Source organism: Numenius arquata, chromosome 2, assembly GCF_964106895.1.
Source record: "Numenius arquata chromosome 2, bNumArq3.hap1.1, whole genome shotgun sequence".
Lineage (NCBI taxonomy): Eukaryota > Metazoa > Chordata > Aves > Charadriiformes > Scolopacidae > Numenius > Numenius arquata.
In genome coordinates, this window is record NC_133577.1 from 3,699,124 (window position 1) to 3,843,302 (window position 144,179).

General features: G+C 40.3%; 1 protein-coding gene across 12 annotated transcripts; it reads left to right on the plus strand.

The window, feature by feature from the left end:
- The first annotated feature begins 38,617 nt into the window (after window positions 1-38,617).
- EYA4 (EYA transcriptional coactivator and phosphatase 4) lies at window positions 38,618-111,710 on the plus strand. 12 transcript variants are annotated; one of them, XM_074144476.1, is made up of 18 exons: window positions 38,618-38,661; window positions 62,980-63,104; window positions 64,712-64,780; window positions 69,426-69,518; window positions 75,372-75,438; window positions 77,357-77,499; window positions 77,675-77,818; window positions 78,795-78,874; window positions 79,232-79,412; window positions 86,720-86,856; window positions 88,278-88,361; window positions 97,053-97,142; window positions 103,065-103,123; window positions 103,235-103,395; window positions 105,722-105,836; window positions 107,430-107,551; window positions 109,850-109,950; window positions 111,630-111,710. In XM_074144476.1, the coding sequence occupies exons 2-18, from the start codon at window positions 62,984-62,986 to the stop codon at window positions 111,708-111,710; spliced, it is 1,848 nt and encodes a 615-aa protein (XP_074000577.1). In that variant the 5' UTR covers window positions 38,618-38,661; window positions 62,980-62,983. The 12 variants fall into 12 exon arrangements, with proteins under 12 accessions (XP_074000577.1, XP_074000578.1, XP_074000576.1 ...); XM_074144477.1 differs by lacking the exon at window positions 38,618-38,661 and adding an exon at window positions 76,328-76,330 and having other exon boundaries at window positions 62,984-63,104; window positions 69,441-69,518; XM_074144475.1 differs by lacking the exons at window positions 38,618-38,661; window positions 109,850-109,950 and adding an exon at window positions 109,710-109,810 and having other exon boundaries at window positions 62,984-63,104.
- Window positions 111,711-144,179: the final 32,469 nt, after the last annotated feature.

Genomic DNA, 144,179 nt, shown 5'->3' on the forward strand with positions numbered 1-144,179 from the left:
GCTCAAATCAATGGGATTAATGCATTTTAAGCATCATTGTGTTTAAACTCCATGATAATGCCTCAAAATGTCTTCTCAGCTTAGTATAATGTGATGGTGTTAAATCACCAGAGAGGAACACTCTGTAATTCTTCAAGAAAATAGGAAGATGTAGCACTGAGCACCCAATTATACATCATATTTTAATTTCTTTTTCCCATTATGTCTGAGGAATGCCAGAGGGTATGTAGTCTGGCAAGTACAAAAGAACTTTGCTAAAGGCTTCTTTAAAAAAGAGAAGAAAGAATAGCATTTAATCTGCTCACTAGTGTATGATGTTAAAGGCAACAGTAAGATGTAGAAAATCACTTATCTATGTGTTCTGTATATATACCTTTATTTATATATATACACCTTTATAGATATACAGATACTTTATTATTATTAATAATAAATTATTAAATTTATTATTATTTATATGTACTTTAATTATTATTTATTATCAACTGCTCTGTAATAGATTATTTTTTTTTTTCTCTCTGGACTTGCTGTCAACTCAGAATGTCAGTTTTGTTTTGCCTTTTTTTTTCCCCCCTTGGAAATACTGTTGAATCATCTCTTAAAGTGTATATATACAGACACTTAGCTAAATTATAACCGTTCTAAATTCATTGCAAAATGCATTTTTTTTTTTGATGATGAGCTATTAAATAAATAATATAAGTCAAACCAACACTTCATGATAATTAAAATGTAGCTCTAGGAAAAGAAGATTGTTACAGTGTGCAGCGGAACCATGGGACTGACGAGAATAAACAGCGACTTTCTGTCTTTCACAGTTCAGGCAGTAGTTTGTTGCTGGAAGCCTAGTGGTATGGTGTTCAAGGACTGATGTATTAATTTTGTAGATGGTAAGAGAGGGTTAGAACAGATTTATAGAACAAAGGTGTTTATTCCTGTAATATTTAAAAATAAATTATGTATGAATGCTTTAAAGATTCCTACAGATATTCTATGAATTTGAACATTATATATATAAAGCACTTTCCTGAATGGCACAGTAATGTAGTAATTTAATTTTATTTTTTTTTTTTTCCAAAAAAGAGAATAAGTTACATATTTTCTAGTTTGTATAAGGAACAAATCAGAATCTGTGTTATTTGCAAGAGTACCAAAGGTGCACCATTCCGTGATGCTCCATGGAGATAAAACAAGAGACAAGAGTTGTCAGTGTTCCAACATAAGACACTTCTGGCTTTATGTAGAAGCAGAGATACAAAGTCAAGAAGAATTACAGGTAATAAGCAGGGGTTTTGAGGAGTGCAATTTTAGATGCTGACATGTACTGCTGCAGTCTCACTCCAGGTACCTGTCCCACTTCTGCATATTGTCCTCAGCAGGAAGTTTCTAACTGTAATGTCTTGTATGACTTTATGGGATGTAGGGAGTTAAGATATTTGGGGGGTATGTCTGTATGTGTCTATCTGTGGGGTTTTTCCATTCCTCTGGGATGTGGGAATTGAGCAGCCTTTATGTTGCTGTGTATCAGACGAGACTGAGAACTTAAATACGTGTATATCTGTTGCGAGCCATCCCTTTACTCTTTTTACTGGAGAAAGAAAGGCAAGTCTTGCCTAGGCACCTAACTGGGCCAGGTGGCTTATAGTTGGGAAGCCAAGCCACAGAGTGGTGGGTCACTGATCTAACTGGTAAATGGCAGGTTATCAATCAAGCCCATTCTGTCTTCTCAGCATTTCCCACTGGGGAGATGATTACAGGACTCTGACTTCTTTAGCGTTGCCTTTCTCCCTCTGTGTGTTGGATGTGGAGGCTAAAAAGTAAATTAGGGCTCAAGGTTCTACTTATTTCTAAATACCTACATCTGTTCTTCTTGATACCCTTGCCACGGGTACCCGGTTAGTTGCGGTTTTGGTAACACTACTAGGTTCAAAAAGATTACCTGGTGATCAAAATGACCACCAGATTTATCCCAGTAGCAACGATCTTCCTTCCATTGAGGGCTTCATTCACAGCAGTCCTGCAGTAGAGTTTGGATGGTCTGAATGGGTCAGGTGCAGCTTCAACATTCAAAGTATCCTGGGTATTTTTGTATTATTTTAATCAAAAGTATCGGGACTAAAGCTTTTCCGTACTGATGGAGAACTCACATCTTTATTTGGAGCAATCTCTGGTGTGAACAGAATAGTGCTTGAAGCGGGGACTCTCGTTCTGCCGCCTTCTCTCTGTCTGATATATTCAAGTATCGTTTGGTGATCATGAGCTGAAGTTTGTGGTGCTTTTTGTACCCTAAAGTGTGTTTGGGGAAAGCAGTAATGTGCAGCAGATCGAGAGCAGGCTGCTGGTCATGCCTTGGGCAAATGTGGCTGCCTAAAAATAGCACCATTAGCCCACAAATGCACATATTGGCATGGTGTATTCCTACCATTCAGCTTCATATTTTGTTCATTTTTCCTTGCACTGAAATCTTTTAAAAAGGTCTGTGAGACTTTGTGGAATGTAACCTATCACTGTAAGATATGGGGCACTGGAGAAATATTAGAGAAAATGCCTTTCCACTGTTTTGAGCCTTTTTGACACAGTATTTTATGTCACTTCTTGGCTTCCTCTCTGCTCTTTGTTTTGTTTGCTCGATGGCTTATGAAACACCCTCATTAGCTCGCTCTTTCTGGCCTGTTCTAATAGTGCTGATTCACTAGCAGTTGATATCCCACTGTGTGGGTTTTTTTTTTTGTTTTTTTTTAGTTAGCAAGAGAAAACTTGCATAGTGTTATGAACAGGGTAGCGGGAAGTACGGTACAGCCAGGTTCATCTGCTGCTGCCAGCCACATTTCTTCTTTTCCTTCATCTGTCTCCTCTGGTTCTCTTAAGGTTTGAGACACTGAATTTGGAAATTCTAACCATTTTTCCATAAACCTATCTGAAATAATTTGTTTTTGCAGCTCTCAGCCACTTTGTACTACGAGAAATAAGTTGCTTAAAATACTGATATGTAGAATCCTCACAAGTATTGATGATGGAATTCTTTTTAACAAATTTGAAGCTGACCTTCTCATCCTTCCTCATCCCATAAACCTCTGTTTATTCTTGGAAGTGCCTGTCTCGCCTTATCTGAATTATATTTCAGGTTATGTGCCTTGCTTGTGAAAAATTGCTATAAATCCATTAAATAATATGGGTTTTCAGGTTAGAAATAAAACTAAATCTGTGTCATCAGCAGCATCTTTTAAAAGATGGCACAAATGGTGACATCTGGGAGCCAATTCATCATTTAATTAAATTATCCTGTAATGAAATCTGCCTTAATGAGATTAATTTTAATTATTAATCAGGAGCTGACATGGGCACAAGGCACCATAAATAATAAATGGAAGCTGTGTCTGCTCTGTTTCTAAGAAAGGACCTACTTTAGAAGAGCAGTGCTTTTCATGAAGCTGTGGTGGGTTTTTTGTGCTATCAAGATCTTTATTTTGTAAAGTTTGGTTTCTGTTTCAAAATTTAAAGCAGAATATTAGTCCTGTTTCTGTTTTAATATTTCATTTGATTCAGTCATATATAACCAGTCACCTTCATTATTCCAGAAAGAAATTCTGGTTTTGTTTACATCTATAGTAGTTAATTATCATAAGTATATTTTAGAGGTAAGTAATGTAGGCATAATTTATTGAGGCTGTGTCCAAAATTTGCAAGACTTTGGGCTACTCCGTGCTTTCACACCTATGTTATATACATACGTGCAGTCACACACGTGCAGCTTCTCCCATGTTCTGCTATAATGTCCATCTTCATGTGGATTTCATTAGTGTTTATATTATGGATGCTGTTTATAAGGACTTTTGTTGCTTGGCCATAACAGAAGTTCATCTGGGAAGCATGGCTGGCACAGGAGAAATGATCCCTATGGATACCAGCCACAAACATTCTGTGAGCCTGCCACATACAGGAGTTCCTGAATGAATGCAATTTTGGTAAAGTACCATTAGCTTGGCCTGATAGCCCAGCCCATGTTTGGGCCTCATTAGATGAGGGAATGAGTAAACACATGAACAGAGCTCTCTAAGTTGAAGGAACTCCTTCTTCTGCAGCCATCATGGGCTGGACTCAAGGTGCTTTTCTTGATACACTTCTTTTCTGTTGTTTTTCAGTAGAATCAGAAAACTGAAATTTGATGTATCATAATCTTACTAATTTCTCAGTATATGTGACTATAATATCTGCTTGGTATACATAATTAAAAATGAACTTTTCATTCAGTAGGGATCTTAGCCACCCCAAATTCCTCTTTTACGCAATGGTAAGCAAGACAGTAAAGGGTTCTCATGCCTCACCGTTGTTTTAGAGTTCTCTTGAGATGGATATCCTGCTGATCAGCTCTTCATACGTTTCCAGAAGGCATAAGGTAGTGTTCTGTGTGGAATGCTTCTGAGGATGTTCAACAGGCTTAGGAGGAGAGAGTAGGTTCTCACACGGATAAAGTTCTGGTTAGAAGACAGGAAACACGGAATGAAACAGTCAAAAGGGCTTAGATGACATCAAGGAAAAAAGTTTGGTTTTTTTTTTTTTTTTTAATAACAGTCAAAAATGTTAACATTTGAAGTTCCCACAATTAGCTAATGAAGCTCACTGATTAGTGTCCCTCAGCTAATGTAGTCCAATTGCTGCAGGGTTGGAGAGTAGTTTGGTCAAGTATCACTGTGTGATTTCCCTGTTCTTACACTTTATCTGAAGGTGGGATATTGGGCTCAATGCATTTTTTTATCTTGAACAGACCTTCTTAGGTTCTTAAGCAAAGACTTGCAAATGGCCAAGTGCCCATTTGCTTGCTGGAGTACGGTCATAAATGGCTGTAATACCAAAACTAAAGATGTTGGTGCTTACCTTTTGTCTTTCACAGAAATGAATGTCCTGATTTCTGCTTCAGCATAGTAACTTCTTGCAGTCTGAGGTTTGGTTAGAAAAATCAAGATGAATTGCTGACTGTAGAAAAGTTTCTGTCGACTTGGATCATGTCTGAGAAGATCTTTGAGCATAGTGTGATGGTGACTGCAGGGAGATCACACATTCCAGGAATGCAGTGTGACCCACTCTGCTAGCACAGGGTGTATTCATTTGGGATCTCCACGTGCCTCCAAACAGAATATCTTCTGCCTTACTAGAGGGGCACATTTCACTTGGGTTTGAGCCACTGAGCTCGGTGTTGTAACCTCTCCAGTGCTGGACCATCAGCCCTTGTGCCACTGTTATGTTAAAATGCAGGACGTTCCACTGTGTGTTAGCAGCAAGGTTGTTTATTCTGTATTTGTTGGGTTCCTCCATACATCTCTGCATTGCAACGAAACTTCAAGTTGGTTTTGTTCTCCAGGAGCTGATCCAAAACACACTGATGCTTAGAGGAGTCTTCCAAGTAACTGCTGTAGGCTTTGGAACAAGTTGAGTATTATAATACAGGCTGGAAACATTCAAAGAAGAGTCACCACTTCACACATGCACACACACTTAGATGTGTTCAAAGGATTTATTATCCAAGGGCTGTGGAGAATATTTTGCTCAACAGCTGCATATAAAAATAATACTATCCAGTCAGAAAAGAGAAAACTCACTTCTGGCGTGGTGGCCTGGCAGATGTTGGGAAGTCTGTTTTTGAGGGTGGGTGTGCACCCACACTGGGGTGTGTACGTGTTTGCAAAGTTGCCTGCTGATCCAATTTGTTTCTAGCTTTCGGGGAGAATTATTGCAAGATTTCAGTGATCTGTGGATTTATTTTAGAGGGTCTAGTTTTCTGTCCAGCTTCTCCCAGATGCATTCAATAGATGACGGATTTGAAGGTAATACTGGCTAGTCTTTATGTATTTAACACTCCATCCCATTCCTTCTTCAGGGACACACTGAGATCTGGACAAATGTTTAATATCACTGTTAAGTTGCAAAATTAAACCTTGGCCAGTTGGACATGATCTACTTGGAAGAGCGCAGCTCTGTAGAACATTCTGGTAGTCTCCTTGGCCAGGACAGGCATAACCGTGCAGTCCCCTAATTGCCTTGGCTCAAAGTCAAAACAACCCCCAGGCCATTAACTTAGCCTTTTCTTTACTGCTAAAAAGTGCCTGCTCCCCACAGTTTGTAGGTGGACATAAGCCCTGTGCATTTGGACCTGTCCCTGTAGGCTTTTTTCCATGTTCCAAAGTCCCGGTCGGCTCCCACTGAGTACAAAATATGCCATTTGAAACCATGTTTTCATTAGGCTTATCGCCCTTGCATACTGATCTGCTTTTGATCTCACTGGGTCTGTGTCTGTTCCATAATTGGTTTGTCCGCATTTCCTAATGTATAAATGGATAAGGAGATTTTAGGTGAGATATCTAACTTGCCAAGAAATTGGAATTTGTAAGTTCAGCCAATCTAGATTTCCACCTGCTTTCTGATGTATACATGGGAATGTAAATTGGTTTCGGTCACTTCAATTTACATACCAAAGAGCCAGAAGAAGGTGTAAGTTACTTATAGGAGCAGATAACTCATTAATGTGTGCTCCTTTTAGTTGCATTACCTGTTTAGCCTCTCTCCTGAATGTTCAGTGGATCAGCAACACTTCTATAAGCTCAAACATATTTAATAATTAGACTTCAGAGATAATACATATAAAGATGTAATCTACAATTTGTGAATGAGTGTGGATATAAATTTGTCTATTTTGTGATTCTAGATTCGCTCATTTCAGTCTTAAGGCCTGTTCTGCCATCCCAAGAGTCCAGAGACTCAAAATCCAAGCTAACAAGGAGGAACGCGCCCCAGACTGTTCAGAGCATTCCGGGTTTGGCCTGGGAGATCTGTGGTAGATCTGCTCTTGTTTTTAGTGGTGACAGATCAGACTTCCAGAATAACAGGCGTCTTGCTCTTGTTTAAGATTTCTTAGGATTCATTCAAGTCATTCTACTTCCCAAGGTTGTCTGGTTTAATTCAAAGTGACTTAAAACACCAATTATAACCATGATTTGAACTACCCATCAGAATTAACGGTCTTTATCTTGCTTTTTATGAGTATTTTGAAATTATTCTTTCTTTGGAAACCTGATCATTGAGAGTATAACCATGAAATGTGGATTTGTCTTGCATGACACCTGAAAAGCAAACATTTAGGGAAACAAGTGATTTTAAAAGTAATTTTATCAGGTTTTTCAAATTCTGAATCTCAGTTTGTATTTTGTTAAAATAAGGGTACAACATTTGTTATTTTGTAGAAATTTAAATTTGAACTCATTGTTTGGATCAACCTGTAGTTTGGATGCAAATCAGAATTCCACCAAAATGCAGAAAGCCAACACTTCCATCTCTTTTATTGAAATAAAATAGCCTTAAATTGGTTGAATAGATAACAAAAATATTTTCATGCCAGTCTAAAGGATTTGTTATACAAGAGGATTATTAATCACAGTTACTATGTGAACAAGTCATCACATTGTGAGAGATTTTCAAAGCTGTCTGGATGCACAAAGGTGTTGAAAGGTATACAGAAGGATTTTTAGATGTTGCAAATGAAATTAATTACTGACCTCTGAAAAAATGAGTTTGAATTCAGAATTAGGTTTCGTCTCACTTCCACAGAACTTCAAAGGTATCTACCAGAAACCTTCAAAAATTAGTTTAACAAGCTAAGCTATTATTGTTTTATTTGTTATACGGATTGGAAAAGAGCAAATTTCCTGCTTTTGCATATCTTAATTGAATTCCTTTACATTAAAGGAAGAAAAAGTTGATTTCCCTTTATAAGAAAACTAAAACTTAGTGTGTAGGAAAACTCATTTCCGTGCAGGTGAAAACAAAATATTTATCTGAAAAAAAAAAGAAATTGCCAACATTTTATCCATTGTATATTATAAAACAATGACCTATTTGGCATATGATGATACTGTAGTTTACTTTCTGATCTTGAATTATACTCATAAGTTTTATTTCCTGTATATGGCTGAGATTAAAATAGAAGTTCTTATGATGCATTTAATGAGTCAATAACACTATTTTAAAAAAAAATAAATTGTTTGCTCAGTAATTCTAGAAAGTTCTAGTTTTAATATAGAATGGTATGATTACAAATACCATTTAAAAATGCTTTAAAAATATGTAAGTTTTAAACACACAACAAATGCTAATTATTTAAATAGCAGAAAATACATATCCTTTAAAATGTAGCTTCCCTAACAGGTGTCCATACGATGGATACAAGTCTTTTGGAATGTTATGGTACCTTTAACTATTTGTGTTAGTCTTTCTAGATACTATAATGGCACTTTAAAGAAACTGGCCGTCTCTGTAGCAAGAGAATCTTGTAGAAATATATTGTGTTCACCACAGCTTTGGATAGTTTGCATGAGTGATATCAGGCTGCCTTTCCTCCTCAGCACAATCTTCAGGCTTTCCCTGGTAGACTTTCAGACCATCTCTTTAGTGTTGGCAGAGGCACTGAATCACGTGAATCAGCTCATTAATCAGCTTTTCATAACTTGGTAACTTTCAAACCTTGTATAACTTAAACATCGAGACAAAATCTGAAAGAGGCTTCTGGGTAACAGGTTGTACGTCGTAATGATTAGCGAATTTTAATTGTATTCTGTCAAAATATTTGATCTTTGTTTTTTTTTTTAATCACATTACCAATTCTTTCACGTGGATAAAATTAATTGTATGTCCTTCTGTTTAACCTAATCAGTGTAGTCAGTGACTACGAAACTTTGAAACTGAACTTCCAAAAACCTGCATGATGTAGTGCCCAAATTCCTGGGAAAATTCTAAGAATCTTTTAATTTCTATTTTCTTCCTTTTTACTAATATCACAACTCCCATTTATATTAATTCTTGCTTTTAGTTCCCTTTGAGTTGAATTATCTATCTGAAACTGCTCTCTAACCTTCAGAAAATGGCTTGTTTAACTTAATTTTGCAGAATAACTCCTCAGCAAATTTTTGGAACCCCAGAAATCTAACAATCTGTGTAGTATTTGTCATAAAAATAGATACATAATGAAAAACTCCATCTGTCTTCAGCTTTAAGGTGTTTTCATCTTAAACTCCATTAGTTTACCAGCACAGATTATGTGATAAAGACACAGGAAAACCAAGACACAAAGTTTGTTTCATGCAGTAGTTCTATGATCTTTTCACACAGTGTCGAATGGAAGACATTAGTTAATGTTTTCCAAATGCTCAAGGTTAATTGTTCATTCACACACGTTCTTTTGAAACAGTCCGTCAGCTCTTTTTTATATTTGATTTCCTACTTTCGTTGAAATAGTAGCTGTTTCAAGCTACTTGTCCGCCTTAGAATTCCGCTTTGAGCTGCTTAGTTTATTCTTAAACTTGGTGTACCTCCAGGTCCTATTTGTGTTCCTTTTCCAATAACCAGCTCCGAGACAACGTGTCCCTCTGAGCTGTAAAACTAACCTAGTAATCTGTGGCCATCCCTCCCTTTTCGTCTATATGGCAAATCTTATTATAGAAACCAGAAGTTTAGATTTTGTTTAACTGAAAACTAAAGGATCAGCCTCAAGGTTCCCAGTGTTGCATTTCTTTTTCACTGAAGCAAAATCTTTGATTACACTACAAAATTCTTTGTTTAAATAGGAAAAGAGGGAGAGTTCGCACCACTGCTTCAGGCGTCTAAATTTACGTAGGTATTTAGTGAACTGAAATTCAGGCTCATCCACCAAATTGCATCTCCCCGTTGAGGAGCCCGGGCTAGAAATCAGCTGAGGAAGAGGAGTGGCCTCTGCAACAGCGAATCAGGTCTTGGTTTGCTGGGTTGCGTGGTGGAAGAGCCTCAGGGCTGAACTGCTCTCTGAAGTGGGCTGTCAGTCCTTATTATTAACTATTCAGAAAGAATGGTGGAGTAGAGTTGTATTGTAGTTCCCTAAAATGTGAGTAGACCCCTCTGCCCTGCCACCCCCCTTCCCTGATACTGCTGAGATAGGTAAGAGCTTTGGTTCTCTACGGGACAGCATAAATGACCTCACGCAGAACCTACATTAAGGTTACCCTGTGGTTAATTATGAGTCTATCCCAATCTTTCTGTCCTGCCACAGGAAAACACAGGAGGAGGGAAATCCACGCTCTTATCTTAAGTTCTGTTTGCTCAACCTGCTGTGGATTTGGAAGAATTAAAGAATTCAGATATGGGAAATGGAAATTAATAAAGACATTAAAAAACCCAACCCTCCTTTATGGACTGTGACATATATAGTTGACAGATGGGTGCAGTAATGCATGTGCAGTAATGACTAGGATAGAGACTGGAAGTCAAGTGCTGCAGTTTAGGGAGTATTAAGAGAAATTGAAATACATTTCAAACTAATAAAAGGAATATTTTTCTACCAACACATAATAAGGATTTGGAATTCATTGCCAATAGAGAACAGGGAGGCTAAAAGCTTAGGTTTTGTATGACTAAGATTATTTCATTAAAAGTAAGACCATTTGCAATTATTAAGTAGTTTTATTTCAGTTAAGTATAAATATGTGTATTTCACGCACGAACAAATCCATAGAGTATAGAGGTGAGATGGAAATCCCTGTCCTGGAAACTTGTTCCATAACTTTATGGGACAGTGGCAGGACTCTTGCATCTACTTTTTAAACCATCAGTAATGTCCACTTTTACAAATATGTCATTGTATCGTGTATAACCGAAAGATCTAATCTGGTAATCTAATTCCCAATTGAGACTGAAGGCAGAGATACCACGGTTAATGTCTTCTGCACTGAGCTCTCAGCCAGTTACTGGGGAAAGAAACCTCAAAAGTCTTCCTTCTTCTAGTGCTAGTTGTCTCTGCCCCCCTCTCAAACAGGCCCTGTTGTCAGGAGGACTTTGCTTGTGACTCTCTCTACCCTGCTCTTCTGCACAGGCACAGCCAGGCATTTATTTAATTTTTTTAGAATGCACTTGGGAGGTTGTTTGAAACTTCCCTTTAATCCTCAGTGCTTTTAATACAGCTCTAGGGCGCTCGCAGCAGGCATAGAAAGCAGAACTGCACTTACATGTAGTAACAGGGTACGAGATGTCCAGATGTGATTGTTTTGAGGTTAAATCCGCAGAAACCTTGAATATACGGCTTTGCCAATCAGTAATGCCATGCACTCTGAATATGTGATACAATTTTCCTTAGAGTGAAATAGTGGTGCTTTATTATAGCTAGATCTTTTAGTTACCAGCTTGCATGTTTCCTCTCTCTGTTGCGCGCCTCAAGGTATTGAAAATATTCTTTACTATTTTCTGTTATTCCCTTGAACTCTTGCTAAAACTGAGGATATTTATAGTGGGTTCAATTTGAATGACTGTAGGTGTGCTTGAATTGTTTAAAATCTCTGCAGCAATATATTTTCACGCACTACATAATTTTTTTAGTAATATCTCAAGGTGTTTGCAGATCTCTAGAAACGTGTGTGAGGAGAAAGTCTCATTTCTAATTGCACACATTACAGCGTGATGTCTTTTTCGTTGAAAACAGTAAGTATTACAACTCTGGAAAAGAGAAAAGACCTGAAATTCCTGGCAGAAACTTTACACGCTGTTTCAATTCAGGTTCCATTTGTATGGTGATTTACACATATACCTAACTGCACCCTGTGAATAATCTTATTAAAGCCAGTGAAACAATTCACATGTGAAGAAATAAGCGCATGCATATTTTAATAGGTTTTGTTGAATACTCTTATTAGCATAGAAATCAATATTTTGAAAGAAATGCCTTGCTTAAACACTTTCTTGTATACTAAAAATTACCAAAATACAGTTGTGTCTCTCTAAGAGAGAAGAAAAAGGTTTATCTGTACATATTTTCTAGGGCCAATGACCAGAAGCACCAGATTACCTTCAAAGCTGAGAAAAAATCACTTTGGCGTACTACAAGGAAATACCATTAATGTTTTTTTGTCTGTATTCCATTAGGGTTTGGTCCTTTGTTCCCAGTTCAGACCAGAAATTTTGTTCACCTGCAAAAGTTACCAGGTTTTCTTCAAATTCTTGAATTTTGTGTGTATTTCAGTTCATTTCTTGCCCCACAGAAAAAAGCATTGAAGCTTCTACATTTCATTTTCAGTCTCAAAAAGGTAGTGTTTGGTTATTGGAAATGATCACATACCAGCTGGAGAAGCAGAATACAAACCTCCCTATTTAGGCCATAATGTAAATTTTTGGAGGTCTGATTTAGGAAAATAAATTTATAGGTATACAAGAAAAAAACCCTCACTGTAGGCTTTTAAAATTACTGCCTTTTTTTTTTATCAATTTTGAATCACAGTATGACTCACGTCTCATGACAGTGACAAATCTAATTTTATTAAAGGTTCTGAATCGTGTTATGAAATGCTATGATTTTTGATACTTTATTCTTCATTTATATATGCAAATCTAAAAAGCATGTAAAAGCAACTTATCTGCGTTTCCGTGCTTGTGTCCAGAAATAGAGATCACGTTGTAAACCAAGTAATTCCTCCAAAAGCTTGTGCTGATGCTGAGAAATCGGTTATGGTGATGGAGGATGTTTGCTCCCCAGCACTACTCGCTTGTAAGATGATCCACCTTTGAAGTTGCAGTAAAACCTCTGAAGCGCTATATTTTTGAGTAGGGTGGTGTTGAAATCTGTATTCTGATCCAAATTTTGCTCTCACAACGGTGCAGCCCCACTGACTGTAGCCGAATTGCAAGTGTGACGAGAAGAAAACTGGAGGCAGTGAATTTAAACTTTCTTTACACATAGAAATACTAGGTAAAAAAATATAACAGGGGCCAAATTTTGCTTCTATGTCATGGATAGTTTTGGATTGACACTGCAGTAGAGTGTTGTCTTACGTGGACATTAATACCATTGTATTTCCAACTGTAAATCTGCGTGTTTGAAAAATACTGAAAGATTCATGCATAGGAAGCAATGTAGAATTTTAAGGTGGTTTACAGATTTTAAAAGCTTGTAGACTTTAGTAGGTGATCAGTTTAATACAATGATATTTTGGCAAAACTACCTGTGGAAGCCAAACCCCACGTTCTGCTCTTGATTATTGTGGTGTATTCCACACACACAAAATTGATGCATGCCTCTAGAGAACAGAATATGCCCTTATGTTTTTCTGTGTTGCAGAGGACCAAAAACTTGACTTTGGCTTCAGGATGCAACAGCTTAAAGTAAAGGGTGGATATAATAAAATTACAGAGAGAGAGGATTGTATTATAGTTAAGGAGTAAGCTGTCACTGGAGGAAAAAAAGGAATAAAAGCCTGCAGTGTAGCACAGGAGAAAAAGGAGCAAGCTGCTGAAAGCTGGATAATTTGGGGATATAGAGATGTCACTTCCTCCCTTTGCCAGGCTGTGAAATTCTTTGTAATTCCCACTGGTAAAGCTGCCAACACCAACAAAGGCAAAAATGGAAACTTCTGTGCAAGGCCTCCTTTGATGAACAGAAGAACATACGCATTCAAAGGAACAAATTTATCAGCCCTGGTAAAGCATGTTTGATGCAAGGTTTTTGTGAACATTATGGAAAATGGACAGAGATCTCACCAAATCAGGAAAGCATATAAGAAAGTTAATAAAAAATTATGTTTCTAAGGAATTATTTCAGTAACAGATGCACAACTAAAAAACGTGGAATGCTAACTTGTCTAACAGTTACAGTGTCATCCATAACTTTGGGGGAAAGCTGGTTAAAATATGCTTATTTCTGTGTGATACTCGAGTGTTTTTTTGTTAACTATCTGTTACTATCCTCAGATGAAAAGATTGGGATGAATAGTTAGTGTGGCTCAGCAGTACTTTCAGAGTATGGGTTCTTTATTGGTGACGTTAAGGATAAATATCATTGTACAGAAAGAGCTATAAAAACTTCATACTGAAAAAAGTAATCTATAAATTTATCTTTTGTCCAAATCTTTAAAGGACATTTATTAAGAGAGTGTCTCATAATTGTCAGAGAATAACTGTTTCCAGAAAAGACCAAGTTAACTGGCCCAGGTAAGCTAGGTATCTCCCTGAAATGTCCATAACTGTAATATCCTATATAACACATATATGCCATTAATTTTTACTTAAGGCTGCCTTCCAAGGTTTTTGTACCATTTCTGTATAAAGTGGCTGGCTTCCCTGAGTTTATGAAAGATAAGCCTCATTCACTTACAACCAGAGCTTTTAATTTAGTTTTGTTGAAAGGAATTACAAGAAATTGTAATTTCCTTTTTTCTTTTGTAATTTCTTATTTGTACCAGTTTATTTTGAATGAATGTATAAAATTTATCATATCGCTTGAAAGTTTGTATTTAAAAAGAAGCACAATGGAATTTTTCTTGCATACTTATCAGTCTTAGTAAGGGAGGTGACCTCAGTTAAACTGCTGATTTTGTTAATCCCTTAAAGTGATAGCCTAAAAGGGATTCTTTGCTGGAAAAGAGGCGGATATGGATGATCTCTTTCAGGGTGAGTCAGCCGTTCCTTAATTCCCATGTCTCCCGAGTCAGAACCTAAACACCATCTTTTCCCTGTTGCAAAAAAGCACTTCCCCTACCACGCCAGGCTTTGCTCCAGGCACAAATAAGCAGTGTGAGTCCCAGCCCTGTGCCCGGAAAGGTCAGGAGCTGTTGCTGCTGCTCCCCTTTTTGCCTGCCCCAGCTACAAGAGCAGTGCCTTGAAGTGGTTTGCATACCACGGCTTAGGAATCCCTGCTTTGCTTTCTCTCGGGCTCGATATTGCTCTGGCTTTCTGCTTGAGGAGGTCTGTCAGCTTTCAAAATAAACAGTAAGTTAAAGCAAGGATAGAGCACTTGTTTTATATGAGAAATAGAGAAATCTTGTCATGCCATTCCTCAAACCATCATTTCTGAGTGTGTACAAGGAAGTTGCCATGTGTGGATGGCGGGAGGGGGAAGAGGGAGGCGAGCTGGTCCTGGCATGGAAGCACAACGAAAGCCAAAACAAGGGCTCAGGACAAGAGTATTGTATCCATCTGAAAAAATTAGAGATAAAAATGGACCGCATTTTGTTTACTCTTACAGGATGTTACTCTGGATGGGAGGCTTGGCTAAGGGCGGTCAGATGCTTAAATGGTCTTACCAATCGTCTTTGAACACATCATGGTTAAAATGATTGAAAATGTGGTCTGCTGATCAGAAGTTCAAATCAAAAACTCCCCAAGAGTTCAACTTCTTATTTCCCTTGCAGTTTTCAAGGTCTGTTTCAAAAATTGAAACTCCTTTCCAGCTTTCACACAACTGTAATTCTCTCCCGTACTAACTTAAATAAACTTTTTATTTGGTCATAAAATAAACCTGGAAGATTATACTAGAGTTGACTCTCTAGAGCCATAAGAAAAACTAGATTTTAAGCTTTCAGTGTTGAGATCATATTTGTGCCCAACACTGACATGTTACTCATCTTGATTGGAGCCCTAGAAAATGTAGTAATAAAAACATATAATAGTTGGTGGAGGCTTGAATTAAAACTTAAAAAAAGTATTTTTACCTTGAATGCCTTTGAAAGATAAAGTGATAAATGACAACTTCCCTTTAGGAGAAATTATCTGAAAATTCTTTTCACAAAGATTGTACCTTGAACTTGACTTGCATTTTAAAAAGTTTAGAATTTTACTTATTTCTTTGTTTTAAATCAGAAGTAATATCAGAGACATTTAAAATACCAGGTAGAATTGAGATGTAAATAAGTACTTTTTGGAGAAAATTTCATTGAAACCAGTGGAAGAAATTGAGATGGAGATGTTGAGGCAGAAAATACTCTGTTGCCAGTTATGACAATTTTATTGTTTTTATGACATAATTGTTTCCAGATAAAGGCTTAATATTTCAACTTAAAGGCATGAAGTTGTGCACTTGGATTTTACAGAGTTGCATGTAAGACTGCAGAAGTAAACTGGAAAATGTGAGTGCTGAGAATCACAGACTCACAGAATGGTTTGAGTTGGAAGGGACCTTAAAGATCATTCAGTTCCAACCCCCCTGCCATGGGCAGGGACACCTCCCACTAGAGCAGGTTGCCCAGAGCCACATCCAGCCTGGCCTTGAACACCTCCAGGGATGGGGCATCAAGAAAACATAAAGCAAATTGAGAAGACCTCAAAACTTCTTTTTTTTTTTTTTTTTAAAAAAAAAAAGGTGATATTTTAAAACTCTTTCAGGAACATGATTTGTAAATATGTACAGTTTGTTGCTGTTCTTAATTTATGTTTACAACATGTAATGCATATTTATGTTTGTAAACTTTTTCAGTTATCACTGTTTGAAATTCTGATATCAGATGTCTGTTTTTTTTTTTTTTCTTTGAACTGGGAATTTGGCTGATTTTTTTTTTTTCTTTCAAGATATAATCAAACAGCTTTTAGGTTTTGGTAGCAGTTTCAATAATGAAAAAAGTGAAATCCATCTTGGCATCCACTGTTGTTGCTCTTGTGCCGCACACTGGTGAGTGCCCAGGCAGAACGTAACACAGCATTAGCGGTGGCCGTAGAGTCTAGTAAATACAGTATTGCCTGTCGATGGGAGTATTATAATAGTAACGATTTAATTTGTCTCACTCCCTTGGTTTTACAGACAAGCCACGGAGCCGGTAGGAGGCACTCATGAAGTGAAATTCGAAGGATGGTTTGTCTTCCCATGAGGTCTATGGGATTGGCACAGACACAGCTCGGGGAAAACAAACAAACAAAGAAAGTAGAAGATAACAAAGCTGTCTTAGAGGGGGTTGTAAATTTAAATTTAATTTCAGTTATTTAAATATTAAATTTAAATTTAATTTTCAGTTTCTTGGAAAAGCAGAACAGTTCTGATCTGGGAATTTATTCTTTCTGTCAGTTTTGTGACTAAAAAAGCAAACTAACAAAAAAAGGTAAAAGCAGTTGAGTGAGTGAGTGAGTTTTTTGACAAAGCTGGGTTGGTTGGAGGCACCATTACACCATTATCCATTATGTGGATGAAGGTTGATGCCTCCAGAGCCAGTCAACCGTCGGGGAAACACCAAGAGGCATCAGGGGCTGTCGTGATCCTCTTGATCAAAGCACCTTCAAACCCTCTTTGAGTGCAAGATCAGGGTCCACTAAAATAATTATTTGGCATTGAATTTGATCTCCAGTTATGAAACCCTTGACCAACCCAAAATCTCACAGATAGCCCTTTAAAAAAAGTGTCTCTACTTCTCACACTTTTTTCTTTTTGTCCATTTTATCACTGGATTGCTTAAAAACCCCTTTTGACTCAAAACGTGGAGTGGTTGGCGTGGCTCTCAGAATGTATTACACAAGGTTGCTCAACGGAAACAAAAGTTGTGTCTACTGTGTGTTCTTCCCTCTAATGTTCCTTGAGAAGTACTTCATGTCATGCGGTGAAATTTGATGGTATAGTAAGAAAATGGGAACGGCAAAAAGGTGTGCAAAGGAAGTACATGTTCCCATTAGTATCTTAAAAAGAGATTACCGCTTATATAAATTGAGCATTTTCCTTCTCTCCAATTTCTTCACCTAGAGGAAAAATTTAAAAAAAAAATCTTTCATACCTCCACTTCTATTTTTCTTAGTCTGCAAAGCTGTGGGTAGGACAGTAACTGTAGTTATGAGGTGCTGCATAGTTTGTTAGTTTGTGGCAATACTGAAAATGGAAAGTCCTGCTGGTAAGCTTTGCTTTTGGGTTTGATGTTCTCTGTATTGCAGGCCAACAGTGAACAACAAGGTATAAAGCAAACCGTAGAACAGGAAAAATAGCATCTGAAGTAATTTTCACTTCTGTGGCCCTAAACCCAACACTTTTGGTTGCAGAGCTAATTGAGAAATTCACAATATTTAACATTTCATGGTTCCATCTTTTCTCAAATGAGTACAATTTTTATTCACTAATGTCTCCTATTTTCCTTTCTGTCAGATTTGTGTCACAGAATGACATGGGGTTGGAAGGGACCTCTGGAGATCATCTAGTCCAACCCCCTGCCAGAGCAGGTCCACCCAGAGCAGGTTGCACAGGAACAGTGGTGTAAATAAAGGGAATGAAGAAACTTCTGATTCTGATTTCTATGAACATAGAAAACATGTCCTCCTTGGTAATCTCGGTCTGCAGACAGAGCGGTTCACCTGTCACAGGGATGCTGGGACAGTGGTTTCCCCTGACAGCCTGAGAAAGGTGCTCATGCTATAATAATTTAATAATGTAATAATTTTCTCTGATCATCTCTGTATGTGCTATGCGATAAACTCCTTTAAAAGTGTATGGGAGTGTACTTCACCTTCAGGTATCTAGGCCTGAGAAATTATAAAACCCTCTTGTTTTACTGGGAAGAGGGAGTAGGCTAATGGTGGTTTCTTTGGTCCTTGCATTCTTGTGTTAATCTGTGGCAGGGGACAGGAGGACAGAGGGGACGTGGTGGCAGGGGGTGGCAAATTGAGTCTGCTTTGGTTTGGAGCTGCTGAGTGAAGATCTCCTGCGTATGGAGGTGTGCAAAGGGGGTGATGGTGGGCTCCTTAACTCCTTGTGGAGTCTGAAACCAGGCTGTTTTTCCTCTGCCTGATGCCTGGTAGAAAGAGAGACAAATTTTGTTCCTCATCTGCTCCTGTGAAGACTCTCTGCAGTTGATTGAGCAGTGTCTAAGGATTTGAGCCTTAGAGCTCACAGTTCATGTATGTCCCGTGACTTTCAGTCTTCCCTTGGCAGCGTTTTCCATGATAGCTTTTTCCTTTGTTTCCGTTTTTTTTTTTGGTGGTGAAAAACCCAATTGCTTGCCAGCAATCTTGCATATTAGCCACCATCCCCATCCGACTTATTGGTTGTTTCAGCGGTTAAGAATGAGGGTTGTGCCCAATGCTAATGTCAAACACGACATCTGAAAGCTGATTATGCTCTCCCCAGCACTTTATATATGCTCCAGTGGGTTTTCATTGTCAAAGAGGTGGGCCTTTATTATGCCACATAATGCAGTAAAATGAGGATTACTTGGATTTCAGTGCATGAGATAATAGCAGCTGACAGGCACCTGGTTAAGGTGGTATATTGTATTCCTAAGCACAAGTATTTTTGTAAAAACCAAGTGAGATTTCATATGAAAAAGCTTTCATACTTAATAAATGGGTTTATTTACAAAAAAAAAAAAAAAGGCATCAGGGAACTTGGATGGATGTATTTATTAGTGGCCCTTAACAGTCCTGACAGTCCATTCTAATAATAAAGTGTGGGACCTGTCAAATGATGGCACAAATAACCTAATCTGAACTGACGTGGCTTTCGAGCCCAGTTCATCAATCATGTTTTATTAGCTTGAACAGAGCCAAGCTGCTATCTGTCATTCTGATGCCGCAGTGGTGACAAAAACTGGTGCCGAAAATGTGCTGCAGGTGTAACTTTCACTCAAAGAGCGTTTCTGAGCAGCGGTCAAGTTTGTGTTTGCGTGGGGAGAGAGTGCCATCTTCAGTCTCACATCTCCACGTGAAGCAAGCCTGAACTTTCCGGTGCTGCCCCATGGCTAAGAAGCGAGGAAAAAAAGTATCAGTAGAAATTTAGAAACAGTTCTCCGTTCTTATTTTTCATGAGACTTTGTGGGCTCGGGAAGAAAAATGCTAACCACCACGTTCTTGTTCCCGTTTTAAGATAGAGTTAATTTAGATAAGTCTGTTGTGATGAGTAATTTCCAGTAAAGAAGAGCAAGGTTGGGCTTTGTCCTTTTTTGGTTTGCAACGCTATATGAAGAAAACAACCGTTGCCAGTTGGATCGCAGACCCTTTGTAACCAGTAGCACGTTGTATGCGTAAAACCTGAGAGCTCGGATTCTGTCCGCTGCTGCGCATTTGCTGTGTTTTGTAAGAACCATCGATTCCACGTATTCTTTCAGCCCAGAACCGACTTGGTGTTTGCCTTGGGGTCCTGGCACTTGACCCTTGTTTTTCTTGGCTCTGTGTCATTTTGCAGCAGAGCTGGAGGAAGCTCCTCATCTCTTGTTTCCAGCATGTTAACATATGCAAGTAAATACTCTCTGGCACACGCACATGCATTATCCTTTGGGGGAGTATTTGTAGAAGTTTTAAAAGTCCAGATCAAACAATGGCATCCATCTTCCTTCCTCCTGAATTTCTTTTATTCGCAAGATGAATGTGGCTGGCAAAATTCTTTCTTTGATCTTTAAAGAAAGACTTTATTTTGTCAATATTCACAGGCGAGGTTCGCGCCTGTAAAAATCCGTATTACTTGCAGAATATATGCCCAGGTAGGTCTTTTCTGTATATTTTAACACTTAATAGGACTTTGCACAATAAGGAGCAGATGTGTCATAGCGACAGCAGGCGAGCAGGGACGGGGGAAGGTGGGTTCATTAAAAGAGCCTTGGGATAAACGCAGCGCATTAGATACCCACTGAAAGACAGGAGCTGTTGATGGGGGTGACCTCTGCATGCAAGTCATCTCACTATAAACAGAAGGGTGTGGAAAGCCATTGGACAGAGCCAAGCTTGTTTACTACCCACAGCTCCCCTTGGTTAACTTAAGTAACCGGGCTGTGCGAGGCTCCGTCTGACAGTCCAAGGAAGAACAAAGTGTCTTCAGTATTTACGAGTTCTAAAAAATCCTACTTGACCGGTGCAAGATTTTTTTTTCATCCTGAAAATCCATCTACGCACCTTATCTGCTGTACAGTGGAAGGTAATTGGTGCTAAACATAAAAAAATACTAGTTTTTTTTTTTACTATTTTTTTTTTTTTCTCCTGGAAACTGAGATTGCACATTTGGGGGATTTATGTCTGTTCTTCAGAGACAACTGAGGTAAGGTTATGATGGATTTTAAGGTTATGATGGATTTTAATTTGCGATACTGATGTAAATGCTGTTTTGTGATAAAATGGGAAATATGGGTGGGTATTAGTTGCACGGTCAGATTCTGTTTTCAAAACAAGATTTTGTTTTCGTTTCTGGAGTAGCAGTTTCAAACTCTGCTTTAGAAAAACGCGTTTGTCCATGGTGGCTCTAGAGTACAGGAGTTCTAGTAGGTCATAGGACTGAATCCATCGTGTTCTTCAGGGAGCAGCTTTTTCTTGAGAGAGGAGGTTACTTGTTAAGTGCTGTAAGAAATAAAATGTGTCGTTCTGTAATATGCTGTGAGTAACATATTCTGTCAAATCTGTGAGCCGTTCGGTGGTGCATTATTCGATGCGTTATTGTTAGAGACACTTAAAGGCCAGTGTGCTGAGACAGGTGTCTAGAGGTAAATTGAGTTCAAATTAATTAGCCCTAAGCTACGAAAAAACTGTGGATACAAATAAAGTGAATTTAGTTTACTAATACTTCATCTGAATCCATTTAGTCCATTTCGAAGTTGATTAGACACCAGTTTGGAACAAAAAATGCTGAAGTGCAGTTAACGCTCAAGCATCAGTCCTTCCCCCTCGAAGTTCGCTTTAACTTCCTCCGTACTGTCAGTTGGCACGAAGAGCTTGTATCTGAGTCTTACTTCATTGTGAAGGCGTTTCAAACTGCATTTTGCAGTTGCACAGACCGTTTTTTGAGAACAGATGCTGATTAAAAACCTTAACTTCCTCGGGGGCGCCGGTGCTGCTGCTGTGCTCGGATGCTTCTCTCTGCCGTGGGGTGTCCGTGGTGGCCGGTGAGTGCCACTTCGTGCCGCCTTCCCAGGGCTGCGACGGGAGCTGGCATCACCGCTTCTCCTTCTTAAATATCCATTTCATTCAGGGGAAGGCGGGAGGGGTTTACTCTGGGAACGCTGCTTTATTATCCCGGTGCAGCGAGCAAAGTGCCAGGGAGGCAGTAGCAGCCCTGGTTCATCCGCGAACAGCCATTTACTGCTGTGGGGACCCGCAGCGTGTAGGGAACCTGTCTGGAAGAAAGGTACGGGAAATTATCACGGCCAAATAAGTTCTTCGATTTTGTGCCTGGGGTCTGGTGAGCAGCGAGCAGCAGGATCCAGTTACATGTTTCTTTTCTTGGACAGTTCACTCTTTTCTGAAATGCTTTTCAGCTAAACAGCTTTTAACCGTCTCGCTACCTCGCCAGCCGTTATAATTTCTTTATCTTCTAAAGTAAATCAAATGTAAATTGGAAAAAGTTTTATCAAGCAAGTAATATTTTAAATTCCTGAATTAAAAATATAGTTCTTGCCAAAGCATTTATCCAAGATAATTTTAGATTTATTAAAGTGTTTAGTACAGCGTGTTAAATGGTACAGCGAATCAGGTAGCCTGGCTCTTGTGTGAATGAGGACAGTATCGGGCAAAAAACCTTGAATTTGGCTTTGGGGAAATACCTGTAGGTTTGTGTGATCGTGCAAGCATGTATACACATGTTAGAGTGTGGATACAGGGAAGATAATTCATCTGTTAGAGAAATTAGAGGTCGAGGTTATTTTCTAAAATTAAACAGATTGTGGTTTGATAAAATATCCAAGTATACTGTAAAATAGAGGAAGCGAGCGAAAAACTACACTGCATACTGTCTGTCTCATTCCCACACTTACCTTTCTCTTTAATCTTTTGTTTTCCGTTGTTTTCTCTGCAAGTAGCTATACTTGAATCTTGTTGAAATTACATTCACTTTGGGAGCATATAGGACATAAGTAGCACTTTATTCAGTTTTAAACTTTGAATTTTAAAATTTATTTGGCAAATGTTATTTACAAGCAATTGAAATTTTAACATAATACGTCATTTGAATACTTTTAAATAGAAGCAGAGCGTGGCAGTATTACATTTATGTATAAAAGGTATGTGAGTAGTTTGTAGAATTTAATGCTCTAGTTAATGTGCTGCTTATTTACTTTTTGTATTTTATGAACTCTATTTTCAATTATACTGCTGGAAAAATAATAAAAATATTTCTGTTATAGTTTAACAGAAAATATAGTATCTTAGTATCATATGTGGTTCATTTCTCTATGCAATATTTAAACATTGCCCTGAATTAATACACAATTAAACAGTTATCAATTGTAAGTAAAGATCTGAAGAAAATGCGATGATTTTTTAAAAAGCTAATTTTAAAATTAATCCCATTTTAGCCCCCAAAAGATGCATCTAAAAATACATATTGAAGAAACTGGATTGATTTAAAAAGCATAATTATTTTATTGTTTGCGTTGGATTGAACACAAAGTGGTAGGCAATATCCCAAAATAGTAGAATTTATGTATTATTTCAGCTAGAGTTAATTGAAGGTTTGCTTCCTAAATACTAAAGCAGATTTCTCTGTGTGTTCTCGTAGTAAATCTCTAACTGGTCTTCAAAATTAATTTCAGGAATATTTAAAGGTCGTTAACGGACCTGTACAGTTATGTAATTGTGGCTGATCATCTGATATAACTGAGAATAAAACCTTCGAAGAGTAAAAGAATCTGAAGTGATTTCGCATACACAGAGATTCTGTATGTATTATAGATACTTACTTGCACCCATGCACTAAACCCTGGGTTTCCCTGCACGTTTGAACAGTTCTTTTTATCAAGGCTTTTCTTCTCGATAAAATGAATTATCTCGTGATTAGATTTTTGCTGACCTTAAAGCATTTGCGCTGCTGTTCCAGGTGAGTTCTGCATTCAATTAGAGTCTCAGCTGAGCACCAAACGTACACGTTGCTCTGAACATTCAAAATCTTAGCTCCGCTGAAGCGCAGTTTAACTTGATTGATACTTGGATTTTAAAGCAAATAAGGACTAATTTTTGCCTGTGGCAAAAAAACATCTTTGAAGTTCCATGCCTGCGCCGAGGCTGGATTAGTGAAGCGGTAGGACTTGGGGCTGGGACTGTGACCCTGTTGTGCTTGGCAGGTTGTGATAAATGGGGGAATCTTTCTTAACCTCCTGGCCAAAACATTCCAGGATCAGGTTGGGGAGACGGGAAAGGAGGGAAGGGGGGGGGTGGGGTGGGTCGAAAGATGCAGGAGCCTTGGCACGTTAATGTCGGAGACAAAGGACACTTGCTCGTTTGTCTGAAACAGGCGAACGCTCAGACTCTGGTGGGAGAAAGGACTGCGGATGCGCCGCAATATACTTTATTGTTATTTCTGACTATTGACCTTGGTAGATGAAATTCATTCTTCACTCTGAAGACGTCTCTTATTTTAACTTTGAACGCTTGCAGAGTCAAAAGAATCCTGGTTGTTACATTTCCCTAAACTGAAGAGGTTTCTTTTATTTAATGCTTGAGATGTGTGTGTAAACCCATCCAAAATATATTGGAAGAACTCCTTATTCCAAGTATTTGCCCTTTGGTTAAGGAAGTTGCTGGAGGACTGCAAATATAAACAAAATGGTATGAATTTGAAAGAAAAAACAAAAACAACCCCAACCAGTTAATTAATTGCTTCTGGAAAGCTAGTTCAACTACTTTGTTTATAGAACATTTTTTGAAGTAAAACATACTCTTAAATATTTAAAAATTATATATTTTAATATAGCAGTATTAAAAAAAAATCTGGAAAATTATTTGGAGATGCTGAAGTAATATGCTGGGATAAACCAGTCGAATTTTCAAACCTGACTTACATACGAGCTGAAATATGATCTCTCAAGTGGTTCTTTCTTGTGGCATTTTAAGAGCTGTACTGCCTCTGATCTTGTCCCCCTTGACTAATAATGAAAAATATATTATTAGATGATGGTTTGAGATTTATTTACATACTTTATACAGTAAATACAGCTATTCTGGCTAGAGTTAAGAAAAATAGCATAAAGCAAATGAAAAAAGAATGGTAAATATTTCTGATGTTCTTTCTAATTGTGGCTATTGTTACCAGTATACAAGCTAGCATATGTTTTATCCCCGTGTGTACATAAAATTAATCATTTATCCTTGTATGATTAATTTCCCTGAATGACATTTTAACACTATGATATTAATAGGATTTTTAATGAATGTTGTGTTGTAAATGTTCCTGGATTTTACCTGTTCATTAATATTTGAATAATTAAATAGGATTTGGCTTCTGTGCTGCTTACCAGCATTTATTAGAAAGTATTTTATCTGTGGTTTGCCTCTGATATATTATTCTTCTTTTTTTCCTACCTTTTTTAAAAAAGAAAAAAAGACTTATTTCTTAGCAGCATTTTCTTCACTTTTATTGAAGTGTTTTAGAGGCACTGAAAACTAAACTTGACCAGAAATGAACTAAATTTGGTTGCATGAGGATACAAACACATATTAGTAATTCTTTAGATTATATCCATTTGTTTGTGAGATTATGATTCAACATTATGTGTCATTTTATCTTTGCTCCAACAAATTATTTTTGCACGAGGTAGACAACACATGGGCCATAAAGAACTGATTATTTTATTTTGACCAGCAAGTAGTTTGAGCTACAAAGAATCTTTTGCATCCTTTACTCTAACAGAAGTAGGTTGCCAAAGTTTTTGGTTATCTGATGTAGTTTATTAATGGTACAGCAGCTGCTAGAAATTATTGTTACAATGCTAAACAAATTAGCTTCAGTAATGAGGAAGACCAGAAAAGTATGGAACTGAAGAAAAAGGACAGCTGTTCACTGTAAATGTACAGGCAATTTACTTGGTAATTTTCAAGGTGGAACGTAATGTGCAATTGCTTATTACCTTCTCCTCCTACTCCCACTTTTTTCACCAGTTTTGAAGACACTTTTGGTTTTAATTTGCAACATAGTCATTTGTATACATTTTAAATAGAGGGTTTTAATTGGAATAGCCCCAATGCATTGCACAAAAAATATTAGTGTTGTGATGACTTCAGATTGGGCTATTTTCATACAGCAAATCATGTGTTCAGATTCATACATATCGTCTGTTGACAAGTCAAATATTTATGGCTGAATAGCTTTGATCTACTACCAGGAGAAAAACTACCATGGAATAGCAGAACAGGGTTTTTTGTTCTTGGTTTTGATGGGGTTTTTTTTTAGTTTTATTTAATTTTTTATTAATTATTTAATTTTAATACTGTTTTTAACATGGTCTCCATCTAATTCCCATCTTCCACAATACCTACAGGACTCTGCCAGCTGGTAATGGGTGGGCAGGTGCTGAGCTAAAATCGTGTTTGTATTACCTGCTCATATTACCTTGTTCATCCTCCCTACAACCTGTCTCCTTGCTCTGTCCACCTGTTGCTTTCTGGCATTAATTGAGCCCCTCCATCCTACGAAAGCATATTCGCATACTTGCCTTCTTTATTCTGAATCGTTTCTTTGAAGATCATGGGCCTAACCACCATGATCCTCTTCGGACTTTAAAGCTTGACAACTCTTAGGGTCAGGGAGCGCGTTTTGTTGAAGGACGGCAGTCTCAGTTAGATGTTGCTGTTACCCTGACTGCTGTTGAAGAGGAGTGAAAGCACCTGTGGAACCCCATGCAAGCCTGGGAAGGACTGGGTCATTTTCTGCAGTTACAGCAGTTGGTTGTCAACAGCCTGTTTGCATTCCCAGCTCTCCATACATGTACTCAACATTGGTTGCCCAGAGAAGCTGTGGCTGCCCCATCCCTGGAGGGGTTCAAGGCCAGGCTGGATGGGGCTTTGAGCAACCTGGTCTGGTGGGAGGTGTCCCTGCCCATGGCAGGGGGGTTGAAACTCAGTGATCTTTAAGGTCCCTTCCAACCTGAACCATTCTATGATTCTGATTATTTTAGTCAGAAAGGGCAAAATTTTCCCAACAACGTTTAGAGCAGGAATTCTCCTTTTTTTTTCTGTCAAACACGCTGGAATTCAACTGGAGCTGAAGAAGCCAACGGTCTGAAGTGACCCTTGCCTGCAGCCTCCCCTTTCCTGAGCCCCATCAAAGCAAAACTACGCAATAGCGAGTTGCAAGATCATTTAATTGATGTTTTAGAGCATGTGCAGTCTGACTTCAGGTCAAGATGTGGAACTGAATTGCTTTACTAAAGAAGTCAGATGATCTTTTTTGATCTGTGAGTAACGGTCAGTTACTTTGGTACTCCATGTCACATAACGACACTGTCCACTGAATACAGTTGTCTGTTGTGAGAGATGAAGGTGGATACAGAAGACACAGAAGTGAGTTGAGTCCTTCTTAATAGATACATGCTAAAAATTGTAATGAACTGCTGCAGTACAGCACTAGTTTTTCTCTTTTTCTGAAGGACATCTACAATAATCAGCATTTCTCATTCTGTATGACATGCATGTGCTGGACTGGTCACGCAGCATGGATTGTGCTGTCAGACGCTGCAGGTAATATGCTGATGTCCTGCCACTACATCTGGCTCAGACAGCTATGGCTTATATATGCCCGGGGTAGGACCAAGAGTGAAGAGAAGCTGGCCAACAGTGTGTCTGCGCAAGGGTAAAATTGGTACTGATGAAGGAATGGCTACACGTAGAAGAGCTTGTGTCTACTATGTTGTCTTAAATAGTACCAAATCTTAACCTAGGAAGGTTAATATTGTTGATAAACCAAGTTGTCATGTAGCTGAATCCATATACAATGCTTTCAGTGCACCCAAAGTATTTCATCCCATTCTATCAGACCATGATATGAGTCAGTGTTCATTGGTTATTAAATGGGACAGATTTCTATGAAGACTTTGGTGCTTGAAAACTATTTACTACAAAGCTCAAATCAAGTCAAGATATTGTGAACACGTTAGAGCTGTCTTTTTTTTCCACTAAAGGACATTCCCTGAACTTTTTGAATATAGTTCAAAACCACAATCGTTGTTTTTAAAGTACCTTTAGCTCTGAGATGAAGAACGCAGCTGATGTGTATGCTCCTCCAAGACAGAGAGGGTGGTGAAGCTGATGGTGTTGTAGACATTTCTTCCTCAGGGCTGACCCAGCACCTGAGAGCGAACTCTCAGTGGAGCTAAGAAACTGGAGAATGTTGACCAACACTAAGGTACATTTTTCAGGGTTGATTTCCTTTAACCTTAGCACATGGCAATACTCAAATGAAAAATACGAAAGACAAACAAAAGATGACAGGGGGAGAAAAAGGACTTCTCTGCTAAAACAGAATATTGTACATATATGTGTTTCATCATCTGTGGTGAGGATGAGTATTTGACAGATGTGTGATGTTGTTTACTGCACTTGGTTATTGATATGCTCCCAGGTCGAAATCAGGATAGTGAAGAGCCAAAAGGAGGAGATGATCAACAAGGCCATTTGTTTAAATTTCATCTAAGTGAGGGATGGAAAAACTGTGACAAGTGTTCTTTGATCTTAAGGGGTAAAGGCAGATTATTTTCTGGTGAGGCAACAGACTTAGGAGAGAAGTTGGCCTTTGTTACTGGGGAGGTCAGGACGTAAGCTCTTGGGTGGGTCCCAATGAGGTACCAGCATCTTCAGAGCAGAGAGGCACCTTGTAGCAGAGATACTTGACTTGTGGTAGAGAAATCAGCATTAGCAGCAGAAAGACACTGTACTGTTGCTCATACAAGATGGTTTCCACATGAAAAGAGAACAGCATGTTTTATTATGCTTTATGGCACAGGACTATATGCCTTTAACAAAATAGCTTGAAGTATTTGCATGATGTATTTGCAACATGGCCAAGTTAACACAGCCATAGGAACATTAACTTTTGAACTTCCTGACTTTCATTGCTTTAAATTTCAGCTTCAAAGTTTACTTTTTTTTTTCTTTGCGTTTGTTGGCCCCGGTTAGTTTTGAAAAGCAGGAGGAAAGAAAAAAAGTTCAGGTTTTCTGAGGGGGCACTGAGTCTTATGCATATAAGGGGAGATGACTTGCTATTCCTTTGAATACTAAATGATAACTCCAAAGCAGTTTCGATACAACTAGTTTGCTTATGATATTGCTGGGGAATCGGGAGATTAAATCTAGAAAGCATTGCACAACATGGCTCTTTTCCTGCGTCTCAGTACGTTCTTCTCCTGAGAAGAGACCAACGGTATCTGGGAATACTGAGATTTAAAAAGCAAACACTTGAAACTAATAAAAAATGGTGTGATAGCCACAAATCTGGGGGGGATCATGGGACCATAACTGGCATAAAAACAGGAAGCATTTTTCCGCGTCTAGATTAAGAGCGGTATCCGCTAGCTGATTTCCAGTTTGGAGATCCCAGGGAGGCACCAAGGGTATACTTGCAGATTGAGCTGCAGTGGCACATACTGCTGATTTGAAAAGGGAAAAAAAAAAGAAAAAAAAAAAAAGCCACAGGTTTGTCTTTAGTGTTTTTTAAATAGAGAGAGAGAAAGAAAGAAAACGACCGTGTCAGAGAGGGGAAAAAGGAGAACAAGGTATTTCCAGTGCTAGTGCCTTAGCATTTCTTCCTGAATCTGACTTGGACAATAAATGAGCTGCTCCCAGCTCCAGACTGGTGGAGCTTCCCGGCCTTTGCAACTGCTGAATGGGGAGCTAGCTCCTTTTCTTTCATTTTTCTTTCTGGGAAGGGAGCCAGCCTGATGGCCCATCCTCCCAGCAGGGCAGGGGAAAGTGTTCTGTGAGCTCTGAGCTATTAGGTAACCCCGGCTGAAACAAAAAGTGCTATTGTGGTGTGGCATTTGCCCTGCCTGCCCCACCAGTTAAGGGAAGGCATATTTCCTTCTTTCATCTAACACAAACAAACAAAACACAAAAAAGAATCCTATTTTTTTTTCCCACAGTGAATGTATAAATGCTTTTCAAAATGTAGAGGATAGTACTTTATAGGTTGCAATCATGTGAATTATGACTTGACCATCACGCCCGCTGATATTTTTTTAAAGTGCACTTGTGCCAAAGGCAATTTGAAATGTGTTTTAGAAATGTTTGCAGGTATAAAAAACTTTAAAGAAGCTTAGAGCTCTGAACTGAGTGAACCCATTAATCAGGTTGCAAAAACAAACACGTAGGAAATCCTTCCACTGGTAAGAAAGTACCAAGGAAGGGAAGTTTTGACCCCAAAGATAGCCTGTGAATGAGAAAATTGAGGAGTTAAGGTTGTCTCAGATTTTATCAATTTGTGCTACAAATACACCTTAATGAGACTTCCTTCTGTAAATCTTTTCAATAGAAACACAGTTTGACGTTGGATAAATCTTTCTGATTTAAGTAGCACAAAGGCTTGTGTGTCAATGCTAACACTGTGCAGTGTTCCTGAAAGAAACAATCATTATGGTCTCCTTCTAAGTATGAAAAAGACATTTACCTGGATTGATTAAATCCCTGTTTACTTTATTTTCTCCGTACTGTGCGCACCAGCAAGGGCTCTAGCGTGTCACTACTCATCATCCCACCCACTGAAATAGAATCTAGGAGAAATGCAGGGCAGCTTTGCAGCGTCTTGGCTTGTCTGTAGGCTCGTTTCTGTCGAAGTTTCATCCACACTGTTCTTTGCAGAGGTTGTGGCAGTGATGGCAGTGCTGTCTCCAGAAGTGGAAGCATTTAGCAAATCAGTGTATGCTTTGTAAGTGATAGCTCCTTTTTAAAATGATTAGAGTCAATGACTGGTTCAAAGAAGCTGAGGCTGTAAAGCATGAAACTTTAGCAGGAGCCATCTCTCCTCGTTGCTGTAGTCAGTCTTCATTGTAGACAAAGAGGATTTTATGGAAGATGTAATGAAACACACAAGCTGTGTGTTCGGATGTCTAAACTGCAGGTATTTGATACTGGGTCCTGGATTCCCTGCATCCCCTCTGGATTTTTTTTCATTGCAAGTTAGATGTACACCACATATTATTGCAGACCAGAATTACTACTGTGTTAGTCTGGGGAGGGGTGGGGGAGACAGGAGGGTATTCATCATGAACATGTCTATATGTCTGTTATGTGGGAGGTGTCCCTGCTGAGGGCAGGGGGTTGGAACCGGATGATCTTTAAGGTCCCTTCCAACCCAAACCATTCTGTGATTCTATGGTCGTAGGAAAGGTTTGCATGGAAAATAGAAAGAAGAGATGGTGGAAACAGCCATGGCTTCCCCTGTTCCTATCCCTTTCTCTCGGCCCTGCGTTGTGCTACATGTTTGAAGCTCCCATGCAGTATCCACACTGTTCTTATTCCTCTCACCTCTTGAAGATGTGGAAACATATCTGATGTCTTTAAACATGAAGTTTCATCTACTGTGCTACATGGAATACAAAGGTCAACTTCAGCAGTCTACTTCCAGACTCAAACCTTCTAAGTGATTTGCACTTTACTTTCATTTTTTTTTTTTTAAAAAAAAAGTTCAGGATATTCAAAACTTGATCTGTTTTTATTAGAGTTGTCATTTCTAGTTGACAGCATAACAATTTCATTACTAAGAAAATGGAAGAGACTGTTGACTAGCTGAACCTAGTTTGAGGTGAGCTGAAAACTTGTTTTCACTGAGGACTAGCTCATATAGCCTCTAATTTAAAGTGAAATATTACTTTAATAATGAATTAAATTCACTCAAGTGAATTTCTCCCCAAAATTAAGTTGATTACTGTAGCATGGTTTTCCTCCTTCTTCCACTGTGATTAGACTACTTTCAGATCTGCTGAGATATGATAAATCTACCTCAGGATGTGGTTCAGTTAAAATACAGCTATGTACAGTGTCTGCACTGTGAAAAATCGGGGGAAAAAATCAATTTTCTGTTGCTTCGAGGTCTTTCACTCAACAGTAGCATCAGTGTTTGAGTTTTTAACTAAGTCAGAAACCTACTTAAAGCTTGATGGTAATTATGTAGTATTACATTTTCAATATACACTTTCTTTTCATTTCATATTAGATTTTCATACAAACTGTTTATACATATTTATATTATGTAAGCTTATTATTATTCACTTCAGTAACAGAAACTCTTACGAGGGTTAGGAAGCATAACAGTGATTTACTGAGAATTTGGGATTATTCAGAATTCTCTTCAGGTCTTTCTCTAGGTATCTTCAGCATTTCTGTTTGGTTTTTGCAGAAGCTTCACTGAGATTTTGTCTTTACAGGATATACATAGCTATAGTATTATTTGAATTCAGCCATCAAAAAACAGTGGCTTCATTCTCAATAATATTTTTATGGGTTTTTTTTAAATAAGTTTGAAAAGACACACATTTTCAGCATGGCTACACTTTGTTATAAATACCAGCCACTGTATCTTTAAGCGAGCCCTTGCCCTGTTTTTGTAGGTCAAGATAATGCCATTATTTGTTTTATGGTAGCAATGAAGGGTGTCATGGTAGCAAAGGAAATCTTTGTTATGCTAAGCATTGGACAGACAGTCTCTGTGCTAAGGATTTTGTTGTCAAGGTGGTTATAAAACTCTATGTGAACACTGTCAAAATCAGCATCTAAAAAATATTTGAAAGAGAAGCTGCTTTTCTTTACTCTCAATTCTCATAGTGGTGTCATAGACATCCTGAGCCGTGTTCTTCTCCTATATTTCCATCAAACTGTTTCCCTGAATGCCCCATCCTCTCCTGGGCTATTCCACAGATGTGGTCTCTTTCTCTGGACAGTGAGTAGAAGCTGGTGGACTTTCACCAGGGTAATTTGCTGTAGGGAAGCATCTGGGCAGTAGATGCTCTCCTTGTGCTCCAGACCAGTCAGAAGTGGCGTTAGCAGAGGCTGAGCAAGCACATCTATGTGCTTTGAGATGTCTCTGGGTCTCCAAAGAGTACTTTTCCCTCTTCATAGATTCATAGATTGGTCCAAGCCGGAAGGGACCTCCAAAGGTCATCTAGTCCGACCTCCCTGCAGTCAGCAGGGACACCCCCAACTAGACCAGGTTGCCCAGGGCCTCGTCGAGCTTCACCTTGAATATCTCAAGGGAAGGGGCCTCAACCACCTCCCTGGGCAACCTGTTCCAGTGTTCCACCACCCTCATGGTAAAGAACTTTTTCCTAATATCCAATCTAAATCTCCCCTTCTCCAACTTAAAACCATTGCCCCTCGTCCTGTCGCTGCAGGCCTTTGTAAACAGACCCTCCCCAGCCTTCCTGTAGGCCCCCCTCAGGTACTGGAAGGCTGCTATGAGGTCTCCCCGGAGCTTCATAGTTGTCTCCTTGATGTTAGAGCTTCTGTAGCTCCACCATCCACCCAAAGCATTGCAGGTGCTACTCGGCCCAAGTGCATACCTACCAACGTGGGAGGGATGCTCAAGGCCATATTTGATGCAGTAGATGAGGGAGCTCAGCAGATTCATTGCCAGAATAATTTACTGCTGATGTTGCAAGATTTTTCAGCTGTGCTTATTGTAAACGTCAGAAGGGATTTCTCACCTGTGTTGCATTATGAGTTTAATACCACGAGCGTGTGTGCGAGAACACCTCATAGAGCAGGACCAGTTCATGGCTTAACATCTAGCGTAATGAGCTCTAATAAAGTCATGTTAAAAGGATGTTAATGTTGCAAAGGAAAACATCAGAAGCAAGGAAATGCCAGAATTAATACGGCCTGTGGAAATCCAGTCTCTCATGCATTATGGTGAAGCTCTTATTACATGACATACTACGCTTTCTAGGGGATGTCTCATTTTTTCAGTCAACGTGCACTTAGGTTTTTCTTTTTATGTTCCTCAGTCTATATTTGTTAAACATGAAGCATCCAAAGTCCATGCTTACTTACTGTAAAATCATTCGCCATGTAAATATTTCTTTTACACATTAAATTAAGAACTGTAGTGTTTAATAAAAGCATCTCTTTTTCACAGTGCCCTCATAGTATCAGACACTTAAAACAGTGTTCATATTTGCAATCTGCTGAACCGGGGCAGAGGTGAAGACAGAAACTGCATAAAGTAGTGACTGGGGTTTTTTTGTTTGTTTTTGTTTTTTGTCCCAGTTTGAGTCAAATTAGATCTTTTTTTTTTCTGGATAAACATAACATTTTGTAATTTCAAAGTCTAGTTTCCCAGCTTGGATCATTAACTGGGTCTGCAGTGCAGCTGGTGTAGCAGAACCAGCCTGTGGCTCTGGGCGGACTGGTTGCTAAAGACTTTACTAGTGAGTTTCACAGGTATTTGATGAATGCTCAGGCTTGTGTTTATGGTGTTAGTCCCAAATCTAATTAGAGGAAAGGAGAGCAAACCGTGCTGTGCTGGCCCGTCCCCAGCCAGCGCCAGTGCTCTTCCACTCTCCCCATCCCACCCCGATGTCAGTGTTTTCACCTGGCTTCTGCCCTCCTCTATTTTTGCCACCTGCAGATCCCATCTTTTTGTCCCCCGGTTTCCATTTCATAGAATCATAGAATCATAGAATGGCTAGAGTTGGAAAGGACCTTAAAGATCATCTAGTTCCAACCCCCCTGCCATGGGCAGGGACACCTCTCACTAGAGCAGGTTGCTTAAAGCCCCATCCAGCCTGGCCTTGAACACTTCCAGGGATGGGGCATCCACAACTTCCCTGGGCAACCTGTTCCAGTGCCTCACCACCCTCACTGTAAAGAATTTCTTCCTTATATCTAATCTAAATCTCTTCTCTTCCAATTTAAAACCATTGCCCCTTGTCCTGTCACCACTCTTCCTGACAAAGAGTCCCTCTTCAGCTCTTCTGTAGGCTCCCTTCAGGTATTGATAGGCTGTTATAAGGTCTCCCCGGAGCCTTCTCTTCTCCAGGCTCAACAACCCCAGCTCTCTCAGTCTGTCTTCATAGGAGAGGTGCTCCATCCCTCTGATCATCCTCGTGGCCCTCCGCTGGACCCGTTCCAACAGGTCCATGTCCTTTCTGTGTTGAGGACTCCAAAGCTGGACACAGTACTCCAGGAGGGGTCTCACGAGCGCTCTGTTCCTCCCTGTATTTGAGTCTACAGGGTTTTTCTGGGTCAGAATACTGCCTGGGTACCTGCACAGTGGGAGGTGGGACTGACAGAGCCAAGAGGGACGGTTTTGCTGGTGTTGGTCCCTTTCCTGATGCCAGGCACTCGGGAGAAGTAATCCCAAGTCTTGCTCAGCACCAGCATCTTTCAGATGGAGAGTATTCCATGCAAATAGGGTCTTCAGAGACCCAACAGCCAGACTACAACGGGAGTCCACCAACAGTGTGAAAACAGGGCTTTTAGGTGCTTATAAATTGAAACAACTTTGGGCACCCTTTCATATAGATGGTGATTCCTGGCTACCAGTACGCCTTGGACTTCCCAAACTTCTGGTTTTGGGATTCTGCCTCCAACCCTGCAGGCACTGAAGCTGCTCGGCAGGATAGAGGTGTGACTTTTACAATATGAACCCAACAGCATGTTTTCTCAAAAATTTCAATTTAAGGGTTTTTAGCTGAAACATTTCAAACATTTTGCAGTAGGCAGACAGGGTAGGAGATTTCGGCACAGCTTGGCAAAAATCAAAAATAGTTGAAACTGGTATCTTAGGACTCTTGTGAATGATTCTCAACATGCTTATAACTGAAATGGTGAGAAAACCTGTGTAAACAGAGAGGAGGAAAAAGGAAAACAGAGAAGGAGTAAAGAAAAAGGTTCTTTTTATAGCATTTAGCACATGAGAATGTAAATAAATGTGGTGTTAGTGAAAGTTAATTATTTTGAAAACAGTCAGCAAGGCAGATTAAGAGGAAAAACAGTGCAGCTGAAGACAAAGGAAATGATATTTAGTCTTTGATCAAAAGTTTTCACAGTGATTTTCTGTTCACCTTCAAGGGTGGCATAATTTTATGAATAACAAAATGTGTTTTGCTACTTGAGTAGCCCTAAAGAGAAATGGTGTTCATTCCATATGGCCACTTGAAAGAAAATCACATGCCTGTTCCTCCTTTAAGAAATAACATTTTTATTTTTTAAATCTTTTCTCTCAAAGAGGGACCCTCAAGATACACAGTGAAGTTTACATTTAGTCTCAGAGGAAAGGGCACGTCTATACTGTGTGCTTACTCTGCACATTTCCTCAGAGAGTGATCATAGACTAACTGTATCATCTAAATACCAAGCTGAAAACCTGAAATATTCTTATTTTTAAAAATAATCTTGTTTTCATTGCAATATTCTTGAACATAAAATACTCACTTCTTTTTTTTTTTTCCCCCAAGTTTGTTCCATCTCACAGGAGGTGGGTCTTTTTGATACAACTGGCTTGTAGTTTTTCTGCTACTCCCTTTTAAGATATACCAAAATTCCAAAATTTGTCCTTTTTTTTTTTTTTTAAATTTAATTTAATTTTATTTATATTCACTACACAGAGCATAATCTTTCAGTCATTTCAATTCCTTGGTAATGTTGGTCAATGCAAGATGCAGAAGTAGTGTGAGCAGGGGTAGGACAACTCATCTGTGAGTACCCAGCTATTGCTTCACTGAGAGAAGCAGCACTTCTCATCCCTGCCTGGGAAAACCAGGGCTCTTAGTATATTGTGTATCTTAAAAGTGCTCAGACATTGTTAGTGTATGTTTGAATTATCTTTGGGCTTCTGTGGTCCTTGCCCACCACAGGACCTGCCATCACTTTGCAAATTCAGGGTGTTGGGACGTGCTGGGTGACTGTCAGACTTCCAGCAACTGGTTAAAGTCACTGGTTGAACTTTCCTGACCTGGGGATTGCGATCTGAGCCCCAGAGCAAAATGTGACACAGTGCTACCGGTGGCAACCACATGAACGGCAAAGGAATTGGAAAGGAATGTATAAATGCCTGTAAATTTAACAGCAAGGAGATAACAAAAATAGCCTGCAAGGGAGTCTATGCTAAAGGGACAAAGAAAAAGGAGCTTTATTAGGATTTAAATAAAATAGTTGCATTTATATTTGTAATTATTTCTAATTACATTGTTATAGTTTATATTTTATATTTTATAATTATATTTTATATTTCTAAATACATTATATTTTTAATTATTTTTAATCATATTTTGTATGTATAATGAGAAGATTCTTTTTCTGGCCAAGTCCCTCTGTAACTTGGTTGAGACAATCTGCTTCTGAAGGTACACGCTTCCTCTCAACGAAGGGCTGTTTCAATTTCATGAATTATTCTGAATTTATTTTTTGAACAGCTGCCTGTGCTGTTGACACTCAGTACGCTAATTTGAATGAATATTTCTCTTGTTTGCATATTAACACACACTGCAGGCATTTTTCTAGGGACTTGATCGTGTGCTTATATCTCAAGTGTTTTACTTTAGATCTAACGTTACTTTAATAACAACATAGTGAACATAAAACTATAGCAATGACGTTTGCATTGGATTGTTTATGAGATAGTGCCTGGGAGTTTGGGGTTTACGGGAGCCTTCACTGTCCCTCACGCTGAGCTGTTGCCCCATCGCGTGTCTCCGTGACACACCGTGACTCCCAGGCCCATGGGGTATCACGGGAGGAACAGTGAAGAAACAATCCAAGAGGAGGAAAATTAGTGGTGCTGAAACAGAGTAAACGGATAGGTTGAAAAATGTTTTGCAATAAAAATCAAGCAAAACATAATATTTAGAAGATTCTTTGTGTTTGCTACTTTTTTTAGTGCTTCAGATAACACCTATTGCAATAGTAAAGACAGCGTTAAGTTATTGTCATGGGGAAATTTTCATTGTTGCTACTGAAAACTGATGTCAATGAACAACCGTGTATGCAACCATATTGTTTTTTCATATCTAGAACACAAATGAAGAATAAAACCCACCATCTGTAGAACCATGCTTGTACTCCAGTATCTATGAGTGATGTTGCATGGCATTCAGTTGAGGTATTTAGGGAAAATTCTTAGCATTAGCCTAATCCTTTTTCTGCTGGAGTCAGTGGGTATTTTGCCAATGGCTTCAATAGAAGTCACATTCACATTATTTTTTTTTCTCTGAAATGCTTTTAAAGTAGCATAAAAGTACAGAAGAATCTCTTGACGCAAGGTATTCTGGAAAACTGTCATTGAATACTTGCCGGCTGTAACGGGAATGTTCTTTGGATTGTGTCAGACACATCAAGTAGGTCTGAGTGACTGTGATGTTTCTAGGTGGCTTTAAAAATGGAGTTTTGAAACCTCCCACACAGCCCTGGATTCTGCATTAGCACACAAATGAGCAAAATCGTTTTTTCTCTGGTGAAAGTACAAAAAATTTAGATTACCAGAAGGTGCAATTAAATTCTTGCAGGAAATCCTGAAGATCCCAAGGAGATACCTACACTGCAAGAGAAGAGTTTTCGATTTTTATTTGAAAGTGGTGAATTTTTTTCACCTTTAATTAGCTAACAGCAATGTATTCCAGAGATTAATACGGAAGTTGAAATACCTTCTGTGTAGTTACGTACTGCCAATAAGCGTGGAAATGGTGTATGTGTTCTTTGATGCATTAGGAAAACACAGTTAACATACAGTTAGCAGATTTGCAAAATGAAAATTAATGTATGAATTATTTAGCTAACGCTGCGCCTTGCCCCAGAATCTGGTGTTTATTATTGTGAGCTTTAGCAGGAAACAGAAGCAGTATCAACTGGGAGAACATTTCTTTACCGAGCTGAGAAACAGCGTGGCTTTCTCGTTGCAAAGTGGGGGAACCTGGCTCTTTGCTTTCTTTGTTCCTGGTTAGACTGCTCCCAAGCTATTTTAGCTGAACATTTTACGTACTAATGGAGCCTGGGGAAGTGCAGTTGGCAGCTGTTCATGGGATAATAATGAAACACACTGTTTAGTACTCCATACTGCCGCTGTAAAATGTGGGAAGTATTTTATGGCGATCATGGTGAGCGGAGCTGGATCCCCTTTAAGGGCTGGAAGCGCGGGACGGGCGAGCGAGGAAGTTGCGTTTCGCGTGAGAGTAACTGGTGCTCGTTTGCTTTTTTGCAGGTAAAGAAACCGTGTACGGAGTCAGATGGTTCAGAGCCGCAGAATCCCAGGTACGGTAGCGGGGGGCAAACGCCGGCTGTCCCTAGGGTGGTGACGGGGCAGGAGGCAGAGCTGTGATGGGAAAATGTAGCATCAGAGCACGAGAGACCCGTTTTGCAAGTGGTTGAATCATTTTTAATGGTTTTCACTCTTGAAGACTTTTATTCCCTTTTCCCAATGAAAGATGCGAGCTACTATCTAGGTTGTCAAGTTTATGTGATTCCATAACGTCATAACTGCCATTATTGTCATCCTCAATTACCATAATTTTCATCCTCAATTAAAAATAAAATAATCCTATTAAATACTGTAGGGAAATCTGTGTAAACAAATGTCACTTTCTTTCTTTATCCTTTTTCTGCATACCTGCGTCTTGAAGTTTACTGATAATATAACTTAATTGGGAAAATTCACCTTTATCAAAACTTCTTTGTTTTCAGTTATACAAAACATGCTACAGTGTTCCTAATTTGGGAAGGGGCCACACATTTCTTTATAAAGAAACTCTTCTAATTAGGCTTTGCTAATCTCATGTACATGGAAAAAATGGATTTAATTGCCATGTTTTGCACTTATATGGATGTGTATGTATAGTTTTGAGCAGGTGAAGTAGTAATTGTGCCATCAAGTGTGCATCTTCTTGATTAATAAGCTGTTGAGCAGCAGTGGATGATTTTCTTCAAGTTTTGTGGCTTGAAATGCTTTTGTATTTGTCTTGCTTCTGTTTGGAAGACCTATTTCAGTTTCACAAAAACTCAGGACCTTTACTTGGGAGGGGAGAGCCACAAAACAAATCTGATGTCACGCTAATGTTGTGATTAAAACTCAGAAAAGTTAAGTAATTCAAGGTTTACGTCCAAATCCCAACCTTAACTATGTCTTTGTGCCACTGTTGCAGCAGGATCCTTTGGCATATTCAAGGCCAGTTTAATACCTGTGGCTTGAGCTGTTCTGTGCACCATCTGAACTTCTTTGATAAGCTTTTCATGTCAGTTATTTATACATCCTTTCATTTAGTTTGGTAAGATCTGAATGTACGTAAGGGAATACAAAATTCAATGTCCGGGTCTTCAGTGGAGGTGTGTTTTGCCTTTCAGTCCTTGTTTAGTGGTTTCTAAATGAAAAATGTGTCTGCTGTGCTGCTGCTTTGGATTAAAATTTATTACAAATGTCGAGCTCTTTACAAGTTCTTTGACAGCATGGAGACCCCCAGCTTAGCAAAACGCTTGTGTATGTGTATAGTTTCAAGTGTCTGCCTTGTCCAAATGAGACTGCTATATCTCAAGTCTTTAAAAACTGTGAAGAAGTCCATAGTCTGATGTATTTTCATCAGACTATGATATTGCAACCAACCTGAGGACCCAGAATACAATGCACCGTCATTACCTCTACACATCAGGAAATTTCTTATGAGCTGTAGTTAAATCACAGAATCACAGAATGATATGGAGTTGGAAGGGACCTCTGGAGACCACCTAGTCCAAGCCCATGCCAGAGCAGGGTCACTCAGAGCAGGTCCCACAGGAACGTGTCCAGGTGGGTTTGGAATGTCTCCAGAGACGGAGACTCCACCACCTTTCTGGGCAGCCTGTTCCAGGGCTCTGCCACCCTCAAAGGAAAGAAGTTCCTCCTCATGTTTAGATGGAACTTCCTATGCTCAAGTTTGTGCCCGTTCCCTCTTGTCCTGTCCCTGGGCACCACTGAAAAAAAACTGGCCCCATCCTCCTGACACCCACCCTTTTCTCCCAAGTGAAGAAGGGTTACATATAGTCATCCTGGAGGCTAAATCTGATAGTTTCATTTTTTTAAGGTGCATTTTCAAACAAAAAATGCTTTTCATTTTGAGCTCTGTGGCCTCAGTTGGAGGACATATCAGATAGAGTTGGGATGAGTGCTCCTGGCCTGAGCGTGTGCGATGCTGTGAATACAGCCCGGAGCAGGATTTTTTGATCAGATCTCGATTCGCGATGCGACTTTGGTCTTGCCGGGGAAGCTCTGACAGCCCTTTGGCTGGAGCAGCGCTAGAGGGCACCGCGCGGCACGTAAAACTTCAGAGCCTGGAGCAAGGTAATTCTTCTCTAAACAAGGCCTAAGTGAAAACATTGCACATAAAATGAAACATCAGCATAAAAATGAATGCTGGAGACACACAGCCTTATAGAATAGCTCCTGGCTTGGGACCTGAGGCCAATATCATTCATTTATTTAGCTAGCTTTATAGTCTGTTGGTTTTGGATTTGAAACTATTACAATAAATGCAGATGGAAAGTGTTTTTACAGTAGGGAAGTAATTAAATTGGGTGTGGGAACTTTGTCAGGAGAATTCTTGGAGTGACATGTGTGTATCAGCAGATTCTTTGTCTTGCTTGGCCTTGGTTTGTCTTTTAGGAAGAAACATTCAAACTGCAGATGTGACTAGTAAATTTTTTTAAGGGAATTTACTAACCTATGCAGCATATAAAAAAAAATGCTTTCCAGAAGTGTCCAGCTATACATACAGTAAAAATCAGCCACTGCCAGCATTTACTTATAGAAAATGGTTGTTATCTCGACAGACGGGTAAACTGCAGAGATGGAGAGGGAACTGTAGTTAAGAGCTGAAGTCGTGGTGGACAGGTGAGTTGTAAACACAAAGGGAGACATGCAGAACTTTAGTATCTCTGTCACAAATTCTGATTCACAGACGACCTTGTCTCACAAATTCTGTCAAAGATTCTTGGCAGTTATTTTGGAAAAATCCCTATGAACTGGTTGCGAATACTTCCTTTTATTACCAAATGTTTAGGTATTATATCTAAATGGTGGTATTGTACCTAATCGTGGTGGTATTGTGACTATTTTTACATAGATAATCAAATAAGTCATTTTAATTCTAATAAGGGAGCATTTTGTTGCCTTAAAACTTAAAACTTTTAAGGGACACTTATAGCCTCATACCCTAAGACTTTGCTGTGGAAATGAGTTAAACACTAGAATATGTCTGATTCTGAAGTCTGGTAAAATGATAAATACCAAGTCCCAGACTCCTGCTCACACTCAGTTACAGCGTGTTGGGTTTGGCCACACATCCCAGGGCAGCATCTTTCTTTGAGACAACAGACTGCTTGATAAACACATCTCTGCTACCCCCAAATCTCCCCTTCCCCTTCCCCTTCCCCTTCCCCTTCCCCTTCCCCTTCCCCTTCCCCTTCCCCTTCCCCTTCCCCTTCCCCTTCCCCTTCCCCTTCCCCTTCCCCTTCCCCTTCCCCTTCCCCTTCCCCTTCCCCTTCCCCTTCCCCTTCCCCTTCCCCTTCCCCTTCCCCTTCCCCTCCCACCAGAGATTCCACTGTAAGACCAAAGTCGCATCAAGACTCAAGATCTGACAACAGTTATTGGGTTTGATGGGTTATAAAATGAAATAGGAAAGAGAGAAATGAAGGGAGGGAAAGGAAGTCCCTGCAAATGGAAATTTAGCAGGGTCTGCTGCTGCTTCCTTAAAGTATCTCATTATAGGAAAAAAATCATGCTTTTTCACTCTTTGGAGAGGATAGAAGAGTCTGCAGAAAAATGAGATTTTTCTGGTAGCTGAGACACAATTTCTTTCTTTACTGGAAGGGTAAAGGAAAATAGCCACATATTTCATATACTTTCCCTCTTTAAAGCATGATCTTTATATTGTGAAGATGATATCTATGGGGAAAAAAGGGAAAACTCAAAGGTTTTGACAAGTAGTTTTGTAAGCTTAGGGTGAAAGCTGACAAATTAACTTGCGAAAATACGTAGTGGTCTGAAAAAAACCTTGCTTGTGTATTCACAGAAGGGCAATGGATCTTTGTATTGGGAAGTTAAAACTAATCCCTGTGGAGTAAGAAGTCCTCCGTTCTTGTTGCATAATTGTTACTACAAACCCGTGGATCCAGTATCATAGACTCATAGAATGGTTAGAGTTGGAAGGGACCTTAAAGATCATCCAGTTCCAACCCCCTGCCCTGGGCAGGGACACCTCCCACCAGACCAGGTTGCTCAAAGCCCCATCCAGCCTGGCCTTGAACCCCTCCAGGGATGGGGCATCCACAGCTTCTCTGGGCAACCTGTTCCAGTGTCTCACCACCCTCACAGGAAGAATTTCTTTCTAGTATCTAATCTAAATCTCCCCTCTTTCAATTTAAAACCATTATCCCTCGTCCTTTCGTTACACTGCCTGACAGAGTCCCTTTTCCTTTATATAATTTTTTCTTTAAATTTATAAAAGAAAAAAAAAAAAAGGAAAACAAGCCACTCTTAAGCAAATTCTCCCTTTTAAAACTTCATCAGATGCTGTGAGAAGTGTTATCCAAGGCATCATAGCTATTGCGTTAGTACCAGCTAGACAAAGTTTTTTCTTATGGATTACTGAACTGAATTTACCGATGGTGATGACTGGTAAATACTGAATCATACGCACAGACACAGTTGCCAGATAAACAGGCTGTCCAAAAAAGCACAGAGGGATTTTTTTTCTTTGTGTTTAAAAAAGGCCTCCAATATTTCAATTTAATATGGGTTTCAGTGAGACTCTTAGCACAGATTGCAGCTGTTCATCAGATGATTGCTGTTCTGTTCTCCCACACGCACCCTGCTTAAAAGTGCACCACATAGTAAGATTTAGAAGATAGGAATTCCCGGTTCTGTTTCTTCATCTTAAAAGTCTCTCTTAAAACTTCTGAAGGAGAGATGGACTTTCACGTTTTCTCACTGGTCTCCTTTTGATACCTATTCATGGTTTTTTCAGTGGTCAGGATGTAGAACCCACGCCCATGTCCAGAGAAATTACTGTCATTAAGGCATTTGCAAGTTAATAGATGGTCTTGAATACCAGTGAGAGCTACCTCCATTTTGAACCAAGGTTTGTTTCCTCTGCAATTTTGGGGTCAGAGTTGTGACTACAGTGTTCACTGTACTTACTGTACCTGAGCTACACTAATACTGCGGGAGTGTTTCCATGGGCATCCATGTATTTAACAAAAATGAAAAGGAAAATAACATGCATCTTCTGCATCTTATCCTGGACAACCAGATCATCCAAAGTGTTTAATTCTCAGCAGTTTGGGCTGTGTAAAATACACCTGAGATTTCTCTTTCAGTGACTAATTCTCTCAACAAGACCTTCTCAGTCTCAGGATGATGGTGATGGTTGATTCTTTCAGTCAGATATTGGCTTTATTTTAATACCATGTAATTGTCTGTTTTTACCTTATCTAGCGTTATAACTCCTCAACCCAAATCCAAGCTTTTTGGGTCATCTGACAGATTCTGTGATGAAGCTGTCGTGCCTTTCCCATGACTGTTTGAACACAGTTGACCCTCTGCATCCCCATTCCCAGGAGAATGAGACCAACAGCACCTTCTCTTTCAGTTGCAGTTCAAGAGATGAACAACAAATGTTTATCGTTACATGGGGAAGGGTAGCTTTACTGTTGAGCTGCCAAGCAAGAAAAGCCAGCAATAGCTATGGAAATTGTCATTAAAGTTTCAGCGATTGCAATAGAAAAAAATAAATATTGGTTGTGCAGTAAAAAGGGGCGAGCTCAGACTGCCAGGCTTTCTTATGTGTGTTCAGCCACATTACACTCACTCATTTTCTCATCCATGTCTTAAAAAGTTTTCTTAGAAGGAAAGAGTTTGTTGTCTGTGAACCATATGTAGCTTATCTTGGTTAAGAGGTATTAAATGCTCTTCTGAGACAGGAGTAGTGTAGCTCGACTGTATCTCACACTGAATAACCTGCAGATCATAATGGCGTGATAAGTGGGCTTCATTGTAGGAAATGAGATATTGAGAGGACGGTGATTCAGCCTCTGAAGGTGAGATTCATCTCACCCTGAAGCAGGTGTGTAAGGTAGGCACTTCAGAGATGCCGTTTATCTGATCTGCTTTCTATTGACTGTGAAGACAACTTAACTCTATCCCTCTTCTCCTGAGCAACCACGCAGGCTCCACCAGCAATCACCTGTTGCACTGCTGACTTACTACAAGAAGACCAACTAATATGAACAAAGGCAATCCAAGCATTTATTTTTCTTTTACAGATTCTGCTTTTACTGCAAAACTCTTCAGTTCCAGAAGGGAATACATGAATGAAATTATTCTTTAGCCAGGAAAAACCACTTTGTGACTAGCTGCTAGTGTTTCTTGTGTCTGGGGCAAACTGTAAAAAGGAACAGATACAGCAACACAAATTTGCTGTGAAAAGACAGAATAAATAAAGTAAAATTGCAAGATTGCCACAAGTAATTTTGGGAACTGGAAGAAGAAAATCCAGTCAACAGCAGGGACAGTGTATGTCTGTCAGGATAGAGTGTTCATGTCAGTGAGGCCACTATAGTTATAAACACTTCACCTGGGAGGAATGTTTGGCAGGATCAAGCCCAGACTTCTCGGTCAAGACAGTGGCTGGCAAAGAAAGGTATCACAATCTTCCAATTTTAAAATAACTACATTGTGGAATAAGGTTTCTTATAAAGGCTACATTCTGGGACATGTGGGTTTAGCTTGCAGTCGAGAGAATATTTTATACAAATCTGTTACTTGTTAAAGGTTTGGTGCACATATTTAGTCTGTGTGCCACTTTGGCGGCTTGAGTCAATCAAATTAATATAGTTAGTGAGATGACTCTGCAGATACACCTAGCAATGACATAGAATCATAGAATTGTCTAGGTTGGACGGGACCTTTAAGATCATCTAGTCCAACCATCAACAGAACTCTGATAAAAAACCATCACTAAACCATGTCTCTAAGCACTATGTCAACCCGTCTTTTAAATACCTCCAGGGATGGTGCCTCAACCACTTCCCTGGACAGCCCATTCCAATGCTTAATAACCCTTTCAGTGTAAACTTTTTCCTAATATCCAATCTGAACCTCCCCTGGCGCAACTTGAGGCCATTTTCTCTTATCCCATCGCCTGTTCTTTGGGAGAAGAGACCGACCCCGACCTCTACACACCCTCCTTTCAGGGAGTTGTAGAGAGCGAGAAGGTCTCCCCTCAGCCTCCTTTTCTCCAGGCTGAACACCTCCAGCTCCCTCAGCCGCTCCTCACAAGACTTGTGCTCCAGACCCCTCACCAGCTCCGTTGCCCTTCTCTGGACCCACTCCAGCCCCTCAATGTCTTTTTTTTGTGATAAGGGGCCCAAAACTGGACAGAGCCCTCGAGGTGGGGCCTCACCAATGCCCAGTACAGGGAGGTGAACATCTCTTGAGTCCTACTCACCACGCTATTCCTGATGCAGGCCAGGATGGTGTTGGCCTTCTTGGCCACCTGGGCACACCGCTGGCTCATGTTCAGCCGACAGTCGACCAACACCCCCAGGTCCTTTTCTGCCAGGCAGCTCCAGCCACTCTGCCCCGAGCCTGTAGCGCTGCATGGGGCTGGTGTGACCCAAGGGCAGGACCCGGCACTTGGCCTTGTTGAACATTCAGCATCCTAGACAATTGCACGATGGTTGCTACAAGGAGTGTGTTGCCTCACTGTGTCCGTTGTCTTTTCAGGCATGTAGTTTTTGAGCAGCACAAGTCTTGCCTATTTTTAGAGCAGTCTGTGTGGTATCTCTTTTTCTGCTGTCTGCTGATGCTCTCACTCGTTAACGTTAGAAATTCCCTCTTCTGATTACCGGAGGCCTATTGAAGCTGGTCGCTGTCTGCCCCTTGGTTTTTGTTGGCTCTGGATCAAGCCCCCAAAGAGTTCTAAAAATATATTTGGTATGTTTACAGAAATTACAATAATCTATTTAGAGTGCAAACACGTGGTAACTGATGACATCACAGGGAAGTATTTGAATGGTTTATATTAACAGATCCCTGTGGCTTTAACAATAAAATTAATGTATTTTTTATATTTCAGGTCTGTTACATATTTCTGGATGATGTTTGCTTTTTTTTTTTAATCAGGCATAAAATATTTTCTATTATATTAGTAATAATTTCTCTGGGTGATCCCAAGGCAGATCATGTCAGTGTTAAGACATCCATTAACCTGAATCAGTGCTGGGTCAGACTTTGGAATAAATGAAAGCAACAAAACCCAAGAAATTTTGAACACTTTTTGGAAATTTGTATTACCTTACTGGAAAAAATATAAACAGGATTTTAACAGAGGTGTTAATAGAAGTAATTTGGAGATTTTGGAGTTACCCATAAGTGGAAGTACATTGTCTTTTTGTCTAACGTCCCATACTATGAAAGATAAGAGCTTTCCAGTATGGATTTGTGCTACTGGAATGCAAGAACCAACCACTGCTAATATGTTTTTAAACCTACTTTAAAAACAGAAAAAAACCGGTACACATGGAAGAGAGGTGAAGGTCTCTGAGAAAGACAGAAACATGCTATTCTAACAGGTCTGGGTTTATTGTTATCTGTTGGTAGGAATATGTCCTATTTACGAAATGGAGGAGATGATAAAAAATACTGTGCAAGTGCATGCTGCAATGTAGAAGTTTAAATTTACAGGATTTAGTTTATTTGCTGTCCCTTTAGAAATGAGCTGTCATTCCTGTTAGCTTAGGTGTATTTTAAAAATTATTAAAATCCTATTGAATAATGGCATGAGCCATCTACTCCTGAAATATTTCATGACTGCTTATTTTTTCCCAGTTTTCACTAAAAAATGCACAAATATATGCATTAAAAAGCAGGTGGTTTGCAGGTATTGATATTTGATATATATTTATTCATTGGATGTGACCTTATGTTGTACATATCTTAAGTAAATGTCCTAAACATTTGGCTGTTGTGAAAGCCATTCCACTTGGTGCAAGTATTACATATTTCTTGGAGTGGGGATTTGAACCAAAGTATCCTGTAACCAGCAGACATAAATCTAGTCCCTTTTGCTGTCCTGGACTGATCTGTGAGAAAATTTTCTATCGTCTTGAGTAATTCCTAGGCTACACACTGCTATTATTTGGACAATGGTGGTGACTCCCTGGATATTGCTGTGTCTACATCTCTGTTTTAATCTCTTCCCATCATTCTGCCTTTCACGTGCCCTTCTCCAGAGAAAGGAAGATTTTTAATGTGAATTTTTGTGGTCAGTTGGGAGGAGGATTGGAACCACCTCATATATTTGTATAATTAATAATTTTGACGTATTTGTGACTTTCAGTTGTGAGTTTTGAGCCTGCTCAAGAATGCAAGTTATTTAGCAGGCCCCAGCTACGAAACCACTCTCACACATGCTGAACTACTGTTACCTGTATTCTGTTATTGTAGGCAGTGGGACGGTGAGTCCCCTTCAACCTAAAGAGCGTGTTAGTGCTCTTTGTAAGGTCTGGGAAAAGCGGATAAAAATGAAGCTCTGGAGCTGTAGCTAAGTATTAATGACAGTTAAGAACCAAGAAACCCCCCAGGAGCTAAAACTGGAAAAGGGACTAGTGAAGACCTGAAAAGAAGGCAACAAAAAATTCATATATAAGGAGCACACTAAACATAACATGCTGATGGTAATAATTTTCAACCAGGAATGGCAACCTGTAACCAAAAATGTACAGAGACAATTTAAGATTAATATGATAATCAAAGATTCTTGAAAGCACATTGAAATAATCGATGTAATCCATCAGTCAGCATTTCAGAACGACTCGTTAGGAGCACAGGTACAGCAGTGCGTGGTGCAGTTCCTCCATCAGTGTCCCCCATCCCCTTTGTCATCCCTTTTATACGTGGGTGCTGTTGCACAGGGTAACTCGGGCAACTACGGCAGTTATTTTTACACCAGGCAGAAATTATAATAATATATGTTCTACCGCCTTTACTACTGGTTAAACAGGTGGCACAATGTAACGCGTAGGCTGATGGCAGCAGATAAATGCAGTTTTGAGTCCATTTGCAAGGTTGTTGTCACTCTTCCCCGTCCACTTTCTCTAGCTGGAGCTGCAGGTGTATGGAGGGAATGGGACCAAAGCCATCCCAGGGGTTTAGCGTGCACTTGGTTGTTACTCCTTGATTTTGGTTGGATCAGATACTGGTGTGGGTGAGCATGCACCATCCTCCCCTCCTGTCTGCCACACAGCTTGCTTCTCTCAGATCATGGTGTGGGCACCAATAGCCCAACATATAGCCTGAGCTACAACCGGTTGCATAGATAGATGATATTTAAGTTCACTTTTTTGTGTGTTCTTCACACTGCATTGTAGACCAGCCAGCAAAGTGCCCTTGGATTGCCAGCAGTTCCAAGATGCCAGTCTGGCAGTCAGTGGCCTGGCTGAAATTAATTTCTGTGTAAGGTAAGGGTATTGGTCGTTCAAATGATTGGCCTTTAAAAGATGAGTGTTGACTCTCTGAGCATTCGTTATACTTCCCTCTCCCTCCCTCTTCTTCCTCCCTACCTAGCCCCATTTTGACTAGTTTATATTGAATCTGCCGATCTACTAAGTCATGGTACTCTTTGGTGTACCTAGTTTCTTGGATTTCAAAGAGAGGGAGAAGGAGTGCATGTATTTCTGCGTTAAATGATGTAGTAATGAGAATTTAACATCTTTGAACCTTCAGGATTGTCTCAGGATAGGGTAAATGCTATTCTTGAGTAAAAGAAGATAACCTAAGACTATACCTGCAAGTACTTTTACGGAATCCAGTAGTTTCTTACAACTTTGTCCTAAAATTGAACTGGATTTTGAGCCATAAAATGACAACGTTCGTTCTTCAAATGCAGCGCATGCAATCACAATGAGAAGGAGCTCTCTTTCTTTCTTTCTTTCTCCCTCGGTCTATTTTTTGATCTGCCATATCGCATTACAGCAGTACACAGGAGAACTAATTCAGACTCCGTTCCAGCTTCTTTGACCTCTTGGATACGCCAAATATATTTTACCATTGGTGCGTCTGAATAGTAAAAGTATTTGGTTCCACCTACTTTGCACTTCAAATCCAGTTGAATACATTCCTAGAAGAATGCAGACATTAAAAAAAACATTGGCCATTTAGATCCATATCCCCTATTCTGAGGTACAGGTAATTTTTTGAATAAATCACTTTTTTCCCTCAAATATTTTTAAGTGTAAGTTGTTGGCTAGATACTTCACAACCTGTTCAGACACATTTTAAATACCATCACTCTGTGTACTCAGTAAGCCTTTAACTAATGCTATGCAGTTAGTATTCTGTGCTAGTATTTAGCATGCCAAAAATCACCTCTTTCCCATCCTCCTAGATCCTGATCAGTCATTAGGAAAAAAAAAAAAAAAGGGATACAAGAATAGCATGAAGCAAAAAAATCCATATAAAAGGAGACTACATGCAAATAAACTAACTGCAAGTTTTCTTTCAGTTTTCTAACATCTGCATCTTTCACATGGGACATACATACTTCTTAAAGCTGTTTTCCTCTTTAATATTTCAGACTTGATGTCCTCTATTTTTTGTTAAGATATCCTTATTCTGTGCCTCAGCTCTCTCCGCACACAGCCCAGTCTGAGCACCCGGCCGTCTTTGTCCTCCTCTGGGAACAGAAGTCGGAGGATCCAGATGACAAGTAGGGAAAGAGACTCCTCCGTAAGCAGCATCTGGCTCTTTGGCAGATTTGTCAGGCACTTCTGCTAATGGGTTTGGATTTGCACAGGGGTCTTTTATGTGGTTACATTGCAGATGGTCTGTCTGTTCTATCTTCTCCTTCTGAATGCTTTTATTTAAAAAAAAAAAGAAGGCAAAAAACTTTCATCTGATCCTCAGAATTTACACACTCCTTTCCAGCTGATAAGGTTCTTTATGAGTCTCACAAGATGCCTGTGCAGGCTCCTTTCTGTTAGAAATCGCAAAGCTTTCCATATATCCAAACGTGTGCCTTGAGTTTTGTTGGCAATTCTGGACTTAGTTCTCCAGTTGAGCTGCCAAGTGATATAATTTACTGTGATCCGAGTCCGTATTACTGTCAAATTTCTTTGGGAATTACTTTATGTCATTTGTAGAGCAGAGGGTAACTTTACCTCCCCTTGAAGCATAAAATATACTTGCCTTCCACTAGCCTTCCACCTTTGAAAAACCTAAGTTCAAATCTGGATTTGTTTAAAGGTGAAAATGAGTATGATGGTCTCAATCGAATTCATAGGGGATTCTTGTCTGTCATTTGAGAGAGGCCCAGGACCGAAGCAGCAAGTCTGTGGGAAGGGATGTTTGGCAGATTTGGCATACCCAGTGCCCAAATAAATAAAGCAATTGCACGGGTCGACTTTTCAGCAGAATTATTTATTGTGTGGCATGAGCGCAGAAGAGGGGAAGGGAGGGAGGACATCCTGTTTGGTGAATTTCATTTTAGTTCTGTTTCAATTTACAGCTGAATCTCTGTCACTTTAATTTTTAAGGGGTTTGGCGATCTTATTTGCTTTTCAGTGTAGAAGTAATTGGCAGGTGACTAGACATAAGATCATGTTTTATTCCTATGTTATTTCAGGCTTATGTCTTATTTTCCTTCTAATTATGTAAATTAAATTAAATAGAAAAAAAAATCCCGTGCTTTCAGAGATGCAGTGCTTTTCATGACTTTCTCAAAATAGTGCTAGAGAAGCATATTCATCCCCCTTAGCATTTCATTATTATACCATGTTTCCCAACAGTAATGTTTTAAAATCTGCTGAGAAGCAAATATAATTGAATTATAAAAAGCAGGCATGTTGTTACTAACATCTCCTAGTGCCCTGCCTGGCAAACCAGGTTCTCAAGCACTGGGGAACCTGTGCTAAAATGCAGTAAAGTTGTAAAGTCTGCAGTATTAATGTGTGTCAACTTAAAAACCAGCAACATGGCAAGGGTTTGTTTTTGGTTTTGTTTTTTTTTTCTCCCTGCCCTGCTTTTTCCCCAGGACTTTGACGAAAGTGGGTATTTAACGATTTTTAAAGGCTAGGTGGTCTCTCAGAAGTCATCGTGAGGTCAAACCATTTGGGGTAAGCCGGGCTTTGTTAGCAGAGTTTCCACTGGGCAGGCTGGTGTCTGGTGCTGCCGTGTGTGACAGCGAGGGGCTGGAGCTGTGTCCCCCCCACCGTGTCCCTGTCCGGGCAGGGAGGTGTCCCCCCGCCTGGCTGGGGTGTTAGCACGAAGGCTGAGCTGGAACTGGAGGTGTTACACATTTGCAGCTGGTACCTGCCCCTTCTTGGGGCTCAAGGGGATAATTCGGGGGGATATTGTGCCCTAGAGACCTCAGCGACACCTATTTATTGGCTCTTAGAAAAATCACCTACTTCACCCCAAATTAAAAAGGTACATAAAAACTGCCGTGTGTGCTTTAAGGCTCAGATTATAAAATGACCTGGGGAAATCAAACAGCAAAGCAAAATGAAATGCAGTCGTTTGATATCAGTTGTAAAGGTCAGCCAGCACGAGTATGTTTATCAGGGCATCATGCTCTCTCTGGCTCAGAATAATAGAATTTGTTTTGTATGTACTTAGTTTTTAAAAGTAAATGCAACAATTTCCCGGCTCTTTCAGGTGTAGAGGTGATAAGGTCTCCTGGACAACGCAAAAAGGGATGTGTGCAGCACGTCTAACATACCTTGCCATCCAGAATGGTTATGCCCAGCTACACCTTATTACTTAACAGGAACGATCAGATGCTGAAGCAGTTAAAGCATCAGGCAGTCAGAAAGTTGCATATATTTATTTTATATTCTAAACCTTGCTCGTTGTTGTGACTGCGATTAGAGAACAGAAATAATTGCTTTTGACACAAACTGTTTTGGAGCCAAGCATAATGTGCTCCACATGAGGTAAACTACGGAATATTTGTCTTGGGAGCCAAGGTTCAGATCAGGTTTAACTTCTAAGGGGAACTTCACTGTTAAAAGTGAGATGCGTTAATGTTTCCCATGTTAAGACTGCTTGCCAATAACTCTGTATTTTATATTTATGGCGAAAAAAAAAGAGAAGATTCAAAATGTTTGCATTTAAATATAAGATCTGAACGGAGCATGAAAACTACAAGTTTTTGGCAACTCCTGTATTCTGCCCAGTCTGTCATCATAACTCATCCTTTCTGGAGATGGATGAAGTTCTTGCAGGCCCCTGTACTGGTGGCTAAAGAAATTACATTGAAATGAGGTATGATCACTCTAATGCAGCACACCTGAGCGAGCTTCTTTTCCCTTGGGCAATCCCTGATGAAGAAGACCCACATTTCAATAACTAGTTTGAAATTTAACAGACATTTCAATTCAGGGTAAGTCGGACACAACCTATCCTTTGCTCTCTTGTTATGCAAATGTGAATTCAGAGAAGCTGTGGCTGCCCCATCCCTGGAGGGGTTCAAGACCAGGTTGGATGGGGCTTTGAGCAACCTGGTCTGGTGGGAGGTGTCCCTGCCCAGGGCAGGGGTTTGGAACTGGATGATCTTTAAGGTCCCTTCCAACCCAAACCATTCTGTGATTCTATGATTCATACTTACATCATGCAGTCCAGGCTCCTTTGAAGCCAAGAGCAAAATACCCAGCCTTTCATGCTTGATTTCCCTGTTTTCAATTTGTTTAAATATTGTCTTACATGAATAAAGTTGACATTATTATATTGCAATTAACAATGTTGTTACTATATTGCAATTAATAAATGCAGATATGGATCAGACACCAATATCTGGACGCAGGTATCCCAGCTGTCCCATCTCCACTGTTGGTGGTGTTTATGTGGCACGTCAAGGGGATGGAATACGTTCCCCTTGCTGAGAGTGTGCCTCCATCTACTGCACAGAGAAGTCCAGAAGGAAGAGTACCAGAGAGGTATCTCAGATCTAAAGGGAAGAGCTCCCCAGTTGCAAAAGCAGGTCTCCAGCACGCTAGCAAAGGGTTTGAGGAATTATGTCCCTTTTTCTCTGGAAAAGGTAGTTGGAAGATAAGGTAGTGATGAAGTTATCCCTAGAAATTCCTCTTTCTCAGGTGTGGGTGAGTACCAGGGATTTGAAGGACCTTCTGTGCTTTGATGCTTCTTTCCATCTCAGTTTGCCATTAACGTGGTTTGGAAGAGGGCATTTCCTCCCATTCAAGAGTGAAGGTGTCAGAGCATCCCCATGCTCATTGTCCATAGGAAACCAGGGCTTCAAACAGCCCTTTCAAAACTCCTCTCGTCATTCCACCTAAAAACAGACTGTCATGCCATGAGGAGTGCTGTCTTGTGTTTCTCCTGAGATGTTTTGAAGCAGTGTGGCTTTGAAGATTATGTCTTACAAAGGACAGATTAACAACAGGCTAGTAACTGGCAGAGCTGATCATCTCCACGCTCCTCTGTATATATGAGAAATAGTCTTTGTTGCACAAATTAGACTTCAAAACACCAAAGAAAGACTCAGTGAGATGCTCCAGTCGTTGGGTTTGTTACCTGTTCCTTACCTCCAACCAGGTCACCCATCAGAGGTGCAGAAAGGACTCTGAAATTCCCAGCAGATGTTTCAGGTGGGACTCTGAGCGGTTGTTCTGCGGGAGTTGTGGCGTAGGAGGGAAGGCCACGGGCTCACCCTTTGCGTTTCAGCCATCTCCACAGAAGTGTTTGTTATTTGTTTATGACACAGCTCATCATGTTGCAAGAAGCACATGATTTGCAAGTGCCGATCACATCTGGAAGCGATCAGAAGTGGAAATGGGAGCTGTTGGGTGAACTACTCTTTGAAAATGTGGCCCTGTGATCCAAAAACCTGCATTTAGATCTTACGTATCTGTAAACCGGTAGTCTGTATTTCATGTAAGTTGGATACCTGACAGCTCCCTGTGGGGCTGCGGTGTCATTATCGCTTTTGATTTATTTAAATCCTCACGTAACGACTTCAAAACCGACTTTAGTCACCTTTTTTTTAAGTAGCAGGTTAAACATGAGTTTAACCTCCAGCGTAACTTTGCATATTTTCTGTTGACACTGGGACCAGGAACCACGTAATGCAGCCGTGGCCGAGCTGGTGGCAGTGCCTGAAACATGCTCATGTCCAGCCCGGGTTCAGGATGGGCCAACCTGTACGTGGACTAAGAGAACTGAGCTCCCTACCCTTCTGTCTGCTCTTCCACCAGTCCCTGGTCCTCACCACTTACTAGTTTAGATGTTTTCTGTCTGGTTCCTGCAGTGGTTTTCTCCAACCAGCTGTCTTTTTTTTTTTTCCTTTGAGAAGACCGGAAATATCTTTTCAGACACCACATTAACTTCTTGCCAGACACTTCCTCCAGTGCCTGGAGCGTAGACCCTGAGCTAAAATCGTATCGCGTCAAACCTGTGGCTGTCACATTGGGATAGCCCAGAAAAGAGATCTCAAAGGCTGGGATCCAGCTGGCCAGGAGGTATCGCTCTGTGTAGCTTTGCTTTTTGTGTGTGCATCCATTTATTGCATCAGAATATAATAATTTCCCATGTAAAACTATCATTCGCCTTCATCAAATGAAACCAGTCCCAGACTGCAGGGTGGAAAGGTGAGCTGGAAGGGGAGCCGTATGGAAAAAAAGGCTTCCCCTTATCTGCCTTTTCATTGAGAGCCTGCCCGTTTTGCTAGTGTAGACCTGTGTTTTGTAACTGAAGAAATCTCCTGAGCATAGAGAGAGTGAGCTGGAAATTTATGCCGAGGTAAGATATTAAATAAGTTCCCCCTCCTCTGCCCTCAATTTGTCTTGATTTTTATCTGTTGATTTTAATACTTGTTGGGTTTTGGACAAATAGACTACACGTCCAACAGGAGAATCCAGAAATGGTTCCTAGAAATTATTCTATGTGTTACCCACAAGTGTGGAAATCCAAATTAATTTTACATTGTCTTTTAATTGTGTCAGGGTAATTATATTCATTCCCAATAAAAGTCAGAAAGCAGTGAGAAAGTAATTTAATGTGGATTTGTGGCCAACAACTGCAATAGAATAGACAGTTTTCTGTGGTTTTCTGGAAACCACATTAAATGACATTAAACTGAAATAAAATGTCTCAGTCAATCAGAAAACAGGGAAACCACACAGTTACTGACTTTTAAGCAAATAATAGTTTTCAGCAATTATACAGCCTGACAATCCAAGCCTTCTAAATTCATTGCTGTGCTTGGTCACCACCAGAGCAAATGTAACCTTTTCACCTTCATTTTATTCCTCGGGCAGGAAAAGAAATTGTCAGTTTTTTCTTTTCCAGCAGGAGTAAACTTGAAGTTGGAATCAATTATTTTTCACAGTGTTTAGTCATATTTTCTCACTAACCCGTGAAGATATCCCTTTCAGTAAAGCAGTATCTGCTTATTACTATAGCAATATCTATATGCTGATTAACAAAAGCTATGGCCTTTGGCATTTGCTCGTGCGGTGAGAAAGGAGGGAAGCACAGATTTAATGAAGACAAAAAAATGTCTGACACTCGTCAGGAAGCGCAGAGAATCTCAAGGTGGCACAGGGTCAAAAAAGGAGGGTGACAGCAAAAGCTTAACTGGGGAAATGGAGAGGGGGAGGGGGCTGGGGAAGAAGCTCTGGTGCTGTTAAAAGAAACATCCTTTTTCTCTAGCAGTGAATGGCATCAGGGGACACACCACAATGCTGGCCTTTGTCACCCAACCTGCTTGCCCACCTTCTCATGCAGCCCCAGCGCTGATGCTGGCTGCCTGTCAGACAGCTCCTGTAAAGTAATACTGTCTGCAAGAGGGTTGGTTGTGGGTTTTTTTTTTTTTTTTCCTCCTGGAATTAGAGCTTGAATAGCAGAGAGAAAGACAATAGGCATGAAAGCAAAACTGAGATACAATCACAACCAGTGCCAGTTTATGCCCCAAAGGATCACCTGAGGAGTCCCGTCCTCTGCAAGACAAGCAGTATTGCTGAGAACCAAAAGGCTATTAAACAAAATCAGGCAGTCTTGAGTTTTCCTCAAATTAGTGTCGCTTTGTATTAGAAGGATCCTCATTGCACTTATTGCAGTCCCTGGGGGGAAGTGATTTCCCTTGAACTCACACACTGGGAAGCTGCATGATGATATTCAAGATTATAATTAATCATCCATGTTCATAAAGAGTCTACTACAGTCCTTACTGTACACTTAGAGTTCTACAAAGCTGATCCTCATGATATTTTTACTGTTTACTACCTTCGTGGTGTTTTTTATCATGATGGAAAAACTCTATCTTAATTCTTTGTTTCACTAAGGTTCCCTCTCTCTCTCTCTCTCTGTGTCTGACATTGGTTGTAGACTGACAGAGGAGAAGTATTTTTTTGGAGTATCAGTGTGGCATTAGTTTTCCTTCTTTCTCTTGTTATTTTTTAGTATGAAAGCTGACACCCTACTTAGAAAACCATGAGAAATAGAAATTATACAGCTACAGTCCACCTCCCATCCCCAAATGGTTGCAAAAAGTTTAGCACTTGTTTTCTGGATTGGTAAAAAAAAAAAAAAAAGGTAATAAAATAAAGCTCTGAAGAGCATTTGCTGGTGGTATCCCTATAACATGACATTTTTTACTGCTTCTTAGCACTGTATCAGATCACTTTACAAGTTAAGAAATGAGGCCTCGAGGAGAGTGGGAAGGAGGTCTTGCTAGTGTCCATCAGGATTATTTGTTTTTAGCTCTCTGGCAAGCTCCCCGGATTCGCATGTTGGAGGGTCATGGTTTTGTGAGATTATGCCTAGAATAGCAAAAGATCTGCTATTTTGGCCATTTATTAAGCTTGAGAAGATACACAGTGGGGGTGGATGAGCCTGGGAAAACAAGAAGGGCTGTTGTCTCAATAGAGACAATTTATCTCATTGGTTTCACTGTTTCTTCATTACCTTTTACAGTGGCAAAAAACTGTCAAAGGCTGCCATACACGGCATAAAAGCATCTGGAAAAGAAAACGTTATTAGTCTATATTTTAGGGTTAGTGCAATGATTGGAAATGTTACTCATTTGAGGAGCGTTCTCGGGCTGTGTGTTGTGTTACACTGTTTATGGAAGTCTTTGGTGGAAAGATGTCAGAAAGTTTTTTGTTGTATATTTATACACTCGTACACATGTATGTGTGGATATTTAGCACCAAATAATTATTATAAGTTTGCATGTAGATATGTGTTAGTGTACTGTATTTGTATGCATGTGTGTATTCCCTGGGAACCCGTCCATCATCCAGAATCCTTCTCATGCCACCTTCTTTATTACTGCCCACTGTGGTCTTTGAGGACTGTTAAAGTGTTTGTGTAACTTCTTTTTAATTGCATTATTTACAATTTGTGTAGGTGCAAGTAAACATGAAAAATCCCTGCCCGAACTGTGAAAGTAATGTGTAAAATACAGTTTCCTAAAAAAAAAAAAAGTTGGAAAAAACCTCTACAAATATGATGTTGTTATTGATTGTTTTAAACTTTGTTGCAGATTTTATGTAGGTTTTAGGGGACTTAAAGACATTTCTTTCTGTGTACCTATTTTAAATTTTTTGTTGGAGTGAAAGGTGCATACAAGCTAGTTCTGAGTGCACGCGGAAGAGAGGTGACCTCTCTATCTCTAGTCATGTTCAGAACATGGCTGAGAGATCTGGCTAAAAAAATTTCTGTGGGAAATGGAAAAAAAACCCCACCCCACTTGTCTTCAAAACCGTGTAGTTGGTCAGAACACTGAGCCGACAGCAGTAGGAAACAGATTTATCTGAGTCTGAACAGCTCTGTCACCCAACTTTCGTATTGCTCTAAAAGTTAATTTTAAATAAAGGGAAAATCCCTTTTTGTTTAATTTCAGAAGCTCCAAGGTAGCTGACATCTTAATTGGGCAAGGCTCCAGGTGTCTGTGAGAAAGTCTGGGATGTGCAAGAACTGCTGTTGCAGCAGGAGGGATGTAAGAAAAGCAGGGGGGAAACTAAACAAAAAACCCCAGATAATGTGGATTTTTGCCACAGTGAAATTTAGTAAAGATTCCGGTAAAGAAAATTATGTAGAGAATTTCCTATCAAAGAATTTTAAAAAGAAAAGTCCTTTAAAATATTTTTTTAAAAAATTTCTTCTGATTAATTTATAAACTAAATGAAATTATTCAACATTAAATAGCCTTTAGCTAGTCCATCTTTCAGTTCTCATTTATTTTGGATTTGCTGCAAATTCTGCACAGTGAGGAATAAGTATTTTTGAAATGGTCTGATTATGCTAGGCTTTGAAATACTTTATTTTCACATTGGAGTATTCATTCTTTTAGAAATCTTTGATAAATGATGTCATACTTTCAAACTTGCTAGTAAAAAACTAGTAAACGGTAAAAGTAGATTTTCTAGCAAGTAGTGTGCATTTTAAAACATGATCTCTTCAAAGAAGAAAAATTATCTAAATATAATCTACTTGTAGAATTCATGAATAATCACTGGAGTTTTGAGTTGTGGAAGGGCCCAGCTCTAGGTCCATATTTGTAGGAGTTTAATTTGGAATGCAAATGGATAACAGAGTTATAACAACCCAGGTTTTCTGGAAATAGACTTTAATTCTGCCGAAGAAAAGTAGTGTACAAATGGATATGTGATTGTAATGGGAGAAAAAAATACAGGAATTTGAAAAACACAACCCTAGAAGCAAAGCTTGAACTTTTTACCTTTAAAATAATGCCAACAAAAGCTGTATAGAAAATACAGTGTCAAATTGGGCAATCCTAATTAGCCATACTTAAACCTTCCTACGCCAGGTTGGGTTGTGCTGCTGGGCTGTGCACCAGTGGGTCTGGGATGTACCACCAGGTCTCTTCAGCTGCCCTTGTAAAGATGAGGAGAGGGGAAAATGTCTCTCCTTGGATGCTGTTCCTCAACCCGCTTCTGAACAAAGGTTAAGCCTTGAAAAGGTGTCGCTTCAAGCCAGGGAAGAAAATGTGGAAGGCCCAGGATTCACGCTCAGCCGTCTTTTCGATACCAACCCGCTTTGATTTGTTGGGGTTGTCCACATTTGGGGTTGTTGGAGTTAAAGCCCACCAGGATCTGGGAGGCTGTTCTGCACAAATGGGATGTTTTAGAGACTTTTCCAGTAAGCCTCTTAAATGACCCACTAAGCATGTGCAAATACCAACTTTCAAAGACTTAAAGTGTAGCCTAAGCAGAATAAAAGATAAATCCATCTTGCCAGATTTCAGGTTTTCACTCAGGAGCTTGGAATCATGCTCACGTTCTTCAAACAAACAGTCGAGAGAAAATTAAAACATGTTCCCAATTAATCTTTTTCCGCTTAAAATTTACCGTTTGATACAATTTAGCATTTAAAAAGTAGACTGAGACAATGCAAAGAGGGGGAAACCTAAAGCTCAAACAGTTATGTGCCTGGCAGAGAAACAAAAAATGGAAAACAAAGTTATACGATGTAGGGTTTTTTTAAGCAGCTTTAACAATAGGCTTTATTCTGTCTAAATTGAAACACACGGCATTTACTAGAAAACAGTTCTTTAATAAATAACTGCATAAACTTAGAAGTATTAATTGGTCCTTCAGAGATCACTCTTTTTTACTTTTTTTTAGTGCAGGAAAACACATACTGAACCCGAACCTGCTTCTGATTAAGTCAGTGAAAGCAGGACTCTGATAAACATTTAGTTTGACAAAATGAATTCAAGATGTTGGAATTATTTCATCCATTTTATTATGCATTTTTCCTGAATTCCTCCATTCACTGAACCTGTAAGATTTTAGTAGGTCTGTTACATCTTTCCGAGAATTTTTTAGGCTAAAGCTAAACTAAATGCATCCATAAAGGTGAATTGAATGACATCTGTTACACAGAAGGTAACGTGCACTTGAATAAATATATCACACGGGGATATATTAAAATAATCCCTTTACTTGTTCACACAGCGCGGAGCACCCAGGATAAGTGTAGTGTATACACATGGTTTTGTGAAACTATTTATTGGATTGGATATCCTCTTTATCCTTAATGGACTACCCAGAAGCGCAAGATGTCATTTACTCACTGGCAAAAAATGTCTATTTGTAAATTTAAATGGACTACTTTAAAAATAGTACTAATTAATTAACTTGCCACGTCTGTGGACGGGGATGCCTTTCGCTGTAGAAAGCAGATATAAAGCGAATATAATACGGTTCTGCACAAAAGGTTTCGTACTGGTATGGAGCAAAAACTACTCCTTTTACAAAGTCAGCTTGTTTATATTCTTTGCCAAGTAAAGGAAAATCGGTGGACTTAGTTTTCTGATTAAGAAAATCTGATTAATTTCAGTGGGAAAAGTGCTTGGGATGGATACTTCTTAAATACACTCGTTCGGTAAATCAGTGATTTTGCTGGTGAAATACTGCTGTGGCGTTTACGTCTGTGGCCATGATGTATGCCTGTCTGAAAAGGAACTATTGTGGTATTTACACTAGACAAGAAAAAAAGCACACGTGAACTGTCTTAAGCTAGAATTCCCTATTAGATATCTCTGGACTGATCATAGTTGAGAGGGAAATGGTGACGCTTAAGCCGCTAAGTGCGCGCGTGGGGAGCGTTACGCTGTGTACGCAGAGAAACACACCGTGTTTATTTTGTGTAGCGTTCTCCAGCTCCCTTAAATACATACAAGATGGAAACTCACAGCCTTTTTTTTTAACCTTTAGCTGCTATCCTTGTGCAGAAACTACTAAACAAAAACCAACGGGCTAGTAAACCACTTGAGTTCATTTTATTTCAGCTAACGCTGATCACATTTCCAGTAGACACTAAATATAATGCACTGCTGACAGATGGGTAGGGACGTATATGCAATTAGATGGAGAAATCCGGGTCAAGGCAGTTCAAATCTCAGTTTATGCCTTTGCATTTCCTTGAATGTGGCTATAAAATTCTTACCTGCTGATGCACGGCCTCCTGCAGTATCAGCTTTCCCCTGCTCATCCAGACGCTGCTGGGGCGGCAGTATCCGTGCATCTCAGGCTTGATTTGAGAATTTACTGGAGTAAATGAGATGCTTTGCTTTGTATGCCTTTGGGTGAGGCCTTGCTACGTTTTCCCAGTCGAGATGTAGCATTTCCTACATTTCCCAGAAGATGTTCAAGACATGAGAGCTCTCAAATCTGTGTCTTGGGTTAAATGAATGCAATGAGAGGTGAGCTAAAGCAGCCAGAGAGCAATGGGATTAGGAGCTCAAAATGGGAGACCTTTTCATTCTGTGGGTTTTTTTAATTTTGCTTATTTTGGAGGAAAAAAAAAAAAAAAAAGATCCTTACAAGAGGCCCGTACTTGATGAAAAGATGGTGGGTTTTTGTTTGGGGTCTTTTTTCTTCAGAGGAGGATGTGTGGACCACAGAAGACAGGCAATTTCAAAGTGAAAGTTGCAATAAATACTTAAGATGCTGGGTGTTGCCTTAACGGTTTGCCACTGATTTTCCTGCTCAGAATATGAATATACAGGAGCAGTTATTCCTACTGATTATCCCAACTGTTCATCTCTTTCCTGGCCATTTCAGTCTTCTACAGTGTAATTGGGCATTCACAGCTCTGTAAGACAATCTTTCTGTTGGCCTTTGTAGTATACATATGGTAAATGGTTCTCCTCTTGCAGATGGGCTGGCAACTTTGCTTATACATAGCAAAAATGTCTCTTTGGGGGAAAAAAACCTGTGTAATTAATTTATAAATGAAGCAAGTAATAGGCGAGCACACACTGCAAATTGGATTGCAATTACCAGTCTAACAAGAAACGCTCTTTGTCTGCTTTGTCTGAGAAAGACAGATCTGTTGTAACTGACTGAAAGCCATCCGCAGTCCCCCAGTAAAAATATATATAGAATATATATGTTATATATATATTTATATTATTATATATATAAATCCATCGCGATCTAAATTCACTTTAAATTTTGCAAGTTTCCTAGAAATGACTCAAAAGAAAAGAAAATATCAAGTGAGCTGGTATTTAATGTAAGAGTGAAGGATCTTCCAGACGTATGGGAAAGTTCTGTTCGTTCACTGGTGTGGTCTGTCTGTATGGTTTAGTGTGGATGCAGTGACTGCTGGTGGTTGGAATGCACATAATGGGAGGCAGAAGTTCCTATTCTGACTTTTTGTGTAATGACCAACTTTTCTCTTAATTTCTCTGTTTCCTTCTAAGAAATACCTGTTTATTTATCCATTTATCCCTCCACCTGTCCATCCATATATATGCACTCCCTCGTGCACATCTTTTACAAGCTCTTTGAGCAGTTTCATAAGCCTCTGTCATTTACTTCATAGTTTCCTAAAGGAAAAGTGAAAAATACTGGTGGTGTTGTTCACATCAAATTATTAGCTGCTTTCCTAGGTTTGGTAAAATCAAAGAAGAACTTAAAGGAACCTGAACCTGCATTGATTTGATAATCAGGCTGCATTACAAACTTTCCACATAAAAAAATGTTGTTATAGAAAAAGTAGGTTGTTACAGATAGTATCACAGAGCATTTAAATACTGTCACCTTCTTCTTTTACAGGTCTATGGAAATGCAAGATCTAGCGAGTCCTCATAATCTTGTTGGAAGTAGTGATGCGCCGGGTAGTTCCAAACTGGATAAACCTAATCTCAGTAGCACATCAGTTACAACAAATGGAACAGGAGGTAAGTGTAAGACACTGCTGGCACACAGAAAGTTTTGGCTAGCTTTCAGTCTCACGCGTTTTTTAACATAATTTCAAGGATGAGCATTTATAAATGGAAACCCAATGGAAACCCTTATAAAAAGGAAACCCATTTATAAACCCAGCAAGGATTATGAACAGTGACAGTTGTACCAGTGTAAATCCACTAATTCCAACAGCACTTCTTCGATTTGCACCAACTGAAGTAAGAGGCAGAACTGTGCAAAGGTGAAACAAGGAAAATCTTGGAATGGTTGATTTGAACAAAGTGTTAAAGGTTTGGTTATACCTGTTGAAAAAGATCACACTTTCTGCATCATACTTCTTTGCTGATTACTTCTATACCCCAAGCTGCACCCATTTGGGTTAATTTAAAAGCTCTGTCAAAATAAATTAATCAAAATTAGGCTTAAATGTTCTTTTTTACATGATGAACATGCTAATTCCATTTTTTGGCCGGTAATTAAAAGCTTGTTATAAAGAGATTTTTAGATTTTTGTCAAAACTTAGCGGTTATTATTGCTGCATCTATTACTGTAGAGACAGCACTACCTTGCAGCTACAACACGGATGTTCCAATGCCTTCAGATAATAGAGTCTGCCTTGGCTGAATTGGGGCAGTGGGAGGCAGGGGAACACACTCTGAGATGGAGTCCCGATCCTGTCAGTGTCCATGAGAGTGACACCATGGATATGAGTCAGGCTGGAGCGTCAGCCCTCTTTTTTATAGTTTATATGTTGTTGTCTGTTTTAAGAGTTGGCACCAAGAAAATTTTTTTTAGTTTATTCTTTCTGGCCACAACATAAAGCATTTTATTTACTTATCCCTATTTAAAAAAAAAATCTGTCAATAAAAAGTGTATGTGCCTGTGAGGGTAACAGATTACTACAGAGAAGGGCTGAACTGCTCAGGTTCAACCTACTTATATTTTCATAGAATCGTAGAATGGTTCAGGTTGGAAGGGATCTTAAAGATCATCCAGTTCCAGCCCCCTGCCCTGGGCAGGGACACCTCCCACCAGACCAGGTTGCTCAAAGCCCCATCCAGCCTGGCCTTGAACCCCTCCAGGGATGGGGCAGCCACAGGTTCTCTGGGCAACCTGTTCCAGTGTCTCACCACCCTCACAGCAAAGAGTTTCTTCCTGATATCTAATCTAAATCTCCCCTCTTTCAGTTTAAAACTGTTTGTCCTTGTCCTATCACTTCATTCCCTGATCAAGAGTCCCTCCCCATCTCTCCTGTAGCCCCTTTAGGTACTGGAAGGCTGCTATAAAATATTCGGTACTGGAAATAAATATATAGAGTATTAGGTACTGGAAGGCTGCTATTCCATTTTAAAATAGAATCATTATTCCAGCATAACGAGAAGGGAAAACTTCAAGCATACCATTAAAGAACACTAATAACTAGATGCCTCTATATTATAGTTGCATAAATAAACCAGTTAAAAGAATACTCATAAAAAAAAAATGCAATGCTTGGAAAGACTTGGCTCAAAGTGCAAAAGCACTTACTTGCCTTGACGACTATTCACGTACACTGAGCAGACGTTGGGAGAATGAACGGCTGTACCATTCCTGTTCTCAGGAGACAACATGACAGTGTTAAATACCGCAGACTGGCTGCTGAGTTGCAGTACTCCCTCTTCTGCAACAAGTATGGGAGACCCCGGTACAGTGCATGTGTGTGGTGGTGTGTCCCCGTGACTGCTGTGTGACATCTCTCTTGGATTGCTCTGTTCTTCTGTTACGCGGTTTGAACATGCTCATGGGGTTCCCACCCCTTTTTTTCCCCACCCCTTCTCAGGGGCCTTTCCCACAGCCAGAAAACGGGGAGGAAGTTGAAATAAATAGTTTTACCTGAGCACAAATCAAGGTTGACATTATTGTTACTACTCCTACTACTACTGTCGCTATTAATTAAAGCTTGTGTCTAGGGTGATGCTACGTGTAACTTGCCACTCAGCAAACATTTGGCCAAATTTTCCAAGCTGTTGTTTTCATTTGTGATTTCCTCTCAGGTATTATCAATTGTTATGAGGTACAATGATTAATAATAATTATATCTGTGACACTCTTGCAGTACATATGGGATTAATCATAGGTGTAAACGTGCATCACCAGGACTCTCTACAAGCCATTACCCAGGTGCTTAAGATGAGCAGATTTATACTAAAGTTAAGAAGATCTCAAAAACTTTCCTTTTAAAAAAAACCCTTAGAATTAGCTTGCCATTTCTAAGCCACACATCCAGAGAGAATTTACCCCTCCAAAAAAAGTTCAGACTAGAGCACAAAAGGTCATTTGCACAAGAATAACCGATTCCATGTGAATGTTCCTGCTCGGTTACAAATTTCAGTTTAAGGAAGGACTGAGCTGACTTAGTCTGTCACCTCAGTTAACTCTTCAGCATGTTCAGATAAATATGGAAGGTAATAATTTAAGTACTAATTATCAGTAGTGAAGAAATATGATGTGAAAATCCATGCATTACTTGCATTAAATCTGATTTTCCATAGGCAGTAGAATGTTTAAATCTGTGCTTCTAGTTGAGTATATTCCTAGGAAAGCTTGCTAAAAGAAAGAGAAAAATTGTTCCTATGACAAACCGTATGGTTTACTGTTTTACATGAGCTTTTAGTCAGATTTGTTTGCTCTAATAACTATTGCACTTGCTTGTCCTGCTTCATGCATAGCAGTAGCATCTCTTGCCCCTAAAACTCTCTGTTCGTTTTTAGTACTTAACATAGAGAGGTTCTTAAGGAAAAAAAGAGGTCAGCAGGGTAGTAGTCATGTTGGTCTGCTAAATCCTTTCATCAAGTAAAGAACTTATATTGTAGAAGCTATTGCCTGCTGGGAGCTGTATTCTGAGTTCATAGAATTCAATTTGGAAGGGATCCCTGGAGGTCAGCTGTGCCAACCCCTGCTCAGAGCGGGGCCAACTTTGCTGTTAGATCATGTTGCTCAAGGCAGTGTCTGGTTGAGTGTTGAATGTCCCCAAGGTGGAGGTGCCACAGCCTCTCTGGGCACCTGTCCCAGAGCCAGACTACTCTCACGGCAAAGAATTTTCCTCTTACATCTAATTGGATTTTTCCCTTGCTCTAGCTTGTGTCTGTTGCCTTCTGTCATTTCTCAGGGCACCTTTTGAGAAGAATGTGGCTTTGTTCTTTGTCGTCATTGCACCTTCCCATTAGATAGCTGCAATTCGCTCTCCCCTCAGCCTTCTCTTCCTAGGACAGAACAAGCCCAACTTCTTCTGTCCATCCTTGTATATCGTATGTCCCAGCACCTGACCATCGTGGTGGCTGTAACGTGTTAGTGTGTGCAGTCTTCACTATTAGCAACACTCAAATGTATTTCCAGCTTGAGATTGCCTTTCTTTTTTTTTTTAACTCTTTCAACATGTAAAAAAAAAAATTAAAACTAACCCAGTCTTTAAAAAATATAATATTAATTATTATATTATTATAATATATTATTATATTATATTATTATAATATGGTCTTTAAAGCATTCATCTAAAATGTAGGTTCAAACTCCTAGTTGTTGTGTTATGTCTAGAGCAGTTGCCACAATAGTATCAGAACCACACTTTATCTCACATGTGGGAAGTAGCGATGACTCTGTGTTTTTAATTTTACTTCAGCTTTAAATGTTCCTGGGTTTTTGATCTGATGTTAGAAATCTTTTATTTTTTTTCAAGTTAGCTTTGTGCTTTTTCCCCCTCTTGGTTAAATGACATGCAACATAAAGAAAGAAAGGTAATAGTCCAAATGTCTGGCTACAACGAGGAAAGACCGTGATGAATTCCTTACTGTGATAAAATCTGAACGTAACAAAGTAGAACTGTTTAGAATCAAGCACATATAAAAATACTTTCTACATGTATTTTTCAACAAAGCACAGTGCCAATACAATGTTTTTCCTCAAGTTAAGTACATGAGAGAGTTTCTTTTGGTTTAGGTCCTTTTCTGCTTGACAGGGAGAGAAAAAGATGGTGACTGATGGTGCTGATGGAGGTGCACTGCAGCTGGCATTAACCAGAACTAGACACAACTCTAAAGTAAACATTTCAAGTCATTACTGAAGTTTTTGTTAAATAGAACAGTTAGGCACATACTGGAGTGTCTTTCTGGATGCAGTACTGAACACAGGTTTGTAGCTCGATATGGGCAGTAGTGGAATACCTTCTTGAATACAAACAGATAAAGGTACTAAAAAGTAGGTTGTTCCATGTATGTGAATGCCCATACTCTGCGGAGAAAAGAGATATGCATCTTATAAAGTAGAGTATGACCAAAGATCTCCAGAAGGAAAAATACAAGTCTTTCCAACTTACTATGATTTTTCATTCTCCTACTGAAATACATGCAGACATCTATATATAGGAATCAGAAAACACATCAATTTAGTTACTATTCATTCTTCAGGCAAGAATACATCTTCCACATGGCTGAGGGCCCTGAGGTTCAGTGGAGGCAATCGTTTCGTGACAAATGACCCTTACGCTTTTTCTTGATGTATATTTTATTGATCTAATGAAAATAAAATCACATCTTTCTCATCTAAGTAGAGAAATGGGAATGGTTGATTACTCATATGAATGATTTTGTTAATTTTGTGTAAATTTTGTCACTTTTTTTTCTTTTTTTGTTTTTAAAATCAGAAGATAATAGCCTGCAAAATGACAGGGAGTACACCACAGCTTGAAAAAACGTGGCTGAAATTCTTCCCTGGTGGTTTCATATTGAATTAATTATTGAATTAATTAATTGCATTAAAGCTCCTCCTTGTGCTCACAGACACAGGGAGGAATAGCAATAGGGTTCTCTGGGTGATGTTGCCCATGAGAAAACCAAATCTTGTATTTAGTTCACCCACTACCTTTTCATCCTGTAAGCGGGATGGTGAACTCGAGGGCAGCTCAGCTGTGTTTGGACTGAATCGCCCTCTGGAAGCACCTCTCTTTCTCAACTGGACATAAAGGGAGATGAGTATGCACCTAATTTGTACACTTCAGTTAAGTGACTTGATTCTGAGCCATAGTTTATAAATGCATCGCCAGCTCAGAACATAAAATTCCCCCCCTCCCCTTACTATTGCCAGTGAAGTCAAACGTGGATGTGGTGAGGTTGATGAGAGCTTTGGTCAGCTTAGCTGATGTCCCTCTGAGGCAGCACATAACTAGCTGCCAGAAAATGCCTTTTCTTGGCATTTTGGAGAGCAGCAAAGGCTTCTCCACAAATTCCAGACTGTGTCCTTGGAATTCCTATACCTGGCATCCGACCATGGTGGTGGCCCATGAGGGTCCTCATTGACACTTGCTCTGCATCCCTGGGCAGCAACCGGTCCTGTGATTGCAGATACATAGGTGATAAATGCTCACACACACACACCCCCCAACTGACCTTCACAAAGCAATTGTGATAATATGTTGATGATTTCCACATTTGCCAGTCAAACATCTAATAAAAGCTGCAGTGTGTTCCGTACAGCTGTTTCTTACCACATTGATTAGGAGGGTGATTCCCAAATTCCATTGTCCCAGAATCCATGCCAGATAACAGGGAATATATTAGGTAACACATTAAACTATGAAATCTAGATCACCTCTGTGGTGCTTTCAGTCATAGCTTGGATGGCAAGAGTGCATGATGATCCGTAAGAAATAATTTGAGTTCAGAGTGGACCTAAATGTTCGGTAACCTCTGAGTTAGAAGCTGACTTGTCGTGGCTGTCGTTTGTCTCCTAATCTAGTTCTTTTGCCTTTTTTTTTTTTTCCTTTTAAACTTCTCTCTTCGTTTATGGAAAATTGCTTGCTGGTGACCTAGCTCAAAAAGCCCCCCACAGGCTCTGTAAAAGGGGAAGGGGAAAGGCAGAATGCTGGCACTGTGAAAGTAATTTGCTTCTATATGAGCATGAAACCATATTATTATTATTGTGTCACTTGTCAGGCAAAACTATTTTTGTTATGTGCTACATCCCTTGACAGCTAATGTTTCCTTCCTCTCTGCTACTCTTAGGGAATTGTTAGAATCAATTAGATTTAGGTTGAAATCTCCCCAGAAGATATTCCCGTTGCTAAAAGCAATAGATGGAGGAATGCACAGATAAAAAGCTGTGTAGATGCATGAATTCCAGGTGGAGCAAGTGTATATTGTCTCCATACGGTGGTAGAACGAAGGTAGAAGCTGTTGCACCGCATGCTTGTTCTAGCTGGGCTACCGCTAGTGAGACTGGCATGAAGACTCCAGTATAAATTTAGAAGTAAAAATCTCATGTCTACTTATTCTTCTATGTAGTGTCTCTTCTTGCAGTCAAAACAGAACCCATGAACAGCAGTGAAACAACTACAACATCTGGAGATGGATCGCTTGACACTTTTACTGGGTCAGGTAAAGCCATAATAAGATCACGTATTGTCACATTAATATAGCATTTAATAACCTTCACTAATGAACATTTCACTGCATGGAAGCAATCTTTAAAAAATTACAACAAAGTAACATTTTAATACCAAACAATAATAATGATGATGATAGCTGTTTCATTTTTGTAAATGAAAATCTGCAATTTTCATGAGCTATGATCTTAAAGAAGATGTAACAATGCCTAAGATGATTACTATATACAAAAATCTTATAGTAATAATGTTATTATTGTACTGCAGATTTGTCTCAGCATTAGTCTTGTACGATATTAAGAAGAAAAAAATGGATTGTGTTTATAACAGCCATTCTAATTCCTAAAATTTAAAATCTTATGGGTTACTTTTCAGTGCTAATCTTTTTATTCCTATGAGCAGTGTGTTAGTTTAAACAGTGACCAGATTGCCATAAGCTACTTTCCATGAGAACAAAGTCTATATTTTACTTTAAATAATCATAGATTTCAGTTACTACTTCTTAAAAAATTCAAACAAACAGAATTTTTTAAGTAGATTCCTATAAATTATTAAAAGGTGATGAACTGTAGAAAAGTACAGATAATTTGCCTTCTAATAATTAAGCTGAATCCTGCTAATAATATTTACACGTAGAGGATGGAGAGTAAATTTTGCATCTGAAAGTACCAGTGCAGTGATGGCCTGACTGAAATGTCACTGAAGCCAGGAATCACCACTCCACACTGATACGGCTATTACTTTGATAGAATTAGGTAGTTAAGCCCTATTTAAAATATTTTGGAAATCACAATGTTTCAGTGTAATGAAAATGTTTTAAAAATTAAGTTTTTGTTTCTGGAATTGTTTTTTAGGCATCAGTAAATGAAGTTATACTCCAAGTTGATTATTCAGGAAAGTATTTATAACACATTTAGTGCCTGAAGAAAATGTCTTTTGTGAGATGTAAAGCAAGGGTATACCATTTCTAATTAGAAAAAATAATGAAAACATTGTTCTCATTGTGATTGTACTGAAAGGAACTTCATCAACTTTAACAAGTTCCATAAAAAAATTAATAGTCTTGGGCAAAAATTAGCTTCTCTTTTTTAACTCTGCTGTTTTTCTAAAATTGTATTAGTAATGATTGCAGATTATCAAAAGTCCAACCATATATATGATTTTGTCATTGTTTGTGAAACTTCATCAGATTCTGCCATTAATTTAAGACACCTGAGCTGGGTTCCCTGTGTAAAACATGGCTCAGGCAACACTTTCATGAAGAGGTGCCAAAAATTTCAGCCTCCAGTTCAAGTTTAGATAGTGAAGCAACAGCTCGATTTCCCCAAGTGCTACTCACCCATGGGCTTCCACTGACTTCAAAAGAAGTGCTGCCATCTCTACACTTGAAAAATTTGGAAACAATTGATGCCTCCAAAAAAAAAAAAAAAAGGCATGGACTTGAGCCTTACACAATAATTTTTGTCCCTTGGTCACCTGCAAACTCAAAAGAAATGTGAACCCGATTCTCAGTTTAGGCCATGAACTCAAGTATTAAAAGAGTTTGGGCATTCAGAGTGGGAAATCAATAGTCTGCCTGTCTGGGTGATGTGCTGTCTTCATCATCAGATGATGCAGAGCTGCCCTGATAATGCACCGAGGCTTTCATAAAGAGTAAACCCATTACTTTCACACTTGCCTTCTACTGGCATGGCAAATTGGAGAATTAGGTTGGCTCGGTTTTGCGGAAGAAGTGCTAAAGGACAATGAAAACTCACCAAAAAATTATTTCTCTGACTTTTTAACCTAACTGGTTATTTAGGAAGTTTAATGGGTTGCCAAAGACAATAAATACTGACTTCTAAAAAGATATCATTTCAGACAAACCAGCTGAAAATAGTGTATAATGAAGCCCAACACTGAACAGTTGTTTTTTTCCTAATAATCAGTTATTCCCAGCTGTGACAAGGTGACAATGCTAGTACTTTCCTGCAGCTTTCAGAGCACCTGAGAGCTCATTACATGAGGATGCCTAGACATAGAGGCCACTGGCAAGGATATCACCTACTCTGTCTTACACAAGCATAGGTCAGCAGGACTAAAGCATCCTTCGTTGAGTAGGGAAGGATTTAGGTATGTTATTCAATATTTTATGAGTTGAGACATGGGTGAAAAGAGAACTCCCGGTGCTGAGACCCATTTGAGAGTCTGCCCTGCAGAAATCCTCTCCTTCAAATATTCTACCCGTTAAAATTGATTTCCATGCTCCAAGGGTGATCAAAACCCGTGGCGTGCGCTGGAGGTGAGCGGAAGGCTGAACAAGCCCTCTGGGGTGTAAGGTGGCCAAATCTGACCCCGGTGACCAGCTGTAACACAGAAAGTGATGGTCAGGCAGGCTGTGCGAGGTGTAGGGCAGAAGAGAGACAGAGCAGGCTTCACGGGGAGCTGTGACGAACCCCAATTTTTGATTGAAAAGTTGAGAAATAAAGCGCATAGATCTCTTGGATGTAGAGTGACAGTTGCCACAGTGGCCTTGCCAAGGCCATCGGGCAAGCTTCTGCTCAGGGCTTCAGCTCACCCTCAGGGCTCTGGTTCCTCCGTCCTGAAAAGTTGCCCCTGGGAAAAACTGTGACTTCTAGCAAGGCTTGGCCAGGTGGAGAGTCACGCTGCGCACCCCTCTTCCTCCTCCTTTTTCCTTCAAAGGATGGCAGTTGGTAATTAATTAATTTATTCGATGTGAAGCTTTGTGGTCCTGCAGCAGACTGCCATTGGGGTGGGCATTCACGGGACATGAGGAGCTGCAGAACAGCCTTGAACTGAGCATTTTCATATATTTTCTGTGAATTTGCTGCAACTGCTGCACTGTGAGTGCATGAATTCTTGTTTTACGTTGCTTACAATACTGGATTAATTTGAGAACTGTTTAATCATTTTAATGGAGCAAAGAGAGAGACGTTTGAAGTCCTCATCATCCTTTTTACTTAGTTTTTATGACGCACAAAAAGGATATAGAAAACAATTTCTGAAGGCTATACAGGCAAAATTAGGAAGCACCACTGCTGTGTAACCTACATTTGGTCCCCTTGTGTGTAGACACTGTGATTTGTTATTTAAATGAGATCCGTTTAACCTACCCTCTTTACAAAGAATTTTCCAGATGCATAATGAAAAAATACAAAATTTCAGCTGGTGTTAATATACTGAGCCCAATGCATGCTGTGAGACCAGTTTGTGGTCGTTTAAATTCTCCACAGCCACCTTGGCCAGTTGAGCTGACAGGGTGACTGGTAAGAGCTGGCTGTCAGGTTCTTGTCCCCTTTGTGAATCAGTGTTAGTGGGGACTGGAATATCCCCTCGGCGCCATAGTGAGACTTGAGAAATCAAAGGTCTTATACCTGCGCTTAAGAGCATTCCTCTGGTAAATTCAAGTAGTGAAGTCTTAGAAATATTTGTGTTTTTCAGAGAAGAAACAGTTTTGATTATTTTTTTTTTAATATAAGAAACATAAAACAGGATTTAAACCCCATTCATATAAATGACTACATAAAGTGACGCAGTTATAAAAACTAACAACCTGCCTCCACCATCTCCTAACAGTCCTTAGAAGTAGGGTAAGGAGGCTGTTCAGCAGTGAAAGTTGTTTACATTTGATAACCCTTAAAATTACCGATCTGATCTATGAGATACAGGCATGGTCCAGTCCGTAGTCAGTCATAATGTTCTCTTACGGTAGGTCTGATACCCTGAGTTTCTCAAACATCTCACAGTCTAAAGCGGAGTGAATAAATCAAAGCTACCAGAGAAAGAGCAAAAGGAGCAGACTTTTTAGTTTGAAAGGTACACAATTTACTTTGGGGGCACCTGTCTCTTTTTTTTTTCTCTTCCCTATAGCCAGTAGTATCATCAGGGAAATTGGAAAAAAAAAAAAAAAAAGTATTTTATTTTGTTGTCTGAATTTTGAAATAAGATATATGCAGAAAGAATAAAAAAGCAGGCAGGACAGTTTTTACTGAAAAACTTTAGGTTTTGATAACTCAAGTGATTTAAATGAACGGTCATCCATTTTTTGTAGTTTACATCAGGTGTGGTGGGATGATAAATGTGTTTTAACCAAACTGATTAATCAAGTGAGCTGTCATCCGGCAAATGATCAGAGAAAAAGCAGAGCAGTACAGGCAAAAAAGATGCGATAAGCTGATAATGGATCACAAAAGTTCCTTGCCCTGAGAATCACTAAGGTCACTCTGTCAGCTATTGCCTGTCTTTAGGAAGGTCACAGGGATCCAACAGGGAACGCTAATTACTCTTCAAGCCTTAAATAACTGAGAGCATCCTGCAGAGTTCTGTGGACTGATTATGTTGATATATTCAACTATAGATTTGTCTGACTCTGGGAAGAGCTGTGTGCACACCTACTGGGTCTCTCTGTGGATTGAGCTTAAACCACAGAAAGGCATTCTCAACAACAACAAAAGAATAGCCATACGCAATTAAATTCAGCAGATTTCCATCCCGGGCAAACCCTCAATATCTTTTCAATCAGCAACTCTTTTATGAAATCTGGTGGTACATGTTCCAAAAATTATTATCCAATTCATGTTTATTTTCAAGCCATACTCAACTGCACATTTAAAAAAGCAGTTAAATGTTTTTCTTCTACTGGATTTTCCTTTTAAGTCTTACATGTTCTAAATGCGTTTAAACTAGCTTTAAAAATATAAAGTTCTGCATATGTTCAAAGCAATAGATCTCAAAGACGTTAATTAGGCCTGGTTGTAGAAATGTATCACATTTCATAAAATAGTTGGGAACCTAAACCTATTTGTCACTTATATAATTCTGAAAGTTCATTTCTCCTACCATTACGAACAACTCAGGAAGAGGGTACACTTTGAAGTACAACTATGATTGATTAGACTAAAGAAATTCCAGTGCTTCGTTGTGTACTACTTTAATCTTTTGAAAAGTGAATGAACAGCAGATGGCCTAATAAAGACACTCTGTATGTTTGCCCAGTATGGATTTGCTCTGAAGGGATTGGTTCAACACTTTAGAGTACATATATTTGGAATACATCTGTCTTAGTCAAGACAGATGGCTAGAGGAAAGGGAAACTTCCAAACACTTGGAATTAATCCAGCGTGAGCACCGCTTCTGAATGAAATTTTAATGGGATATGACTATTGTTCTGTCAGCTTTCTCGGAAGAATGCAGCTGTGAATAGTGCAGACATACACAATTTTGATGGCTACTGGACAGGATGGTTTATGCTTACTTTGGAAATAAAAATAGGGTTGTTAGTGGCTATGTTCTAATTGGCCTGTTGATAATGAGTGGTATTCGTTTTCTAGCAGTCAATCTGGTATCTTCCATCAGCCAAACTGACAAAAATTAACCACACCCATATTAAATGTATTTTTCCTACCCAGTATTAAAATTAAACTTGTTAATGTGAGACTTGAAAAAGTATTTGCATGTTACAGCAATCCCGTGCAATACCATACGTTAAATCGCAGGATTTTTTTTAATCTACCAATTTTACTACAACTTGCAAATTGGAAAAGATCTGTGGTGTGTGGATCACAGATAACGTGTGCAATATATCCCTCTGCAATGTACCCACAAACACTGTGAAGTCAAGCTGAAAAAGCACGAGACGCTCGTACCAACGAAAGATTTCTGTACAACGATGACTGATTCGGGAGTTTTTTAGGTTTTGTATGAAGCTGTTGCAGTTCGGGTGACATCTACTTCGCTGAAAAGCTCTTCGTTTCAATCGGCTTCTCTGCCTTGGCGTTCAGACTGTTTGGCTGGGTTGGTCTCGCGACGATTCTAACTGCTCTACTCCTTGTTTTCTGTTTTGCAGTAATAACAAGTAGTGGCTACAGCCCAAGATCAGCGCACCAGTACTCTCCGCAGCTATATCCCTCCAAGTTAGTGTCTGCACCTCTTTTATATAGTCTTTTATAGGGAATTGACCTTGGCTGTGGGCAGTTCTGTGGTTTGTTGCAAACAAGGGTTCATCAGCAGAAGAAGCAGAGAGAAAGGAAAATACTCGAGCCTCAGCACTGACTGCGTTATAGCTCTCTCTCCAGCTCTTTTTTCCCCTCTGGTGGCTGCAGAGTAAGACCCTGCTCTGTGCAGTGCTGCTGCACAAGAAATACCCTTGAATACCTGCACGCAACAGAAGGAAAAAATCTGAGTAGTCCATTCTCAGACATCAGCATCTTAACAGTGCTGGCGATTTTTCAGACATATTTTGAAGACGACAGTTTATATTTAGAAATCACAGTTGCATGTGCAGGACTGAGGGGGTAGCCCTGTCACGGACCCTCCCAGCACCGGCGTTGCCAAGCGCTTCCAAACATTCCATGGTCACGAACCACCCTTGCCTCCTCCTCCTCCTCCAGTATCATGAGATTTAAAAATCACATCAATCAGATTGGCTTTTGACCTCATGTTTTTTATTTTTAAGCCAGTGGGCGTTGATAGGAATAGAAAATTTCTTTCACTTATTTTTCAGGAAAACAGACTCTTGGGCAATCACATGAATCCAGGAGTGGAAACTTCGGGGAAAAAAGATGTTATATGAAACTGCTGCAGTTGGCAGGATATTAGTTTGCTTGTGCTACGAACAGTGTTGTGCACAGGGGTGCTTGATACCAGTATGCCATCTATTTGTTTCCCTGTATTCGATACAGCTGCCTATGTGACTTTGATACAGAGAAAACACTGAAACTGCAGCTGATTAGACTTTTTCAAGTTTCTTCAGCAAATCTACATTCATATAATGATATGAATGATATTTATTGACACAGAAAGTAGGTGCCTGAGCTAAGAACAGCCCTCATTCCACTTAAAACAGGTCTTGGCAAACTATATCAAATACTTTTGGCCAAATACACTACGGGGTTTAATAGAATTTTTAATCTACTGTTATAATTTATTGGCATCTAAATTAATGAGTAATCCTTTTCTGATAGTAACTGCTGCCAACTGTACTGAACTAATTAGAAAGAAAAAATAAAATAAAAAAAAGAGATTCTGAAATTTAGTCATGGCTTTTAATGGCCAGGTTTCAGTTAGCGTAATTCTGCAGAGTGTGTTTATTCAACTCTTGGTCCATAAAGTCTTATTTGACTTACAAAACAATCCAAGACAAATGTTTCTCTGTATGTTTTTGCAACTCTGGAGGGCAAAAAATTTTAAACTTGGTTTTATTCAATCTCTCTATAAAACCCCAGTATTCATAAAGAAAAGACCATTTTTTATTTCCATTCTATTTCCCTAGCCCATATTTTCCAAACATTTAAAGCCCATCTGGTTACCAAAGTATTGCCGTCAATATTTTTCGTGCTGCTCTCAGTGGGCACGATCCATCTCCCGTTGAAGCCAGAGGCTGGATGCCTGTTGAAGCAGAACCATACACCGAGGACATAGTGTAGTAGCTTAAACGTTCACCTCTGTATTTCCTTTATTCTTCTAGTCCAAGTTTCCCTCCGCTAGATGGAAAAAGCATGAGGGCTTTTCTGATTTAAGCGGGCTCGAAGGGATCAGATCCAGATAAAGCCGTTTAGCGGTGACACAGTCCACCTAGAGCTGGACACGGTGGCCTGAGAATTAAATCGTAGTTATGGGACAGCACAAAATACTCACCGTGCCCTGGGGAATGTGAGCTGGAATGGTTTTCAGCTTATTTCAGTGGGGAATGGAATAAATCCCAGAAGAGGAACAGTTGGCAGAATAATGAACTGCCTTTGGACATCTTTAAACCTTTTTCTTTACTTTATTGCTTGAATCAACATACAAAGTATTTGTTGCCACAGTAATGCTATTTTTCCTGATATTTAGGCCCTATCCACACATTCTTTCTACACCAGCAGCTCAAACAATGTCTGCCTATGCCGGACAAACCCAGTATTCAGGAATGCAGCAACCAGCGGTCTATACAGCCTACTCCCAGACCGGACAGCCCTACAGCTTACCCACTTACGGTATTTCACCTCTTATTACTTCTCCTTAACGTAGAAGTTAGAGCAATGCCAACGTGACTGTTGGTTTGGGTGTGTTTGGTTGTTTTTTTTTTTTTTGCTTTCTTTTTTTTTTTTAATTTTTCCAACTGTAAGAAAATATCTTAAAGAATGAGTTGAAAATTAATTTCTTATACAGATTTGGGTGTAATGTTGCCAGGCATCAAGACGGAAAGTGGGCTCTCGCAGACCCAGTCACCACTGCAGAGCGGGTGCCTCAGTTACAGCCCAGGGTTTTCCACCCCACAGCCCGGCCAAACACCCTACTCTTACCAGATGCCAGGTGAGTGGCCACAACCATCAGGGCTCATCCCATCCCCCTCATATTTATTATACATTTTCTGTTCATTTTTGTGAACTCCAGCAAGTATGCTTATCATCGGCGGCTACTTTTACCTCTAAAATGTGTAGGGAAGTGGTGTTGTCCAGTACTGATATGCATATGTGTATTCATTTTGGTCATCTGTTAATTTAGATCTGGTCATGCAATGCAGTCCCTATTTGCACCTTTCATTTTTTTATGGAGTTAAGTCACATGGCAGACTGGAAGCATTTGTTGTATTTGTTAAAGTACACAAGTCACTTTTTCTTGTTTCCACGTTTCTGAGTATGACATCATTTGATACTTGTTTCTCATTTAATTAATGTAATTTGTTAGAATTTCTCCTCAATTTATATTTATTCTTTCACTTATTATTCAGTTATTAATTCACTTATTAACCTTTGATCATTGAAAACCTGTTTTATTTGGATAATTTTTAAGCTTCTTATACAATGATTAGTCTTTTAAATATTACAAATTATGGTATGAATCATCTGACGTTGAAAACAGGGATGTGCCTCATTACAGATCGATTCAGAACACCTGGATCATTAAAATACTCTTTGAAAATGTTTTTTTTGTTTCGTAAGTGAACATACACTGAAGCGTTAGAACTTAGAAATTCAGGCAAAGAGAAAAACAGTATTTGAGGAGAGGTGAGACATTGCAATAAATTGAAAAATGCTTTCTTGATCAGTGTAATGACTTACTGCCAATACCTTCCCTGCATGGTGTGAAGAGGAATGTGTGCCTATATGCGGGGAAGTAGCATTTCATTTATTTTAAAGTTTCATTCCAAGTTTTTTATTGTTTAAACAGAAAATGAAAGCTGTTCGTTCTCCTGATTCGTCTATATCTTGACATGGAATATTGTATTTAGAATTGTGTTTTGATTCACAAGTAGTTTCTCGCAGTTAATTGTATTTTTTAATTTTAGGTTCTAGTTTTACACCATCGTCTACTATTTATGCAAACAATTCTGTTTCAAATTCTACAAATTTCAGTAGTTCACAACAGGTATGAATATTAATATTTTTGATTATCAGTTACAAAAGGATTTCTATAACTCCAATGATGGCATGTTATTTCAATTTAGATCTGTTATGTTGAATTAGATTCACTGTGGTTCAATGCTATTTTCTGTGGAAGCCTAGTTGCATCTTTTAGTACTTAAATACTTCAGCAACCTCCCTGTAGTCTTTTAGTAAATATCCTTAAATTTAAAAATATTAAATATACTTAAAAAAAAAAAAATCTAAACTAAGCTCCCAAAACTCATGCAAAAGTCATATGATTGCACACTTAGAAATACTTAATGGAAAAATCACTCGTTACTCTACTTAATTAAGTTCTCTGCTGCATTTGCTGTTTTAGGATTATCCATCATACACAGCTTTTGGCCAAAACCAATATGCCCAGTATTACTCAGCATCAACATATGGTGCATATATGACCTCAAACAACACGGCTGATGGCACTTCATCATCATCAACCTACCAGTTACAGGACTCTCTCCCTGGCCTGACCAGTCAACCAGGTACAGATCTACACGCAGGTGAAAACAATTTTTGCATTTTATTCTCTACTTGTATAAAGACAAGATTTCCATAGCCGCCTTCTTTGAATATATGACATTTTAACCTCATGCCTTTCAGAAAACTTTATCGTGCAAACCAGCCAAAATAAGCTTTTCGGTTTTTTGTTCTTTTTTTTATTTAGGAAACCTGTCTGGTTTGTTTGTTAGCTAAATAAAGCTCTTTGCAGAGTGAGATGGTTGTCTATGGAAGGAGAAGGCCTGAAAAAAAGTTAAAGCAATCTGGTAGGGATTATTAGTATTGAAAACAACCGTACGGAAGCAAACCGTTAGTAAATTTTTAAACAAAAATTCATTGAGCTCTCCTGTTACTGACAGTGGAACGTTCCTTTATTCACCTACATGTTCTGAAGCATTGCTGTAAAGAATTTAAAACAAGATACTGTTGTTTGCTTAATTATGCCCCAGTCATGCTAGCAAGAGTCCAGGGGCTTTATTCAAATGTGCTTGCTAATTCTCTAATTTTGGTAATTATGGATAGAGCAATCGGTTCTTAGCACAAGTCTCTCTTAAAAAAATAGCATTGAAGTAGTTGAAGTTGCAAAGGAAAAAGTTCGAAGGAGACATCAGGAGACTGAATTGGCCTGCCCAACCCTGCCCCCTTGTGCACATCCACTACAGAACAGAATTTTCTTACACAGTTGTATTCCCGGGGTAATGGCAGCTCTTTATTTTTTCTCATTATCCTTATAACCCAGTTCCCAGTCATTTACCTGCTCTGTTCTGTGTTCTGCAAACACAAATGTTAATATGGATTTCTTTCTTTTTTTTTTTTTTTCCATGCCAGATTTTCTAACATCTCACCAATTTATTTTTCCCCATTTAATATAAACGGGGCTAGAGTAAAGTTAAAATTATGTGTTTGAGATTACACATAGTGCGGAGCTATGAAGACATTATAGTGAAGAGCTATGAAGCCTTACCCACAGACTGAGCAGTTATAAAAGGACTAATAAACTGGGTTTTGGAGGCTATGAATAGGGGACAAATGTCCTTTATTCACAAAATCAACCCATTGTATAAATCTTCCTAATTCTCAAGCTAACTACTGCAACATCTCACTGAAAAGTGTAGTAGAAAAGCTAATGTATTATAATATGGATGGGTATATACTGTGTAGAAAAGTGTAAGCAAGGCCTCATACTTCATATAAGCTACTAAAATTTACTGAAAACATTGCAATTTTAATTGCGTGAGTTTGCATTTTTACTTGCCAACTGTTTTCCTCAGGTTGATTTTTAAAGAGAGTGTGTGTGTGTGCGCGCGCACATACATGTGTTTGTGGGATGGGATGGATATGGGGAGATACACATTCCCTTGGTTTTTGATGAAGTTATTCAGTAGTCTGGGAATGCGAATTTAGGGAGAAAAAGCGTAAGAGGTAACTTGACATCAAGTGAAATTTCAGCAGTTGCAGGACATCCATAACAGATGGTTTCAGTGGTTCCCAGCGATAGGACGAGGGGTAATGGGCACAAGCTGGAACATGGGAAGTTCCATTTAAATATGAGGAGGAACTTCTTTATGGTGAGGGTGCCAGAGCCCTGGAACAGGCTGCCCAGGGAGGGTGTGGAGTCCCCTTCTCTGGAGATCTTCAAGACCCACCTGGATGCAGTCCTGAGTGATGTGCTCTGGGCAATCCTGCTTTGGCAGGGGAGTTGGACTAGATGATCTCTAGAGGTCCCTTCCAACTCTGACAATTCCCTGATTCCGTGAGATGCAAATCATGTGAAGTATTTTTAAAAGAGGTGAAAAGTCCTTATGAGTGATGTTTTGATGAGTACTTTTCCTTTTTCCTTTGTTATTCCTCCATATTCTTATTTGAGAAAATCAGTGTTTCCCATATTGTCTCTCCCTTGTGTATCTGCGTTTCCTAGAAATGCTGTACAAATGTATCATGTATTCCAAACTCCCTTAGTATTGAATAGCATTGACAAAGAAAAGGAATCTTACTTAGCTTGAACAGGCTGAAAAAAATATCGAAGGCTTCATGTCTATGAAACAGTAAGGATTTTTCCTGTTTGTGGATCGTTTAAGCACATGCACTGGTTTTCCTGGTAAGTAGGTTGTGGGTCTGAACTTAGAAATCTGCCCACATACCCCTTATTTTTGTGAAGCGTTGCACGGATCACGCGACCCGCTGCTGGGAGCCCGACACCCACTTTGAGAATACGTGACATGCCTTCTGTGTCACTGTAAAAATAAATTCACATCGGTGAGGTGCGATGTCTTGGAGATCGCTTCAGATACAGTAGATGGTACTGCAGAGTGTTCACTTGCTGTCTAACAGGTCTATCACGTGGTCCTCAAGACCTACTCCAATTAAAACCTAAGATTAAACACAGCAAGGCACTTCAGTCTGCCATCTCTGCTAGCTATTAATTCAAATAACTAATCAAAGCCAACAGTACTCTCCCCACATACATGACTTCTTGTTTTTATAATAAGGACCCATCAGATCAAGAGTTAATATTGGTTACAATTTTATTTATTGACTGAGTAAAGAAAATGAGATGAAAATTGAAGTAGACATTACACTTCCTGGTACTCATAACAAGCAATAACACATTACGGGCCAGAAAAAAAACCAGAGATTTTTAAATGCTGAAGCCGTCTTCTGGCTGCTCTTTCTGCTAAGAATATGCAACAAAACTCAATCCATAAGGACAGTATGAAGGGGCTGAGAAGTTCATCCATCCCACATCAGTTTAAGGCTCAGCTCCTTACCCATCCCATTGACTTCTCTTCTGTGTTTGGATTGTGCCTGCTCTACATTAAGATTTTTCAAATGCACTCGTTATCACAGAGTATTGTAGAATGGTTTGGGTTGGAAGGGACCTTAAAGATCATCCAGTTCCACCTCCCTGCCGTGGGCAGGGACACCTCCCACTAGACCAGGTTGCTCAAAGCCCCATCCAGCCTGGCCTTGAACACCTTCAGGGATGGGGCATCCACAACTTCTCTGAAGTTGTGTGAGACAAATAGGTATCTCCAGGGGCACTTCTTCTCATATTGGGATAAGTCAGGAGAATCCTTAGGGAATTCTGCCTCAGGAGATCTGTACATTTGCATATATTCGATGAGTACATTTAATCTAGGGTGGATAAAATTCTGTAGGGAGCCTGGGGAAAAACTTCATGTTAAGGCATCTCACTTGCATATGTCCAGAGTTAGGCAAGGTGAATCACTCGTAGGATATCAGCTCCAATTCCGTTACTGGGATGGAGCAGATCTTGGTCTCTCCTAATTTGGTACCCACAGTGAAGTTACCCTTTGTGGCTTCTCCAGGAGATGGCATTAGGTCTGTAAGCAGCCTGTGCCCACATCTCTTTTCTCCTCCTTAAGTGGGACAACTGTGTTTTAACAGGGAGGAGGGGATGTTCACATCAAACTAGAGGTGGGAAACAATGTTCTGGTTATGAAAGACTACCTCCATTTGTAACGGTGGTGCTGTAACTCCCTGCCCTCTAACTGGAGCTGCTGCAAGGTCTCCATGACATGGAAGGCTTCATGCTGGACATGAACGACTGTAGGAACATCTGTGATGAAGTGGTCGTTCCATGTTCTAGTTTTAACATCTTCCTCTTGCTTTATCATCTCTCTGATGCTGCTTATAGTTCCGGTGGGAGGAGGCCATGAAGTATATTTATTAGGCATGTGTTCAATATTGGAAAAACTGAAAAATTTCAAATATTGCAATAAAAATTTCTGTATAATATGAGCTGCTGTAGGAACTCTTCATGAGGGTAAGGTTTTCAGTACTCTTTGGTACTACATTTTCTCACATTCTTTTATGTTACGTGGCTGAATTTTTAATAAGTTTTCCTTTTATCAGCATTGACCTAATTTCTAAAGCAAATGGAGGATAAGAAAATGCAGTTGCTCCTTTACCAACAGCCTGCTGTTAGTAAAAAAGCAAATCAAGTAATTAAGCCTACAGTTGTTCAAAAAAAACATGCACTACTGACTTCTGCAGTTCTAAAATAGATGCATACCTTGCGTTCAAGTAAGAGACAGCTGCTCATTCTGATTTAGAGATTAGCGTAATGAAATAAAGTTGGCTTTAAATATCCAGAAGTTACAAGGTACAGTAATTAGTTACAGTACTGATTAACAGATAATTATGCAATCATGTACAGCGTTGCCCCAAGCAGAAGCCTGGAGCAACTGGTAATAGCTCATGCTAAATGAAAACTGAAGTTATTTGCTTCAGTTGTTGGATACTTTCAGAGAAGATTTAGAACGGGGGTATTTTTTTTTTTTAAGGGTTTTTTTTTTGGTGGTAGATTAGAATAAACGCAGTCATTGAGAACAGATGTTTTAATATATTAATACAGAAACGAGTCTTGATTTTGTTGTAAAATGTTGAAATGTTATAAATATGAAGACTTTTGTGGTAAGAATGTAAACATTCATCTTCACTTATTTAATTTTTGCCTTTTCATTTCTGGGGTTTTCTTTTGGGATATTTTTTCCACTCTGTCAGAAAAATCAAGGAAATTATATTTTCGTTCAGAACTCTCGCACACTCAGAACTTCTTTTGAAGCCAGTGTAGATTTTTGCTGCATGAGGATTCTGGCTATGAAGCATCTTTTTGTACATTTGTGCATTTACCAAACTATATTTTGCTGTTCTTCTTATGCGGAAAGAACTAAGAAAATATGACCTTATTGATCGCTCCACTGCCTGCAGTGTCCTTACTGACATCAACACCGTGCTGGGAATAGAAATGATTAGTCAACAAGAACTCTCCGTTCGAAGGGACAAAGTAAAAACAGCATAGGAACATTATTCATCAGATATTATTATTGCTGCTCCATTTTTCCATCATTTCTTGGCAAATAAGGGTTTTAGCTGAAAGAGAAACTATTATAGAATGCACATGATCCTTCTCCAAATCAGGACAGACCTATCCCAAATGGTATCTGGAATAAATTCTCAAATTGCAGTTCTAAAAATCTCTTCTTAGCTGCTGCCTGAAAGTTTGGCTCTGTTCTGCACATGCAGAGAAGCACATTGGTTTTGTGACATTGAAGCAGACTCCACTTAGTTTGAGAAAAAAGTAGTAATATCTTCTTCCAGGCAACATCAGAATAATTTGAGTACTTTCCCAGGAAGTGAGAGAGGCACCTTTGATTTCCTCCTGTTTCATGGAGGATTCATCACTTTCCATTTGGGGGTACAGGGATGTGGAGTCTGCATTATGAAAATATGTCTTTATACTTCATATATATATCAGTCAGTCTGTCAAATAAACCAGTGTGCCCTGGAGAAGGCAGTGGAACCTAGATATGTCCTTCGCCAGGTAAATGTCCTAACCAATAGGGTTGGGAACTAACTTTCTGCTTGTTCTCCCCTTTCCTTGAATCTTGAATTCTTTCCTCACCATGTCTAGAGCTCCCATTCAGGAATGTGACATTATGGGCTTAAATCTTATTCTTCCAAGAAATACAACAGTATTTTTCCAGTCAAGATGTATAAATATATCTTCCCAGTGTATTTATTTTAATAATCTTCTGTATGTCGTTCACTGGAAGGTATAAATAAATGATGGAAGAGGTTAAGAATTTAACTATTGTGTTACTTGAGGCACAGACTCTTAATTGAGAGTACAATCTCTATTTTCTTCTTAGATCCTGTTAGACTAGAATTGTTTTTTTCTTTGCTGTGGAGGGAGAATGAGGTGAATGGCTCAGAGAAAATTACAGAAACATTCGACCATTCACACTGGAAAGGACCTCTGCAGCTCTTTCTGTCCAACCTATCATGGACAAGCCAACACAAATCATGCTGCTCGGGGCTGCGTCCAATTGACTTTCGAGTGTCTCCAGGGATGGAGAATGCACAGTCCCTCTGGGCTCCTGTCCCAGCTCTTGACCACTCCCATAGCGAAGGATTTCTATCTTTTATCTGTCAGGAATCCCTTGCTGTGGTTTCTGTCTGTTGCTTCTTGTCCTTTCTCTGTCACTCAGCCTTTCCTCCTCCGTACTCAACCCCTTAACTGTCTTGGCAACCCTCACTTGGACTAATTCCAGTTTGTCAATCTCTCTCTTGTATTTGGGGACCCAAAACTAGATGTTTTTGCAGACATGGTCTTGCAAGTTCATAACAGAGCAGAAAAATCACTCTCCTTGATCTGCTGGCCAGTTTCTCTGTTACCTGGTGGACTTTGGTGACTGTAGCGATAAGTCCTTTGTAAAAAATGAGTAATTTTCAGATTCCAGCCACCAAAATCAGATGCATCATAGGTGATTCTTGCAAAATGTTTGTACCAAGTGTTAATTTCTTATGCTGAAATGCCATCACGAGCACTTTTAACAAATACTACCAAAGTGATGCAGAAATGCACAATTACTTGCAGCACAAGGACTCTCTTGAACCAAACTCTGTAGTAAATGTCAGATCTAAGCTGTACCCTTTCCTTCTTTAATGGAGAAAAAATAAAATCATTAATCAGATAGATGATGAAGAAGGATTTATGTCATTTAGCACTGGGGAACCCAGCCAAACTGGTAAGTAAGGGATAGGCCTGAGTGTTAAGAGCAGGTATTCCATGGCAGATCAAAGGTCCTTCTGGCATGTCTCTCTGACAGCAGACAATAGCTGATGCTTGGAGAAAGATGGTCAGAATACAAGAAGTATGACTTCACTCTCTTTCTGGTGGTAACTGGAATATTGCATTTAATATTATGACTTTCCTCTGACAATTTATGGGCAGAGGGAAGGTTAAAAAAAAAAAATAAATAAAAAGTGAACTCTACTAAAGAGCAGGTGACCTGGGAGGAGGAGATGGAGCAGGAAGCTGACCGGCTGTTCTGGTGCGTGGACGAGTGCCAAAGGGTGTTCTGGTAAAACACAGGACTTGGAAATAAGTCTAGCTGAATTCCCAACATGGGGAATGAACTACTTTAACTAAAAGGCACTCCATGGTTTGAGAAGTCATTAGCATGACTTTTAAAACACATCCCCTGGATATATCAGCATTTTGCATGTGCTCGTGTGTATTTGTAAGTCTGCACATGCATATGTATCATTTTAATCTTTCTCTTGTGCTAAGGTTTATGATGTTTCCTTGGTAAAATCAAAAGTGTGTGTGGTATCTGCAGATTCCATCTACATAAGACAGACCATGTTATCCCTCTTTTTATACAACTTTTTTAGGTTCATCTTGTGGTTGAGTTTGCATACAGACATGTCTGTAAAAAAAAAAAGCTTTTTTCATTTAAAAATCCAGCACTAATTTTGCCGTGAATGGTTGACTTTACAGGGGAGTTTGACACAGTGCAGAGCCCCTCCACACCAATCAAAGATCTTGATGAGAGAACATGTAGGAGTTCTGGGTCAAAGTCTCGGGGTAGAGGGCGGAAGAATAATCCATCACCCCCTCCGGACAGTGACTTGGAGGTATGCCCGCAGGAACTGATGAATGGTAATGTGGAGGTTTCTTCTGATGAAAAGTAAATTCTGAAAACTACAGCTGTGGAAATAGTTTAAAGCATTTCAGAAAACGTCATGGACTTGATCTCACTAACTGAATATAACAGATATTAGTTGCTATTTTAACATACACGTACAATGAGACATTTCTTTATGACAAAGTTAAGCAGAATAGGAAGTCTCAAATATGTTGCTCAGCTTAATTACACGTATTTATGAATGCAGTGTAAATTGTACAGGACCATCTGGCCACAGCCTTTCAAATACTTGTGCCCAGGTTTGTCCTTGGGCTTATAAGTAATATCAGTGGATTCCAACGAGACAGCTTACATCAGTGAGTTTATGGCTGTACTTAAGTATGTGCAAGATCGGTGCCTTAGTGAAGAAATATATCTGCCTGATATATGGGGTGACGATTTAAAACACAGGTGACCTCTTAGCAACGCAGTAATTATAGTCTTAGTACTCCTGCGTTAGCAGTGAAGGAGGAGGAGGAGGAGGAAGTGGAGTGTGTATGAAACACCCCAGCTCTGGCATCAGGGGAACGTGCTGCCCATCGGTGTGGTGTGTCCCCTTCTCCCCTGCTGACACCAAACTGGCACCGGGAGGGAGCAGCCCTGGCCAGCCCCATGGCTCTGCCGTCACTGACCAGCTCTGGGGACAGCAGAAGACAAGACCATTGCTGGGACTCGGCCGGCCACACAGTTACTCCTGGGGTGGCAGGGTGGGCTGCAGTGCCAGGCACTGAATGTAAACGCCATTGCTTTTATACAGAAACTGTCACACATTTTTGTGCTTTTCAATTTATTTTTTCCAGTAAAAATACTCTTGACTATTTGCATTTCACTTTTCCTGTTCCTTTTTTCATTTACCAGTGAAAACGAACTCAAACCCCTTATCAATATAATGAGTTTCTTTCGGGTTTTTTTGAGTTAGAATTACCCATTTTATCCTACAATATTATTTAAATTCTGTATGACATTATACGTGGCATATATCACTTTTACCCAAGACTTAATTTTAGCAATAAAGAAGAGCCTTGAGTCAGTAAGACTTGCAGAGAAGTATCTGAGAGTGCTGTTTATCCTTAAGTCATCAATTCTGTTTGACCCCCCCATGATGTTTCTGAAATCCGTGTAATGCAGCAGTTTTGAAAAGCTTTTTAGGGGACAAATAAGAAATGTTTGAAGAGTTCAAAAGTTACTCTCCTTCTGACTTTTTGCCATGCATGATACCCTGTTGATCTTGTTTTTCAGGGAAAACCTGCATGGTTAAGCAATTAGATGAACTTTAGGACTGAGTTGGCTTTTAGTCTGCAGGGTGGGATGGTGGTGGGACTTTGATGTGATTTGTTTAACTATACTGTCCCCACTTCTTTTTTTTTTCAGCGTGTATTTGTTTGGGATTTGGATGAAACAATCATAGTTTTTCATTCGCTGCTCACAGGATCCTACGCACAGAAGTATGGCAAGGTACGTGAACCATGAGTTCTGCATCGATTCTCTGTATCAGGGCTATCTGGCCTGCACATGAACGTGTTTTTTACCTTCTGGGTGAAGGTAGAGGGAAAGTGTACAGTAAACCCCATTTCCAGAGGGTTAATGTGTAAAAGTCAAGGAGACAAATGAGACCCAGACCCTAAGCACAATATATGAGGTAGGGCTGGAGCAGACGTTGCAAATGAGGGAAGAGTTTCTAAAGGAACAAGGGTGAGTTCCTGAGGAACGTTGGAAGAGATGTTGCAGGGAGATAATAGAGATAATGGGCAAATGGAAATAACTGACTATTGGGATGTGTAGAGGAAGAAATAAGAAATAAACTGGAACGATGGGTGAATTTACAGGGAAATTGAATCAGAATGAACAAATAAGAGACAGACCTTCTTCAGCACCAGCTGCAGATGTTATTCTTTGACTCCCAAGTTTTTCCATTGAGTCTTTGGTTCCTTTGGCTGGCTCCCGGGTGAGTAATGCCGGGGAGTGAATCCCTCTCCCAAGCAGACAGTTGTACATATCCTCTCCCCTCCAAGGAGATCCAAAAGGAGTTCAGGTCACGGAGCAGCGAGCGGGAGAGGAGGAGGAAAAGCGAGGGAGGCAGAGAGAGGCAGTTGCAGCCTGTAGGAGATCCCCTGGGAGATCAGCAGCGAGTCCTGCTGGGGCGGTGGTGGGAACCCAGGGGTTGGTGTTCAGGCAAAGGGAGAAGGCACTGGTGAGAAGACCAGTGTGTAGCAGCAGGAGCGGGCTGCTGGGAGGGGTAGAGCTAAAGGCCCAGATAAAACAAAAAATGAGGGCAAATGTATGGATGGGAAGAAGATGGACAGGAAGAATGTTGGTATATACTAGGTGTCCTGGTGGTGTGCCATTCAGGTGTAATTTACACAAAGGTATTTTCTTCTTAAGAATGTAACCCTGTCCATACTACATCAGGCAAAGGACTTGTTTAGCAGAAGTTTCCTACCTCTTTGTTCCAGCCAGAATCAGATGCTCCAGAAAAGGATGTGAGAAAGAGTACATTAGAGAAATGCTTTCCACGCACGCCTCCCTGGCCAGTGGGTTAGAAATGTCCAATGTTCTGTGGATTCTAACCATTGATGGGCCAGTCCTCTGTATTTAGAGACAGTTGTTTGTGGTCGTTAGAAGAGAAAGCTAATAGAAAAACTCACAGGCCCAGACAAAAATCTGAATTTTTGGAATGCTAAGATAAGGTTAGTTATTCATGTCTTGTGAAAAACAGCCTTGCTTGTTTTGCAGCTTCACAGTGCCAAATCAGTGCACATTTCAGTATTCTGTTAAAAACTCCTCTTCCGCCGTTTTTCAAACACTATAACAACTTCGTCAGAATCATTTCTAACTTTACAGTTATCAAAACCAGAGAGAAACCTAGCTGAACACGAACATTTATATCGCTTTTGAGCGTAAGCCCATAGACTGCCACAGAACTTGCTGAATTGCCACACTGACGTAGTCATTCCTTTCATCCTTTTTTGATTGTGCCCTTAGGATGTTTACATCTCCTGTGCCATCTCACATAATACATGAGTAAAGTCAAAGTCAAATTTAATACAAAGTTTTAAAAATCAGAGCACATTTTGTAGCTCGTAAACATCTGTGAGTAACTTTAAAAACTGTCTTAGAGACAGCAACAGGAATGCAATTCCTCTTGGTTTCTCACTTTGTTGTAAGTAAGGATATTTGAAAAAAATCCCAGTACCGTTGTTTTTTAAGAGCACATCTGCGGTATGGAGCTCTCTCCATACAGAGCCCTTAGAAACGGTGCTGGCAGATTAACAGCCAGTAGTACTGACAGCAGATAAAGTTGGCTTGTATAAACCAAGAGTATCTCAAGGGTAAGTGAAATTAATGTAGTTACACTGCCGAGATCAGCATCAGTAAACAAATGTCATGAACAACCATGAAGCAAAAGGAGAGGAATTCTTAAGAAAAAATCCTTTTTCTTTTGTACTGATATGTGGCATCCATACAAGTAGGGAAATGTGTTCCTTTCCAGAGACTGTAAAATAAAAGTAGTAGACTTTTTCCTTGCTGCGGTGACTACCTTTGCCATATTTACAGAGAACTCAATGGGAAGGTAATGAGTAATTGCCAATGAAACTCAAATATATGTATATTGCTGACTGCAAGGAGGCTAAAGCAGTTGGAAAGGGAATACAGGGAGAGCTACTCATGAGTAGGATATAACTTTTGCATGTTGTGGAAGCGTTGCCTCAATTTAAGATGGGATGTATCAGAGCCTGAGTGCCTCAGAGGTTAGCCACGGGAGAAGGGAAAGATAGCCCAGCTGGACCTCAGTCAGTCTCTGGTGCACGACCTCTTCAGCAGATGTGACCCTTATCTTTTCTGCATGTGATTCTCATCCATAAACAAAGTCTTAATCCAGACTGAAGTCTGGATTGTTATGAGAATTGGGTTGCTGTTGAGAATAAATAGTGCATGAATTGTGCACTTCTCAGCAGAAGTCTTGTGAGCACAGAGGTCTTTCAAAAGTGTTGTTCAAAAAGCTGTTTAGCCTGGAAAGGTGGTATAAAATTGTTACTTCACAATAACAAAAATCTCAGAGTAGTGAGTAGTGTAGTATAATGGTGATACTAAATTATTTAATTGCAGTGATTTGCTATCTAATTTTTAAAAAATAAAGGCGGGTAATGTCACACAGAGCTCAGCTGTGCATACTGTGTTCTTCCATACTTATTTGTGAGCCCATTTTGTATAACATAATCAGGTTACTCCCAAAAAAGAAACCACCAAAAAAAAAAAAAATTCAGAGGAAAAGCAGAGTTTTCCCCTTCCTCCATATTTAAATATTCTAAATGAGATCAGTGAGTCTTTAATGTGAACACTGCTTTAAGGGAAGGCATCTTCTTATACAAAATGTTCTCACTTCATACTTTCAAGAGGTGAGGTGCTGGGTTTAGAACTAGTGTGAATATACAGACAGGCAAGGATATTCACCTTCGGTTCTTTCCCATCTACTCCTCGACATGTAAACCTTCATTCCTCTTTTCCACTAGCTCTTTACCCTATTTCTTGCACTAACCAGGCAAAAGCAAAACATTCAGAAATTGGTCTTTTCATCCCTCCTCCGCTCTGCTGCAATTCAGGCTGTGCAGGGAATGCAGCGAGGGGAGGTGCAGCATGTGGAGGTGGTCGTCATGCTGTTATGGCCAGGAGGAGGGACCAGAGGATGAGTACAGGAGCGCTTCAGAGCTGCAGCGGTGCCAGGAGGCAAACGGTTTCTCTTTCAAAAGATTCCTACAGTTTAACAAGTGGTTGGAGTAGGAGAGAAGAAGGAAAAGCAAACCGACACGGCCATAGGCAATGGAGGCATTCGTTGGCAGAGATCATGTGGGAAGGCCTGGGTCCAGCAGGCAACTTTCAGGTCATGTATTTGTCAAGAGAGGAACAGATTTTGGACTTATGCCTGAGGATTTCTGAAGTTGAGAATGCACACTGTCCTTGGTATATACTCGTCCAGCATTTTGCACGGTGTGATAATTATTTGAGTTCAGAATTAGAATAACTGTGTTAAAAACAATACTAGTGATTTGCTGAAAGATTTTTAGCTTGCTGGATGCAGCTGTAAGCATCTCATTTGAAACGCAAGGCAAATTGCTGCTTCCCAACTGGCCACCAGTAGAGTAGAGCTTTAAACTCCACTGAAGTGGGAGAGATTTGGCCAGAGGTTGGTCAATGCATCACTCAACCAGAGGAATATTCTGTGGCTTGCTGCTTTCTGCCTGTGGGTGTTTCTGTCTGACTTTTGGTGTAGGTATTTTATTGGGCTGGTCAGAGCTAACATAAAAAGAGAATAAAAACTACACTATGCCTCTGTTAGGTTCCAGGGAAACCGTGCTGCCTCCCAGCAGTAAGAGTGCCTCTTGTCGTTCAGCCCGGTTGCTCATCTGCTTCGTACTTCATAAAACTAATGCATTTCTATTTTTAATTATTTACTGCAGTAGCAAATTATGAACATCGGCATTTGAGCTGTTACGTTATGACTTGTGTGGCTGATGATGGTTTTTGCAGCTGAGCACCAGTTGGCAGATACAGTTTTCTGCAATGCTGAGCTCTTAAGTGAGGATTTGTTGATGTGACAGGACATGTGTTAGGAGATGTCATCATCTGTTAAAAGTTTATGAGGTACATTCTTATTCCCTGTGAACAGTGTGTATTCTTTGTTCCATTGCATTCCAGCTATTCTTGCTGATTTAAGGCTGATTAAGCTGGAGTTTTATCTACCTCTCAGCATTTATATTTCATTCATTTCTCCCGGGTCAATCCAGAGGGCAAGGATGCCCAGATAAATGCTGTGACTCGAGGTGCAGCTGGTTAAAAAAGAGATGAAGGTCCCTTGTGACCTTAGAAGGGGGAGAATGTAATTTCCAAGTGCAAAAAATGAAAACAAATCCGCACTTGATGATCACATTCGGATATTTTTGATAGCATTGCCAATGACAGAAAGTTGTCAGGGAGGCCACATTAACCTTCTCTGGGAAGGGCTCAGAAGGTGTTTATTGCTCACTTTCTGCTTGTCCAGTCATTAAACAGAAAAACTTTTTCACCATTAGCGCCCATGGTGACATTCCCAAATTCACTCATAAATACGCTTTTGTCCGCCTGTATTAACAGTGTTTCTCTCATGACCTCCAGTTGTCCTCTCTGTTCACTCCTTCATTGTCTGAGACCGCTGAGTCCATTTTCCTACTGCCTTGTAGAGAGCGCGGAACAGAAACTCCCTGTGGAGTACGTGAGTTTTCCTTCATCAGCCACCAGATACAGTTATTAAGAAGAGATGTATTTGCTTCTTCCATTGCCACCCACGTGAAGCTCTCCTGGGAACAAGTGTCCCCTATGAGAGAGTGAGAGCTGGACTTAAAGCTGAGATTCCTACATAATGTAGGGAAATGTCTTTAAGCTAAAAATACCGGTACTTTAGGATTTCCACCTTTTCCAGAAGGTACAAGTTTTTGTGCTAGTCTGTTCAGGACAGCCACCCACGGAAAATCTATTTTTACAATATTATTAATATATTTTGCTTATTTTCTTGCTTATTTTTAAGGCTTCATGCATACAAATTCCTGTCACGCTGAATCTAGCTGGCAGTCTATTTGCCTATTTGTTTTCTGAGATTTTATAAAGAAGCTTTGTGTGTTTGTATTATTTTTCCATGAAATTAAATTATTTTGAACATCTTGTGTTGAAACCTGACCTTCCAAGACAATATTAAGTAGTTTTCTTCCACTAATGGACACCGAGCTTTGGGGGCTTTATTCCAGTCACTTTCCTCTTAGTCAAAACATTTAAATATTGGTCCTCCCGTGATATTTTTACCTAGTCTCCCAGGAGGCATTCCGGTGGATGGACCAGTCTAGTACAGAAGTCCACAGACAGACAGTCTGGCTCCAGTTTAGTGCCTTCATAGTAATGTAACTAAAGTCATTTGTATTTTGGTATACAGAAGTGCTGTAGCCGGTTGTGACTCTTTTGCACGCTAATGATATCTGGCTAAAATCAGGCCTCCGAGGGCCAAAGAGTTGTGCTTCTTCATTCGGCAAATTATCTGGGGAAAACTTCCAGATAGCTGGGGTTTTTTTATTGTTTCCTCTTTTGTGTATGCTTGTGCGAAGCAGCACAAAATACCATTTTTGGCAGAAGTTCAGTCTGCCTTTTATTCAGTTTCTCATTTTGCTCAGCTCAAATCTCTATCAGCTGCACATGTTTCTTGCTTTCTTTTCAACACTCAGTTCTTTGTGCCATTGAGCCAGCCTGCAACTCCAGCGTCAAGTTGAAAGACAGTAAAACGATGATTGGGATGTTCCTCCACGTTGTGCAAATGTTATAAAACCACAAGACCCTGGCAAAACCGCTTTCTCTGTCTATTTTTGTATGTGAAGGAATGAACTTAACATGGCACAGAGCTGGAGCGTGATGTTTAATTCTTGTTAAACAGTTGTAGCACAAGTTTTGGCCAATTTATTAAAGGAACAATTGTTCCTGTCTTGAGAACTCAATTCCAGGGACTCTTCTTAGCAGAAGTTGTTATGGGGACATCCTAGACTGATTTCATGGTGAGCTGAAATGAATTCTCTTTGCTTTATTTTATTTTACGTATAGTACCTAGCAATATCCTACACATGCCTTTGTCAAAATGGGAACATAGAAAATCTCATTTTAACAGTAATAAAGTCAGGCATAGTTGGTTACAAAAATACTACTAATGAGAAAATCATAAAAAGCTTTGTCACATTTATGTCTTTCAACTATACTAGGCAAGGCAGGAAATTGTGATACATAGTTGGTAGTTTCTGTAAAAATAAATTGGATTATAATGGAATATGTTATAGCAAATTTCCGCATTTAAGTCTGCTTCTACCCAGGAAGGGGGAAAAAGAGGCTGAGAATCAAAAGTCTGAGATTCCAGTCCTGGAAGCACTCCAGTGAATAACTTAACTCACATAAATAATAATGAGTTACCACCTGTGCATAAAGTTATGCACATGCCTTAGAGTTCGTAGGATTGAGGTAAAGAAGCATATTGCAAATACTCTTTATTATATTGTATCTGGGAAGAAAAATTTATAATTTACTGTGCACAGAAAAAAAAAAAACCAAACACTAGAAAAAGGAGAGAGAAACACATGTTTATATGTGATGACATTTTGATAAAAGCATTATGGCTTGATGAAGAATCTCATGAGTCCAGAGCATTTTGATGATTTGTGTCCTAAGTATCTTACATGAGTTTTTGCAAATCTGTTAACGTGTGTTCCTTAATCACCCCCTTGGAAAACTGACCTTTGCACTTGCTGCTGCCTTCGGCCACGTGACGTTCAGATCCAGTGACCGTGACCGCAGAAAGCGTAGGGGATGAAGTTACGGTACCAAGCATTGCATTTGGTTTTCGCTTCTGAAAGGTAGTCTAGACCAGTTCAAGGGTCAGCATAAAAACATTTCCTCCCACTGCCAGAGAACTGAGTCTAACTTTGGGTCATTAGAATATCTTGTACGCTGTTCTCCCCTTCATGTCTGACTTTCTTATGAGCAGAGGTCAAAATATGTCCATGTTTCAGATTTTACCATTAGTTTGTAAGTGTTTGAGGGCAAAAGCCATCTTTTATTCTGTCGTTGCGAAGCCCTGGAGTAGCGGACATCTGATCCTGATCGGGAAGCCTTTGATCCTAGTACTAACAAATGATCATTTGAGGTTTTGTGTGATTTTGTTGCCAGATCCTGGTAAACTTTTAGACTTTTAATCTCAAAGTATTTAAGAAAGGATTTCTGAAAGCTTGCTGGTGGCAATCAGAGTTTAAATGATGAAATATAGATTTTTTTTTTCTTATTTTAATGAGAATCACATCTATTTTAAACGTCCATTGCAGTACATTAAGCACAAAAAAGTTAACTGAACCCCACAAGCTCAGGCAGATGATTAAGGCAATGACAAAACTAGTTACCAGGTGTCAGCATCAGGAACTGTCCTTGAGCATTCTTATTTTAAAACAAATGTAAGCTCATTCAAATTGGCTTAACCTCTTTCCGAGCAAGCCTAGCAAAGTTAAATTCCTTATCTCGCAGTAACTGTACGTGAAATGCTCTCAGACTAAGTGTTATTGCAGATCGGTAGATTTGTGGTGTCTTGCTGAGGTGGAGTGATTTGATAGCGTGGAAGCTGACCTATGAACAGATGGAACATTTTGAATTAATCTTATCCGGGGACAGGATTCCTGTATTTAATGAGAAATGAAGGGATGAAGGACCAAGCGCAGGGTTTGAGGATACATTCTGAAGCAGCAGAAAGGGTGGGAAATAAGTGAGATAGGCCTAAGAATAGGCAAGGCAGTGATGTTTTATCCAAAATGAAACTCAATTTGAGAAAATGGGCATAAGTTCAGACTACTTTTTGTATTTTTGTAGAGCAGAGACACTAGAAACTGAAAAGGCCTCTTAAATCACACCTTCCTATCACAGTGTAGGATAATTGCTTACAAAGTAATCATTGGGTAGAGATGACTACCTTTCCTAGTCCAGTTTAGCAGACCTTGGGGAGGACTTCTGTGTGCCCAAAAGTTGGGAAGAAAAGCCAAGGGATCAGAGGAATTGTGCAGTGGGCTGGGTGTCACATGGAGTAACGTCATTCCTACCTCTTCTGCTGAGTCAGTGCATTGGGTCAGAAAAATTTGTTACTGCTCCATGACTCAACTTTTTTCTGCCCACAAATTGACAAGCAAGATACTTACATGTATTTTTACAAAAGGCTCAGGGATGAAAAATGTTATGTATTCTCATTATAATAAATATTGGTTTTCTTACATACATCTTTTGTGAGAAGTTCCTTCCCTGTTTACAGCCTTCTTTATGCAGGTTTACCTATGGCCACCAGGCCTCTGTCAGTTTAGCCCGGTTACAAATGCCTTGACTTTCAAAAAACTTGATGTTTCATCATCCCCAGCTCCCCAGATGTTCCCACACAGGTTCAGCAGTCTCTTCTTGTAGCATAATATTAAAATAGCTTAATACTGAAAGGATTCTAGAGAAATTTCTTGCAGAGTTAATTTTTCAAAACACTCTGTATACAGCAGTTTTTAATGTAATTCTGATATAACTTAAAGGTATTTCAGTAGCTAACCTTCCTTTCTGTTTTTTAAGGATCCACCAATGGCAGTGACCCTTGGACTGCGAATGGAAGAAATGATTTTTAATCTTGCTGACACACATTTATTTTTTAATGATTTAGAGGTAAGAATCAAAGGAACATAAACCTCGTTACACCTGGCTTTTTAACATAGTGGGTTTGCTGTGCCTTAGTGTCTGTTGTGCGTGACATTTTCTGCCTATCTAGACTTTGAGTTTGTCATACTCTAATCAGAGAGAGATTAGCCGTGTGGCAGTGACTTCTGGTGGCAGCAGAGTCCTTCCGTGAAACTGGATGAGAGAAGGAATCTGCAAACTACCCATTCCTCTCTTTGTCCGATGGCCATCTTTTCAGTTTCCATGAATTTAGAGCTGTCTGCAGGCATTTCCAAGAGGAGGGGGACATGTGTGCCTCCCATTCTTTCTCTTGAAGTTCTCTATATGAGCTTTCAGTGGGTGCCACAATCTGACCACGAGAAACTGTGTTCTTCTCTTCACATACCTGAGTAGCCTTTTGGCCATAGCGCCCCCCTCCCTTTCTTGCTCAAAGGTAGAATATTCTTCATTTGCCTCAAAGGCTGCAGGTGTGAAAAACAGTTGTCAGATTAAAATACGGTCTTTCCAGACCTTCACCTGGTCTAAATCAGTTGTTTTCATACTCAGAGTCGATCCCAGAGTTCCCTCTGTGAACAGATATTTTGCCACTAATGGCAGTTGGAAGACTTTGGGGGTTTGTTTAAAATGCCAGAGGAAGGTCTCTGGTGAGTGAATAGGAAAAAACTAGGATAAGTAAGATTTTTCTGTTGACTGGGACATCGATTTTTCTTGTGTGCACTTCTTTTGTTCCTTCATCGACTGTAGGCAGTAAGAAAACCAGAAGGTACCAGGCTACACTTGTCTTTGTCATCCCTTGCAGACATCATTTATTCTTGGCTCTTTTTAAGTCAAGAAACTGGAATCTACTTCACCCTATACCTGAGCAGCACTTCCTCCTTCCAGCAGCAGAATTGTGAGAAAGTAGAGCCCTGGACATGCTTTCACCAGCTTCAACAGTAGCCAAATAGTTTTCAGTTTTAGATAAATCAAGAAGAACTACTTGGGGACTGTCTTGGAGAATCTCATAACTCAATCAGTTTGGTTTGATTAAACCAATTTCTATATGCAATTAAGTATTTTCTAATACTATCTTATATCTATTTTCAACTATCTTATAAGAGATTACAAAATTCCAATCTTCTTGTTCTGAGTTGAGCTGTATGCACACATTCTGGCATATGCAAGAAGATAATAATTTTCTATGTTCTTAGCAAATATGATATAGTTGCATGGCATCCTGTGCCAAAGTATGTAGAGCCATCCTTTAATATGCAGATGAATAAATCTGTCTGTTTAAATATGTTTGTAGAGCACACGGCCATTACTGAATGTTACGGTGCATCTGCGTGATGACTGTGTAATGAATTCTGAGAATTCCCCAGTTCTGACTTAGAGTCATAGAATTGTCTGGGTTGGAAGGGACCTTTCAGATCATCGAGTCCAACCATCAACCCAACACTGACAAAAACCATCACTAAACCATATCTCTAAGTACTATGCCTACCCATCTTTTAAATACATGCAGGGATGGTGACTCAACCACTTCCCTGTGCAGCCTGTTCCGAGGCTAAACAACATTTTCAGTGTAATTTTTCCTAATATCCAGTCTAAAACTCCCCTGATGCAACTTGAGGCCATTTCCTCTTGTCCCATCGCCTGTGACTTGGGAGAAGAGACCGACCCCCCCTGGCTACACCCTCCTTTCAGGGAGTTGTAGAGAGCGAGAAGGTCCTCCTTCAGCCTCCTTTTCTCCAGGCTGAACACCTCCAGCTCCCTCAGCATCTCCTTATAAAACTTGGGGTCTCTCCCTCTTCTCTCTTTCTCTTTCTTCCTCTCTCCATCCTCCCCCAGGAGAGGGGAGGTGAGTGCTGAGCTGCTGATGGTCACAGCCATTAAGACACAAGACCTTCAGTTCTCACTGGAAGAAGCAAGATAGGCCTTTATTCACTAGGCAGATTACTTATCCTTTCATCATCTCACTTTTTTAATGCTGAGCCATCAGATCCCATACCTTCTGTCTTGCTTTCATCTTCGTTCCACAATAAACCTTGTGGCTCCGGACATGACAACTGTAATCTACTAACAAATCTATATTCCTGTAATATTTTCTCCAGTCACTACATCCTCTAAACTGTCTTTTTTCCCTGTCTTTTTTGGTTGCAAACGCCACATACCAGAGCCTAGTAATAATAACCAAGTTATTGAAAGCCATCATATGCAAAAATAAAGATTTCCTTCCTCTATGCAAATCTGTCTCACTACAGTGACTGCTGATGCAGAAATTCCGATCTGCTGAGACGTTCCCCGCTGACCCAGTAACCCATGCTCTAATCAGCCAAGCTGCACTTTTATTTCAAGCTAGGCTGTTCTCCAGCTATTTCATTCTCAGTGTATAAATTTTAGTTCGCTTGAGAAGTATCGCTTGGGAGGGCAGTTGGTGTTTTGCCATGAAAATAGGAGTCTGGTGCTCTAGAAAGTTCACGTGCCTAAAGAATGCTTAGAGATGGGACTCAGTTCTGTAATAATGTCCGGGCTAAATGCATTCTGTTCTCAACCGGGTAAGGAATAAATTGAAGTTTTTTCTCCCTGTCTCAGTACTAATTTTAAGATAGCTTTTAGAAATGTTGGTAGGTCATACTGTGCACACAAAACCCCCAATTCCTACAAATTGCAAGCAAGAATTTGGACACGAACTATCCAAATCCATTATCCCCCTCCACTCCCAGGACAATAAATAAAGAAAGAGTACTTATTTCAAATAAACTGAATTACATTTCCATTTTTATGGTAATCCTACCATATTTTAAGTAAGATTTTATCATCATTTTTTTCTCATCAGAAATGGAAATGAGAAATAAAAAATAGGATTTAGGTAATTCTCAGAATTTGGGAGTCAGGTCAAACTAGTTTTAACAGAGGCTGAAACATATACATAAAAAGCGGTGTTCTATATAGCCTGAGAAAGTGTAGTGCTGAATAGCCCCTCAGTAATAACATTTTTGTGTTCAGTGTGGTGAGTCAGTGTTTTTACTGGATAATGAAATTACTGTCCATTCCAGGAGGATAATTTTTATGGATGATTTGTTAATTCTGTCCTCTCAAATTTTCAGGCTCTAAAAATTGCTGCAGAGAATTGACTGCACTCAGATACAATTTAAATTAGCATTGCTTCAAGCAAAAGCCAGTTAATTGGACCTAGAGTCCTTTCCTGTACTTTCAGTAATAGCAAATGCATTTTCTCTCTCTTAGTTTTGAGCTTGCACTGACAGTGGACCACCCTGACTTGAGTGTAGCCAGTGCTGTAGCTGATGCGAAAAGTATTTTACCTTAACAAAAAAAGTACTTTGCTTTACTTAATTTTATTTAACTTAACTTTTACTTAACATTTCAAGTGACAGAGGGCTTGCTTTCTTTCATTCCTCCCTGCAAGTGTTTGGTCTCTGTTACAAGGAAACTCAGGTCTTGTCTTGTACCACCAGTTACCTATTTCTTTCGGGAAAAAGAGAGAAATATCTCAAATCTGCTCAAACCACATGCTTTTTCTTTTCTTTTTTTTTTTTTCCCGGAAAGTTTTTTTCACACCATATAGGTGAATTTGTAAAATGTAAAACATTTTAGTTGAAGTAGACAAGTAAAAGAAAAAGCAAACTAAAAGGAAGCAAGGAGTGGTGGGCACATGAGTTTGTTGTGGGTCAGCAAACGTGTGTTGGTCACTGGTATGGTGAGGAGGTGAGATCCCCGATCCCCACAGATCCCAGAGGACAAGAGGAAGGGGGAAAAGGAGGAGGCTGGAAAATGCTGTTGGGTTTGATCCTCTCACATGGCTGGAAACTTAACAACCTTCTTGCAGGCACAAGGGGCAAGCAATCAGAAAACGGCAGGTTCCCCTCGTCTCCTGTTCCTAAAGGCAATGAACAAACTGTGAGATAAACAAATAAAAGTAAACAGCTGAGGCTTTGCCACCCACTCATATTTAACTTAATAATGAAATTATCCTCATAAGGGTTATCTGCAATTTTCAAGGCTGTAACAATGTAGCTGAAAGGCTTAACAAAACCCAAACAGCAACAGACGTTCTCCATCAGGGCTTCTGTGTGCCCTCCATTTAATTAGTACACCTTCAAATCCATGGGACTGATTTTTAAACTTCTTAAATTTACTCGTGGACCAGTTCCAGGGAAATCTGTAAAGGTGATTATGAAGCTAGATATTGCTCAGATATTGCAAAATATGGAGTTAGAATTTGTCCCAGTGGGGCTTTTTGTCTGATTTTTGAGTCCCTGTCCTACACTGGGTGGAGTATAGCTGCATTTTTTTTCTGGAGAGTAAATAATAAATGAGGATAAAGAAATGAATCTTTTATTTCAGCTGCCACTTCCCCTCTTCTTTCTCTTTTCATCTACTATTTGCAGCCAAAAGCAGCTGCTTTAAAATATTCTACAGCTCAAGATAATCTCCTCAGACGCAACCAAAAAATTTTATTTCTCCAGTGGGGAGAAGAATGTTTCATTTCTGTTGCTTGAATGAAGTTCTCTCATGCCTGTCTTAATGGATTAAGCCAGATGAGCAGAGTTTGGCCACTTGAAACACAATTTTTAAATTGAGATTGCTCGTGTGATGCAATGAAATTACATGTATTTATTTTATACAAAAATTGTTGCTTTTTTTTTGGGGGGGTGGGGTGGGGGTAAAATTCTGTTAAGTTTTCATTCAGTGCAAAGAAAAACAGAAAGAAGAAATGGTAATTCCCCAAATTCACACTCTAGGAACTTGTGGCATATGCGTTTGGAAATCACTCTCTGTTCAGATTTATCCTTTATCTGGACAACTTAGCCCTGGTGCGAGACTGAGATTGGAAGCTTAGAACTGTGTACTCCTGCGTGTCACAGAGAGTCTGCATTAAGCACTGCTTGTCAGCAACTTTATTTGAAGTAGGTGACTCAGCTGACTCTTTACTTGAGGCACAGAACTGCGCATTTTGAAAGTTCAGCCTCAGTTTCTCTTAGTGTTGAGATTAAATTACCTGAAATCATTTGTTGGGGAGTAATTTTCAAATAGTCCTTGAACTTTTTCTTAAATTATATTAGGATTGTATTAACAACAACTATTTTAAATATTAAAAAAAAACCTTACATACAGGAAAGTAAAATTTCCAGACACTTTCAGGTGTGGTTTTGGGTTAAGAAGTTAATTCTAGCAACTACAGAAGACAGTATTATGATGCCTGCTCATATTTACTGTTGCAAGGTGGCATGAGTTAGTTATTTATTTGCGCTTCCCCCACATTTTCTTATCTTTCTGCTGTAACCACTGTGCAGAAAAGGATATTTGATAGCTATCCAATTATAAAACCAGCTTGGAGAGGAGTTCACTTTTCCAGTGTACCTCAGTTCCCTGGAGTTACTTTCATCCCTTTCGAAACTAGGAAATAAAGAAATTCTCCAGGACTGCTTGATTATCTGTGATCTTCCAGCCAAAGGCATTTGGATAAATCATGAAAAGAATCTGATAAGCATCCAAACTCCTAGAGACTTAACAGAAATTACATGCCTATGGAGGTTCATCATCATTAGCTTTTAGGAAGCGGGGAAGTAAAGTTTAGGTGATTTTGGAATATTGGAATGCTAGAGGGACTGTAAACGAGACTTGCAATTGTTGGGGTTTATCAATTAAAGTAATTTTAATCTAAAATTACATACACTTTTCTAAAGGCCTATTTTAACTAAAAAGATGATACAGTGTAGGAGGAGTTGAAGGTTGCGTTATTTTAAAGAAATTGGTGGTAATAGGAAGCTGTAAGTGTTCATACACTGCCATCTTCTGGTGCACTTAGTGGTCTGCACCAATAATTTCTTCAATATCTGTACTAAGCATATGGACAGCATAGTCTCTCATAAGATAATTTATCACTTAATTATTTGTTTTCAACAGGAGTGTGATCAAGTTCATATAGATGATGTTTCTTCTGATGATAATGGACAAGACCTAAGGTAAGAGAGAGCATTTGATTCTTTTTTTATTTTTTTCTTCAAAGATTAAATAAATTGAGTATTTACAGGAATACATTGTATTTATTTTTACTGTATTTTGGGTGTTTGCAGTACCTACAGTTTTGCAACTGATGGCTTCCATGCAGCTGCAAGTAGTGCAAACCTTTGTCTGCCAACAGGTGTAAGAGGAGGGGTTGACTGGATGAGGAAGCTGGCTTTCCGTTACAGAAGAGTAAAAGAGTTGTATAATACTTACAAGAACAACATAGGAGGTGAGTTTGATTGTCAAAACCAATTTAGAATGCTGATCAGGTTAAACTACACGGCCATGAACCCCCACCGAGGGAATGTGCCTTGGAAGCCATGGGCTGAATGGAAAGTGATGGGACTGGACCTTGGGCTGTTGAAAGCTACTGACTGTAATGGCAGAGCCATTTGTGCAGGAGAACCAGAGGTGGGGAGACAGATAAGGGCTCCCATTTATCTTCCACAGAGCCCATTTTTCTCCTTCAGACCCAGCTCAGCTATACCTACCTTATGGATGGGTTGAGCCACTTGTTTTACCTCAAATATGCTGTTTTTCTAGGAAAGAGGTCATATAGTTTCCACAGCACAAGTTGGTTGTGGCTGGCTTATTCCATCCTACATTTTCAGGATCTAGTTGGTAACCACACACTCTCTGCTAAAATCTCTGCTGGGTCTATGTTCACCAGTGGATGCAAGCAAACCCTAGCACTGCCATACCACTAGCCCCTTTTGCTGACTCTGTAGCCTACACAGCTAATTGTGTCAGCGAGAAAGCTGAGTCTCATTTGGACTTTCCTATTACTGTTTTCATTCATGGACTCACTCATGGAAGTGAAGGAAGCGAGGGAGGAAAGGAAAGGAGGAAGGGAAGATGTCAACTGAATCCCTCAAGAAGAGCCAGTGAGAACAGGGAATACTTAGAAGTCTTCCGAGTTGAGCCACAGTTGAGGATAAGATGAGGCCAACCCAACCAGGAAGGAGTCCAAGTGAACACTCTCCCATTCTATAGCACGGGCTTTCTCAATTAATCTGAAATTTGTTTCAAAGGAACGTGAAACTCAAAAGTAAAGCTCACCTGCAGCAAAGCCAGACAGTTCACTTCCTGCAGTATCTCAAAACTGAGTAACAGTACTACTGAGATGGACAGTGAATTAGTCATTACCTTAATCATTTTCTAAACTATGTAAACTGGAAATGTATATTTTCTCTTAGAGGTTCAGAGTCTTTACTTGGCGCAGGATGAAGCAATGGGAGCGAAGGGTGATAGTAAATGGTTGGCTTTCTCTTGCCTTACCTTGCCCTTGATCAGTGTCATAAATGGAATTTTTATATATTAAGAATACTTGAAACAATATTATCCAAAATTTTGCTGGGTTTTCTTATATCTCTTAATGCATCTAAGATTCTAAAGCTGTTGCATTTCATAAAACCTTGAGCATTAGTAAGAGCTTAAGTCCAAGAGCACAGCATAGGGAAACACAGTAAGAGGAGCAATCATTGCAAAGGCAGAGTGCAGATACGTAGTGCATTGTATTAAGGTTTTAATTCTTTCCCCAAAATCCTCCTTCTGAAATATATTCCACCCTTAGTGGGCATCCATCCTCTACTTCTTAGGTTTTAAAATAATCTTTTTATCACATATGTATCTATTTATTTTGAAACAGCTGTTAAAAGGCAACAGAAGGCTAGATCAAACTAGGTATTTTTAGATTGCTTCATTTCAGATTTTTGAAGAGAGTCGTCACCGCTTCTTGGAAACATGGGGTATGAAAGAGAAGAGGGATACCAGAGGTCATGAAGCCTGCTTCCCTGCTCTTCCAGGACCCAATCTAAATTTGAAATAGCTTGGTTCCAAAGAACTCATGTCTCAACATTCAATAGGCTGGGTATTTTTTAAAATCTGGCCATTCATAACCAAAATGAGATTTTAAGGTGCTTTTAAGGGACTAACTGAGATGTGAGAACATAAGACGTACAGCCATATAGCCACGCTATAAAAGGAGCTGTCATTGCTAACTACAACAGGACATGAAGAGCAAGCCATCAGCAAACAAATGTATTTCCATATGTTTAGCCTGAGGTTCACTTATATACAGAGCCATAAGCAGGGCAGTTTTAAACATACGCAGATACTGCAAAGGCAAGTTCATTCTAAAGTCTCTTCTTTCGTGAGTGTCTCTGCCTATGGTCCCCCGATGGCGTGGATCTCCTTGTCACTGCCTCCGATCATGAGAGAGTAAGATGTATGCGGGGAGCTGGTTTTAAAAATATGCATTTCTGAAAGGTATGCTTTGAAACATAGTAAAGTGGCCTGAAGAGGGGAAAAAAACCCCAGATGACTCATTATTAGTATCTGCAATATTCCCCGACATTGCTCGATATAGCAGAGTGCAAGTTAAAACAGAGAGCAGTTTACTGAGCCTTGAAGACAATGGATTTTCTCTTTGGTGTTTTTTTTTAAGTTCTAGTGGAATTTAAAATAGAAACAATGATCATAAAATCTATACATTCAAACTAATACAGTATTTAATTTGGTTTTTTTTGCTTTTCTTCCTTTTTTTTACATAAAAGGACTTCTGGGTCCAGCTAAAAGAGATGCATGGTTGCAATTAAGAGCAGAGATTGAAGCTCTGACAGACTCCTGGCTAACAAATGCACTTAAATCGTTATCAATTATCAGCACAAGGTATGTATTTGAGTCTGCTGTAAAAACTTTTATTGTTTTGGACCTGCAATGGCTATTTTTTTACATTTTAGGTTACGATAAATTAATGCCTTGAAAGAACAGAACAGGTCTGATACGAATCTTGAATAGAACATAGAAAAAATTCCATGCAAAGTGATTTCATTTTCAGAAATTCTAGCATTTACTAAAGATACTATGAAGTGTCTTGTAAAATGTCCTTGTGTACACTGAAAGGGCATTGTAGAATTCTGATTATTCAATTTTTTATTAAAATTTCATCAGAAATCCTCAAAAAATCTGGTTTTAAACTGTAAAAAAAGAAGAATGCTAAGCCATCTTGCCTTCTGAGCATGTCTGGGAAAAGACGCAGTGTCAGGTGGAGAGAACAAACGTGGAAAGATGTGAAAAATTTATTTTAAATGTAACTTTTGCAATATGTATATCTCTTAATTGTTGATAATTTAACAGTGTCTTTAGCACTTCAAGAGAAAAAAAGTTTAAAAATTATGTAAGCCATTGTGTTTATCTCTGTGTTTCTTTCTGAATTGCTAGTCTTCAAAAAGGCATTTGGTAACAAAGGCCAGGTGAGCATTGGTGGATGAGTCTGGAAAATTGTTATCAATTACCTGCTTCGGCAGAGGAGTTGGACTAGATGATCTTTATGGTCCCTTCCAACTCTAAAAATTCACTGAAAAATCAGTGAAATTACTCAGGACTGTTAAATAATAGTCTGTTGTCTTGTCTTCAAAGAACTGTACAGCTATAAATCTTCTCAGAAGCTCCCCATCCATGAGGCAGCTGAACATTATCTATATGATACTGACGGGAAATTGAGATACAATAAGGCAGAAATAGTAGCCTAAGATCTTGGTTGGAATTTATGGAAGAACCAGGAGGAAAAATCACAACTATTTGCTCTCTGCTCCATGTTCACACCACGGTCACTCTCCTGTTCCAGCCTCTAAGTGCCCAAAGTAGCCTGGCTCTGATTTTTTGGTTGTGTAACTGCTACCACAACTTCTCCATTCAAGTTTCCATCCTCACCATTCAATGCCAGCTTATTAACGCAATTATTCTTATCTCTCCCTCTTCCCAGAAATATTCTTACTCTTGAAACATGAAGAAAGTGATGGCAGTTGTGCAGAAATGTGTATTGGCTGTTTATTTCCCCTCAAGAAAGGAGTAAAAAACGATGTTTTCGCATTCTTCTAACTCTTTTATTTGGCTGGTAGCTGCTGCCAATTAATTGCCAGGATGCAAACGATGCTTTCAAAGCATTCAAATGCCTATTTTCAGAGGCAGTTGGTGATGGTAAATGTCTGTATTTTAGTGGGCCAGTCTTCAAGGACCTGTTTTTTTTATAAACCAGCGTGGAACATTTCCTACAAATCAGACCTGCATGTTTTTTTGTAAGGATTTTGCCAAAAGTTTTATGTGCATTTTTCTGGAAGCGATGGTGCTGAGCAGCATCGCTGTGTGAGTGAAAGCAAATGGTGAGGAATCCTGAATATGCCCTCCACAGCTGGTTCACTTCATCAGCATTTGGATAATGGTTTTAAACTATTTAATCTTAAACTCTTTCTCTCGTTTTAGGAGTAACTGTGTAAACGTGTTGGTAACAACAACCCAGCTTATCCCAGCACTTGCAAAAGTTCTACTATACAGCTTAGGAGGAGCTTTTCCCATTGAAAATATTTACAGTGCAACCAAAATAGGTAAGAAAACTCTACTTTTGTCCATTCTGACTACACTGCATTACCAATATTTTTTTTGCCAGTAATGAATAGATTCTAAGCCACTTCCCTGATACTTACAGTGTTAGTTATAAGACTTAGGCATTGCATATGTTCAGATGCGTTTATGTTGATAAATTCCAAATTCCCATTGTTTTCAATGATGCCTGAAGGAATAAAGGTCCAAAGCCCCAGAAACTCCTAAGTACGGTGCAGAAAAACAAAAAAGCATGCAGAAAAGAATGAAGAAAAGTGCTTCATGAATTCAAATCTAAGCAGAACTTCTGTTAAAATAGTGTCTCTTCTGACCTTCGGCCCTATGGAAGCTGGGCTACTGCTTCACAAGCTTTTTCTGGAAGCACAGTGCATCAGTGATGGCCCCGACAACTGTCACCAACAGAAGCTGTGCTGACGGATGCCACAAGGGCGCCTTCCCTGTTCTGTTGATAACCGTGTACCTCTTGTGCATTACAGTTTGGAGCTTCGTGATTTCTGGAAACTGCATCCAAAATTTTCTTGTAAACCAAGAAAAGTTGCCATTCCTGTGAAACGTGACGCAGCCTCCCATGACTGATAATTTTGGCAGCTTTCATGATTTACCAATTATTAATTCAGGAATGCTTAATTTCTATACCTGTGACACCTTGTATAATATGGAGTGTGACACTTCATTAACAAAAGCATTACAATATGTTTCCTAAATTATTTTCACAAGTGAAAAAACAGTGCCTATTCTAACAATGTCAGGAATAGCTATTACTTCAGTCATCCTTTAATTAGCTGTAGCTGTCCTCTAGGCAGAAATGCCTCAAATACTTTAAAAAAGTAAGTCAAGGAACGAAGTATCCCAAATGCCACGTGGTGGTGAGCAGCCTCTGGAATGAATGTCATCTGTCACACAGCCTGTACGTGTTGGATTCAGTCACTGAGATTGCACCCGGACCAAGGGAAGGGGCATTAATAGAAACAGCACAGAAGGAGGTGGTGAAATGGAGCACAGTCTCTAGAGGCTCTGTCGGAGTAATTCCGCACCGGGAATTCCTTCTGGGAACAGTGTGGCCACTGTTACACCCCTCTTGGGAGCATGGCAAACCCTGGGGTACAAGATCTTTCTCCACTTCCCATCTCAGCCATCTCTGCGCTGTGTAATGGCAGCTGTCACTTGTGCACACTGAAATCTGGTCCTTACTCAATAGACACGCTGCTTTTCCTAATTTTAAGCCCTTTTTTGTGGAACAGCTGAAAAAAAAAAAAGAAAAAAAGCAAGAAGAGAGCAATAAGAATCAGAGATCTAGAAATCACAAGCTTGTGGGAAGAGATTGAAAAACCCGGGGTGGGGATAGACATAATAACAAACAAGGTAAAAAACCATTGGAGAGAGGAAAGAAATTATCTTTACATTGGTGGGAGGTATGACAATGAAGGATGATTTCTTCAAATTGGGCACATATAGGTTGCATGTCAAAGAGAAGCTTCCTAATGGAAAGGATTCATTAAATGTGGAGATCACCTGTGGAAACAGTGAAATCGTTGTATTAGGACAATTTTAGGATCGATAGCACTACCATTTTTTGGTAAAACTGAATCTGCAGTACAATGAGAAGATCAGTAGATGACTTTGCTTGGTCCCTTTCAATCCTGTTTATTGTTGTTACTGGCTTAGCCTGCTTTCTTCCACTGCTTTTTTCTCGAAAAAAAGCCAAATGGTTCATGGAAGTTTTCCCAGGAAATAATTTGGTTTTGCTTGTTCACTGCTCTTTGTACACTTTTTCCATTGCTACATCACTTATTGTTGCAGACACACTAGAATTAAAATTTCTGCTTTCCATGAAAAAATATTACCACAAAAATAGGTAAATATTTAAATTCAATTATTCATCCAATGACCTATGCATTTTGCAGTGCTGCTACTTCCTTTATCTTAGTGGCTTTCCTGTAACTCTTAAGAGATTTAGTTTTACCTGGAGCGGCTTAGTGTCAAAAAGGGAGTGAATTGTTTCTTACCAGTTTTGGCTCTAAATCCCAAGGCTGGGAACTTTTAAAAACTAGTAGTAACAATGTCTTACCACTGCAACAATCCTTTTTAGGGCTTCACTGTAACTCACTTGATGGCTTGAATAAGTAGTGCCTTGTTTTTCAGGCAAAGAGAGCTGTTTTGAGCGTATAGTGTCCAGATTTGGCACTAACATAACTTATGTTGTGATTGGAGATGGCCGAGATGAGGAACATGCAGCTAATCAGGTAACTTCACTCTGAACTCTTATCTCATTTATCTTCCAGGGAAAGAAAGTTGCTTTGAACGAATAATGCAAAGGTTTGGCAGAAAAGTAGTATATGTTGTAATTGGGGATGGTGTAGAAGAAGAACAGGCAGCAAAAAAGGTAACCTGTCTCCTGAAATGTTGGTGTGATTCGTAGCTACTAATGCAAGAAGCCTTTCTGTTTGCATTTCTGTCAGTGTTGCACAGTGGCAGAATGCCAAATAATTTCAGTCCCGAGATGCAAGGCAACAAGAGCATGATGAGATCAAAACGTAGAGAGAAACGAACCATTTGGATTCTAGCATTTGCTTCACTTCAGTTTGGAAAGAAGAAAAATGCAAAATTATTTTAAAAACAAACAAAAAATGATTGCAGTAAAAATGTCTGGTGAGCTTCAAGCAAATTTAGCAGGAAAGATAGAAATGAAGGTTGACATGAAGGTTGGGTGGTGGTTTTCTTTAAATGGTGGAATCAGGGAGATTTCAAGGGAAGTGTGGCAGAGAATATGGAAAAATATCTAAAGGACTGTGCAAATTTTTTACTAACATAGATGAAGATCTGTAGTTTAGTGGAGCAAATATGATGAATATATAATTTGCTTCAATAAAGACATACCTGCGAAAGGAGAAAGAACACAGAGATTGTGCACCACATCTCTGTTTCTACAAAAGAACTGTGTCTCTAGAAATACTCAATTTTCTCGTGGTAATAATTCAAGTCTAAATTTTACCAGATAAATTTTCAATGTTCGGAAACAAATTAGTGATTTGCACCGTACTTCCCAGTATAACCCTGGAAGTGTGCAGAAACTGAAAAATCTTGCCTCCTGATGTCTGCACAGGACAAGCGATGTAAATATCATTGTGCAAAGGGTATTTAGGAGCAGTAAAATAAAGTGCCCTTTTAGTGTTGTAGCTGGAATGGGAACAAAATGAAAATAACCAAAATGCTCATTCCAAATGGTTCCTTAATATGGGTAAACTACTGGTGATGGGTCTTTCATAGTTTGTGCTAAATAAAGGTGGTTGGATTGTGTACTTTCCAGTTTGGCATGCTTTGTTCTTAACATTGGCTATATTGCATGACTAGATACAGAATCCAGAGAGATGGATCAATATAGCAAATTACAAATAGATCTGAACAGAACATGAAAGGATGGGGTTTTTTTTTCTATTCTGATTAATTGCTGAAAGGGGAATAGTACATAAATCTCCATCTCTCACAGACGCTGATGTGATGTGTTGCTTTCTGCAAAACAAATTATCTTCTTTTTAACCAGACAAAAAAAAATATTATTTTTCATTTTCTCCCCAAAACAGATTTCTTTTTTTCCCCCTAGATGGACAAAAATGTAACCAGCTCTGTTTCTAAGTGTTGTGTGTGAAGCCTCTTTTAATGAAAAGTCTTACAGCCCTTGAAATGATCATTCGGTCTTTTGCAGAATATAATAAGTGGAGCAGGAATGGATTTCCTGCTAATGCCCCTTTTTAGGGGTTTGCATGCTAACAATAGGCAAATAACCCTTACTAAATAACTGTCTTTTTCAAAAAAAAAAACAAACAAAAAAAACCCACAAAAAAACCCAAAACAAAACTATTAAGGAGGATGATGTAAGTATTTTACCTTCCGTTGAACTATTAAGCTCAGATCTATTTTGGTCTGATTTTTGTCAGTACTTTACGAGGCAAAAATCAATCCAGAAACAGGGTGGTGTAAAATAGGTAAAATGCGTGTGTCATATACCTCCCTGTGTCACAGTGTTCATCTTTCCTGACCTTTTCCCCCCTCTGACAAACACAGCACAACATGCCTTTCTGGAGGATATCCAGTCATTCGGACCTCTTGGCTCTCCATCAAGCACTGGAACTAGAATATTTGTAAACTGTGTTCTAAAGTTGGCGATCCTTTTGGTTTTATATATATATATATATGTGTATATATATATATATATTTCAAGTACACTGAATTTTTATGTGTGACTCAATGCCTCTGGCTTTACACATATGAATTGTCTTAAGAAGGGAAGAAATATTTGGAATTAAAAATTCCAAATTGAAGAATTCAGATTGCTGAATGGATTTTAAAAGTTAGCGCTACATAAGGAAGCTCTATGGTCTTATATATGCAACGTTTTTAAATGAATTAAAACTGTGGAGGTTGCTGGTACACACCAAGTGAGCCCTGACAGGAGTGAACAAAGGACTCGAACTGGCAAAGCACCAACATGCGTTTTCCAGCCGACAAGGTGGTGTTCAACAACATTCCTCAAAATGGGATATATTCTCAGCACTGAGGTTTGAACCAGACTTTAGCCTACCTAACCCAGAAAATCTGAATTGGAATGCACTCAGACTGTATAATGACAATCCTGTCTAGACCTGTAATTTGTGTAAATTATTGATGAAAATAATTTACTGTGACTTTATTAGCAGCTGATTTTGGAAGTGGATGCAATTTTTCTTTCTTTTGGGAGGGGCAGGGGAGGGAGAGGGTTATATAATATTGTCTCTTTTATAAGTTTGGCAAACAGAATGTGCATAATGATGTGTTGTGCCTTAAAGAGAAAACTGTGTTCGTGTGTTATAATGTAATTTTGGTTAAAAACTATGTAGATAAACAAAAAAAAAAAACCAACTTTGTGGTAATTTTTGACATGACCAAATTTGAAATTCAAAGAAATCAAAGAGCGAAGCTGCACCAAAGCATTTAAGTATTTGTTGCAGTAAGAAAAAAATAATAAAGGAAAGTTTGTGTTTTTATTTGGATTCTGAATAATTCCACTGGTCGATTGAGGAAAGTTAAGAGTATGTTGGGAGGTTGATACTGGGGACCGCTATCTTGAAAGCTAAAAAAAAAAAGTGTTTAACACCTTCAGCATCATTTCTTGATTCTCTGACGAGAGAACTAACAGCCATATTCATGAATTATTTAGTCCACTGAAAGCCATACAGTGAATGCATCTGCTGTGTATAAAATAACAAATTCCCACCCAGCAGGAAAAATGTGCAGTTGGCATTATTGGAAGGTGAAAATGTAGAGTTAAGCCCAAACAGGGAATAAAACACAAGTTCATTAGGGATGAAAAACTACTAAGGAATCTCTCACCAGTCAGGTGCACAAATGATGCTACATTTAGTGTATTCAGGATCAACACAGGCTGCTGAAATTACTGGCACAACGACATTGGCCATTGCAGGAGCACAGTTCACTTGGGTAAATGTAACAGTGTTTTGGTGGCTTTTCCATTCTGTTCCACGTTTATGTGTCTTTCTGGTTTGGGTCAACGTGATTTTCCCTCACCCATTTTTGATTGCACAACAATATTACAGAGGAGCAACCCTAAATGGTTTTGAGTCAGAAATTTCAAGAGCACGTCAGGCATCTGAGAGGAGGATAAGGAGGGGATTTTTATGAAGAAATTCTGAGAAATATATTAACTTAGTTTCCATGGGTTCTATTAAAAATTACGCTCCATACAGTGATAATTTTTGAAGTTTTGAAGCAAGTTTTGAACATGCTGCCTTTCAGCTTTGGAAAATGAGCAAGGTCCATATTGCTCACAAGGTTCCTGGTGCTCCCCAGGAGCTTGAGCTCTCTGAAACGGCAGCGAGGGGTTTGTCTCTCCTGGCAGAAGGTGGAAACTACTTTTTGATTTTTTTAACACTGAACGTGAAGAGGTTGCCTGTGCTCTGACTGCGTGAAGAGGTGTGTGCAAGAGAAGATGTGAGATGTAAGCTCCAGGATGCCTACACAAGCACAGCAGCCAGCATTGAGGTGAAGATCTCCCCTCCCCGTGCTGTGAAGTCACCGTATGTCTAGTATACTTTATTGATTTAAACTTCGTAGGTTGTACGAAAGTTAGTGGGTAGGTGAAAGCCTGGAGCCACTAAAATTCCAAGGCAAAACTCCTCTATAAATTCAGAAAAAACTGGATTTCTTTGCTATGTTGGAATTGGATATACAAGTCACCACACAACAAAATAATGACGTTTTGTTATCACTGGGCAGTTTAAAGCCATCATCACAAGAAACTTGCCACATATAAAATCATTATACGCTAGCTATTTGTGTGTCCAAAGGGTCAAAATGATGTTTACCTTCTTTATATTTACAATACCCATCTAGTCAAATTTGGCCTGGAAGTACATTTTTCATAAAAATCTGTAGCACCAGCTTTTTGTAGTTTTTCACGTGGGGAAAAAAAAGTGTTTCTACTGGAACAGGAAAAAAAGTTCAAAAAAAGCCCTTGTTGAGTTCCAGCATCATTGACATTGCGTGAGAATCTCAATGTAATGATCTCAAAGGTCCCTTCCAACCTTGAAGATTCTGTGATTCTGTGTAAAAGCCTTTATAAGACAAAAAATTGGTATGGTGAACTAGCTTTTTTTTGTTTGTTTTGGACAAGTCATAGTGTTATTTAAATGCATGAAGCAATAGTATTTCTTGTTATTTGTTCAACTTTTCGGTGTTCTTTTACTAATCAGATGTAAGAACAAAAAATAGCCCAGCAACAACCGTTTGTTCTTATAAAGGGTTTGCAGTGCCTTCGTTGGAGTTGTGCTTAGTTCTCTGTGGCAGGTATGGCTCAATTAATATGCTGGACTTCTAGAGAGGAGATGGAGGCAAGTTTTACAGAGCATGGCAAAGTTCTGATTTTGACTTGGATTATGTGTGCTACCCCAGCAGAAGTTAATTATGATAAAAATAAAAATAATCCACAAAAATGCACATCCAAAGGAAATTCAAGGATTTAGCTCAAAAGCCTTCGCAATGCTAAAATTCTAAAAGCAAATTTCAGAGCACAAATACTCTCTCTTGCTAAGCAGAAAATGTTACATGTCTTTAAATAAAATTGTATAGTACACCCCTGCCTTCTAGAAAGAAATTTCTCTGGTACGTTTTCCTGCATGACCAGTACAGAGGAGAAAACAACCAAGGCAGAGACATTGTCACACCAGATGGGCCTAAGTAGATTAAAGTGAAGGCTGGTCATTTCGACGTTGAGTGCGTTTTAATTCAACAGCGCCTTAATCGGAAGCTGCCTTCCCTTCAGCCTCTCCTCAGCAACCAAGATTGAGCACAATGTCATGTTTGCAAGTGTTTGGGGGCAAATGAAGTGTAGAATATAGTGCCTTCTGCTGATTCTCTAGCAGCTCTCAGTCAGTACAAAACTTGAACGTTCATTAGGCATTTGAGCTTGCAGAATACAAACACGGCATGGTTGAAGTCACAAGGTAGCATCTTAAGTAGATATAACTCTGCAATTCAGTATAGCAGCAAAAGAGGACAGGAAAAACTAATAAATGATACTTATTTTTAGATGCCTATGGAATTGTGCGCAAAGATGTAGGTGACAGGTAGCTCCTGGAGCTCTTTTCATTAGAATCTGCTGTGAGCAGTGGTGTTTGCATCTAAAAAAGATGCAGAGGATGTTCCCGTGCAAGCACTAAGGGAGATGAGGCCAACCCAAAATCCTGTATACAAGCACACCTCATCTCGGGGCAGAGGAAATCCTGCAGCCAACTGGAACTGCAGAGTTTATGGAGAATGCGGACTGGGCCCACCATAGGAAGAATCTGGAGGTTGTATCCAGATCCAGGGTTTCAGTTCAAAAGTCATCTCTGCTTTACAGGATTGACACCGGGCATGTGCTCTCAATGAATATGGTATTTAGTGTCTCTGAAGAGGAGCTGAAGTGACATGAGCCAAAATCCCAGCGATAGCAGCGTTTTGGAGATATAATTGAAGCCAAGGGTCTCTGTCATGTATTAGCAGATTATAGTTTATTAGGGCCTTCATAATTTAAGACATTGTAAATTAAAATTAAAAGCTTGTAAAATTATGTACATCTTTACTATTTCTCAATAAATATACTTGGAAATGTCATTTTCTGCACTATACCATGTTGTAAGATGCTTGGTTTGTGGTTGAAACCCTCCATACACAATGTCTCTTACAGGAACTGAGTGAGACCTGGTACTCTTTTTCAAGTATGTTCATGCTGCCTTTGTGGTTCATGCCTGGAGCAACCCAGTGTCCGCGTGGTTTGGTAAAGACTGGTTCACCTGCAACCTGTTTGCAGACCCTCCCTCTGCTCTGGGCCGGGTTTTCCTCACCAAGAACGCTGGGTGCTTTGCTCCAGGTGCAGCCTGAGCAACACCTAACACCTTTGTTGTGGTGTCATTGGGACAAAATCCAGATCAAACCAATTTTATGGTCTAGACACAAAGTATATTCATTTAAATACCCTTAGCAATGCACTTGGTAAAGTTATGCTAATGTCCTTCTCATGGACGTGGACTGTTCGGGAGTTCCCTACTGAAGGGAAGCCCATTCCACTCAAAGCTGAGCCTCGTGAAACTTTGTAGACGTCTTTGGGGAGCAGTGCTTCATGTCTAAGTGAGGTGCTGAGCTCGGTTGGAAGGAAGCAGTTCCCCCCCACAGATTTCAAGGCAAAAGTGGGACTGCAGGACTATCACACACATGATAGTGACATCATGATCTTGGGTACAACACTGCAAGTGGCAGAGCCTTGGTAGCCACAGTGCTTCGACCGCCAGAGACAGCTTGTAAACAATAGATTTTTGCTTTCCCAGGAGTTAGATTAAAGCATGTCTGTTACAAAGATAACTGTTCTGTATGTAAGGATTCCTAACTGATGACGAAGACACCGTTTTCTCTAATAAACTGTTGCGGTGTTTAATTTTAGTGGCTATGCTCTCCCAGCGCCCATCATTAGATATGGCAAAATTTATGTCCCATTTGCAACATCATAAAGATGACTATGGCCATCTGGACATTGACAAACTAAAACCTTCTAAGACTGGACATCTTTTGAAATGCACAGAAATATGTAATGAGTTTACTTCCTTGTTTACTAAGGACACGGGAATGCAATTTGCAGTGTTTGTGGGTACACGGTACATTTGCCTTCTACTCCAATTTTAGGAACAAAAAGGAAGATACATGAAAAATAGCGTGGACAAAATATAAAGAAGACCAACTACTGGGCAGACTGACCCGTAGTTAACAGTAGTTTTAACGTTGTGTCTCCCAGACCAGTTTGCATGTAACTCTGGAGAAGGGAAGCCAGCATTCAGCACCACTTCAGGAGAGTGAGATAAAAGGCAGTCAGAAATGGTTTTCCTCCCCATTAAAACTGTGGGAGATTTCAGAACTTTTCCCTTTTCCACAACAGAACAAAAATGAGATACTGAGGGCTTTTACATAAAAGCCTTAGCTTCATTTCTCATCATTGCTGAGAAACATAGCGCTCTAAACGGCTGTCACTATGTCCTGCATGTGATGTTTCACAGCATTGAACTAAAGTAAAAACATGATATTGAGAGCAGTTATGGGTTCCTCATTTGGGTGCGGAAATACTTCTTCCTCATTAGATGTGTTCGTTACCTGTAGTTAATCCCCAAGGAAACCCAAGCACAAATTCAGAATGGAATTACTTGTGATGTGTCTTTTCCGTTGTTTGCTGACGTATTATTATCTCTAGGGGATCCACATTTAGGGTTCACTTACTTGGTCCATTTTCTTTTTTTTCCAAACAAATAATGGATTCAGAGACATTTTGCAACTGTTTGTAAATTTGGGGGAATTGTTTCAGTTGCCAACAGCCCAGGCAGTAGGAGGAATGCTAAGAAAGTCAAAACATCACAACAGTTTGTTTTCGCATTTTAGATTCTTTACCAGTTTCAAGGCTTGATTTTTCAAGAACTGACTTGAAACCAATAATAAAAAATGAAGAAGGAATTTATTTTTTTTTCCTGGTTGGGAAGAAAAGGGAGAAAGGGAGAAAACACCAGAAAGTTTCACAAATTAATTTTTAAGTGGACAAGCAAAGAAAATCCTTTGTTTCGCAAAGCAGCATTTCTCAAATTTACAGGATGAATTACTCATCAAACATCCATCTAAACACGGATTATTAGAAATTCACGTATGCACTTCAATGAACATGAAGCAAGCGAGCAGAGGAGCATGAAGGACAGGTTTTAAATGAAGTATATCATATCAAGGAGTCAGGCTGAGGATGGAGGTTAATTAGACTTAATTTTTATGCCGTGCTGCCAGTGTCTGGGAAAATGAAGTGCTGCCGAGGAGTGGCAAATGGAAAGTGATTCATGTTTCCTCGGCTACTATAAACCCTACTGTGGCCTTCACCAGAAAGCACACACTTTTTTCTACATGAAAAAGAAAACCCAACTGGAGCTATTTGGAAAATATTAGAAATTGTTGACTCATTGAAACCAAAACGTGTTCTGGGACTGCGCACAGCAGCGTTGATGAATGGAACGTTTCTAGGCCTGTTTAGAGAAAGAGTGAATCAGGAGCCCACCAGATCTGCCAGAAAAGAAATTAGTCTGAGCCATTGCAGGACTCTGGTGACCATGGCTCTCAGCTGCCAGATCAAGCCTCTGTGCTTTGCTTTCAGCTTGTCTGGGCTAGGATCTTTGGTTTCTAGCTTTCTGACTCAAAAAGGTCTTAGTTTGGTCCAACAGTGAAGAGGAATGTTTCTGAAATTAGAAAAGAAAAAAAAAAAAAAAAAGAGTGAAAGATAAGGGAAGAAGAAATTAAAAATAATAAAATAAGAATCCCTCTCCTTACCCATCACTAAAACCACTATGCCTGTTGTGAAGGGTGCTGGAAAAATAAATCTTCCTGGAAAGGATTTAGCAACTGCGAAGCTGTGGTTAGTTGGTCAGTTGGCTGCAGGGTTTTGGAGTGAGGGGTGGGACAGACAAGACATGGGAAAAGACCAGCAACCAGAAAGAGCATTTTCCCTGGGCAGCGTGTGTGGATCTCTCCTGAGGCAGGGCTGAGGTCCCATTAAATGCCCACGTGCCCAAGAAGGCTCCTCATGCCCAGCTCCACCACGAGGGTGTCAAGATATGAGTGTTTAGCAGAGAACCTAGCAGGTGGTTTGAAAAGTGCCACACAAGTGTGTAAGAAAGAGCCATCCCAGACATTTAGCAACTGGGCTGCTCGCTTTTAGCAGCCCATGAGGGCATGGCAATTCACAGCCTCACGATGCCTGCCACATGCAGACAGTTAAATAAATTAATTCTCCAGGAAATAGTTAGCTGTTATGGTGAAAACTTAGTAACAATCAGCTGCAGTTGATTTAATCCATTGCCATTGCAACAAGCTAATGGGCTAAAAAGTTGCTTTTCATTTATTTATCCATCTGTGTGTATATATATATATATATATTATTTTTCTCCTGGAATAAATGGTTTCTTTGGTGGGAAAGAGCAGTAGTGAACAGGGAGTGAAATTAATATCTTCTGAGTGTGGTTTTTAACAATGTATGAATATTCTCTTTCACCCATGCGTGAGTGTTGTCCCAGTGATGACAAATGCATGCATATTGCTCTATGAAACTTGCTTCAGCATAAAAGCTGTTGCTTCTGGTGGCAGGATGGCTCCTGGTCCTGCCTGGCTCTCTGTTGTGCCACCTCTTTCAGACAGTCCTGACCTGTCACCCTAGGACTGTGCTTTGCATAGGAAAGATTTTAGAGAAGACTGGAGGTTCTGATCAAGCTTGGTCCCTCCATGCCCAGCTCATTCCTGCTGGTAGCAAACGAGGCAGCAGCAATGAAATGCTCTTCTGTTTTGGGGAGGTTTAGTGACATGGGTGCCCTCTGCCTGTATCTCACCAGCATAGTCCATGAGCAGCCTATACTGCTATCTTCACAAGAGTCCATCAGCTTCAAATGCCACCTTTCTCACACGGAAAGCTTTTATTTTGGTTTGTTTTCATGGTACAAACCGTGACCGGAGCATACGTTAACACTTCTGCAGCCCATGCAAAGAACTGTTTACCAGAAACCCTTAATGACATCTGTACCTCATGATCACTTATACTTAAAGCAAAACAAAACAAGGAGAAAAAAAAAAAAAAAATGGGGGAGGGAGGAGAATGGAGCCAAGCGCGGGGGCCTGCTCAGCTTGAACAGCATATGCACGCTGATTTATGAAATGTGACCCTGTTCTCAGCAATCGCCACAGGCCACTGACACATGGCAGCTGATGGAGGTAAGGCAATTAGCAAAGCCCAGCTTCTCCTGTTACTCACTGGGAGCTAAAATGAGGGTTTTATCGCAAGCCTTGAACAATCTTCATGAAGAACACATTCATATACCACATTGAATTGCCTGGTGGCCAAAACAGAGGCTGCGTAGCCACCTGGTCACCATGGCCAGTTGAGAGGGGAAAGAGATGAACCTGCCCAAGGTCCCTTCTCAAGGTGGGAACCTGACCCACTCGACTGGGCCCTCTCCTTGCCCACCACAGCCTCACTTGCCAACATCCTGGTGGGAAGAGGGTAATGGCCTGGGCAGGTCAGTGCTTTACTGATGACTGAGTTGTTTTCACACCCTGATAGAATCATAGAATGGTTTGGGTTGGAAGGGACCTTAAAACCATGTGGTTCCAACCCCCTGCCATGGGCAGGGACACCTCCCACCAGACCAGGTTGCTCAAAGCCCCATCCAGCCTGGCCTTGAACCCCTCCAGGGATGGGGCAGCCACAGCTTCTCTGGACAACCTGTTCCAGTGTCTCACCACCCTCACAGGAAAGAATTTCTTCCTAATACCTAATCTAAATCTCCCCTCTTTCAGTTTAAAACTGTTTGCCCTTGTCCTATCACTTCATTCCCTGATCAAGAGTCCCTTCCCATCTCTCCTGTAGCCCCCTTTAGGTACTGGAAGTCCACTCCCTTAGACTAAGTTGGTCCTCCGTGGAACAGAGGTCCTAGCTGGGAGGAACCTATTCGTAGAGGAAAAAAAAAAAAAAAAAAAAACACTTAGTTTGGGCTCTCAAGAATCATAGAATGGTTAGAGTTGGAAGGGACCTTAAAGATCATCGAGTTCCAACCCCCCCTGCCATGGGCAGGGACACCTCCCACCAGACCAGGTTGCTCAAAGCCCCATCCAGCCTGGCCTTAAACACTTCCAGGGATGGGGCAGCCACAACTTCCCTGGGCAACCTGTTCCAGTGCTTCACTAACAAGAAGTCAAGAGCCTCTCAGCCCAAAGGGTGCCCAAGCACTTGCTAGTGTTTTTATTTTTTCACTTTACCTCAATGCTCTGAGTGAGTTCCCTTTCTCCAGTTAAACTGTAGTTCCTTAAAAGCAGTTTATTTTTAATGGAAAGGCTGACTCAACCTTAACTCTAATAACCAGGAAAACACAACAGTAAAATGAAACAACAAATCACTGCTCTGACAGTAATGAGGCGCTTGCTTAGACATTTATCTGTCCTTTTACAGGGCAGTAATTTTATGGTTGAAAAGCCTTGTTTTTAAACTTCATGTCCGGGAAGAAATTGCCAAGCCCTGGCCAAAAGTGCCTTGTTTAGCAGATGGTAACATTGTACATAATTAATGCATTCATTTTCATTCTTAAAAAGTAGTAAATGCAGCTTATTTGAATTTCCTCCTGAAAGCCAAATTTATTAGCTACAAAACACAGAGACTTGGCCAACTGTTTCAAGGAGATTATATCCTGTATTTCCCCATTTTCTGTTTTCTACCAATATCACCTGGGTGGCTCTTCCCCTCTCTATAGGAAATTTCAGAGTGAGTGACAGCTTTCTCCTGTCCCTTTTATTCCTCCTTATGTTTTTGCGGTGAAGGTTTGTTTCCTTTTCCTCCATTTAAAAAGCAGAAAGGCTGCCACTTGTTTGCTGAAAATGACTTTAAATTCATCAGCTCTCCCAGACCTAATAAAGTGACATGTTTACAATGTTAAAGGAAATCAGGTGTTTTAATGTTAAATGAAAAAAACCATATTTATGTAGTGTTATAATAATTCCGCTTGCCTGGCCTTTCTCAGGTTATTCATTATGCTGCAATCTCCCCACAAGATGCTGTGGAGTCTGCGTGCAGGAATGCCATGCAATAATAAGCCCAAATTCACCATAAATAATGTATTGCAGCGGTTTCCCCCTCTTGCTGCTGGTAGCCATGGGAGTGGGGCACATGCAGGGAAAGGGTCAGCTCCCAGGCACGTGGCAGCATGGATGGAGCAAAGGAAACCCACTGGGAGGTGGGTACCGCTGCTACGAGCCCCTTGTGCTGCTCTGGCAAATCCCCTTCGTTCTACTGGTCCCACCACAGATGTGCTGCTGGTCCCTTTTGTGCTGCTGGTCCCTTTTTTGCTACTGGTCCCTTTCACGCTGCTGGTCCCCCTGCAAAGAGCTGTAAGAAGAAAGCCTGGACTCTTGCTGGGCTCCTGGGTCACAGCTGCTGACACCTTCCTCATTTTGAAGGCCAGCCTCCAGTGCTCCCACCAAAGCGGGGACAGTGCACATAAGCAGACCATGAAGTTTTTTCTGACATCCAACCATGCCATTCCCAGCTCCATGTGCACTGCTAACTGGTTTGTTACCTAAGTTCATGGCACTAAATAACAATACTGCCCTATGAGAGGTGTCCACACTGCTTGGGATTCTTCCTTTAAAGGACAGAAACCTGCTCTATCCTGGACAGTGATGTAGGCGATGGGAACCTCCGGTTTTATGATGGTTTCTTCTTGAGAAGAAAGTTTTTTAATCTCCTAGTTTGTAAATTCAGTGGTTAGGTGTGCACCTCTCAGCAAAAAATAGAGCGTTTGGTCATTTCCGTTAAAGTGGATAACAGCAAAGTCCCTTTGGCAATTGGCACTTGCCAGGCTATGGTCTATCTGTGGTTTCCCAAGCGAGCTCCTACTCCACTGCAGCTGGGCTGAACACTGGATGTAGCCTCTGCGAGAGAAATACCTTGTCTATCTCTTACACATCACTTGTTCCCACGCTCTGAAATACACCACCATTTGTCACCACGTTCACAGGGGTCTGCTCAGAGGTGTTAATGGCATGGGCAAGTTTAGCCTTCTCCTGGCACGGTTACTTACTGCTGGGTCTCAGCATGATTATTCTCACACTTCCCATAGAAAAGAGCAGTCGGAGTAGGAAAGTAGAATCTTAATGGTTGGTATTTAACAACCAGAATTTTTCCTTTCTTTTCTTTCCATTTGTATTAAATTACCCTAAAAAGGAAATCCTCCAGGTTCCCAACAAGGTGAAGCTCTTCATGGGACTCCCCACCAAGGGATGTGGTGCTCTACTGCTGAGCAAGCCCAGGGAGAGAGCTTTCTGGGCGAGAGGCACAGCTTCCTTCTTCCCTACCCAGTGGAAAGGTGCTGTTATTTTGTTCTAACACATAAGTAACTGAGGCATTAAGTGATTTATGGTGGCACAGCACGGCGGAACATGAATCACACATCCCAGACTAACGTCATCTCTCTGCCCTTACCTGCTGTGAAACCAAATATCTATTCTTCTCTGGCCAAGGCCCCAGGTGACTTCTTCTGTCCTTGTTGAACTTTTCTATTCTGCTCGATGTGCAGAAATTGACGTAGGTCTATAATGAAAACATGCTGTTTTTTAAGAGAAATTGCTGAAGAAGGTACTGAATTTCTATCTAGTAATTCAACCACTTTCATAGAGATAGGTAGAATATATACCTTTAATTGGTAGCCATCTCTTGCCCTCTTTCCTGCTGAACCACCATCAGATTTTACTCTGTGGTTTTATGCTAGAAAACATCTGGAGAACACGTGGTTCCTTACTTGCTTCAGCTGGCTGTCTTTCCTGAAGGCTAATTTCAACCTTCCTTGTAACTCCATTGGTAGTCCTAAGCTTAATATCTTTTCTTGCAGCTGTAGACCTCAGAGCCAGCAGCTCCTGCAGTCAAATGTGCAAAGCTACAAACTACCTGACACTCAAACTGACTGCTGGGGTTAATAAAGGAATCTTGTCTCTGCTATGAAGACTCTGCAGTAATCTCTGTGGTGATATAACAACACCAGAGAAGCAACCATCTGGCTATAGAAAGCAGTCACTGGACCCTGTAACACACAATCACAGAATCACAGAATGGTAGGGGTTGGAAGGGACCTCTGGAGATCATCTAGTCCAAGCCCCTACCAAAGCAGGGTCACCCAGAGCAGGCTGGACAGGATGCTGTCCAGGCAGGGTTTGAATGTCTCCAGAGAAGGAGACTCCACCACCTCTCTGGGCAGCCTGTTCCAGGGCTCTGCCACCCTCACAGGAAAGAAGATCCTCCTCAAGTTTAGAAGGAACTTCTTATGTTCAAGTTTGTGCCCATTTCCTCTTATCCTGTCACTGGGCACCACTGAAAAAAGACTGGCCCCATCCTCCTGACACCCACCCTTTAAGTATTTATAGGCATTGATCAGATCCCCCCTCAGTCTTCTCTTCTCAAGACTGAAAAGACCCGAGTCCCTCAGCCTTCCCTCATCAGAGAGATGTTCCAGTCCCCCAATTGTCTCCGTAGCCCTAATAGCTGACAATAGCTCCTTTTAATTGGCTTTAACAGAATGAGGAGTGTAAAGAAGTGGATGACATCATTTTGCCGTATTTCAGAATTAAAAGAGCGTGAACCCCTTTATCTCTGGTAACCACTGATTTCAATATTGAGATGTATTACAAGAAAAATTTTGTCATGATAAATCATCACATTATGCTCCTAGCCCCGTAACTGGAAGTCTTTTTTGCCATTAAACTTTCTTTCTTGACTTTCACAGTAGTAAATGGACAATCAGTCACCTTGATGCTTTTTTATATGGAGAGGCAATGCTTTCGGGGCTTTTATCATCATGGATTTCAGGATAACGTAATGAAAAGAAGAAGCCGGAACTCTTGTCACACTGTTGGGATTTATTAGAACAGTCAGGAACAAAAAAAAATGTGTTGATATTTGCTTCATTAAAACCAGCAAACTGAATAACAGAGCATGCAGGCTCTGTAATGTGACCATGGCTGAATTATTTCTTTCCTGTTTTTCCACCATTGTGCTTACTCCAGAGCTCCTCGGTGATTTTCAGTGTGTAGATTACTTCCAAATGCAGAGCTTTTCTCACGGTCCGGCTTACCTTTCCCTGGCTGATCACACACGTCCCCTTTCACAGCAGCTCACTCTTATGTAACATTAATGCCTGGTTTGGAAAAGCCATGTATTTTTACCTTCTTCAGTGTAATAAGGCTGACCAAAGAGAAGACGACTGCCCTGTTTTTCACAGATGTGTGCAGATGCTCCCTAGCCAGATCCTTGGCTGTGGCCCAGACGTTCAAAGCTTGTCCCACCTTGGGGGTTTTCCTGCTTGCAGGCTCTCTGGATGTTTTCACAAGTGGAAGTCATTTCGGTCTTCCTGGGTTTTTCAGAATTTAGGTAGGTGCCGTGTGTTTTATGAAAAGCTGTATCAGATATGATTAGACCAACCGTCCACCAGGTCTACCCTGTCTCTGACAGGGTCCAGCACCAGGTATTTCAAGGAAAAAGGAAAAATCTTTCAGGAAAGAAGAAGAGGCTGTACCCCACCTTGAACAAGTTTCTTCCAGTCTTTTAGCAGCTACTGGTTTAAGAAAGAAGGCAGGTAACCTGTACAACTATCTGTACTGGTGGAATTGATGGTATTATTGTTCATCACTTAAACCCCCAGTCTTTCCTGAAACTTGTTGTGGTCTTTCCCTCAAAACTTTACTTCCCTTAAAAAATTACAGGTCAGTTAGAACTGTTTTGAAAACATGTTATCTTTCTGTTATGAATTTGTTCTCTCAATTTTATTTGGCATTGCCTGCACAATGTTATGGGGAAGGAAGAACTGTGGAATATAGGGAAAGAAGAATAACAGTAATTATTGTCTATATCTGTCAAGTGGACATGGTATGTCAGGAAGGGGTAGTACTACTTGGCAGTGATACTATATTTTTTCTGGCCCCTTCTTCCTACTCCCACCTTTCATGAAGTTAATTATCTTGCATACTCTGTAGAGCATAGCTGTGCATTCAGCAAAGATGCCTGGGGTAGCTGAAACAACAGCTAGATATTTCACTGTTTCTCGCCCCTGGAATATCTCTGTTCATACCAGATTTTTACAATTTATTTTGTTGCTAATCCCCAACACACTTTCTAATCTGTTTTGTAACTATTGTGTATTAAAAATTCTCCTTCTCTGACTTAATTCTAATCAAGCACAAGCACTTGCATTATTTCGGGATTATTATTTTCCTTTTAGAAACAATGCTAACCATTTCTTTCTATTGATGTGTGCTTTAGCTGTTTCCAGTCAATAGAGAACATTTGATCCAGGGATTTAAACACAATTCCAGCTGTCTGACCATGGCCTTTACAGTCTAAGTTTGAGGGATGCCAGGGAATAACCTTTTCACAATGTTTGAGCAAGTTTGGGGGTTGAGGGATTAAAAACCCATTTTGCCTCAGAATGAGTCCACCTTTGGGACTAATTGGACAACTCCTTAGGACGTGGCAATGACGTTTTGGAGGCCGTTTGAAGAGACGATGATGCTGCATGGCCCATTGCTGAGAAGTAACTCAGTGACTGAGAGAGGTACGTGAGAAAACCTCCTGGAATTGCTATCTCTGAAGCTGACAGTCGTCCAAGGAACTGAGATCACGCATGTGTGACATGACAGAAGTGTCAGCTCCGCAGCGCGCTATCTGCAGCGCAGTTTTCTCAGAGTTGTGTAAGCGGTCTTGTGATTTGCTTGAGAGATGAGGGGAGACGTGCACCGTAACATTTGGCCTCGGCCGGAAGGCGATGACTTCAGCGATGGTAGACAATCCAATAAGTACATTTGCTGTTACAGTAGGCCTCCCAGCCAGGCAAATGCTTCTGCCATAAGCCAAATTTATGTCTCAGACGAATCGCATAATTTATCAGCAAAGTAGACCAGACCTGGTTTTGCCTACAGAAGTAACAGAAAGAGCCTTCAGAAATGACAGGAGTGTGGTCCAAAGAGTTTTTGCTGCAGCATGTGGGGCTTTTCCAGCTCTCAACGTGTTAGAGCAGGCAGAGATAAATGGGCAGATTGGGATCTCTGTAACTTTATCACCTCATGCTTAACAAGGCAACGAATTGGCCATAGAGACATTCCCAGGAGACATTCCATAAGATCTCTGGAGCCAGGACTGGATTTTCAAAGAAGCCAGGAGAAAAACACGGTATTTTCACTGAATGAGTTTCCTTTCTGCTGAGGTCACAGCATATTGAAAGTGGGTAATTCAGCTATCTGCAAAATGCTCCTGCGCTCTCCCTGGCTTAAAAAAAGAACCAGCATTCCCATGCCCTTCCTCGTAAATGGGCTTTGTGCAAAACAAATTGCCAGCAACCTCAAGCAAGCCATGGCCCTCTCTTCTTTTAGATGATTGTTTGAGGTCACGAATTTTCTCTGTATTGATTCATTCTAGGAGAAGCAAGTGAAATGGAGCTGGTGGGCCCATCTCATAGGTATCTGATACCCTCAAATTCCTTGGACCTCAGCCACTTAAATTGTAGGCTTAGTCATAGCATTACTCACAGCAGTTGATGGTCTCCAAAAGGCTTTGCCAGTGCTATTACATCTTTCAGCATATTTCAGTTCAACTGATCAAGAGCATCTGCTGGGCTGAGGAGATATATGTGAGGCTAGATATATTGATTTGTTTCCTGAAAAATAAGGTACTACTGAATACTTCTCCAGAGGTTTCTAGTTATAGTGACCTCTTGAAGTCTTTTCTACTACTCAGCATTTTGGTAAAACTGGTGGGAAGAACAGCAAACCAACGTGGGCTGCAGTGTTGCAATGGAAATCCTTCCAGAGTTCCCTTAAAAAATTCATAGTTGCTGCCTTAGTTTTCCATTGCCCATTTTATTCTGGGAGCTGTCTGAAATTTACTAGTAATAGCAGAAATGGTTCAAGGCCAGGCTGGATGGGACTTTGAGCAACCTGGTCTGGTGGGAGGTGTCCCTGCCCGTGGCAGGGGGTTGGAACTCGATGATCTTTAAGGTCCCTTCCAACCCAAACCATTCTATGATTCTATGAAATCTAAGTGTTCTGAAACATAGGAGAAAATCTGTGTTTGTAGGATATAACAAACTTTTTAATGACTGCCTCAATGGAAGATGTCTAGGAAAGTTTGGGGTGAATGTTTTATGGGTTCCTAGACCCTTTGGCCTCATCGCTGTTCAACCCCTGACACAAACAGGTTGACACAAATGGCAACCAGATTACAGCTTTTCATTTTGGAAGTAGAATTGAGCTTAATAACATAATGGTCCGGCACAGGATTTTGTGAAATGCTTCACCTTCTCAGACACCAAAAACTATTAATGGAAGCACTGACTAATGCACCCATTCACTTTCTGGTCAAATTAGTAATCTCAGGTAGACACACCTTACTAATGTAAGTAATGTATGGTCTCTTCTCCCAAGGAACAGGCTATAGGACAAGCAGAAACGTCCTCAAGTTGCACCAGGGGAGGTTTAGACTGGATATTAGGAAGAATTTTTACACTGAAAGGGTTATGAAGTATTGGAAGAGGCTGCCCAGGGAAGTGGTGGAGTCACCATCCCTGGAGGTATTTAAAAGACAGGTAGATGTAGTGATTAACAATATGGTTTCGTTATGGTTTTTTGTCAGTGTTAGGTCGATGGTTGGACTAGATGATCTGAAAAGTCCCTTCCAACTCAGGCAATTCTATGGTTCTGTCTGGTTGTATGCAGTATTTATAACCAGTTGTGGTTTTGCCTGCTGCAAAAGACAGGAGGTCCTGCTTGTGTGCCCACTTGCCTTGTGCCACCTTCTCGTTTCTCTGTGTCCTGCTGCCTTCAGCTCACCAGCTGAAGGAATTTCCAAAGCTCTTTGCGTTGGCAAGACCTCAGGGAGACCAGTGTCACCTGTGCAGAGCTCAGCAGTCCTTTCAGCCTGGTTTTGGGCCTGTCTGGGTCCTCTGGTAGGTGTAAGGAGCACGGAGCTGAGGGTCCGTGTGCTCCAGCAACCAGCCTTCATCTCCAATCTGTGGACAATGGCAGCAGTGTGGGCAGGCACCCTGAAGGCTGGAGAAAAGGGAGTGATGCCCTGTTGTGTGGCAAAACACAGACTGATCACCCCACCTCAGCAGGTCCCACAGGCTGGTCCCACTGCTGCTTCTCAACCTCCAGCCACCAGGTTTCTCCCCCAGCACCAGCTTATCAAGCACGGGATGTACAAATGCCCGGCTGAGACTATTTCAGGGGAGAAGAAGAAGAAGGCTTGGCTGTGGCTGTGGTTTGTGCAGGTCGGGCTGTGTTTGCTCCAGCTGCTGGATGAGACACAGCACAGCTGGAAAGCTGCAGGGCAGCCGTCGGCGGGGAGACACTGCCATCTCCCGACACTGGGCTCCCGGTGGATGGAGTGCTCTCTACCCGCTTCTCCTGGGGATGCTGTGGGGGAAAATAAGGTAGATGGGGCCCCCAGGCTGATTCACGCTCACGTTTTGGCTACAGGAGGGTGTTGGGGTCCGCAGGCAGCGGTGGGAGGTCACACTCCAGGCTGCCGAGGTGGTCACGGGCTGATGTAAAAGTGATAGAGGGGGATAAACCCAAACGCAGCAGGGAGCTGGGGAGGCACGTGAAAAGTTCTGGCGGCTGAAAACTGAGCAGGCTGTCACAGGCACCACTGTTAACCGCAGGGTAGAGAGGAATCAGTCAACGGCCTCTGTCTCTTCCCCTCCACACCCTCTAACCGCACGCCTGGACCGCTTTCCCGAAGGAGGAAGGCATTTAAAAGAGGCAATATCGTCATTTTCACCCCTAAAACAACACTAATTAATACATGCTGGAAATCAGCAGAAATTCATGCACCTTTCCACTTAGCTGTTAAAAATACCATCCCCAACCAAGCAAACCAAAGCTTGTAAATATTCTCATTTTTTTCAAGTGAATTTGGGAGAGAGAGATGCGGAAGAACGTCTGCTTTTCCTGCCTTGGCTCCAACACATCAGACCATCCGTGTGACGCCGATGGAAGCGCAGTTTGGTGCTAATTCGAAGGCCAGTAATTCCCAGCCGAAGCACAAGGGGTCATTCCACTCTTTATCTCCACCTCAAGCCCAGATTCTTAGGACAAACAGCACCAGCAGCACCTCTCCCCTTCCCCTCTCCCTTCCGACTGCCTACGATAAACCTGAACCGCAAATAAGGTTGTGTTTAGACAGGGAAGTGGTGGGAATTTTGTCTGAGTAAAGACAGGAGGATCTGTCCCGGTGGAAAGGCTTTTGAGTGGTTTACAGTATTTGCCTGTAATTGTACACATTCCTCGAGCAAATCACGTCCCCTCATTTATTATCCGCGCTAAGCAACGCAGTAGGTCTAGGACACAGGTGTGTCACTCACCCTGCTTCAGGCTAGAGACATCCGCGGTGGAATGTAATTTTTCCACCCAGAGATTAGTTATGTTAATGTAACGTCAAAGGTGACCGGTTTGGGAGAGGGGGAGAGAAGGGAATACGGGAGGAAAAACGAGCTGAACAAAATGTTCACACAAACTTGGAATAAAATTACCGAGAACAGGTGTTTGCTTTCTCCCCTGACGTGCAAAACAGTGATGGATTTTTGGTTTTAATAATAATTTCTTATTTATTCTTATTTAAAATTGAAGTAATTCTCTAGCTGGTGATAGTTTGATCTAAAAGGCATGGAAATCAATGGGAACTTTCCCCGGGCTTCGGATCGTGCCACATGTGTCAGCTGGATTTATTTGTCATGGGAGTAGTAATGAGGAATAGATTGTTTGAGGCTAGAGTACCTAGGGCTTTGCTTCTGGTTAAAGCAGGTTACACGTCTAATAAATGTGCACCTCCTGTCAACTACCGTGAGTGTGTTCCATGTTAAATGCAAGGTGTCTGAGGCCCCGAATCCCACGGGAACAGAGGTGCGAGTTTAGGGGAAGGGAAAAATCTGTGCGTGCTCATGCACACGACACACACACGTGTTGTGTGGCACTTTTCTGTGGCTGCAGGTTTCATCTCATGCAGGAGCGATGCAGGACTGATGTGTTCTGGGCAAAGAGCTGAGCCCTAAAGCCCAACCATACCCACCAGAAAGTTAACCCCTTCCTTCCTGACCTTCCTCTGTACTTCACCAGTAAAGGGTAGGTCACTCTTCTCATGCATCTTCTTTTCTTTATTTTTCTTTTCTGGGGAGAATGGCTAAAAAGAGGCGGATCCTCAGTTCCCAATGTATATCACCACATAAGGTTTGCTGTTCTTACAGCCTTAACATTTATTTGCTATAACAGGCTCCGGTGCCTCAGCCTGTGCCTGTCCAGCACTTACACAGATAATGCAGCCTGAAACCTTTAATGGATGCCTAAGATTACACCATGTCGGCACTCACTCCCTGGCTTGTCTGAAAGTTTTTCATCATCTTGGCCAAGAGTTTCCACTCTCTTTAGCCCCCAGAAACATCAGGCAACCCCTGTGCAATTTATTGCAGTTTATAGTTTCTGCGCATGGACGTCACTTCCAAAATATTCATTAGAAAAATTAGTCATTTACAATAAATGTTACATTTTTACAAGAAAACGCAGCGATTATTTATTAAGCATCTGGATTTTTTCAGCGCCACTTCATAATGGGGATGAGCCTGAACTGGAACACCTGATCTAAACCCTCTTCTGACTTTGGGAGAATTTCAGATCCAAGTTCTTGAGGGCTGGGACTGTCTTCGTTTCGAGCCTTCTGCAGCTCTGAGCACATCGTTGGCCCTTAACAAATAAACAATAGTAATCCAAATTTGGGCCAGAAATTAATGGCTAGGGTGTATCTGCACTTTATGAAGAATGTATACATCTTCTGCATTACCCATGCTACATCGAATGCAATGCTTATTTTACTTTTGTAACTATAAATGATCATGATTAGAAAATAAAACACCCAGCCCATGGCTCACAGGGTTGTCAGGGAGAGACACCATCCTGCAGCCGTAATCCAGAGGTGTGAATTTGGGGTGATGAAGTGGTTTTTAGACAAGTGCTGCAGGGCAACAATACTTGAATTCTGGCAGCACCAACTTCAAAGCCCACCCGGACTGGAGGCCACGCTCTGGGCAGCATGGACATCTGGCAGGGAAAGGGATGCACGTGGTGGCACAAGGAGACATCATCATCACAGTGCCCATCACAGAAACTGAACCAATCATCTCATTGTCATTCCCAGCTCTCAGAGAGGAGAGAGAATCACACAGAATCTTCATGGTTGGAAGGGAGTGGCTTACCCAGGCTGGATTTACAGGGATATAGCACTCCTGAGATAATAAGCTCTTCATATTTGAAATGGGGTCTTGAGGGACTTCCCCTCACAGTTATCATCTGCCAAAGCCTTCCTGCTAACACTACCCCTGCTTTACATGAGCAGTGGACCTAGGGTTTAAGCAACTGTTTGGAAGCATTCAGATTTTTAAACCAAAAAAAAGAAATGACTGAAAAGCATCTCACATTGTCCTCCCTCAGGAAGGAGAAGTGTCCATATTTAGCAGGGATGGGCCCAAACGCAGTAGTACAGTAGCATTTATTATCTTCTCCATTGCTTTGCTCCAAAAGCTATACTATATTTTGCTTAGCATCTGCTTTTTGGCTATTTGGCCTTCCTTGTGCTTCACAGTGGAAATGAAGAAACGGCGAAAACTTCTGGCAGTTTGTGGAGAACAGAAGGAGAGAACAGAGATGGAAAAGCGCTCCAGCAGAGGTGGAGCAATGGCAACTGATATGCGAGGGGAAGTCACAGGAAACAATGCAATCTAACTTGTTCCAGCTGCCTGAGCAATCGCAGGGACAGTGCCAGATGTAATATAGCTCCGGTTAGCATGAGCTGAAATGTGGGACAGCCTCCAAAAGCAAGGACAGGGAGAAGAGAAGCAGCAGCTTGTTTGTGAACAAAAGACTAAACTATTTGGTTGCTAAAATACAGGCGAAGGAGGCGTCCCCTCCCTTTGCCCCCATATACAAATCGCATCTAATCTGGGGAAAAGACAAAGGAAAAAAAAAAAAATATAATCCAGTTTGTGGTTGTGCTGAATTCGTTTGATAAACACTGGAGGCCGTGCTAAATGGGGAGGAGAGCTTGGGGAGTGTTATTTTGGTTGTGCAGCAATCGAGTCCAATGTTTTAACAAACTACTGCTGCTCTGTTTGAGAAACTGCATTTTTAAAATGTGAATCAGCCAAAACAATTCTCAACAGAGAGAGCAGCTCTGAGAGACCCTCCGTTAGGTGCAGGGTGCATCGATGGTCAATTCACCCCATGATTATGGCTGTAGGATGGAGGGCCTGAGTTACCTTGGGACTAGTTACTTAAGGTACAAATGGCCAAGGACTATGGTAACTGAGCCCAACCTTCATGGCCAAGAAAAAAAACAAATAATCTTGTCCCGAACTCCCTTCTACTGATATTTAATCTAAATGTGTCTCAAATCACTTTATACTATTTCCAGTTGTATCTATGACTGTTGAGTTGAAAGGAGGCTGTAGAGAGGTGGGGGTTGGTCTCTTTTGCCAAGGAACAGGCAATAGGACAAGAGGAAATGGTCTCAAGTTGTGCTGGGGGCGGGGGGGGGGGGGGGAGAGGTTAGATTGGATATTAGGAAAAATTTTGACACTGAAAAGGTTATTAAGCATTGGAATAGGCTTCCCAGGGAAGTGGTGGAGTCACCATCCCTGGAGGTATTTAAAAGAAGGGCAGACGTAGTGCTTAGAGATACAGTTTAGTGGTGTTTTTTGTCAGTGTTGGGTTGACAGTTGGACTAGATCATCTGAAAGGTCGCTTCCAACCTCGGCAATTCTATGATTCTATGAGTTTACCTTCCCCCAGGCCATTTAGATGGTGCAGGAAACCCAGAAGAACCACGTAGATCGGATTGACTCATCTGTCCCATCTCCTGCTTGCAACTGTTCCCCAACCTGTGAGAGAGCAAGCGGGCAGGACAGGCAGCAATCTGGGTGCTTCTCCAGAAGTGTTTAGCCAAAGGAGCCCCGCTGTAAGGAAGGATAGGATCATAGTTTTCCAGAGCACATTAAGAAATACCTTCAAGATGTCTTTCCATTTTTAACTTGCTTGTGTTGTCCCCATGAGGGTAGGATCCAGCTGTCCAATCTGCTTGAAGTAGCAAAGTGGTCAATCTGTGTAATGTGGTTTGGAGGAAATGAATGATGCTGGTTTTGGCTCCATTAAATTCCAAAGCAACTTGGCAATGATTGCCATTATTGGTCTTCGTTAAAGTGACAATGAAGCAAGAGATAGGAAGCATTATTATCCCTGTTTTACAGAGAGAAAGGAAGACATGGGGCACTCAGACAATTTACTTACTCCAGGGTCTTGGTCCAGCTCCATTTTTTTCTCTAACACAGAAGTCACAGCTCTGAGGAGGAACAGCGGGTGCTGCACTGGTGTGGGCCTGCCACTCATCACCATGTCATCTTTCTCAGCTGGGAAGACAGGGCAGGACCAGGTCGCTCAGCTTTGCAAGACAGTGAAAAAAAAAAAAACAAAACACCAAAAAACCCAAAAAGCAGAGTTAATCCTTCAATGTAACAACAGAGCGGGCTTCAACGGCAAAAATCTCTACTCTGTTTGCAGTTTCTGAGCGCTGCTGTGGTTGTCCTTCCTGAAAATATGATCAATTATCATATACTTGTTAACATTTATAGATGTTGCCACATAATGTAGATACGGCTGTTCCTTCCCCCACAGCCACAGCATATTTGAGGGATAAAAGCTGTTGCTTTCTACCAATCAAAATGCCATCAGTCTTAAGAGTATCAGATCTGCGCTGAGTTCTTGTCACAGAAATGCTTTACATTTATCACCTGGCATGTGCCACCTTCGTGCCCTTTTTCCCAGGGACACCACTTCTGTGGAAATATTAATAAATGACAAATTGCATTTGTGTAATCTTGTGAAATGTTTTGACTACTAAAGTTGTTCCATAGCAGTTCATTAAAGGACACATAAAGTATTTAAGTTTACATTTTATAAAAAGATCAGGAATGCTCTGGCTGATAGCTTTCTTTCTATTGAGCATCTGTTTCCTATTTTTTTAACGGCTTACAGCAGTGGTTGGCCAGTTCTGTACTAATAGTTGATCTTAACTGGATCAAAACATTGTAATTTCTTAACAAAGGTTAGAGAGTGTCCTTCTAACACAGCTTCCTATGGCTGCAACCAGCAATGTCTGTGCATCAACATCTGGTTTCAAAATATTAAAAATGATAAACACTTCCAGATACAATCCATCTGGCCTCCCAAAATTCTACATCTGCATAATTTTGCTTTCCTTTTAAAAACCAAACACAGACTTAGTTTGGCCCTGCTGCGTTGCTGAAGAATCCTTCTCCTTCTAAGCGCGGGGTAAAGCCCGTGGTCTAATTTTGTTGGAAGGGGCCAGCTGTATCTGGCCGACTGTTGTGTCTAACATTGGGTGCGTTAGTGAGGGATGAGCGGAAATTCTTTGCTTGGTTAGCACAAGGTACCTGATGGAATTGGAAGGGAGGCTGCACTGAAGAGATCCTGGTGGACTGAAGGAGCAGTGAAGTTTGCAGATGAGGGTTTTGAAAGCTGTCTCGCTCCAACATCTCGGGCTTTCTTCAGCAGCAGATTCCTTGACTCTAACGCCCTGCAGACAGGTCCCCAACCCTGCAAGGGTCAGAGCGGTGGAAGGGGGACCACTACTCTCCCTTTTGGCCAGAGATACTTCCTGTGACTAAACACCACCAAACTACTTCCTCTGGCCTCACTCCCCTTCCTTTGCATTTTCCATGCCAACTCAAGGAGCTCTGCACTGCTGAGTCCCCGGATGCTTTACCCAGATGGAAAGATGATTTGTATTTCATACACACAGAGAAATAGCAAGTCATTCTTATGCAGATAAGTGTGCGCAGAGTATGAAATGTCATTGGTTTCATTAGCTTTTAATTAATGATGTTACTTAGTGCTCAACATTACGGGTATAAAAGAGTGGTGAAATTAATAACAGCATATGGAAATTAATGGAGGTGCGGGAGATAAGTATTCCAAGTTCGGTCAAAGTCAGAAGTTCATCTTATCATTTTTGTGTCCCTCAATGGTCTAATTTGCAGTGAAGCAGTATTTTTCCCTGAGCTTTTCAAAAACTGAACGGGTTCCAGTAAGCTCTGAAGGCAGGACACTAAACAGGCCTTTTACCCCAGCTGCAGTGCTCCAGACTGAAGTTGAAGAGGTAATCAAGATGGGATTTAACACTTCTTTCACTCTTCCAAGATTTTACTGGCTCTAATGAGAGCATCGTTATGTTAAAAACATGAACAGACAGCATCTTTCAGACCAGGAAAATGTCCCAGAGAAGTCACTGCAAGGATCCATACTTTGACTCAGCTCTTGGTTCAGAGATACCTGGTACCCCCTCATCTGTTGCACAATACCCCAACCAGAAATATACTGAGGATCGTGGCCCTGGATGGGACGGTTGATAACGTCAGCCATGAAAATTTGAACCACGTAGATAACAAAACCAATTATGGATATTCATTTCATTATGGAAAAAATTTCAGTCTAAAGGTTTAATTTCATTGTCATGCTCATTAATTGCACATACTTCTAAATTCGGTTTGAGACCAACTGTCCTGCATAAACCAGAGGCAGCAAACATCATTCTAACACCATACCTGATCTCTCATGAATTATGTGGCTGCTGCTAATGTTTCCTGTGGTGACAATGAACTTGCCAGGTGCTGAGGAACAAAAGCAAGCACAGTCAGACCATATCATAAGCTGAGTAAAATAAACGTCTACAGCCGGAGTAGTTACATACGTTGCTGTTGTCACTTCTTAAATGTAACTGCATCTGTAAGTACATGCCAGGTTCCTCAGCCAGAAGATGCCCTAAAAGGTTTGGGAATGAGAAATTGATGATAAAACCCCATAGCAAACTACCAGCAAAACCAACGCCCGGAAGGTAACTCGTTCCTTTCTTGACTGAGGTCTGAGGCAGCTCCTTTTTCCACTGTTCCCATCTCGAGCTTCCTTCCCTTTCCACCCACACCTTGAAAGAAATTCAAGCGATGCTTACCTTCATTCTGAGAGATATGAAAGTTTAGTCTTGATAATAATTCTTTTCTTTTCAATCTAAGCAGTTTGCTCATCAGTGAAAGCATTTCTCAGGAAAATGTAGGTGTTGTCTTGGGTTTCTTAATGACCCTCAGCTGCTGAAGTCACAAAAGACAACCATCCCAGCACACTCCCTGTGCCACACTTGAGTTTAATTAATTCAATGATTTGATAACTAAATAATTTGATCATTTGATAGCCACACATCATTCTTAGGGTGGGAAGTAACCCTAAGTAACTTATCATCCCTGGTTTTCACTTCCTACAATGAAATTTTTTCAGTGTTAGTCTTCAGAGTCCCTCTTTCTTCCTCTTCCCTACTTTAATCACCCCAAAATTCTTTTATCTTCCCTTTTCTTAAAAAGAACATTTTCCTCCATTGCAAAGCCAGTAATTTTACTGTGACAAGGGCAAGTGGTTAGACAGAGACGGTCATGACCCTTTTGTTTCACATCATCAGCTGAGGATAAAGAGCTCTGAAGACGTCTGGATTAATTTATTTAAAATTGCCTGTAAAGGAAATCAGAACCAAATTCTCTGGTGTTTTTTTTTTTAGGAGGAGAGGGTGGATGCCCACTGTCCTTCCTTATTCCCACTCTCAGAGGTGCTCAGGGCTCCACTCTCTCTGGCTTGGCTTTGTAGCCATTTCATTGTAAGGGAAATTTCTTTTCCTGAGCAAAATCCCTGTGGGTATGAGAGGCTGGCGAGAGGTCTGGGAGGTCAGGCCCCATCAGGGAGGGATGCTCAGAGTCCCTAAAAGGGAGGTGTTGAGGGCTGAAACTGGGGATGAGGCTGCGAGATGAGCCAGGGTGCAGGATTCAGAAGAAACCAGAATTTTAAGCAGTTATTTCATTGTTGGCTGGAGGCTGCAGAGCAAAGGTTTCACCCTGTGATTCCTGAGAAATTACATTGCCGTGGCGAAGCAGTTTTGTCCCGTGCTTTAAGACAGCCACTCATTGGAAAGAAAAGATCTGGAGAAGGCATTTCGGGAATCCTAAAACTTCTATCTGTTTTAAAATATAGGTAAAACTATTAAAAATAAAATAAATAAAAGATGAAAATGAATAATGTACTCTTACCCCGAAAGTCTGCCTCACAGATACCTTTATCTATTTGGCCTGACTTCAACAAAACACGTTTGACCTGCACAGAGGCATATGCCCTGTGCTGAGACAGAGGGAGTACTGCCTGGAGTCACAGACCCACTACCAATTATTTCGCTTGTGTAGACACTTAGATAAAACCAAATTAATATGAGATTAAGTTTGGCCAACATTACGGTCACGTTTTTTTTCTGCTGAATGAATTTGCTACCAACCATGTTCACCCAGAGAAGGGTGTAAAGGCAATATTAGATGTTTTATTTGATATCAGAGAATAATCCAGTGCACTGCATATTTGATTGCATCAACCTTGGAAACAGGAGCCTGGGAGTTATCCACTGAATCAAGACAGTGAAACTTGATCTCTGTAAGAATAAATGTTATCAATACAGCTTAAATACTTCAAAGAAGCTTTATATGAGGCCTAAATAATTGCATAACTCAATTCAGCAAACAAGCTAAGAAAACAAAATAACCTCAGCAAATAAATTGATTTTCCTAGGCAGCTAACAAAAAGGAAAAGAATCAAATCAGATGATTTGCTGTTATTTATTCTCTAGATCTTAAAAGTTTTTTTCACTTTATTAAGCAGAAATAGTTAAGTCAGAATCTGGATTTGTTTCTGTTGAGACTAATAGCAATAGCATGATTTCTGTAGTAAGGAAGCAAAGCCATTTTACCAGAGCAATGTTGTAAGAACTTACCTGTGCTCTCCGACATGTAGATAACATTAACATTTACTTTTTCTACCTGAGCACCTTGTTTTAGTATGAACTTCTTGTTGCTTTGGAGGGTTTCTTGGTCTGACCTCAAGATCCTTGAAGAGTGATGGCCTAAAATTATTTCATATAAGGCTGTCTGAAAATAAGAGCAAGCAATAAGAAAATTATACTGGCTTCAAATTCTTCTGCTCAGGTGTCCATAGATCAATTTTAAATTGTGCAGAAGCATTTTAAAAATAAATAAATTGCCTCTTTAGTTGTAATTTCCGCAGTCATCCTTCACTCGCACTTTAGTCAATAACTAAAGGCTGGGGAGAATAATATTGATATATATCAGAAAAAAAAATATATTTCCAATCTATGACTCAGAGGAACAGGTTATACATGCAAATATATAATTGGGTTGCTGGAAGACTTTATGGATGTTCATGGATATGAACACTCAAATCAATATTGAGAACTGAAGGTGTTAGTTGCTCAGTGATGCACTTAATTAAGCTCTTAAATTCCCCTTTTAGTAACAGATTTCTGCCCATTCCATTTGTATTACATGTTGCTTCAATTGTACAAGTTCAGTCTTACAATAAAGGAATGTATTTCCTCCTCTGGGTAAATATGTAACCTCTTAGGGACCATTTACACTTGAAAATTAGTTTGGAACAAATTCAGGTGGGAAACTCAACACAGTAACTATTTCTGTGTAATTCCACATGTAGATATTTTTATTGCTCATGAAAATTGTCTGCTCATGGGATTATTCAGGAATGTTGATCCGGAAAAACTGTTTAGGTGCAATATCACGTTTGGAAAAGTCCTTCAGATCTAAATTCAGGTCACATAAACCAGAAGAGGAGTCAAGACAGAAGAAATTGTGATGCCCACATGGGCAGAAAAATCATTAACAGAGATGTCCAACACCCAGCCACGCCTTGATGCTTTAATTCCAAAGGACTTCACTCATTTTTGCAGATTTACTGCAGCAAGCATACACCAGTGATGAGATCAAAACTATGATTCCTCGAAACCAGCTCTGCCCTCGCCTACTCACACGTCACCTCTGCTCAGAATAGCTAATGGAGTCAGAGGATAAGGTAAGGTCCTTGTTCCTCTGTCGTGATTTTGGGTGGTCTGGACACTAAAACGAACAACAGATGCTCTCTTTTACCTCTCTCCCCTTCAGAGAAGGAAGAGCATCTCCCTTCAGAGGAGAGGAGAGGGAATGTGAGGAAGAGAGAATTTACAGGTTAAAAAAGAAACTAAACTACTTTAATGAAATATTAATAATAAAATAATGATAAATATAATAATATTAATAAGAAAATAATGAAATAAATACATTATATACAAAACTGTATTGAGCTCCCAGTATGCTGGTCACATCACTGGCAGGCACTGGGGAAGTCCCAGACTGGACTCAGTGATGGACAGGAACTGGATTCCAGATCTGAAATCAGTAACACATGGATCGGGATCAAAGGCAGACTAACAGACAGAGTCCTCCTCGGACATTGGCCATCAAAGAAAGAGGTTGACCCTTTGATGCCTCAGCTTTTATACTGAGCATGATGCAGATGGGATGAAATACCCCGTTGGTCAGTTTGGGGTCACCTGCTCTGTCCCCTCCTCCCCAGAGATGTCACTCTTCTATGCTTTTCTGCTTCTGACCCTCCAAAGGGGTTTTGTTATATACAAAGTGAGTTGACCTTGGTTGTTACAGCAATAAGTATAACCAAGAGCCTTTCTGCAGACCATTCCTTGGTCTTAACTACAAACATCAGCCCTTATCTGCTAGAAGCGGACACGGGCTGAAAAATACGCCTTTAATTTCAGAGAGTGAGTGAGTTAGAAGAGCTGAAAAGAGCTGAAAAAGTAAAATTACTGAAAAGAAAATTGGTTCTATTTGACATGAAACCAGGACAACCTCACTCAATTATATTGACTGCTATATTAAAGTAATAAAGGGCTGCGATTTAATCTCACATTTAGAGGCAATTGCTTAGAGAGTTGAGGAGGGAATCACCTTGCAACACTCAACTGGTCCTGGTTGCCTGCCATCTTGTCCAGAGGGAGGGCTTCCTGTTCCTTCCCCCACCAGACATTGGAGACTGATCTTGTCTGAGGACAGGAGAGCTGAGTTAGATCCGCTCTCTGTGGTGTGAAAAGGGTTGCTGAGATTTCACGTTGATGAATCTCTATCGTGTGCTTGTGGTCAACCCCTGGACAGGATGAATTAATGACCACTTCTGGCCTTAACCACTGGGAAACTATGCATCTCTCAAAATGCCCCTTTCTTGCATGGATCCTGGAGGACATGCAAGGAGGTGTGTGTGCACAGTGTCTTCTTCAGCTTGTAGCCTTTCCAAAGTGCTAACACTGGCTTTGGGCTTATCCTGGTGACTGCGTTGCCTGCAGACATCTAGTTAACCACCGAGAAGTCCTGCAGAGCTACAGGACTGTGACAATTGCAGAAACAAGCGTTGAATTGAACGTGTTACAAGGCCCTAAAGCAACTACTGGCAGTTAAGGCTATACAGCTTATTGCTGATCACACATACCCTTCTTCTGCCTATTTCAGGCAGGAAGAGTAACGAGAACATTTGTGCGTTTGCTTGCCTAAAGACAAAAAACTCTTTGTAAAAATATAAAATCTGGAAACAAGCTGGCTGGTGAGGTCCTAAAATACTGGCTGCAAATCAAACATAAGAAAGGTATTGGTGAAGGCCATGTCACACGCAAAGAAGAATGCAGTGATATTCAGCTTTGGAACCTTCCTTGTGCTGTGGAAACAAATCAAGCTTCATTTAGTCAAAATATCTTCACAGCTAGACAGAGTTCTGCTTTGTTTTTGTATCTTAAATGTAAGCATCAATGTAAAAGTGCACTAATGACCAAATAAAGCTGTACATTTGCTTTTTGTACAAAAAGACTGTATTTTCCTAAGGCCTATCCCAACCACATCACCCAACACCACCCTTTACAAATAGTGTCTCCTCTTAAAAATAAAAAAGGATCCAATAATATTCATACGGACATTCTTGCTTAAGATGCTGCTGCTTGCCCATACAAAGTACAAAGCCATAGACTTACAAAACTGAGTTGTACAATAAATTGACCTTGACCTCTAAAGGTCAAATTCATCATTAGCTTAACTTCTCTGGAGACCATGCTTGCACCAGCCATTGTTTTTGTTGCTGAGCGCTTGCCTAACGCCGAGACTGGGGCAAATCTTTAAATCTCAATGAGGTGACTCTAGGATTATCATGTAGGTAAATATATGCCCAAAATGTCATCTTTACTCTCCATTAAGAAAGAGTTAAACAAAATGTTTGAATGGAAAGTTTAATAACAAAAGACATTTATGATGTTTACTTAAATTTTCTGGACCATTAAGTCTAAATGACATGAGTTATTGGATGCTATATCTGGCCAAAAAATCTTTTTGACCAGTCTAAGTTTTACTACATGCTGAGCTGCCAGCATCCCTATTGGAAAAAAAAAAAAAAAAAAAAAAGTCTGTGGTCAAATCCTAGTTTTCTCAGTGAAATCTGGATTTGAAACAGCCATTCATGCCAGAAAGTACCTTTTGAAGTTTACATTAACATGGATATTTATTTATTTTCCCTTTTTAACAATGACAGTGGTTGAGATAAACTGTTTAATTCTAAATAGAAAACACATCTGCTGTTTCTGCATTGTTTGTGGTTGCTGGAGGGGTGACAATTTAAACCAAGTAGCACACATGACATTTTAAGTGAGATGTTGTATGAGGAATTGCAGCTGCTGCGCTTTTCCTATTTTCCTTTCGCCTGACGGCACTGCTCCGTCGCCGGGCCTGTAAACCTTTCCATCCCCAACGCGGCTCTCAGAGGGAGAGTTCATACATACCCTTACATACGTGCACGCATACGTGATATTTTTGACACGCTCATTTTCATTTCTTTGGAGCAGAAGAGCATTTTCCACACTGACTGGGATTTCAGCGGCCAGCACAACCCCGAGATGATCGAATTAGGCCGAGCTTTGCTAATGACTAGGTGACGAGCAGGCATCCTAGAGCTCCGAAAGCACCCTGCAGTTGAGTCCTGACCCACTGGCGTTGGACGTCATGGACCACCTGGGGATCCAGCATGTTTGGAGCACCCCTGGGCTGGGGTTTGTTTGGCGCTGGAGAGCTGCGAGGCCATCCCCAAGCTGGCCCTGTTCTCTCCAGCAACATCCCTGTTATCTCAAAGGCTGCCGGACAGCGTTAAACAAACAGAAAGTGCTGTGGGATTGGACTGAGTGAGGTAGTCGGAGGTTGGGAAGGCTGGTCCCGCTCCAGACAAGGGAGCTGTCAAGAGAAGCGTGGCCGGCAGGGCGAAGGAGGGGATTCTCCCCCTCTGCTCCGCTCTGGTGACGCCCCACCTGGAATACTGCATCCAGCTCTGGAGCCCTCAGCACAGGAAGGACATGGACCTGTTGGAACAGGTCCAGAGGAGGCCATGAAGATGGTCCGAGGGCTGGAGCGCCTCTCTTATGAAGACAGGCTGAGAGAGTTGGGATTGTTCAGTCTGGAGAAGAGAAGGCTCTGGGGAGACCTTAGAGCCCCTTCCAGTGCTTAAAGGGGCTACAGGAGAGATGGGGAGGGACTCTTTATCAGGGAGTGGAGCCATAGAACGAGGGGTAACGGTTTTAAACTGAAAGAGAGAGGGGAGATTTAGATGAGGTATCAGGAAGAAATTCTTTCCTGTGAGGGTGGTGAGACACTGGAACAGGTTGCCCAGAGAAGCTGTGGCTGCCCCATCCCTGGAGGGGTTCAAGGCCAGGCTGGATGGGGCTTTGAGCAACCTGGTCTGGTGGGAGGTGTCCCTGCCCATGGCAGGGGGTTGGAACTGGATGGTCTTTAAGGTCCCTTCCAACCCAAACCATTCTATGATTCTATGATGGACACAAGTGCTTTCACAGCTCCCCACTAGCATCCCCTCCTGCCTGGGGAGGTTTTAACACTGAGTGATATCTATTCCCCCACCCCAGGTAAATGCTGGCTCAGTAACAGGCTTCATTTGAGCCCAAGCAACTCAGGAGTGCAAGCCTTATGCACAAAGTTGGGCATCCTGCAGTGCTGACTGCAGCCTAAGCTAGGCTTAAATTAGTGGGTTTGGGTGCCAGAAGTGGTTTAGTCACAAGGACACACTGCTCCTTTCAGGTTAATCGACTTGTCCCTCAATAAATGGGGGTTACGTTTGTAAATCATTCTGACGCTTTGGAAATTTTTCCTGCTTACTGGGCTGAGGCTGAAACTCCCGGTTTCCTTCACGGCAGTGTTTCTACACTGCTTTAAGCTGTGTAAAACCCTGGGGTCTGACAGTGCAGCAGTGCAATCTACTAACCGTAACAACAGTGTGGGTTGATGTTTGACTCCTGTATTAGGGCTGGAGAGACTAAAAATCTCCTGAGCAGCGTGGAAAGCTTGGGTGAGCATCTGAAGGAGGGATAAGGCCCATGAGTTCCTCGTACGCAACCTTTCTGTTGAATTTTTCTCTTCAGTTCAAAGGGTGTTGGTATTTTATTTTGCC

Coding starts and splice junctions, on each gene's coding strand:
- EYA4 (XM_074144476.1), top strand. CDS start 62,984: ATGGAAATGCAAGATCTAGCGAGTCCTCATAATCTTGTTGGAAGTAGT. Junction 77,819..78,794: donor CTACTCTTACCAGATGCCAG/GTGAGTGGCCAC, acceptor TTTTAATTTTAG/GTTCTAGTTTTACACCATCG. Junction 109,951..111,629: donor AAGAACAGGCAGCAAAAAAG/GTAACCTGTCTC, acceptor TGACAAACACAG/CACAACATGCCTTTCTGGAG.